Genomic DNA, 144179 nt, shown 5'->3' with positions numbered 1-144179 from the left:
TGCTTTGGCAAAAATAGAACCTACACTTTGGCAGGAAATGAAAGGAATTTTCCATTCCGGTTAGCATTTGTGCTTTGCAACTTCAAAATATAAAGTGGGACACCCTCAGGTGTATGTTGGATTATCAAATAGCTTGCAACACAGCCAATACTTTTTAATGTTTCAGTTAGAAATAAAGAAAGAACAACTCTTGAGATTATTACCTTGTAATGTAACATTAAAGCAAGTGGCACATCACCACTTAGGTGAAAAATATCACCAAAACATAGATGACTACCAAAATAATTCAAAGAGGCTTGAGCTCATATAAATGTGCTATTTGGGGAAAGTGAAATAATATTTAAATGGACATAAGTTCCTTTTTGTTACATAAATCAAGATATACGTTGTTTCAAGTGAATTTTCCAAACAATGACTACATAGTTCTAAGTGCCATTAAAAATAACTTTCAGGCATTCTGGTTTGAAATGTTGCCTATCTAGAAGCCCTGATACAGTCTTCCACATTTTTATTAAAACTTTTTATGAATCAAAAAAGAAAAGGGGAGAAGCTCACAATCATATCTCATACTATGATTTACAGACAATATAACATCAAGATGAAGTTAGGCATCCCTCGTTGACCCTGACAGGCCATGATTTCTTGTCTTTTCATGAAACAAGAAATCCTTTGTAAAAAAAGTGTACATCTCCCATTGTCTTTCCTCCCATTTTTTTTTTTTCAGAGAATGGGGGAACAAGTGTATATCTCATTGTTTCTCCATTGTTTTTTTCAGAGAGTCAGGGCCTATATCAACTGGAAAACTATGTAACTCTCAGTCATATAGCTCTTCACCCAAAGCTGGATCAGTACTGCTCAGAGTAGAAAAAAATATATATCCTTTCCATTTCTCCTTCCCCTTGCCAACAGTTCTGATTTAGTATATCTGGAGTAGCCTTATACGTATAATTTGGAGGGAAAATCAAATAAATTAACCACAATTCAAATTTTTCTATGAATATCTAAAATGTCTGCTCTATGTCATTAACATGTCAGTGTAAGAGGTTGTCAGAATACTGTCACATGCTATCATTTTTTCTGTTTTTGGACAGAGACTGCAAATTGTAAAAACAGTCTTTGAAAGAAGTGGTACTATTACATGATGTATCCTAGACGTAGGTTCAATGGAACAAAGAGAAAGATATGTCCCCTAGAGTAACTTTTAGCTTTTCATATGTTTAATCCAACCACTTTAGAGCAGAAACAGACATAGAGGATTGAAAAAAGAAGACCCTTGTTAGAGTAGAGATGTTCTACTTGCGAGTCTTCTACAGGACTAGAAGTGATCTGGGATCTCTGCACATCAATCCACCCGCCAGAGGATGATCTAAGAAGAACGTAAGATCCTCACAAAAGATCAACAGACAAGAAGGCAAATCATGTATCATGTGTGTTGATAACGCTGCACAAGAAAAGAATTTGCCCATCAACAAATGAAAACACAGGCTTTGTGAAGCTTTGCTATTATCGGCATCTAGAAGAATGAGAAGAATACTCCTTTGAAAAATATCTGCTGCAGGATCTGGGAGAAAATTTCACAGAATTGACACCTAGAAGTGTGTAGGAAGACATAGATTCTGCTACAGCAACATAATTTATAAAAACCAATTAGACAATTGTGTAGGATGAGAGGAGATTTGGATAAGATAGAGCAAGATTGCAAAAAAAGTAAAGATTCAATAGCATAACTGGATTCTACATTAGGAGTTGTAAAAAGAAAATGTAAAGCTTTGTGATATTAATGGGATGGCTAATATAAGGATAAAGTTGAGATCCCATCCAAAGATAGCAGATGAAAATGACCAGGAAAAGAATCAGAGTAAAGGCACTGATAATATAGTAACTATAGGTGGCAATTCATGTCTATAAGAAGCCAGAAGAAATGTAACAGTGGCAAGAGCCAAAAAAATTTTCATTTATTTCTTAACTAAGTTTTAACATTTTAAACTGTTTCTTTCTTTTCAGCTAATAATTCTACTTTCCTGGTTTACTAATCCTGTTATCCATAGGACATGCTATTTTGCTTTCTTCTAAGGATAAGTATAAATTTTTCCAAATTTTTGTCTCCATCATTCAGTACATGATTTTTCAAGAGTAGCTTAACTTCTAAATCTTCAAAATTGAGGAAATTTTACCTTACTTTATAGACAGTTCTTCCATAGACATTATGGTTTTGTTTCTCTGTTATTTATTTTGCAATATATACTTGCAACTGAGAATTACCAATTGTCCGCAGATAATATACACAGCCATATATTGCCTCTAAACTGCCTACTGTACACATTGAGTACCTGTGTGCATCTGTTTTTACATGTATGTGTATTTACTTAAATAATTTTTATCTCTACTAACATTTTCTTAGGAAGAACATGTTTACTGAAATAACTTTTCTTGTCTATGAAGGTGATTGTGGCAATTACTTATGTGACATATTCAAATGGTGAAGTTTACATCCTAATGCTGAGTCATTCTTCCATTAATAAAATTGATTCAGTCATTTTTTTGTTGTTCTTTATTCAAGACTGATTTTTGTAGTTTTGGATGTTTTCATAGCTGTCTTCATTCATTTGAATATCCAGTTTCTTTTTACTTTTTCTGCTTTCATTCTGACAAAGAAACTTAGACACGTACTATCCAGTCCTAACACAGTTCACCAGCTCTTTGGACCCAGAGAATGAGCAGGGGTTAGGTAAATGTGATCCCTTTCTAAAAAGAGGAGCATTCATTTGTGAACCTGTAATGGATTTCCCTCTTTAGCCCTGTCTGTGGTGCATTTGTCTGAAATTCATTTCAAAGACGTTTTTAATAGTTCCTTTCCTTAACCTAGAGGGTGAACACAGATTCCCTGTACTTGTACACGTCTCTATGTCTTTCAAAATCGTGTATGCACGTGATATTAGTGGGAGGAGCCAAATGGGTGGAGCAAAGGAGAGCAAATAAGCATCTCCATTTGGCTTTTTATTTCAGGAAATCTTCATTCATTTTTGTATTAGGGAAATTCTTGTTTTTCCACAGAATAAATTGGAACTATTAAATTTATGTCTCTTATCTATTATTTTTTAAATATGTCAGTTTCATTAAACTCTTGTGTTATATTCCAAAGTCTTTCAAATCCCAGAACTAATTATTGAATGTTCCCTCTTTTCAGTTTTTTAAGATTTCAGTAAGATTATCTCCCTAGGATATGTATAGTATTGAACCAAGAGTCAAATATTATAAAGAATCATCTGGTGAAAATAACCTCAGTCTGACAAAATGCTTATGTCTTTAATTCACTCCTTTTATTATGTGGTTTAAGATCTTGTTTTAGATCTGTGGTTCAATCTTGTAATATTGAATAAGCTATTTATTTAACCCCTCAAAGTCTTAGTGTTCTCATTTTTAAAGTGAGAAGGCAGTATTTCCTAGTGCATAGTGTTTTTGTTAAGATTAAATGAAATAAGACATTTAAAATTTTCAGAGAACATGTGGCACATAGTAAATACTCAAATAAGAGTTTATTATTGTTTTCCCTTTGGCTAATGTTACTCACAAGTTCGCACATTGATTATAATTTTGTGTTAGACACCTCAGGGACCATGTATCTGCAGTTGTACCCTTTTTCTCACTTTTTTCTTAGACTTAGTCCCTTCATCAATGTAGCAAATGTTCTTCTGTGCTCCTATACATATACCCTGGCCAGTTGCCTCCCTAAATTTTAAGAGCGGGGCTCAGTGAGTGGAGGCAGCCCTTCTTCTGGGTATCAAAGTTGCAAGACATAATGATGGGAGATGTTAATGGCAATTTTTTTTCTCAACCATGTGTAGAGAGATGCCACTGTGCAGATAAAAAAGAGGTCTAGAGAACATGAGCCTTAGTAAAGCTTGGGTGCACGTTCTGTGTGTTCCTGAGGTTTAGCACATCCCTTTCCTTTTCCCTTTGTTATTCTATAAGATAGTCTAATATTTTCTTCGACTTAGGTTTATCTTAACCAATAAATTGTCAGTTGTCAGTTTTCCTGCTGCATTTCATCAGTCATTATATTATTTTATAGTTCCAGGCTGCTGTTGCATTTGCCTTCACCGGTCTGGTGGCCAGTTATCCAACCTTTTCTATAAACGTCTCCATTTAAGTGAGAGAACAGTTAGTAGATGCTTTAAGGACAGAACTGTGGTTCTACACGATTTCAGCCTTGAAAGTTGATTGTCTATGTTCTCTTTTCTCCTCTGTAGTCTCTTTGACAACCTTTAAGTGGCTTTTATTACTGCAGTTTCAAAGACCTCTAACTACCTGAGGAAACGTTCTCAATGAAGTTTTAATTGTATTACTTCCCACTTAACATACAAAAAAATGGATCCCTATTAAATGCAGAGGAAGTACTAAATGCCTTTGGCATAGGAGACTCATTTCCAGTATCTGCCTTCATCTAACTGTCCAGGCTCATTTAGCACCACTCCCTTCCTCACAGGTCATGTAACATTCAAACTAAATGTCCTTGGGGACCCTGGATTCAGCAGACTACTGCACATCTTTCTTTTAAAATGCCATGCATTCAGTCTGGAATGTCCTTGCTTTGTCCCTTAAGTGCAACAGATCTCTTTTCCTTTAAAACTTGTTCAGGCAACTATCTCTTACATGAGAAGTTTCCTGCCATCTTAAGTAGGGTCAGTCACTTTCTTACATTCTTTATAGAAATCAAGTTAACCCCAATACCCCAACCTAAAAAGTTAATATTCGGGATCATGTGATACTCACTGATGTGTGGTACTTTGGTGCAACACGAGGTGCCTACCCCTTAGCTGACTATCAAAAATATATGTTAACTTTAATTGTATTAAGCTCAGTGCATGTTTAATTTATAATCAACCTCCAAGATGCAACATCTGTTATTTTTCTCTGGCCTATCAATCTGCCACCTGAGATTTACCACGGAATTTTAATATGAAATTATAGTAATTTAACTTGTTATTCTCCCCATTTAAAAAATTCATTATGGACAAGATCTACACATTTTCTGATTCTAGTTAAGTAAAAATATCTCACTTTTATAATTTCAAGGAAAAGTAAATGTATAACTAGTAAAAAGAGGAAATGATTTATTAAAGTTAGAATGGGTATTAATTATGACTTTACCTTCTTCTCTTGAACTTAATGACACTTTTATCATTTCCAAAATGTTCTAATACTGGCTTCACTGCTCTGTTGTGAGATCGTTTGTGACAATATGTGTAGGTGTATTCTGTACTTTAAACTTTTAGAGTGGTTTTTGTGAAGACCGCACAATCCTTTCTTATTTGCTGGAAATGCTGTTGATGTTTCTGTGAATCCATTTCATTTCTTCATATCCTTGGTTTTGATATCCGACAATGTTCCAAATTTCGACTCACTGCTTTACAAATATCACCTATTACTTGCTCTGTATGTATTTCTCCTAGTCTTACCAAAGATCAGTTTAGACCTCTTCTCAGTGGGGATTTTTTTTTTTAGTTTCATGTTTCCAACAAGGGGAAATTCTGAGGAGCATTGAGACTGCATCTGGGTTATTACCTTCTAACATGCCTGAGCAGTTCCAAGTACAATTTCATGCCTTTATTTTATGTAATTTTTCCTTATAAATAAAGAAGTAGCTATTTCATTGTAGTCCATAACTTGCAAGTGCATTTTCCTTATTCATTTATTTATTTATTTATTTATTTATTAATGTCCTTGGACTCATAGAAACCCATAGAGCTTTCCCTCACTGTTTTCTTTTTGGTAAGTGAAGAGTCCATTGTACTACTCTTATATTTTATATATATAACATATATATAAATATATATATACACACACACACATATATATAATAAATATATGTATTTCATTAAAAAATACATGCATATGTAAAACACATGCTTTTCAATAAAAAGTATATATGTAGCATATATGTACATTTTTATAAATGTATATATGTATACATATATATGTGTGTATATATATGATAAATATATGCTTATTTATATGTCATATATGTATCATAAATATATACTTTTCTTTCCAAAAATGTTTTCCATGGTTATCCTAAACCTACTAAAACTTAGATATGTGGACTTAATTTTTTTCCCAGTAATAGTGGGCTGGATTATTTGGATCAATGTGCCAATGGAAAAGATAAAAGAAAAATTCTAGATAAAATTTTTAAAATTCAATAGCATTGAATGATTGAACTGATAATAAAGAGATGCTAGACCAAAATCTGAAGTTAAATATTAAACCTAGAAAGATGAGAAAAATATTCAAGAAATAAAGTATCTTTTGTTTTGGCATTTTCTCATAGTTCAAATATGAGTATGTGACATCAGGTTCAAATGGAGGCAGTAATGTGGCATTTTAGAAAATGCTCTTCACAATAAGCTAGACATAACATGACCACTCTCAGTTAAAGATAAACAAGAATTAAACACTCCCCACCTTCTCTGAGTTTCGGAACTGTTAGCTAATTTTCCTAGAAGCTCAGTGGAGGAAGTGAAATAAAAACAAACAAACAAGCAGAGACTCTATGGCCCTTCCATAGATTTGCATAGCTTGGGTCCGACAGATACTCAATGCTACAGTCTTGGTTTGAGATAGTCTGCATCTGGTAGGGACTTTTGCTCCTGAGAAAAGTAAATGCTAATTTTCTGTAGCAAAAAGCACATTTCATCCTAGATCTCAGGGAATTTCTAACAACATTTCACTGGAAACAACAGTATGAGATCATTGAACGCAAAAGAGAAAATAGTTTAAGGATTCCAAATAGGTAGTGGATTAAAAATAGGCAGTGATTAAGAAATATTTATTCAGAAGAAAAGAAAGAAAAAAGAGGTAGAGGGATGAAAGAAAGAACACTGGGAAATAGCCCAACATAGGACAGTTGTTTAAACCAAAATTTCAGTTTAAATTTTGGTTTAAACCAAAAATAATGATTACATTCAGTTGCAAAAGGACTAAATGTTTCAGTTACTGACAAGGAATGTTATTTTGGGAAAAACCACACCAACTGTACACTGCTGACAAGGGACAAATCTAAACTGGAAAACACAAAATGGCTGAGAGTAATGGGATAGAGAAAAATACATATTATGAAAGCTTGTTTTGAAATTCAAGCGGGAAATCTATCAAAATTTATGTATGAGGCTAGAGAACAACTGAGACGGACACACCATTTTGGTGATAGTGACAGTCAATCCTGCCACTTTGGAAAACAGATTGTCTTTACCTAGTTGACATGAAGTCATTCCTGTCCTACGGCCCAATAATTATAAACAGCTATACATGCTGGTAAAGGTCATTCACATGTGCACCTGGATCCATACGCTAGAATATTCATAGGAGTATTGTTGTATCCAAAAACTTTAAACAATTCAAACGTTCATCAACAGCAGCATGAAAAAGCAAATGCTTTTTTTTTACCAGAAATTCAATGACTCCAAATGTGAATCCATTTTTTTGATTCTACCAAAAAACCAACACTATGGAGTATTCATCTAAGAGAAGAGTGACCCACAATGAAAATGAACAAATTACAGAACTACAGCTTTAGCATATGTATTTTACAAATTCAGTGTTGGGTGAGAAAAACAAAAATGTAAAAATCCAAAAATCATAAGCTATGATTCTGTTACATAAAACTCAAAAGCAGGGAAAACCAAGCCAGCAGTCAGCAACTACGTCCTATGGGTCAAATTGGACCCGTTATCTGTTTTTGTAAATTGATTTATTGGAACATCGATATGCTCATGCTTTTACGTGTTCTCTATGGCTTTGTTTGTGCCACAGTGGCAGAGCTGAGGGGTTGAGACAGAGACCCCTTAGGACTGCGATGTGGCCTTTACAGAGAATATTTGCTGATCCCTGAACTAAACTCATTCAGTGATGGGACTGTAAGTGCTAAAACCTTAAGAAAAAAACAAGGAACATGAAAATAATGATAAGTAAGTTTAATTTTTCCTTCTGATGTTGGGGGAAAGGGATTATGATCACAAAGTAACACCCAAAGGGTTTCAGTTCCACTGCCAACTTTCTATTTTTTGTTTTAACGTATACTAAGTGATTGTTTTATGTGCATTTACTTTACAAATGTCCATTAAACTGTATGCATGTATGCATGTTATAATAATACCTTATAATTAAATATCTTTAATATGGTTATTTATAAGGAAAACTAAAACAAAGATAGGAACCAAAAACAAAATAAACCAACAATCGTCTCAGGCTTTTCATAGACCTTGAATTTCATGTGGTTGTTAATGATTTTCCTGATTCCAGTATCCAAATCCTACAGCTACCTAATGGTCAAAAAGACATCACTTCCAATTAGTGCCTTTAACTTCTCATCAGATAAATCATATACCTAAGAAACTTCAGGTTCTTTGCAATCTATTATAGGTATTTATGTATATATAGTAAAGTCCCTTGATATCAGAACTTGGCTTATGTTTTTTGTTATATTCTGCCTAAAAAATATAAATAAATAGAAATATTTTTTTGAACTAACAAAGAAGCATCAGGTACTCATTTCTAATCTTAACAGCTAAAGATTCAAAATGCAGATCAGACATATCCAAAGAAATCTCTGTACATCCCTTTCCTTCATTTGAAAAATAGTGGTAAGTAAAGCTAACTGAATTTATAAAGCAATTTATTAATAAACATTGCATCACAGTCTATTTGAACTATAGGCAAGGAGACCACCTTTTTAAAATATTTCCAGAATTATGAACTTTCCCATTTTATACACATTTTAAACTGAGCCACAAGCTTAACATTAGGAAGACATACTGAGCTGACATAAAGCCTGTTCCAAGTTTGTTGTCAATTGAAGTTCTGAAGTTTGTGGGAATACTAACGTGCTGATTCGGGACTCCAAAACTTGCACTTCTCCAGATGGAGCAGTGTTAATATTCTGGATTTGTGGCATTGCACTATTTTGAAACAAATAAAATGAAGCAGTAAAAAAGTAAGTTTGTTTGCCATATGGCTGTTTATTTCTGTGTGTAGAGCCTAACTGTGAAATATATGGCTCCTCAATATGGGACAGCCACATTGTCCCGTCCAGCGGGACCTAGTTATTTGTGGGGACGAGGGGGATCCGACCTGAAAGAAAATGGGGGCGAGAGAAGAGCGAAGGCAAGACAGTATTCTGATCAAGCCTTCAAATTTTATTGTAAGACGGGGGTAGATATACACCAGTGTTCAGGGGCAGAGTGGGCCATAGGATACTTGTAGGCAGGGGATTGGCTGCATAGCAGGGATGGCGCAGCGAGTTACATTCTGATTGGTATATGATAATGGGGAAGGAGGGGGAGAAGAGTATCTCTTGGCGCGCGCGGGCTTCTTTGTTGGCGCGCGCGGGCTCGTAGCTAATCTCCAGGAAGTGAAGCAGGAACCTCATGAACTGTGGCCATCTTGTTGTCTTTGTGTGGCTCCCAACATCTCCTCCCTTTCTATTTATTTCAGAAAGGTGGGCCTTAATCGAGTGAGGGAATAGAGGCCTGGCTCCTCCAGCAGGGTAACATTTCGCAAATGCTCTCGGTATCTTTTAGGGAGGAGAGGCAGAGCTGAAAGCCAAATTGATCTTAATATATCAAGGCTTTATGTACATATGGATACCAACCTCTATGCAAGCCAGGCGTATTCTCAGGGAGGACCAGAGAGGTTCTAGGAAGAACCCTCCCTTGCGGTACTTTTGTCTCGCACTCATCTCGATGCCCATACCCTCATAGTTAGGGGTATGTCTGGTTCTGGCTGACCAGCATATGGGCCACATTAAGTACGGTGCCAGAATCGATGGTACCATGGTTGAGGCGCCTGTAAAGTTGAAAACTGGAGACCGGGAGCATTGGTTGGCTCGGTGTAAGACTCTTCATCACAGGCTGTAAGTCTGTGATAATGAACAGCAACCGCTGGCTTGACGAGCTGGTCAACCTGCTCTCGAATAAAAACTGTCAGTTTTCTTAAGGCCCAAGGGCCAAGAGACACTAAAAGGAAGAATCCTGCCAAGGGTCCAAGGATGGTGGGGATCAGAGTAGTTAACCAAGGGGTGGCAGAGGTCCAGTTTTTATACCAGGCCTCATCCTTTTCTCTTTGTTTTTGCCTGGCTTCTAGGTTTTTCTTAACTTTATCAATGCTATCTTGCACTAACCCTGTTTTGTCTTTATAGAAGCAACATTCTTCTTTAAGAGCAGCGCAGAGGCCTCCTTCTTTCAGGAAAAGGAGGTCTAACCCTCGGCGATTTTGGAGCACTACCTCAGAGAGAGAGACAACAGATTCTTTCAGGCTGTCTAAACCTTCTTGCAGATTTTGTATGTCTTTATCAATAGCCTGACTAAGAGCATAATATTGTTGTTTAGAAGTAATTATGGAGGCAATGCCTGTTCCAGCCCCAGCTGCTCCTAATCCTAATATTACAGATAAGGTAATGGCGGTTACTGGCTCACGCTTAGTGCGAGTAGAGCCCGAGTAATATGGAAGGAGGTCTTCGGTGGGATGTATGGAAATCTTGGGCATGAGCATGACTAAAACACAATATTCATTGTTAGATATTAGCAAGCGCGGGTTAACAGAGGGCGTTATGCCAAAGGAGCAAGCAAAATAAGTACCGTTGGGCGCGACAAGGAATTCATAGGACAGCGGGGGTGAGAAGGAGCTGTTACAAATGGGTACTAGCTGAGGGGGTAGACGCAAGAGGGGGCTATGTATACAGAGGCCTATTCCCGAAAGCTGCGTCAATGTGAGACCCGGAGAGGTCTCTGAAAAACGGGAGGGGTCTGACCAGCGAGTCTTGCTGGAGTCATTGGTAAGTATGAGGTCTGCTGAGGTGTTTACTAAAACTGCTATCCCTTCGTAAAACGGGGGAACGGGGGAGAAACATAACCAGCACTCGCTATATCCAGTGGAGTTAAGGGATTCTGCAGTCACATTAGCCAGGCCTTTAAGGATTTCGCCTGTAGAGGGTAAAACTGGGGGGAGCAAGGCCTGGAAAACAGTACTAGTAGACAGGGGAGAAGGGTTAGAAGGTCTTGGGTCTCTTGCCTTAGGGGCAATAGGGCCAAGGACAACGTGCTTGTTGGCGTTTGGAATGGATCGAATTAATTTGATTTTAAAAGTGAGCCCAGGGTCTTTTCCTGAAACATAAAGCCTTAGCCCCCATTCATGTCCCCTGAGCCATCCATCAATAGGGGCCCTTTTTCCCTTGTCAGTAAAGGCAATGGAGAGCGGTGTACATCGCCCCCTTGTGGATTGGGTGCTTTGACATTCTGGGGTAACAGTTGAGTTAGGCTTGGGATTCCAAGCCCTACTTACAGTTATATAATCCCAGGTGGAGCTAGGCTTCCAACTAGCATCTCCTGTAGTCTCACACCCCCAGGAGTCACAGAAATAGGAGTCTCTATATCCACATTTATAGTTAAGGGCTCGATCTCTATGAGCTCCCGGGCAAACATAAAATTCTGTTTCTCTGAGGTAGGTTCTCCTAGGGGTGTTGTTACACCCAGGAGAGGTGGTAGATTGTCCCTCAGGGTAGGTCTCAGGGGAGGTGGAAAAAGGAAAGTAAATGTCTGGGGTCCCCCAGGCCGCAGAAGCTCCAGCGGCCAAGTCACAGAGGTCAGGGGCAAGAACAGGCCATGGGGGGGAACTTGCTAAAGTGGAAGAACTGAAAACGACGTCTCCTGCTTCACTGGTGACTGTCCAGGTGAAATTGAAAATCTGATGGGTCCAAACGGGGCGAAAGGTCATGACGAGGGTCAATAGTGTACATATCTTCATTTTTGCCTCCTGAAAATAAACAGAAAGGGAAGGCTTCTCAGGGGTTAATATGCCCTGGACTGGAATTATTATTGTTTTTGCCTCTATTTGTGTCTAGGAGTTTAATGAGCCTATCTGGGAGCCATCGGGCATTTTGTGCCTTAGCATCATATATACAAGCATGTCCTTTCCCCCATATGAGCACAGGGTCAGGCCCGTGCCATGTGTTGGTCATCGGATCTCTCCACATAGCCTGTGCATAATTATCTGCCGTGGAGGGATGCCAAAGGCGATCAGCAGCGGTTTTACCCGCGGAGTCATAAGTAAGGAAATTAAGAACAAACAGTGCATGATTTAGGAGTGTCTTTGCATTACCTATTTTCGGATAGAGTACTTCTCCCCCCGACTGAAGTTTGAATAACATGTTTTTAAGGGTTAAGTGGGCTCTTTCAACAATGCCTTGGCCTTGGGGATTATAGGGAATTCCTGTTATGTGCTTAATACCTAACTGCGCACAGAACTGTTTAAAGCCAGAGCTGGCGTATCCAGGCCCATTGTCAGTTTTTAAGATTTTAGGTTGTGGTAGATATGCTAGGCATGAGAGAACATGGGTAATAACATTTTTAGTTGCCTCTCCCGTTTGCAAGGATGCACATAGGAAACCACTACATGTGTCAATAGACACATGGATATATTTTAATTTACTAAAGGGAGGGTAATGAGTGACATCCATTTGCCATATCTCTCCTGGAACCAACCCCCGGGGGTTGATTCCGTTATGAGGCTCTGGGAGGAGAGTTAGACATCCTTGACATTGCCGAACTATTTGGCGGGCCTGTTCTCGGGTGATTGAAAATTTGAGTCTAAGAGTGTGAGCATTGAGATGATGTAGTTCATGAGCTCGTTGGGCTGCAGCCAAGGGTGAGTCTGACGTGACAGAGGCTACTAATTGAGTCGCCAGATCAACTCTGTCATTGCCTTTGGCAAGCGGCCCTGGAAGGCCAGTGTGAGCGCGTATGTGCCCGATGAAAAAAGGGGCATCGCGGTTTAGAATTAATTTTTGCAATTTTGCGAATAGGGGGGAAGCATTTGTAGAGGGACGTATGTAAGGCACTGTCTCTAATAGGGGAACAGAGGTTGCTACATAGGCACTGTCAGTGTAAAGGTTAAAGGGGGCATCTATTAAAAGCTCAAAAACTTTGATTATTGCAGTTAGTTCAACAAGTTGTGCAGAAGAGAGGTCTGTCTGTATTCGAGTAACTTGCCCATTAATACTGAAAGCGGCTATACCGGAGGAGGACCCATCAGAGAACACCATTACGGCCCCAGCAATTGGCGTGGTTTTAGTCCTTTTGGGAAAGACAACCGGGGTCTTTTGAAGGAACTGGACTAATCTGTCTGCAGGGTAATGATTATCTATTGTCCCATGGAAGGAGGTGCAGCTAATTGCCCAATCATCATCATGTTGAATAAGCCATTGTAATTGAGATGTATTGTATGGGAGGGTTATAACTTCAGGGTCTCTCCCAAACAACTTGAGAGCTGCCTCTCGGCCCAAACGTAAAAGGGCAGCAACTAATTGAGGATAGGTAGCTAAGACTCTAGGGGGGGAGGCTGGCAAATGAACCCAAAATAGTGGATGGTTTTGCCAAAGGACTCCTGTAGGGGAGAAGGGGGTAGGGAAAATGAGCAGCCACAAACTTAGATGTGGAGAGAAGTAGCTAATGGTCTGTTCAGAAATAGCCCGCTCTACAATGGTTAATGCCCTTTGTGCTTCTGATGAAAGCGAGCGGGGGGAGGAAGGATCAGGGTCTCCACGTAGGACATCAAACAAGGGCTTTAACTCTCCGGTGGTCAGCTTTAAATAAGGCCTGAGCCAGTTGATGTCTCCTAGCAGACGCTGAAAATCATTAAGAGTGTTTAAGGAGCTTCTCTTTAACTGAATTTTTTGAGTGAGGATTTTATTAGAAAATAATTCAAAGCCTAAAAATAGTTGGGGGGGGTGGACCTGGACTTTTTCTGGGGAAATTTGTAGTCCTCGATCTCGGAGGGCAGTGACTAGCTGTTGACTGGCCGCATAGAGCTGTTGCTGGTCAGGACCGGCAAGAAGAATATCATCCATATAATGGATAATATACAAAGTGGGGAAGAGCAACCTAAAGGGGTCTATAGTCTGGGCTACAAACTTTTGGCAAAGAGTAGGGCTGTTGGCCATTCCTTGTGGGAGAACTCTCCACTGAAACCGGGGAGAAGGCCCTACACAATTGGTAATGGGTATACTAAAGGCAAAACGTTTGCAATCATCAGGATGCAAAGGTATGGAGAAAAAGCAATCTTTTAGATCAATTACTAATTTGACATACCCTTTAGGGATGGCTATTGGAGAGGGAATTCCTGGTTGTAATGCGCCCATAGAGACCATAGTCTTATTAACCGCCCTGAGGTCTTGTAGGAGCCTCCACTTGCCTGATTTCTTTTGGATTACAAAGATTGGGGTGTTCCAAGGGGATGTAGAAGGTTCAATATGTCCAGCAGCCAGCTGTTCCTGCACTAACTCTATGGCTGCATTTAATTTTGTAGTGGTAAGGGGCCATTGATCGATCCAGACAGGAACATCACTTTTCCAAGTAATCTTGTCTGCCTGGAGTGCAGGAGGAGCAACGGCCCTTACGAAAAATGTTTTTCAAACCCTAAACCTGAGCGGTCTATCTTAGGCGTGGCCAGTATCGGGTTGGGATCTCCCTGTTTTAGTTTGCCCAACCCCTGACCAGGGAGGTAACCCTGTGAAAGCATCTGCTGTGTTACAACTTCATTAGGGCTACACATGATGACCTTCATTTGAGAAAGGATATCTCTTCCCCAAAGATTTACCGGCAACCCAGGAACTACGAAGGGTTGAATGAATCCGGTATTTCCTTCTTCATCTTCCCAGTTTAATAACTGTGAGCTCTGTAAGGTGTTTCTTGACTGCCCAATTCCTTGTAGATGGGTCAAGGAAGCGTGTAAGGGCCAGCTGGAGGGCCATGAAGCCTGAGATATGACCGTAGAGTCGGCCCCCGAATCTAAAATTCCTTCAAATACTTTTCCTTGGATCTTAAGTTTAAGAGTGGGGCGTTCTTTAGTAATAGCTTGGATCCAATATAAGTCTGAAGAACCTGGGGTAGAGGAGCCTCGCTGCTTATGAATAGCAGGGTGAGATGTACTTAAAGGGAGGGGGAGCGCCTGCGCAAGGCGCTGACCTTTCATAATGCTGACAGGGCACTGGGGGGCACTAGCAAGAATTTTTATTTCTCCAGTATAGTCATTGTCAACTAAGGAAGGGTGGACAATAAGGCCGTTTATTGTGGTGGAAGCTCGCCCTAAAATTAGAAAATAAGTATCTTTGGGAGGTGGGCCATAAATTCCTGTGGAAATAATTGTAATTCCCTCTTCAGGCGTTAATATTGTTGAGGAGGAGGCACAGAGGTCAAGTCCTGCACTCCCGGGTGTGGCCCGATAGAGGGCGGGAGTGCTACAGCTAGGCTGTTCCCCGAGGCCGGCTGAAATGGAATTGGCTGGGGGGCCCGGGGCTGGCCCCTCAGCCCGTTTCCCTGAAAAAGGGGGGGTGAAAGGATTTGTGGTACTGTAAAAAGGATTTGTTGGATTGTTACGGCACTCTTTGGCCCAGTGCCGCCCCTTATGGCAGCGAGGGCAAATACCGGGGACTGACCCAACTCTAGGAGGAGGAGCTGTGGTAGGGCATTGGCGAGCGAAATGGCCTGGCTGTCCACATTTAAAGCAGTTACGCATAGGCGGTGCGCCCCTGGGGAAGGAAGGAGGATAAGAAGCCGGGGGAGTTTGAACAGCGGCACCTACAGCTAAAAGGGCTTGGACTTTGGATGTAAAAGGATCGACATCTCTACACATTCTCAGCATTTCATCAAGAGTTTTGTCTCGAGTCTTACCGCGGAGGACGGCTCGACATGCCGAATTGGCGTTTTCATAGGCTAGCTGTTTTACAATCTTATCATTGGCAGCCGCGGAACCAAGGGTCCTTTCGGCGGCTTCTAACAGTCTGCTAACAAATTCGCTATAGTCTTCTTGCGAGCTTTGAGTGATCTTAGTTAGAGGAGTGTTAGCAGTCCCGGAAGCAGGGAGTGATATCCAAGCGCCCAAAGCGGCATCTTTCACTTGAGATAAAAGACCAAGGGGAAGGCGCTGCTGCCTGGTTTCAGAGATATATCTGCCCTGTCCCGTAAGCTTATCAAAAGTCCAGGACGCTGTTGGGGAATGAGGGTCTTTTACATTGGCAGCAGCGATGGTCTGACAGCGGTCAGCAAAATCTGCCTTCCAAGTTAAAAACTGACCACGGGTAAGCACAGCCTGGACTATACGCAGCCATTCACCTGGGAGTAAATGTCCTCCTCGAGACAGCGAATCAAGAACAGAAAGGGTAAAAGGGGCATTGGGGCCATAAGCTTTGACGGCCGCGTTCAGCTCTTTTAAGCTTTTGAAATGGATTTTGTGAAATTCTCTAGGGCCATCGGCAGGCTCGGCCGGCTCTGGCTCAGCCTGCTCTTCTCCCTCACTTTCTATTTCCTGAGCAGCAGGGGCGTCTTCGCCATCGCTTTCAAGATCGCCCTCTTCCGGGCTATGTGTTGTGGAGGTGGGGCCAGAGCGGGCGGAGGCCCGGGTAAGAACAGGAAAGAGCAGTTTTTGTTTTTTAGGTTGTTTTTCAGGTTTTGTGGCTGTAAGCGGTTTCTTAGAGAGGCCCCTTTGCGAATATAATGCGGGACGAACTGGTTGGGAGACAACTAATTTTTGGAGATGGCAAGTTATTCTTTGTTCTACTATCTGTGCTATTAGGTCTTCAGTGCTGGTAGGGGGGCCAACAGGACCGGGAGCCGGAGGGGGTAGCGGAGGGGCCGACGGGGGCAAAAAGGCCGGGGCGCAAACATTGGGAGGCCGAATAGGGGGAGTGTAAGAGGCTCCTTTCAAAACTGGGGGTGTGTAAGAAGGGGGGTTAAGCGACGGGGCGGCAAGGGGCCAATCTGGGTTGTGATACCTGGCCGCCTCGTCTTCTAGTTCGGCCGCGTCTCCCGGATCTAAAGGTTCGCCATTTTGGCTCTTAGTCACGACTGGAAAAACCTTTTGTGTATCGACAAAGTCCGAATCTCGAGGGAGAGGCGGATAAATGCAACATTTGGGAGGGGTATCATGGAGGGCACCGAGCAAAGATGGTGTCGGGCTAGGGGAGGGGGATTTAGCTGATTTTGGGGCAGGGGGATCACTCGAAAGAGACGATTTTGAGGCCGCCCGAGATAGGGGGCGGAGGCAATATTCTGCCACTGACAAGAGTTGACGTTTATCAGGGTCAGTATTTTCAACAATATCTCTGATAAGACCCCAATAGGAAAATACTGAAACAGGAACAGAGTCAGGGCCGTTTTTGATAAGATAATCATTTAAATCTCTACCTACTTTCTGCCATTTTTTAGGATGAATTTCGGGGCCATTAATGATAAACCACGGACAGACTTCATCAACAAAAATAAAAAACTTTACCAAGTCTTTCTTTTTAACTCGAACTCCTCTCTCCCTAAGTGAACTTTTTAGGTCTCTTATGAAGACCGCTTCTTTACTTAATCTAGTTCCCATTTTCTTGTAAGGCGGCCGGTACTCACCAGGGACGACGACCTCCGTGAGCGGCGAAAGGCGTCTCCTATTGTTTCATCAAGAAGGGGTCTGGCCAGACGATATCTTACTCGGGGGTCCGCCTGCGAAGGATCCGCACCTCGAGCCCCACGTTGGGCGCCACTTGTCCCGTCCAGCGGGACCTAGTTATTTGTGGGGACGAGGGGGATCCGACCTGAAAGAAAATGGGGGCGAGAGAAGAGCGAAGGCAAGACAGTATTCTGATCAAGCCTTCAAATTTTATTGTAAGACGGGGGTAGATATACACCAGTGTTCAGGGGCAGAGTGGGCCATAGGATACTTGTAGGCAGGGGATTGGCTGCATAGCAGGGATGGCGCAGCGAGTTACATTCTGATTGGCATATGATAATGGGGAAGGAGGGGGAGAAGAGTATCTCTTGGCGCGCGCGGGCTTTCTTGTTGGCGCGCGCGGGCTCGTAGCTAATCTCCAGGAAGTGAAGCAGGAACCTCATGAACTGTGGCCATCTTGTTGTCTTTGTGTGGCTCCCAACACCACATATTCACACTGGAGCACCTGCTTGTAGCATGAAGGATCCTTCTTTTAGGTGATATTAAATTCATAGTATCATGATTTGAAGAACTGTTCTCATCACTTAATGAGACTCTGGGGAGAGGTCTGGCTTATAGGACATGGAAAATGAGGTTATATACTGGTAGCTTTTACCCTTTAAAATATATGTATTATTTATAAAAAAAAGAGCTGTGTTAGGTAAGTTAAAGAACATGACAGATAGGAGTATGATTCTTAGTCCTGTGAGGGGGGCTTGTGTTCCAATTCTACCTATAACAGGGATTTCTAAGGCAGCCTAGGGCAGGGAATGACATTCCCCTATCTAATCTATTTTTCCTTTATAATTGGAATTTAAATAATAGAATCACAGAGTTACAGATTGCCTAAAATGTAGTCTCAGTTTGCTCCAGGAAAGATACAATGAGGATACCAAAAAGAAGCAACAACTTCTTTCTTCCCTCGAAAGAAACAACTTCTGTTCCTAATCAGTATGGTTCTGCTTTCAGGGTCAGAGGTCAACCTTTCTTTGGAGCTTGCTTTCTCTTTTCCTACTGGAGAGTCTGAGAAACAGTGACCTTTTATCCTACAGAGGATTTTTAAATGCTGCTTTCAGGTTAAAGAGGCCAGGAAACTGCTAGGATAAATACTCTCTGTTTAGCTCTGAGCCCAACACTATCATGCCTATACCATTCTACCTACAAATTCTTCTCAAAAGAATGTTCAGACTTAACAGTAATTTTCAAAGTTTTCCTTAGGCCTTCAGTCAGTTCCTTCATAGAAATACCATGCTCTCTTACATACATTTTGCAATCCTTTTACAAGATTTCAACCTCAATATCCTTAAACTCTGATGGTATAAAATAATCCATCAACAATTACTTATATGTCTATTATAAAACCTGGAGATATTCAAATACTTGTTGAATCCATAAATAGCAAACATGTATTAAATACTGTTTATTACCCAAGAGGAAAGTAGAGTTCATATTGAGACAGGGGACCGTGGGTGTAGTCAAAGTAGGGTGAGGGCCTCTGGAAAAAGCAGGACAGGATATTTACAGTCAAATCAATGTAACAATGTAAAGTCCCTATCGAAACTCTGTGTTCAGCATTATGTAAAGTCAAGGTCACATTAATTCTCTAGGGTAAAGATACTAGACTAGGAATATAGACATCTTCACTGAGATCTGTTAAAGATCAAAAGGCCAGGAGCAACTTGGCCTGGAATGTTTGAGTGTTCTGCAAGGGTATCTCAGCATAACCCTTGACTTCACTGTAAACAGCCCTAGCAAACAGACAACAACCCAGCCCACCTTGAGGGCGGGGCAGGTGGTACACGTCCACGCCCTAAGCCCTCAGTTCCCAAAAGTCCTCAACTGCCTATAAATCCTCTAGACAATGCACCACCCAGGCTCTCTTGTCCCCTCCTGGCATGAGCCAGGAGCTCTTTCCTCTCACTTTATTTCTAAATAAAAGCCTCTGCCCAGGCTCTCTTACATTGGGTGTTTGCTAAGTTCATTCTTTGACTCCACAAACAAGAACCCCAACATCAATATCATAGAGGTGTACAGACTATTTTTGTAGTTGGAGAAATATTACTAATATAAGAATATGACTCTAATCTTAAAAAATACACCCTTATAAATAAAAGGCAAACTCTTCTTTGTTGCCATTATTCACATTTTCTCTGATTCCTGGGTAAATTCTGTTTTCCTTTGCAACATTTTCAGTATCAGTCAACTTTCAAAGCCTACCTTATTCCAGCTAAGACCAGAAACCTCATCAGTGTGATCATCTCTGAATTTTTCCAGACTTTATTGACAAATTATGTCACAGAAGTGTCTTATTAAATCAACTAGAATACTTGCTTTTACCTGCTCACCATGGCTGATCAGCGTGATCTTATCAAAATAGTAAATCATTGTGAAGTTCTGGGAGATGTTTTAGATTTCTAGGCTGCCATAGCAGACTACCACAAACTGGGGGGCCTAAAACAGCAGGAATGTGTTCTTTCACAATTCTGGAGGCTTTGAAGATGCATCTGTTCTGTGCCACTCTCCCAGCTTCTGGTGATGGCCCAAAACCTTGACATTCCTTGAGTTGTCGGTACTCCAGTCTCAGCTTCCGTCTTCACATGGAGCTCTCTTTATGAGTCTGTGTCTTCATGTGGCCATCCTCTTACAAGCCCACCAGCCATACTAAATCAGGGGCACACTCAACTCCAGTATGACCTCATCTTAACTGATTACATCAACTAAGAGAGTATTTCCAAACAAAGTCACATGCTGAGGCATGGGGGTGGAGGGTGGGAGGGTGGAGGGTGGGGTTAGGACTTCAACATATCTTTTCGTAGAGACAATTTAGCTAATAATGGAATCGCAGTCGGAAACATCCAAACAGCATTATGTCAGAGAGCAGGAATTCTGGTAAAACACTGAATAAGTTGCAATGTCTACCCTACCACTGGAACGCAAACTTCTTCTGATCCTACTTAATAACTGGCTTTTAAAAGTATTCATTAAATGGAGAAATGCATTTCCTTTAATCAATCAATCAATCACCTTCTGATTTACATTTATGTTATCATTGTCTTTGATCATTGTCAAAGATCTTGGCTTTTGTACCTCTGAAACAGCTTGAACGATGATGTGATAGGAGTCAGCACTCCTGTGTCTTTCAAGTCTTTAGTGGTACTAATTTCTGAAATTCTCTTAGGATTGTGGGATGTTTAGTTTGCAGTTTGATAATGAGATTCTATGCTAGGAGCTTACCCTTAATTTTTCTTGTCATCCATAGCCTGACTGCCAGATCAGCAATCCAATGTGGAGATTCTGCATTTTTATGCCTATTCCAGTGATGCATTCATGGGCAGCAAAAATAAATATAGGCTAGTTTGAGAACCCACTGGAATCACTGTGAGACCCACTTGGGCCAAAACTCCATTTATCACTTCATGGCCATAAACCCTTGGTCTCTAAATAACTGCTTGCAGTCTATAACATATATACCCCTCTCATTAAGGGGACTGAGTCTCCATTTCAACCATAGAACTTCAGGTTCAAGCTAACCTGCCACAGTTTCAGGAATGCTTGCAGAATATGAGAGACTCCTGGGTCAGAGACAAAAAATTATATTACTCAAAGCCCAGCTGATAATGAGCTTTATGTTTGCACTGGCTCTTCTTGCCCACAGTTCCCACGGAGTCATGCAGATTGATCCAGATAGATATTGCACAGGCAGTGGATTAGCATCTCAGCTAAAGAACACCACACCGAAGAAACCCCAACTTTCTATAATGGATTACAAACAAACCTTCCTGGCCTTTGCCCCAAAATAAGATTTCATTTTTATTACCCTGAACAGGAAATAAATCTGTCCTCTGCCCCAGAAGGAGGTCTTCCACAGTTGTTTGTTATATAAACATCCTTATAAAAGATAGTGCAAGACAAAAGCAATCTATACCTCTGTTCACCAAAGAGACACAACAAAAAAATGAGAGACCTATGGAGAACTGTCCCTCCACACAAGTATGAATTGGTTTAACCCTAGAAAATAAGTGACAGGTAATGACTTCCCATTGAAGCTGTCCAAGTCAGGCTTCTGTTAACCAGACTCTGTATTTTTTTTTTCCATAACATATAAGAAATACTTTTGTAAACTGCTGGTGTCAAATTAATGCATTTTTCAAGACATTTGTGAGAAAGCGTCCTCTGGGCCCCCTAGGTGCAGAGTCAGCACGAGGTAGTAGTGCAAGGGGAAGAAGGGTAAAACATAAAAATACCTTTCCTATCTTCTTAATCATTCACATTCTTTCTCCACATAATTCAGGGAAATTCTGACCTAATTGAATGTGGGCTACCATTGAAGTTGATTTCTGTTCAGTATGTTGGAGCTGCTTTCCAAACTTTAGTGAGTGCATTAAATGGACAATTTCTGGCAAGTTCATGTTTATGGATATAGTCAGCCTGACCTCTTTAATCAGCCATTAGGATCCATTTCTCCACATACTTTTTGTAATCATGCTGATAAAAATTAGCAATATTTTACAATTATTTTAACATCTGAACTACCTTAAGATTTCCTACCCATGGTGTAACCTCAGTCTGTGTGTTTAGAAGCAAGGAGGAGTGTTGGGGGTGAGTCCTGGGGAGACTGTGCATCCCTTTTCTAGGCAGTTCTACAGGTGGAGGCTTGGGAATTCAATGTTCTCCTATTGATCTAAGTAAGGCCAAAGTTGGCCATCCCAAATCTTAGGGCCCCCTTCCCGTCCAATTAATGCCCTAATTTTAATATAAGTGTCTTGGTCAGGCTATAATTCAACTTGCAGCTTGCTCACTCTACCCATGAATAAGCACTCTGATTCACTATTCTTGCCTTGAACGTCAAGTTCAAGGCCCTGAACTTATCATGTACTTTGGCTAAACCTCTATCCCAGTAAGATGGCAAAGAATCCTGTTATCTTTTTGTCATCATTAGCAACACACTTGAAAAAAATGTACCAGCTGCTTAATTCTCCAAAGCTTTTCCTTCAGTGATGGATATATGTAGTGATTATGACACTGCGGGCCATCGATAATTGTTATCCTATTTTCTGTTTGTAAGAATGTTATCACCACATTCATTCTCTAACAGGCAAGCAACCCATTTCCACTCTCCCATCTTTGAGGTCTGTCTCCCAGGACCACACAGGTACCAAGAACTCCATAAATCAAGGGACAGTCAGGAAAACAGAAACAATTTAGAATTTTTATTAGGTGAAATTTCATGTAGATAATTTTTTTTTAATTAAGGTATTATTGATACACTCTCTTATGAAGGTTTCACATGAAAAAACAATGCGGTTACTACATTCACCCATATTATCGTGTCCCCCACCTACCCTATGATGCAGATAATTTTTAAACAAAGGTAATAGAATTGCTAAGAATACTCATCTGGTAGAAGGAACAGTACCTGCTGGATATACTGCCCAAGCAAAGGAATATCTGATTTCCCCTGTTTTTCAATCTCTAACATTCTCTCTTTGCCACCTTGTAGTTGAAAAAGATTGAAATAGTAGGCAAGAGGAACTTAGAAACATGGTTAATTGCGATTTAAAGCAGAGTATGCCAGACAGCCTTGTACCTTCCTCCTGTCCCAAAGATGTTCGCATCCAAATCCCCAGAACCTGTGCATATGTTATATTCCAAGGCTAGAGGGAATTCAGATTGAAGATTGAATTAAGGCTGCTAATCAACTGACTTTAAAATAAGGGCATTATCCTGGATTATGTGGGGGGGTCCCAAAATAATCCCAAGTTTCCTTTAAAAGTAGGAGAGTTAGGCAAAGGAGTTGCAGTCAGATACGATAGGAACACGCAAGCTTAGAGTGATGTGATGTGATATGAAGATTCAATCCAACATTGCTGGTTTTGAAGATGGAAGGGGGCCATAAACTGAGGAATTCTAGAGATTCCTCTAGAATCTGACAGGGAAAACCACAGGTACTCTTCTAAAGCCTTCAAAAGGAATATAGCTCTATAGACACCTTGATTTTAGTTCCGTGAGACCCATTATTGCGAGATAATAAATGTGTGTTGTTTTAAGCCACTAAATGTGTAATAATTTGTTATAGGGCAATAGGAAACTATAACACATATTACACATAACAATGTAAAAGTGTAGTATGGGTATAAGAGGCAACAATAAACTGACCTCCACATCTAATACCCTTAATTCCTAAAGTAGCAGTTCAAAACATTTCCACATGATGGAGAAAGTATCATATCTTTCAATGAATAATCTTTAGGTTATATATAAACGTTTGTGGACTCAGCCTCCTTTTTACCACTCAGTCAATTATATCATCTTATAGGTGAAGGCATATTAATAAATTTGAATTTATTAAAAAAATCAATACTTAATTTTTTCACAATTTATGTGGAATGATCCATACATATTACATTATTCCATTTTAGAATGACTGTCATCAAGAATTTAAGGCCAACTCTCAAAATGATTATAAAAATCAAATCTGACCAAAATAGGATATGAAAAGCTAGTAACTATTGGTTCAGGAAGCCCAGCAGAGGTAGCTGGAGAATTCTGGGATTGCATCAAATCCAGAGATCTCATTCTGTGCCTAAACATTAAGGAAACAAAAGCCAGGCACAGCATTTCAGGATCCCAAGAAGTCAAGTGGTTCCTGTCTTCAGCCCATCCAGAATGATTGCTTTCTTGTCCTGCTTTTAAAGTGGTCTTACTGTTGATCAAGTGAATTCACAGTACAGTTGTTTCCAGAATAAAGTGAGCACAGATATTTATTGCAGAAAGAGGAATCTCTTCATCTGGAAAGCAATCAGACTACTACTAATAATCTATTTCAATTTTTTTCTTTCATACCTGTAGTCAACAGATATTACTTAAACAACTATGATGCTACAGCCATCTGCGCTACTCACTGAAAATATAAAGATCGCTACTGTGCTCATGAAATGAACTTGGGAATATGGGTTAGTCTTAACCATCCCATAAATTGTGACTTTTATAGCCCTAAACTCTTATTTATCATAGTTTAGTTTAATTAACTCTTATACTCTGTGAAAATCAAACTGTTGATCATTACCATCCAGACAATGTTCATTAAATATAAGAGAGTGTTTAAATTTCTTCCATTAGTGTTCATCATCAGGCACATCTTCTATTTTTAATTTTTTTTTTCTCTTTGTTTTTCTGGATCATCTCAATGTTTTCCATGTCTTACTTTGGTTATGGAACTTAAAATTAGGGGTAAGGAAACCTTGGTTACATATTGTTTGATAATGACAATCAAAATTTCCATGTACAGAACATTGGCTCATAGTCTAGGCAAGAAGTTAAGTGACATCTCAGTATTTCTTCAGACAAAAGTTTGCAGTATCTCTTGGAAAATAGCAGTGAAGACAGAATCTTGCAAGGAGCCTTAAGGTACAAATCTGTAGTATTTTTCAGCTATAACCAGTTAATTCTAGAGTTAGTACTCCCTTGCGGTATTGTAGCAATTTAGCATGCTAAAGATAAAACACATTTAATGATCACAGGAGAGAATGCAATTACAAAAGCAAGCTCATTTGCACTCCCTTCCTATTCTCTGGTTTAACTGGAGTAAGTATCCATGTATGCAGTGCAATTTGCAAGTTATGGGAAAATGATACATCTAGGTTAAATGATTCTGGCTCCAACTAGGTAGTCAGGAGCAGCATGGATGTGGAATTTAATGTTTCTGTTGTCCTTGTACTGGGTCATAATAAAATCTGAAATGCCAATCTTGCCAGAATAATCTGATTTAACATTATACCAAATCTAAAAGATACTATTTTTCTTTGAATATCCTTATTGTTTACTAAACCAGAATTTTTGCCATGTGAAGAAATATTTCTTGACTGAAACATTTACATATGCTAACATAATTAAAGGGCTATGTTAAAGCCTTTATTAAGTAGACTATTAAATCTCTTATCAGTCTTAACTCACATGTGACATAAAAAAGTCATGTTCAGAAACAAAGGCATAGAATTGGCATTTTGGCAAATTTCTACATCCTGTCTTTTTACTTGTGATTATGCTAAGAAAATAAAATAAAATAAATCTTTTCTACCTATAACAAAGTCACAGGGGACTCTGTCTGGAAATACATACTGATATTTGCCCCAGAAAAATGTAAAGATAAGAACTTGAATTTGGAACACTGAGCCCAAAGTAGTGGAACTATGCAGCTGATAGCTATGTTTGGATGACAGTTGCAAAATATTTTAGAAGTGAAAAAGCAGTGAGGCAGTGATTAGAAGGAGGCAGGGTGAGAATTTGGGTTGGTAAGATTGAAGATTTTTTTCTTGTAGTTCCCTTTTCATGAGCAAAGGAAGTATTTACTGTGTTAAAACAGCCAAAATCATTTGGAAGCTTTTTATTTACACTGTGCAAATTTTAAGCTAGAAAAAATAATTTTGAATGAGAACTCAAACTTGTGGTATAATAGACATAACCTTAGTGAATCTAAGGAGCTCTACCTTGAGCAATTTGAAAAGTAATTCATCATATTTGACCATATAGGGAATTAAAATTCTTAGCTATTTTATGCAAACTCCATGACTTAATTAATGCTATTTATTATTTGTAACATGTTTACCTAATAAACTCCCAGAAAGAATTAGGACTGCTAATTTACCAATAATAACATACTGTTCTTTAAATTAAAAATCCCCTGGCATTATATTCTTCAGGTAATGCAAATAGCTGCTTTAAATTACAGAGATATTATGCATTTACCATGTACAATTAAGAAGAAAAAACTTGCAAACGTAGTGAAGGGGAAACAAGCAGAGCTGGGAAGTCGCAAATAAAGATGTGGTCATTACACCTCAGATCATAAAAGATAATGTAAGCCAATCCATAGTTAACAATTGCCCCTAACACACATACATATTTTTCACTTCTCAATGTATGGCCAAGGACTAAGGTGTTCATAAATGTTATATCAGGAAGTTTTTACTTAAAAATACAAACCATGGCTGTGACCCAAAGCAAGCATATACCATGCTTATCTTTTGGATAATCAGTCACTCTCATTCCCTTTGATGCTCTTTCTTCACTTTCTGGAGGGGAGCAGAGGGACCTCAGGTTTGTGGCCTGCTCCCCTGCTGTCCTTCATTCTGCAGTCACTGAAAACCAGATGAGACCTCAACTGCTCACTAGAGCAGATGCACACAATCCACTGGCTTTCTCCAGTAACTTTTCTTCTTTATAAAAGTTTCCATCAGAGAGCAATGTACCTTATTATACAGTCCACCCAACCCCACGCACTATGGTCTGGAGTGAAATGAGGAACTGCAGCAAATTCCACAAAAGATTTCTTCTTCTGTAAGATCTTCAGATGAGTCCCTTTTTCCTTCAAGTGTTGAGGAGCCGCTGAACTGAGTCTCCATGGACATGTAAGAACTGGTAGATCATAAGGGTTTCCATGGCCCTGATAAACTCCTTAGTTATTTCCTTCTACCAGAAGAAGTAGCGTGGAGTTGAGTGAGTATTTCCGTGATCAAATTAGGTGGGCCTAACATTTGTCACTGGAGGAGACTCCACAAGAACAATGAGGAAAGAATAACTCACATTTATTTTTATTTTTTCTCCTTATAATGTATTTTGAAATTTTCCTAAAATTCTTCAAGAATTTTACTATTTACTGTTTAACTATTTCATAGTTATATCAACTTGTTTTTGACCTCCTAAATGTAAGTTCTTTAAAAAAAAAGAAATTAATAAATCGTAATAAAAAAATAAACACGGCAATAATACACAGATTCAAAAAACCTGGAGAGGTGATGGAATCAGTTTCTTACTCTAAAAAGGACTGACTATTACTAAAGGAAGAAACTTATTAAAACTTCCTAGGAAACATTTAACTCAAGAGCTGAAAAGGAAAATACATGACTTTTATTTCTATTTTAAGAGTTTGAAGTTCAGATTAGTTGAGATAGCAAAGTAGTGCAGTTCTAGTTTGGGACTTTTTTACAAAAACAATGCTTTTCTTTCTAGACTTTTTGTCATGTTTATAGCTTACTTTTTTTTATAGATATTATACAAATTAATTTAACAACTCTACAAATATTTGTGAAATAATTTCTATGCTCTAAGCACTCTTTCATACATTGAGGATACAAATATAAAAAAAGCAATGACTATCAGACAGAACCTGCACACTTAAGACCTTAAAATTGAAAGGAGATTAAAATAAATGAATAAACAAATATAAAATAACAGATGAGATAATTACTATGACACAAACAATAGAATAAAAAGAGACAGCAAGAAGGGATGCTAATTAATACTCCTTTCTGAGGGACAGCAGCTGAACGAGGTCTGGATACAGTGAAAGTAGATGCAGATATCTGTGGCAAGAGGCTACCAGGGAGAGAAAACAGAAGGACTAAGGTCCTGAGCAGGAGTTGGCTTGGTATGAATCCCAAGGAGACCAGTGTACCTGATCAAACAAGGTCAAGGGAGAAAGTTAAATGCACAAATAACAGATGGTATCTGATCTTAGAGACCATGGCGAGGACTTTAAATTTTATGTTACACATACTGAAAAGTTCTTTGTGGAAGAATGTTCATGAGATGCCATAAATAGGTTTGCATTTGAAAAGGATAACTCACACACGGTAGTTAAACAAGCGTGAAAGTGAAAGAAGCACTTTGGGTATTGTGGTATTCTAAGTAAAATAGCATAGTGGCTTGACCTGGATTGATAATTTTGGAGTTGTTGTGAAGTAGATAATTAAAGATATATTTTATTACCTTTACATTTTAAAATTTTGAATGAAATTGAAAAAATGTAAACTTAACCATTTTAAAGTTAACAATTCAGTGGCATTTAGTACATTCACAGTGTTATGGAACTACCCCCTGTATCTAATCCCAAAACATTTCCATCACCCCTAAAGGAAACCCTGTTCTCATTAAGCAGGAGCTCCCAATTCTTCCCCCATTCTGGGGACCCTGGCAGCCACTAATCTTCATTCTATTTCTATGGATTTAACTATGCATACCCTTTCCATTGCTATGGCTACTTCACATAAATGGAATAATAGTACAATAGGTAACCTTTGTGTCTGACCACTTTCACGTAGCACGATGATTTTGAAGTTCATCGATGTTGTAGCATACATCAGTAGCTCACTCTTCTTCATGGCTAATATTTTATTATATATTTATTATATACCAATTATATATTTATTATATATTCCATACTGCCATGTGTTTATCTAGTCATCTATTGATAGACATTGGAGCTGTTTCTAACTTTTGGTTGAAGAGTACTGCTATGAACATGCACATACATAAATGTATTTGTCTGTTTTCAGTCACTTTCGATATATCCTTAGCAGTGGAATATCTGTATTATATGGTAATCCTATATTTAACTCTGAGGAACTATCAAACTACTTCTCAGTAGTGGAACCATTTTACATTGCCTTCATCAGTATAAGGTGCTGCTAAGAAGTTATTAGATAAAGTATAAGGTGTGAGATAAAAATTAAGTAGTCAATTATAGCTCAGTTTTTTGGTCTGAGTGAACTATGATGCCATTTAATAAAATAGGGGTTATTGAAACAAATGTAGGATGACGTCATAAATTCAGTTTTGGATTCACTGTTTCAGTTGGCTATCATACATCCAAATGGAAAAGTCAAATAGTGTGATGGTTTACAAGTTATGGTTCAGAGTTAGAGATATCTTAGAAGTCATTATTATATGGATGGCAATAAAAAAAAACATCATGTCAGGTCAATTAGAAAATAGTATAGTTAGAGAAAAGAATGACACATCTCAGGAAAGAATTTAGGACATTACAATATCTGGAATTTGCAAATGAAGGAAAACACAGTCAAAATAAGGAACAAAAAGTGAAGTAGGAAGAAAAACAAAAATGTATGGCATCCAGAAGCCAGACAAAGAAACTATTTAAAGGGAGAAGTGATCCATTGCTTCAAATGCTACTGAGAGAACAAGCATGACAATTGTCATTATGTCGTAACATAGAGATCAGTGATGTCCTTAAGTTTTGGAGAAATAGTCCCAATTTACTTGGATTCAAGAGAAATTGAGAGCAGGCAAAGTGGAAGCAGTGCATAGACATAACTCTCTAAAGAAATTTGCAGATAATGGGAAAAGACAAGGAGTGATACCTCAATAGGGATATGAGGTAGAACATATGTTTTTCAAAGAGGAAATATGTAATATATTGGCATGCTCATGAAAATGATGGAATACAGAATGAAAATATTATGACTCAAGAAAGACTAAATCATTATCTTATTTTAAAATATTTAACATCAATCATGTAACCAGATTTTCTTTCATAATCTCTTTTCTGCATATATATTAATTTTTACTTTATGTAAAACTGGCAGAAGCAAGAAGGTCACTCAGACCGTTCTGCCCTTGTATTCTTCCCTGAAACAGGTCATAAAATTCCTGCATGGAAGCTAATCTCCCTGTACCAAGAAGAGGAAGACATGCTTATTGCCAGTGATGGGAAATTTGTGACCAAGAAATCAGTTCCAACAAACCTTATTAAACTAATCTTTATCTTCCTAGTTCTTCATTTATCTTCCTAGTTCCTAACTATTTATGTTCAGTAGCCCAAACCCCTTTGCCCTGTCAATTCTTTACATATTTATTATTTCTTTGCCTGAAAGGCATAAGAGATTCTTGTTCTGGTCACTTCTTCAGGTCTTTATACTTTAATTAAGACTACCGTGAACATGTAAAACTTGAATAAAATTTGTTTGTTTTTCTCTTTTACTCTGTCTTTGTCAGTTTAATTTTCAGACCCCACCAGGGACTCTTGGTTCCAAGAGGGTCAAGGGAATCTTTCCTCCCCTCCAGTCGATAGAAGAAACATGTTTTTCTTTTAGAGGCTAATACATAGATTCTTTGACTTAATTCACAGTTCTTCCTTATGTCTATAACTGAGAGTCATGCACACTTAACTTTAAAGCTACATTTTAGAATATAAGGGGTAATTATACTCCAAAATTTTAGTGGACCAACTGATCAATATTCAAGATATTCTAAAATTAATTGACAAAAAAATATGGATTTGATCACGGACATGTACCACATAGTTTTGAATGCATGCAGGGTTGAAATTTGGAAACTTTGGTAAAAATATGCCAGCTATCATTTCCAGGATTTGTTTTTTTAGGCTATATATCACAATTAAGCACACTAACTAAAAAGGGTTCTAGAAGACACTCCTGGGAGTTATAGCCTACTGATTCTCAAACTTCACTGATTTATTTCTTAGAGGCCTCCACTAACATTAAATTGGCAAACCTAATGGGTTCCCATTGCTCTTGTAGAATGAATTTCAAAATCTTTGATGTGCAGGTGTTACTCACATTTGTCAAAACACTTGAAATAGTTTATTTTAAACAGATGCATATAAACTGAACATAAATTATGTTTAAATAAAGTGGATATGAACCAAAATCTTTTATATGCCCTAAATGGGCCTTGGCTGTATGACCTTTCCCTGTCATCCTTGCATTATCTTAAATGATGTACACATTGTGGTCCAATTTTCTCCCCTATTTAATTTTTGGGGGGATTTCCTTACACTGTTGAGCATTTTCTCTTTTTGATATCTTTTCTCTTTATTCCTGTTTTATAACTTTCTTTAAGAATCCCTTTATGCTATTAATTAGTATGTCTTACATCCTGATACTAACAGTATTAATTATTCAGTTACATTTAATTGTGATTCCAAATTACTATTTCATCTTTCTAATTTTTCTCTAAGTCTTTTTGTCAGACAGTTCATCTAAAATCAATGAGCTCAACTGCTTTAAGATATCTATCATCTATCTATCTATCTATCTATCTATCTATCTATCTATCTATCTATCTATCTATATCATCTATCTATCTATCTATAATCAGATTTGAAATTGGGTGCCAGGAAGGATGACTGTGTCATCCCAAGATGGTCCCTTCGTGTGGTTAAGGTATACTGGACTGAGTTGATTTTACCCATTGGGGGCATGCCAATTTTTGCACTAATATGCTTTCTTGTAATATCTACCATGATGTGATATAAAAGAAAGAAAACTGTCAGCAGGTTAAATGAACAGGATGGTAATCAAAGTCAGCTTGCTAAACTTCAATTTTTGTTTCTCAAGATGGGTCATTAAAATTTCTGCCTACCTTAGGTTGTTCGGCAGATTAAATGAGATATTGGTAAAATCCCTTTGGAAATTATATAGGAATGTTCAACGTATAGAACGTTTCAATACAGTATGCAATTTAATCTTTAGGTTCATAATATTTTGAATACCAATTAAAATAATGCCATATACTAACTTCATGAAAAATAAAAATTCAGGGGTAATATTTTATTGAATTTCATCTAGTTTATCAAGCAAATTATTTATACCAAGAATTACAAAAATACTACATTTTGTTTCCAGCCTATTGTTCTATTTAGTGATCAAAATGACTATTTTTCTCTATAAATACCTATTTTTCTATTCATATGCTTTAGTTTCCTCCTTTTCCACTTCCTTGATTTCATCTATGATATTATCCATGTAACTGAAATGATTTAAAATTTATTTACTGCAGTTTGAACTCCAGTTTTTACTTTGTTTAATAGGAATGGTTAGCTTTCAATTGTTTTCTTTTTTTTGTTTCCTAGGAATCACCTACCCAGAGATTAAAAACCTTGGAAAGTTTAAATAAGCTAAAGGGAGATGATCTAAGAATCACTGTTGTTTAATCTTAGAAAAAAGACCTTTTCTAAAACATCATTATAAGCCAAATTTATATTTTGTTTAGAAACAACTGGGAGGGAAAAAGAGATGAAAAGCAAAATGGTGAAAGGCATGTCTTTACAATCCCCATTCCAGAAAAAATTCAGGGACATTTCAGGAAACTCAAAGGAAAGGTCTATAATTACCTCCTGATGTATAATATCAGTGCTACTATTTCAGTTCTACTTTACTTTGATAAATCAATATAGTTTATACAATTGATGATGCAGATTTTACCAAAATATTTTCCAAATTAACCAACTTGTTGCTCACATTGCTTCTATTACACAATTTATTTCTTCCAAAAATATAATCAATAAAAATTTTCTGGAAAAAAGGAAGTAAAATTCAATCTTTATTTATCTGGAAATATCTTTATTTTTCTTTCATTAAAATGATAATCTAGCTAGGCATACAGTTCTAGATTGACCTCTATTTCTATTTTTTTCAATATTATTGTTTCTTGATTCATTACTGAAATATCTATTGATTATTTTGTGTATGCTCTATTTTTTTAAGTACACAATGGACAAAAGTGGACAAGAGACAAAAATGCCCATTCTTACACTGCTTGCATTTTACGTGGAAGATAAATATTAAACAAATAAGGAAATAAAATATATCACATGTTAGATCTGCTTATGTGGGTCCAGAGCCTCAACACGTGTGCTATCTAAAATGTGTTTCATTGTCATAAACATAAAAATAAATTTTAAAACATTTGACTGGACAAAATATGTGGTCTATTTTTTCTTTCTGGGTAATCTGTTTTTATTTTCAATTTTATAATTGATCCTTTGACATCCATTATTACTTCCACTAATATGCAATCTCATTTTCTCTTTCTGAAACTATGATTAAGTATCTGCTGGACCTCTTTATCTTTTCTGCTCATATTTCTTAAAGGCATTTTTGTATTCTTTATTTCATTACTTTCAGAATTGCATTCCATTTAATTTACTCATCCTTATATTTCAGTTCACTAATTCCTTCTTTAGCTACATCAGCTCATTAATTTAATTGTATTGTAATGTTTATTGGTATTTAAAAAATTTTAGTTACCACATTCTTGATATTCTTTATTTCTATATTTTTAGGTATCCTTTTTCTCCATACTAATTTTGTTCTATCTTGTCTTTTACTTAGAATTAATAAATACTTTAAATATTCTTATCTATTTTAATCATAGTTATATATTTTTAAAACTTCTCTCTCAGAATCAAGTTGTACTTTTAATCATTTTCTATTATGTATAGTGTCAACAATCTTTCAAACATAGTAAAATATATATTACTTTTTATGCTAATTTTTGACACAAAGATTTCCAGAATATAACGATAATGAAGAATTCAAACTGTCTTGAGAATCAGGGCAGTGGTTGAACTTCTCAGGAAAAAGGTTTTTTTTTCTTACAGAAGAATTCAGGCTAAGACTTCTCTTTAGCATCCACTTGAGCTATCAGTTCACCCTTTCACAGAGGGCATTACACTTTGAATGTAACAGATTTATACAGCAGAGTTCATTCTAACTCCCTGCCTCACCTGGGCCCAAGGATTTATCTTCTGTCCCTAAGTGGAAATAAAAAACACCCACCTTGGTTACCAAGATCAAAACTTCTTTTTCCCTTCCACAAAGCTCTAGCATCTATCTCATCATGATCTTTTCTCAGTTTCCTCTTTACTGTGGACATTCTTTACTGTGAATTTTTGTTTCTTTCTTTTTGGTTTTCTCTAATTTTGTGCCTATACTACAAATACACAATTTAAACTAAAATCCTTTTTTCCTTTGATTTGTATTTATGTGTATTGGTTAATTTATTTATAGTTATTTATTATAGTTTCATTTGCATAATGTGTATTGGTTAATTTGTTTATTTATAAGTAGGCATCCGTGGCTGTACTATCCAGGATCTAAACAATCCCATGGATGTTTCTTGAAGCACATGTACCAAAAGTTCTGTGGAATATGTACCTAGGAGAAAGACTGCTGACTTGAGGGGTATGTAAATGCTCAATAGTATGTAATACCAAGACATTTTCAAAAGTATTACTAATATATGAGATTGTATGTATCCATGTTATCTTTTACCTTTGGTATTATCAGAATTTAAAATCTTTGTCAGTCAAAATGTATATAAAGCGGTCTGTCATTGTTGTCTTCATTTATATTTCCTTCACTGCAAATAAGTCTGAACATATTATATGTATATATATATATATATGTGTGTGTGTGTGTGTGTGTGAACATATTTTATATATGTGTGTGTTTGTGTGTGTATTGTATATACAGTTATGTATATATAGGTCCCATGTCTTCCTTCTTCCATTGATGTGTTTTCATTGTCTTCTGCACATCCTTCCACTTGCATTGTCCCTTACCCTAATGATTTATAGGTGTTTCTTATGCATTATTGATGTTGAGTCTTGGTAAGTTTTGTATATTGCAAATATCTTTTCATAGTCTACAACCTGACTTTTCACTTTCCTTAAGTGATTTCCTTAAGTTGTCTTGTGATATACCAAAGCTTTTATCTCTAATAGCTAAATTTGTCAAACTGATAGAAAGTCTTGGAAGTATTTGAAACTAACATACTGCTTCTGAGATATTTTTGAAAAGATGAGGTTTCCTATTTTTTCTTAAAAGTTTTCTATGATTTCCTTCATGGCATGTGGGGGAAAACACATACAATAGCAATACTCTTTTAATTCCACTGTTAAAGCAGTTTACTTTTTGTTCCAAAGTGAGTTAATGATGAAGCATTTTCTTGTGTGGGCTTGACTGAGCAATCTGTCTCCGTGGGAAGCTTCCTCAAGACTACCAAGAGGTGCGAACCCCTGAAGATGCCTCCTTTTTACAAACCCTATAGTTAGCCTAAATGTTAGTCCTAGATTCCTGGATCAATTCCAATTTGGATAATATACACTGCTTACTAAAGTTTCTTCTGCAGTTTCAATGCAATACAGAATATTTCTTCATTTCTTTTCATAAAGCCTCCTTCAATGTGATCGCACATCTATCAAATTATATTTTAATCTCCAGGGTAGGTGCCATTCAGTGTTACATATTATTTTTCACAACATAGTCAAAATAAAAGTTTGCTCTGTCAAAAATAAATGTATAATTTGAACACATTCTTATCCTGTTTAACCCATATGGATTTACTATCACAAAGCCTTTAGATAATATTGCAGAGATGATAACTGATGCTGAAAAAAAAAGATTATAAGCTGGTAAAAGCTTCAATTTCAAAGGATCAGTCTGGGCCAGCACAATTTGTATATTGTATAAAGGGGGTCTAAGATTCAGGTTCATGCCGATCTCTAGAGATATGACTATTCTGTAGCAAGACAGAGGATGTGCAGATACCTCTTCCTAAGCTGGCTATCTGTATCTTAGTAGATCATCCATAGAGCTGAAAGTCAGTATTAAAATGCAGACACAGCCACTCTGTAAAGTATAATCCTACTAAGGTTATATGCAAAAATCAAAAGTATGGGTTGAAAACTGTTATGGGAGCTAATTTAACCACTAAATTAGATTGACTTCATGGCCAGGTCTACTGAGAACACAGAACAGGATCATTATGGCAAACAAAAAATGGACATAAAGGAAGAGCATTTTATACATTTATTTACACGTTACCTATGTTTTGAATTTGTCAATACTTTTTAACTCAATATTGTATTATATTCCTCTATTGAGTCTTTTCCAAATACATGAGTCACCTGTACTTCACTCACTGTATAATCTTGCTCAGACACATGAAATAAATTTTCCTTAGATATTATACATTTTAGAAATCAGCCCACTAGAAAAATAAGAATCTCTGAGATAAAAGGGAAAAAGTTGGTAAAAGTGAGAATTTTCTTATACAATTGGACAGTTCTTAGAATTATTTTCTGAGTAAAAAAATAATATTAATCTATAATAGGACTTTTCCTTTGGTTAACCTAAGGCAAGTTTAAACAATATAAAGTATCTTGCTTACTTCCCTGAAACTATATGAAATTTATATAAACTTTAAAACACAGAGAAATAAATTTTAACCAGGTGCCCCTATATTTGGCAAAACAAACATCCAAACTTGCTACCAATCTTATTTCTGATGATCATATCAGAGTGATTGTTGTATACCCCATCTTTTCAGAAAGCATATGTTAAACAGGGTGGACAAAGATAAACTTTAAAAGGATTCACTTGTCCTAACAGCCCATCTGTTTCCTACTCCCCGCAGAGCACATCTCTTTTCTGGGGTCCCCTTCAGGTGTGCTCTTACCTTATGTAACACTCTCTTCATTGTAAGTTCATGCTGTGACCCTGTCAGAATTGCTACAGCAGGGGTGACCTCAGTAATGACCATCCGCAGCCTGCCAAGCTAAGTTGGTCAGTGTTAGCTGATTAAACTTTTAACAACATCCCCTGTGCGATAAAGGGCAAAATGACAACTTTGCCCATCGTCAAGGTGTCTGTATAATAAACTAATTAGTAAACCACACAGTCTGTGGAGCTTTTAATGAGTGCTATCGGCTGGCCTCTGTAATAAAAACCCAGTCTGCCCCCTTTTGGGATTCAATTAAGGCACAGACTGTCATATGCTTGGTCTAGCTGATCAATGAATCCATTCCGACCTTTGTCGGAGCTGTTTGCAAGGTCGGTGGCAGTAGGGAAGAAAGCCAGGTTGGTAAAGGAGACGTACCCAACAGAGGCCGACAGGCTCCAAGTACAGTTGTTAATATCCTTGTGGTCACTTGACATCAGTGGAAGTTTCTCTCATTCAGAGGTTAGCTGAAAGAGAAGACAGTCATGAAAAAAATATATTGGTATTTTTTTTCACAGAAAGGTCCCTCTGTTATTAAAAAATGATCATTAGTCTGTTAACGTCAACTTTTACCTTGCAGTATCTCCTTTTTCTTCACCCAGTGGAATATACTATCCAACTTTTGTTCTTCCAAATATACCTATTGATTTAATTCTTTACCAGATGTGAAAACAAATGTAACCTTTATGAAATGTAGTCCTGATTTTTTTTTTAATGATTCAAGATGTTGAGGTTTTGGGAAAGGAATTCATTTATAAAGATGATATTCTTTATTAAAGGTCCTTGATGTCTAAGTAGATTTTCTTATAATTAAATGTTTTTTAATATTCTGTATTCTTAGGTATTGCATCAAGGGTACACCTCAAAACGTGTCTTTTTCTCTTAATAATTAGAAAATCCTCACATTTAGACCTGCTAGAAAATAATGATTCAAAAATTAAAAATAGTAAAGTTTTCTAATATCTAAATGATACTTTAAAGAGAACATGAATGTGTTTGTCTTTTCTGAAAATTGTAAGTTAAAAAGAATAACAATATTTGTAAATATTGTAGATTGTGGCATTTCCAGACTCACTATTTATGGGTTTTAGAGTAACCCACAAGACTGATGAGAGTTAGCAATTATAATTTTACTGAGACCCAAATAGAAATGCTACCCAAAATAACACTGTTGTTGCATATGCAATATTTGAGAGGCAGGCCCTATATTATGTCACTACTTATACCCTGATATAAGGCAAAATATATGTGTTATTTAAGATTTTGGGGATTCATTTTTTTTTTAATTAGTGTTCTATAGTTTGCTATTTTCCACAAAACAGACACCTGTATTCAAATTAGGTTGAAATTATATTCAAATTTCAAAAATTTGTTTAATTCAACAATTTTTAATAAATGTATCTTTGCAAAAACTATTAAGTGTAATTAAAATTGAATGATACATCAATTTGAGTAACATTGATACAGTTTTTAAGTATTAAAAATGAAGATACCATCAGGTCCCCAAATTTTAACTCTTGCACTTTATACTAAGGAAATAATTATATGGCTGTAGAATATGCAGTTATTAAAAATATTCACCACAAAATGTATTTTAATAGGAAAAACTGTGTAAAAATTCAATGCCAAACTATAAGGGACCACATATAAGGAAACAGTAAATCCACTTAGCAAAATACTATGCAAGCCTTAGAAGTGATGATGTAGAGCTTATAGTTATAGAAGTGTTCATATCAGTGAAAAGATCACTAGAAAAACAATATGATTCTATTTTTATGGTTTATATTTTGTAACATATGTATATATAAGATGTAAATGTATATGAATATATTGATGCATATATACATATATTAATGTACATGTGACTATACATACATATGTATACACATGTATATGCATAAGGTACATATGTGTATATAGATATATCAACATGCACAAATACATAAACATTCTAGATTTATAAGAATACTTTCAGTTTTTATACTTTTAATATTTTCTTTTTTTTCTGGTGGTTTCTCTGTATTGTTCTCATCAAAAAAAGAAAAAAGATTTTGTTCTTAAAAATGTACTTGATACAATATGAAAATCACAAGATATGCAATTCAAAATCTGGGATGTGGGTTTTAAGAAGTTTGCAAATTTTATTTCAAATAAATATATTTTCTACATAATTATCTAACACTTATTTGCTATTATTTTCACATAAAAAATATCTAGAAATATACATATATGTAAGCCCCAAATTTAGCTTGTGAGCCTCTCTCTCTCTCTCTATATATATATATAAATAAATAAATAAATATATATATATATATATGTATAATATTTAAATATTTAAAACTAAGTCAAGGATGCCTCTACCATTCAAGTGTACACTAAAAACATCTTACAAAGAAGTAAAAACATTTTACAAAGGAATGTAAATGTGCAGAGAAATACATTATATCTCTTGTAGTAGAAGAGATAAAGTTAAATAATATAAAATGTTCAATTAAAATCAAAGTAGAGAAAATGAATGGCAAATAGGACCAAAGAACAAATACAATGGATAGAAAATATTCAAAAGTATGTTAGATAAATATCCAGATATATCAATAACCATTATTAAGGTGAATGGTCCTAAATATACCAATGAAAAAGAAAGATGTCAGACTGCATAAAATAAGGCCCCACTATATTAGACCCTCTATGTTGTCTCTAAAAGCCCACTTTAAATATAAAGACTCAGACAATTAAAAGTAAAAAGATAAGAAACATATACCATATTGATACTAATCAAAAGAAAGCCAGTGTAGCTATATTAATTTCAGACTTCAGAACAAAGAAGGTTACTGGGTATAAAGAGAGTCATTTCATAATAATGAAGGGGTTAATTTTCCAAAAAAGCATAACCATCTTAAGTGTGTATGTACTTAAAAAAAGACTGTCATAATTGATGCAAAATTGATAAAATTGAAGGAGAGATCATCCAATCCACTATCATTGTTGTTAACTTCAACACCTCTCTGTTAGTAATTGATAGATCAGACAGGCAGAAATCAGTAAGAATATCAGACAGGCAGAAATCAGTAAGAATATAGATGTCCTTAACAGCTCTATCAATCAACTTGATGGAATACTACCTTTAACAACAGCAGAATACACAATTTTCTCAGGCTAGCATGGAATATTAACCAAGACAGATCTCATTCTGGAACATAAAATACACTTTTATAAATAATAATAAAAAGAAATCGTGTAAAATATGTTCTTGGACCACAGTGGAATTAAACTACAAATCAATTAGCTGAAAAAAACTATGACAATCTCCAGATATTGGGAAATTAGGAACACACTTCTAAATAACCTATGGAACAAAGAGAAAGTCTCATGAGAAATTTTTAAAAATCATTTTGAATTAAAATTAAAATACCATTTATCAAAATATCCACTTTGATAGAAGTGTTCATATCAGTGAAGCGACCACTAGAAAAATAATATGATTCCTTTATTATGGTTTCTATTTTGTAACATACTATTACAAAATTGAGATTCAGATAAAGCTCCTTAAAGAATTGGTTACAGGGAATTATAGTACCATAAGTGCTTAACAGAAACACAAAGAATCTATAATAAATAATAAACTCCTAGAAAAACTAAAGAATTATATGGCAAGGTTAATATATAATGCAAGGATAATATACTAAAGTTAGTTGCTTTCAAATATACCAGCAATAGATAATCAGAGTTTGAAATAAAAAATAAAAACCCACTATTGCACTCGTACCTAGCTCTGCAAAATAACTACTTAGATGTAAATCTAACAAAATATGAACAGGAATTGTATGCCAAAACTAAAAGACCCAAAAAGATATAAATAAATGGAGAGAGATTCCATTTATCAGATTGGTAGTGTCAGTCTTATTAATGCGTCGGTTACCCTCAACTTTGTCTATGATGCAAGCCCAGTCAAGCTCCCTACAAGTTATTTTGCGGTTTCAAAATACTGATTTTAAAATTTATATGGAAAGGCAAATAATTTAGATATGATAGCCAAGATCTTGTAGATGAAGAACCAAGTTGGAAGGCTCACGTGTTTGTTTTTTTTATGACAAAACGTGCAGTAAACAAGATACTGTGTATTGGCAGGAGAATCAATCACAGACGAATGGATCAGAATATAGAGCCTAGATGAACGAACACAAATATAATAAACTGAACTTTTACAAGGTTGCTAAGGCAATTCAGTGGAGAAAGAATCGTCTTTTCAAAATTTGTGCTGGAGCAACTGAATGTCAGTGTACCACCACCACAAAAAACTCTGACCCTAGGCACAGATCTTGCACCTTACACCAACCAGTACAGCACAAAATCCATCACAGACAGAAACACAGGATTCAAAAACTTATACAACTTCTAGGAGAAGACATAGGAGAACATTCAGGTCACTGTGGATGTGGTGGTAAGGTTTTGCTACAATACCAAGAGCACAATTCATTAATTAAAAAATAGAGCAGTTGGATTATAAAATTAACATTTTCTCTTCTGTGAAGGACACTGTTAAAATAATGTAAAGAGAAATTGCAGGCTGGAAGAAAATTTTTGCTAAACACTTATCTGATAAAGAACTGGAATACAAAGATACAAAGAAGTCTCAAAACTCAATAAAATGAAAACAACCCAATTAAAAAATGGGTGAAATTTCTGAACCAGCCACCTCCTCAAAGGAGATATACAGAGCAAATAATCATGTGATAAGATACTCATATCATTTATCATGAAAAATGTAAAGTAAAACAAAATATTATACACCTATTAGAATAGCTAAAACCTAAACACTAATGAAAGGTCCATACGAAACACCTTGAGGCCATAGTTTAATGGAGCTACTGCATTCTCTGTTGGAAGCACTGGTGCTGTCATGGTTTGATTTCTGTTTTAGAATGCTGATGAGATGTGAAGCAGCAGAAACGTTCATTTCTGGTGGGGATTTCATTGCTGGTGGCAATGAAAAAATGTTGCAGCACTAATTTAGGACAGGTTGGCAGTTTCTTACAATATTAAACCAAGTCTTATCATATGATCAGCACTAATGCTCCTGGATATTTACTCAATTGAATTGAAAGCTTCTGTCCATCCAAAACCTGCATGTGAATGTTCATAGAGGCACTTACTCATCATGACCCCAAACTAGCAGCATTCAAGATGCCTTTCAATAAGTGAATGGATAAAAAGGCGAATGGCAAATTGTGGTACATACATACAGTGACATACTATTCAGCCAAACTTCATTACTGTTTTTGCTTACCTTCATAGTCCATTTCTTTTTATTCAGGAATAAAAAGACAGTAAAGAGATCAATGTTTGCCAGGAATTTGGGGATAAAAAGTTGGTTTAACAGGTGAAGCATGGAAAAGTTTTAGAATGATAAAACGATTCTACATGTGACTATAATTGTATAGATATAACATAATGCACTTATCAAAACCCACAGAACTTTACAGCACAAACAGTGGATTTTAATGAATGCAAATTGAAAAACTAATTTAGGAGGTCAGGGATGCTGGGATGGAATGCAAACTGTTTAAAAAAAATCTAAAAAATCATGTATGAAAGTGTTGGGAGAAAAGTGTGCTGTCTTGAATAACTTTGGAAGAGGAAAGTGTGTAAAACTAAAGGCAAAAGGAAATGGTCATAGTACTTTGAGATGATAAAGTTGCTTCCTGTGAAGGTGTAGGTTAACAATTTTGGAAGCACTATACATGTACACTCAATGAAACAATTAAGTTATTTAATGGTATATGGTTGCGCCATTTCTCACTATTGTAATGGCAGGTTACAGACAAGCAAGGGGAGAAGACTAGAATGATCCAAGGGACTGGAGTTAGAGACATCAGTATGTACTCATTTATTTTAATATTTATATATAGTTACATAAAGAAACATGTATAAATAAATGTAAAAATATGGACTAGTATATATACATATGCTGCATCTCTCTCTCAGATGGGAAGGCATAGAAACAATGATACCCTAGTAAGAATGAGCATTATCTTGGTTTTCAATACCATTCTCCAATAAAAGTAACAAGGACTCCATAGAAAAATGGCTGATGCTAGGACTGGAGCAGAAAATACACAAAAATGAGGCTGGAACACCTTATAGTGCCAGAAGGTAAAGAAGTGCTAACAAAAAACAAAACAAAAGAAAAAATAATAGGGGTATGTCAAAGGAACACAGGACTCAACTGAAGAGACTCCAATAGCCAAACATGTTATTATATGAGCAGCAAAATAAAATGGTATTGAATTATAACCCAAAATGCCAAATAAATATCCATACTATTATAAATGCATGAATGAAAGGGGAAAAATATACAAATATCCCATGGAAGAGAATTCCAAGTCATTTATGTAAATACCCCATTCTCACGGACATGAGGCATAATTCTTTGTGTGTTAAGTGTGGGATGCACATTATGCCTTCCTTCCTAAGTACACAGTTGTTTGGAAAAGGGGGGAGGTAAATTATTGCAATGAAGATAACTAACAGATACGACTTTAGCCAGGTAATTAAGGTTAGCATCAACAGTGATTAATCCTGTTGATATTCTGTTCCTTTGATGTATTGTGATGTGAGAAGAACGACACATTACCTCTATGGTCTTTTTTATTTTTTAGCATGTGCATACACACACACACAGTTGCTGAATGTGTTGATAATAAAACAATATTGCCAGTTTAAGATATCAAGCCTCAGTTATAATTATTATCAGAAAATCAATTTAGTTGTACATTTCCCTTTTTTAGTAGAAAATATCTCTCTCTGGCTTTTCTCACAGAGGATTTAACTCCAGCCTACACATAACAAAAGTATCAGAAAAATTCCAATGGAGGGTCATTTTGCAATACACCTCACCAATAATGCTCAAGATAATCAAGGTCATTTAAGTCTGAGAAACTGTCACGCCAGGAGATGCCTATGAAGATACAATAGCTAAATGTAATGTAGTATTCAAGATGATACCTTGGAGTAGAAAAAGGACATTAAGTAAAAAACTTAAGGACATTTTAATAAAATATGGGTTTTATTTAATAGTAATGCATCAATATTGGTTCATTAATTGTGATATATACTCCATATTAGGGTAAAATGTCAATAATAGAGGAGCTGGCTATGGAATACATGGGAACTATCTGCCATATTTTCACACCTTTTATGTAAATATAAAACGATTCTAAAATAAACATTTATTTAAATAAAAGTCTAAAACACCAATTGTAGCTAAAAAGGTAGGACATGAAGTCAGAGAGATAGGAAAGGGCCATATGGGACACCTTGAGGCCATAGCTTAATGGAGATATTGCATTCTCTGTTGGAAGCATTGGTGATGTCATGATTTGATTTCTGTTTTAAAAAGAGAAATCTGGCACCTGTGTGGCATTTAGATTATAGGATGAAAGCCACCATAAGGGGAAATATAGAAAGGCTAATGGCACAGTCTAGGAGAGAGACACTGTAGGCTGGACAAGTCAGGCAGATGAGGTGAAGGTTGATTAAATATGGGATGTGAAAGGGTTCGTGCATTAGGCCAAGGATTTTGTTCTGAGCTGCTTGGTGAATAATGCTGGCATTTTTCTGCTGCGGGGATATTGAAGATAAAGCCTGTTTAAGTTGGGAGTTGCCAGTTATATATCATAGAAATACTCTTACACATCATGATACCATTTTTTTTAACATACAGAGAAAGGTGACATAAAGATATTATAAAAATTGCCCAAACTTACACACCTAGATCCCCAAAATTGAGATACTGCTTTTGAGCCCATGTAATCTTTGTATATTCTGAGGGGAAAACTATTCCCTCTACTCCACAGAGGGGATGCCATTCTCTGTTCTTACAGTTTTCAAGGTAAAGGACCTGTGTCTATTGATCAAAGAGCCTTTCAAAAGTAGATACGAAAATTTTCAAATGAGAAGAAATATAAGTAATACGATTTCAAAATCTGTTCTCACCTTTTGTTTTCCTTAGGAACTTAAGAAAAGTTGCTTTTCACTTTATTTCCAGCAAAAGGGAAGAAATATTTCTATGGGGTAATAGAATAAATATGGGACTTGGTTTATGTGCTCTGAGCATAATACAGGGTCACATTATGATTTCCATGGGTCGTAGGCACTTCTGCCTTTGTGGGTCTCTTCTTCTTTTAAACACATATTCAAAATTATTATTTTACAGCGTTATTTTCTAACATTTTCTCTGACCTACTGTGCCTACAATGGGTAATGTATAAGCCAATCCTGTTCATATCCGTATGGAAAAGAATGTCCTTGCGGAGTTAAGATGTTGAAAAAATAGAAGATACAGGTTATCCCAAACCATAGTTCTGGATTTTTCAAATAAGGATTATTTCCATTCAAGAGGCTAGGATGTAAAAAATCAATAGTTTATTATAGATTTCTAAAGCATGTTTTTCCCCAAAAACTTTTTGCTAATCTGTTTCTTTTTAAATAAGGGATGTGATTCTTTTGGATTCATGAATAGTTTTTAGATTAAGACAGAATTTTTTCTTTCTTTAAGTAGCTGTGTGTTCTTTATATTCATTCTTAAGTTTTAATCCTACTCAATTTTATCATTATTATTATTATTATCATTATATTTTTGTCTTTAGTTATCTCAGTGTTAAAAGGAAACAGACTTTTAAAAATTATTATTTTTTTGTGTATGTGCATTTTTTTCTTTCTCACCCAGGTTTGATGTCACTGCTTTCTTAATTTTTATCTTAGATAGTGTATCTAGGACACATTTCCTGCTCTTTTTAAGCTTGTCATAAGTTAAAATAAGCAAAATAAAATAAAAATCCCAAGCACTATGCTAAAGCAAGAGGAATATTTTTTATTAATAATTCTACCTTTCCAAGCAAATCATCACATAAGAAGACCAGCACATTAATTAATTAACACATGCACCCAGAGGAAAATTAAACAGTTGAAATAATAAATGTGGACGTGTCTCTGAATATTTGAATTGAATTTTATTATTTAAGTTACCAGCAAAATGTAATCTGGGACAAGGTAATACTTGGAAGTATTCTATTCTGAGAAGCTGAGAATTCTAGATATTAAGGACATTTGCTCCTTTAAAAAATTATTTAACCACTTAGGATCGGAATAATTTTAAAGATAGCCAGTTACTACATTTTTTAATAGAATTAGCATATTATATTGATAAGGTCATTATTTGCACATTTCTGCTATACGTTTTTATCCATATATATTTTGAGGAACCACTAAAGGGATTTGGATTGTTTATCCAACTTAAACAGTCCTGAGTTACGCTTTTTGAAGTACCACAATACTGCTATTAATGGCATCAGACCAGTCAGGAGAAGGTGGGTTGTAATAGAAAACTCTGTGCTTAATTTTTTATATGTTTCATTTGATATAAGCATTGAAAAATCAACTGAGTTAAAGGGAAGTAAATAGGATATAAGTTGCCATAAAACTTTAAGATTTGTCGAATGTCTATATGAGGGGGATGACAATTTTGATGAATCATGATAAAAAATTTAAGTCTATGCTGGTATCGTTAAGAATATGATGAATTGTTTAGGGAGGTGAATGATTTGATGAGAATTTAAGGTAGAATTATCATTACGCTAAGGAAAGGATTAAGGCAAATTCATAAGTAATCGGGAGAAAATGGTTCTCCATACTAGTAACTCTTACGTGATTAACTATTCCTAAGAAACCAAATTTAAAAGGTAAATCTTCTGTTATCACTTCCAGTCTGCTGATCTGCAGGTATCTGCATTTCAGCAACCATATGAAGTGACTCGGATGCAAATTGTCCGGGGACCTTGATTTGTTGTGAGTACATTAGAAAAAAACAAGACAAAGCTGAAAGTAAACTTCTCGGGTTTGAGAGGAGTAAGTTCACATTTTTGCTAAGATCAGGGGTAGATGTATGTGATTGAATAACAGAATTAAAAATTGGATTTAGAATTAGGAAGGCTTTTTCTTCTTGGTCAGGACTGATAAACTGAGGATGAGAGTGCTTTTATCTGGAAGCATTCAAAAATAGATTCTCATCTTTCTGGAATGATTTTTATGGTGGTCTATTTTAAGACATCAGATAAGCCAAAATTAACTTGCATTGTTCTTTTTAAATGCTGTGATCATGACTTTTAATCTTTTTAACTGTTATGAAGGGGTACAGTATATATTCTGAAGAAAGTACTGACTTGAGAACATTGATAGTAGGACCAACTTTTCTTTTGAGTATCAAGTGAGTCAACTAAAATTGTACTTTTAAGTTACTTCTCTGCCCACATCCTTAATGATTCTCATTTTCTCTTTCTATTTCTCTTTCCCTGTTTCTTGCTCTTTCATCAAGTTATATTTTCTAGGCCTGTGAAAGGTCATATATAAATATAAATTCCTCCTTTTCCTCATTTTAAAATGCATGTTTGATGTAGAATTTTGTCAATAGGATGCCCACTCAGGAAGGGTGCAATTTTTGCCATTTTAATTTAATAGTATGACATTTTCCATTTCTCATTCAGGGATTAAATAAGACCTCTATAACTAGCACAGTGTAACAGAGAGGAGAAAAGGAGGAGGAAGTGATAAAAACAGTAATGCTTTTTGTTATTTTTTTCTTGACATTTTCACTTATTTTTGCACTGTGATAAGGGATAACCAAGTAAGATCTTAGCTTACTTCAAAATACTGGTGAGATAAATGTTTCCGTTGTTTTCTTAATTAAATTTTAAAATAAACAAAATGTCTGTGGAGAAATAGGTTCAGACTCAGGCTCTAAAATGATCATTTTCCTATTAAAGATCTGTATCAAGAGTGCGTGTACAGTTCTATTTAGCAGTTCCAATCCCACATAAATACAAGTATATACACTTTCTACCTCCAATTACATATTGAGCTATTTCAGAGACGAGGAATGACAAATCTGTTCCTGAATAATTGGGACAGGATTTGCTTATGTGACACAAAACACTATAAGAAAAGGAACAGCTGCAGAATTTGAAGTGATGAAAACATTGTAATTTTAAACAGTCAGCTCTATCTTAAGACTTCAATTTAAAAAATGAGAACCTGAAAGAAACAGAGATAATGTTATGATGCAATGGATCTTTCTTTTTAAGCCTCCAGAAACATCATGAGATTACATAGCCCAGTTTACAAGAGAATTTGGGGCAGCTTTCAAACTTTTATCATTCAAACCTGGGACTTATTTTGTTTTCTATTCACTTGTAACAAAAAGTGTTTTAAACATGAACTGGAGACTTTTCTATATGACTTTGTGTAATTGGGTCTCTACTCCTGGTGACCTGGGTGAGGATTCAAACTTCTTCATAATTTTACTCATCATTTGAGGATAAGAAATTCAGATCAGTGACAAATGTTAAGGACACATGGATTTTTTTTTTGAAAAGTTCTGCAAAAGTCCATAAATGTGATTACACAAACAAGAAATGGTTAAACAGAAGCATCCTTTTAATAATATGCTTTGAGAAAGCAAATAAAACATTGATGTTTTATATGTTACTAATACCCTTTAAAACATTGAGCTGAGTAAGAAATATACTCTGATCAGTTTAAAACTTAGTTTTTTTCTATTGAACTTCATGTAACTTAGCTGAGTTTGTTAAATAAAGTAGATATTAGATACACTAGGTGGTAATTTTTCCCCACTGAAATCCATCCAGATTGATGTGTGTATCAGTAATTCACTGTTTAAAAATAATTACATTGAAGTACTTAAAATAAAATGTACAAATCTTAGTGTAGATCCTGATGAATTTTGACATGTGTATACACTCACTGCCCAGATCAAGATTTCAAACATTATCACTAATTTTTTTTCTCTTCATCTATCTCACCCATTCCCCCACAGTAATTATTAATGGTGTTAAAAAAACAAAAATTCAACTGAGTAAATTTTAAATATCTTGGCTTTATTCAATGATTCATGAATCAAACAGCATCCCATCTAATAGTGAGAAAGGAGCTCTAGAGAGATGTACGAAAGGAAAGCTTTTTATAGGCGTAAGGAAGGAGTCAGGACAAGTAAGTTCGTAGCAAATTGCAGATTTTTTGCATCAAGATCTCTTCTCTCAGGGGATAGCAGGGGTCTATCAGGCAGATTACTTCACTAGTACTGACCAGGGAGTTCCAAATTGACTGGTTAAAGATTTCACTCTGGGGAGATGCTGAAATTTTAATTAAGTTAGTTATTAAGTCTCAGTTTGGTGAAGTGGGCTTAGCAAAGTGACTCCATTTGGGGCCTGTCATTTCTTTTAACAATGGATGTGAAATGTTTAGCATGATTAAAAGTTTGCTCTTAAAAAGAAGGCTACTAACAGAAAAAACAAAATAGATATAATATTACAAAACTCTCTTCCATTGCAAAAGAACAGAATTTTGAGCAATCTAAATACAGATCACAAGGTTTCTACTTTGAAGCACTTCATGAAGATAACAACTAACATTTATATAAAACCTTTACTCTTTGAAGGTTATTTTACATTTTTATTCTTCAAAACAAATATGTATTTGTATTATTGCTATCTGCTTTAAAAAAAACAAATAAACAACAATGAAAGAGACTGAACTTTTTGTATCTGGTAAGTCATGTGTCCAATAAATAATAGAGATGAAGTCTGAATTCTATTTCTTTGATAATAAATCCTATGCTCTATCTGGTGACTATTAATATGGCCTTTATTTTAGACCTATATTTAATTTACAAAAAATAATCAAATCTTTTAATTTGCATTTAGGACCTATAACAACTATTAAGATATTGAGTAGTTGCCCAAATCTGGAAGATGTGGAGATGAACCTTTCCAGACTCCCCTTCAGAGAAGAATTTGCTCCTAGCTTGAGGGGTGTCCACATTCAAGAACGAGCACATGAGGAAATATGAGCATGGCCATTTTACCCGACAGAGGGAATGTGGAAGAGGAACAGCTTTGCTGGGTGTACTCTGGGGGAAATCCCAGAACAAAATACCTCTGAAACCAAAATCAGTCAAAGGGAGAAATAAAGTAGGAGAAACCCATTTATTGCTCACAAGCATGTCCACTGCTGCTCGCCCATGTCTCTAGTGACCCACTTGCAGAAGAAGGGACGCCACCCAACCTCTCCAGTCCAGACATGCCCTCCTCACCCTTGTAATTACCTACTGATATGGAGATGGCCTACTTCTCTCCACCCCTTGGAAACACCTATTGATATGGCGATGCAGTAAGGCCAGGCGAGAGATTCTGGAAATATTGCAATTTTACCCACATTGGGCTTCTGCATCTTGCCTTCCCCCCTCCCTTTAGAGTATTTGAATCCCAAATAACAACTTTTTCTCAGTATCTGCTTCTGTGAAACCAGGACTGGCTACATAATTTGTGGGGCCAGTGCAAGACAGAATTCTGCAGACCTCTTTCAATGAAGAGTCTGACTGCGTTTTTGACGCTTAAGCTGACAGCTTTCAAGCCCCTAGTGGGATGAGCCAATAAGAAAGGTTGCTCACCCTCTCTTGTCACCAGGTGGAGAAGTTTAAATCAACAAAACCCAGCTGTAGTGTGGAGACTCTCACCTCAGCCTGTCTCTTAATAACAATATAAACCCATGCCATTTACCCCTTGATCACCTGAGCCATTTTTGACCTGCTTGGGAGCCTAAACTGCTCTCCCCAAAATCCCTTATTATGTAATAATTATACTTTCTCATACCCTCTTGGTGCATATGTGACAACATCAGTTTCAATATCCAAATCAGTTTTGGTGGGAGATTGATCTTATCCTCTACAAGATACCACAAAACACCCTTGTTCAAAAATGACTCAAAGTCTCAAGACTGTGACAGCAGAGCCCAAGTACAAGGCCATTCTAAGCATGGGGTCCTGTCAACTGCACAGGTATCACACATACAGAGTCAGCCCTGAGAATAACCAATCCTGTGACATCAACTAGAGTTTACCTCTGTGTTATTTTTTAAATCTTAATTGGAAAAGCACAGAGTATAGTTCCCGTCTCTCAGGGGAGTCTGTACTAACAGTTATGCTGATAGCTGCTTCTCCAGTCTCCTGTCCTCTTGGTATTTACCGCCGTGCTTCCACCCTCGGTTTGATGAGTTTCCATAATTCCCCCAAGCCTCTTGGCCCCTTCTAAGAAAACCATTCAGTCAAAAAGGATCATTGATTTATGCATTTATGTATTCCATTCCTTCAAGTATAAGGGAATATCCAGCTCAGATATTCATGACCCCATGCATATGCATCCTCCTACTTTCCCTGCCCTTCTAACCTAGTCTACATTCTACCTTCCTACACCATGCCTTTTGTGTGCAACCACTGTCAAGTTGCCCTGCTTTTCCTTTTTCATCCTTTCCTGGAAACACCCTAGCCAGAGTTAAATTGTACACTCCACCTAAATTGTATCAGTTCCTCTGAACCTGGACATGTGTCATTGTCGCAGTTTAAATCCATCACCATTAACTTCAAGTGACCATTAATTTTCCCTCTTTACAGGATCATTTCAATAAGCACACCCTGTACACATATGCTGTAATTTCTTCCACCTTAGGAAGAAAACCTCCTAAACCTTCATTTCCCTCTAGCTCTACCCTGTTCTCTGTAGTTCTTAACAGAACGCAGAAAGATTTGTTTATATTTTTTTATCTTGAATTTCTTTCTTCCCATTTCCTCTTAAATTCATTTCATTGAGGCATTTGACTCCACAATATACTGGAAATGCTTTTATTGAGGTTAGGAATGAAAGCCATGTTGATAAAGGCAATATTCAGCAGCATTATTGACTATTTTCTTTCTCTCACATCTCATCGATTATCAAATTCTTTTGTTTCTCATTTGAAAGTATATAGAATTTAACTTCCAGGACCCAGAATGATACTCTGATCCAACTGACTATTAACTTTTGATTGACTGATTTCTCAAGTTCCTTAGTTTGTCTTCCTGCTTCCACTGTATTTCTAGCAGCAGATTTTCAAAGCAGAAGTCAGAGCTATCAATTTGGACCCAAGTACATTTATGTCAATTCTTATTTAAAATACTCAAATGGTTTCCATGTCACACAGGAAAAAGTTAGTTTCTATGAGTGCCTCAACCTGACTCTAATACTTTTAAAAAGGAATCTCTTAATATTACTTTTACTCACTTCCTTCTAACCAGGGTCATTGTGGTCCAACGTTTTGGTCAAATGCAATGAGTCCTTCAGAGATCATTCAAGTTAAAATAGTAAACTTCTTGCTAATCATCAGTACCTATCTTCTACTTATTTTACTTTTTTTGTAGTACTTTTAACCTTTGGACATATTATTCAATATATGTAATTGTTCTGTGATTGTATGTCTCATGTCATTAGGATAAAAGTGTCATGATAAGCAAGAATCTTTATATGTCTGAAATATAACAACTGCTCAATAATAATTATGAATTTAAATTAACCAAAGTATATCTACTGATAGAGTTCTTAGAAAATATGAAGGTTCTTTACATGTTCTAACAACCTAAGAAGCATTCAATATTATATTAGTGACTTGTCTAAATATTTCCAGCAAGGACACATGCAAAGACTGAGCACAAATGAATAAGGCTGAAGAGGTAGAAAATGCAAATTCTTTTCAAAATGAGGGAAAAATGTATGTTAATAACTCAAAATGTGGACACTATATAAGTAAAACATATGTAAAAACTTTAAAACAAATGCACGAATAAATGGGAAATGTTGAGGCAATCTAAGTTTTGTAAAAATTATGGCCAAAATCTGAAGGGTTTTAATTAGTCCATCATGGTTTTAGCTTATCATGGTTAAAATATTAGTTGAGAAGGCAACTACTGATTTTTTTAGACAGGTACTCTAACTGGTGAGGTGTATGTGTGTGTATGTGCATGCGTGTGTGTTTAAGTAAGCAGTGAACAATTTATGACCATGAATTGGATAATTCTGTACTTTTATTATTAAGTGGAAGGACAGACAAAATCCAGTTCACTTTAAAAAAGGTCTTCCTAAATGTTTCAGGGTGCTCCAGCCTTTTTCTTAATGTTTTGGCAGGAGTACCAAAAGGCTGTTATCAAACTTGTCATAGTTTGATATTAAAATATGGGTGCAATAATCTTATGGTGACCTTTTCTCTGAACCTAGTGCTAGAAAAAGGATGCTGCATCTTTTGTAAATAACTTCAAGGCTAGATATCATACAGCATTCAAATGCAGGCTTTTATCCAGTTAATCATCAAGCATTACTTACTTTCATCAATGTTCAGGAGCTTAATTCCAGGATTACTCATCCCCCAAAAAAGCTAAATATGAAAATCAGAGGCACAGACCCAAACAATAGAACTTTTATACCATGATAATTAGAAAAGGAACCTATTACTCAGGATTATAATTAGTGACTAACATATTAAATGACCTTTAACATTTACCTTAAGCCCTGGATTTCTGGAAAATCAGCAAGGTTATGAATGCCGTATTAGTAATCTTTAATCTTTATTACTGCTGTGGACAGAATTTTAATGATTTTTAAATAGGTAGTGGTCACTAACACACCCCTACTAAAATAAAAAAAAATCTCATAAAAAATTAAATGGATTAAGACTTCAAATGTACCATCATCAAAAGTATTATCTAATTATGGAGTTCAGTGAACAGGCCAAGTGAAATGGTTGGTAATATTAGTTACTTGCCACATGGGAATGCCCAGGATTTATGCACAAATAGATTTTGCTTCTGTTGCAACATAGTAATTAAGAATTTGTCAGGGAAATTTGACCCTCTAGGGTAGAAATTACTTTGTAAAATAAGAATGGCAGAGCACTAGTCTCCTTGCTTCACATAATTTAACTTGATTATTTATACATCAAAGGGAGTCTGCAATGACTGCAGCATAATATTTAAGTAGAGGGATATTAAAGAAAAGCATCTAGTGAAATCTTTTCCCCAAATCTCCGTGAGAAAATAGAAGAAATTTTCATAAAGCATTTCATTTTGCATATAAATTGGGGCCTAGATTGTGCCTGTGAATTTACTGCTGTCAAATTTAATTTTTCTTTAATTCTTCAGGCCCAGATGTGAAAGGCTCTGTGTGCAGACTGCAATTTTCAATGCTTACAGGTAGGACCCGGATCGATAATGTGTCTTTATGAGAAATTACCGTTAATGTTATTGAGTATGCATTTTGTTTTATAGGATAATAAGGTAATATGAAATGCCAATTCATTCATTAGAAGAGAGCTAAGTGCTTAAATAAAATGGGTGACAGGTCTGAAAAAAGATGTAGTTATGGGCAGGAAAGCAAAAATGGATTTTTAATGACCTAATATTTAAAGGTTTAACCATGTTTTTAGCATTTCTTTAAAAAAACAACTTATAAAATAAAGGAGTTTATTTAAATTGGAGAATGCCTTTTGTCTGAAAATTCTCTGCAAAAAGAAGATAATCACAAGTTGGTTTCAGAACAGTTTTCTAATGGGTTACTTTTACTGAGATCATAGCACCAAATTATCTAAAATCAGACATTTCAGTATGAAGCAAATGCTATAAAATCATCAGGACAGAGTAGAATGACCCGAACAAGACCAACCTTCACCTTGTAATAATGGGAAAAAATATTTAACACTCCAATTTTTAAGTATGCTGCTACAGGAGATAATTCTGAAATTAACTCAAGTACAAAGTGCAGTAACACTTACAAATTTGGTAGACTGTGATCCAAATGATTGGAGACCAGGCAAAAGAAGTGACTTAAAAAAATCAGTTAAACTGAAGGTGAATTCTAGCATTGATATTAAGAACTTTAAATTTTGACATTAGGGAGACCTAGCTTCCACACTTTCCTGAGTAAAATAATTCTAATTCAGCCCCAATTATTCAGCTGATGGGCATTCTAATTATTTAGAAAGTTGTTTGAACTCATTAATGGATGTCTGTGATTTTATAAAAAGCCAGTATGTACTCTACAGAAAAAACATTTGAGTAACTTAGTTAAATAAAATTTTTGGAAAAATATAAATAAAATGTCTATACTGTTCCATAATTTGAATTACAATGACTTGCTTTTAATATCTTACTAGTTTACCATCATACATAATTCTGAAACCACTATGAACTTCACTGATGCATTTAACACAGTGTCATGAAAAAAATGTTTGTGGGCTGTTCATATCTCCAGAATAACATTTCTCCAGAATAACAATTAGAAATGACACAAACATTTCTAAAGACATCCCCAAATCAAAGACGCAGGCTCAAAGAAACCAAGCATAAACATCAACAATTATAAGCAATGTAATTAAAACAACTAATAACCAAAATTATATTGATTGTTTTACAAATTAAACAGTACAAACTTGTAAGCAATGGTTTATACCTTTATTTCAGTATTTGAAAAGCCAAGTTGTAGAGAACAATAAGGTAAAATTACAGAAGCTTTAGAGTCAAAAGGACCAAAGATCAAATTGCAACTCTAATGCCTACCAGTCATTTCAACTTAGACAAATAATTTAGCCTCTCCAAATTGTAAATGGGCAGAAAAATATCTAATTTATCACAGAAATGTCACATATAGTAGTTAAACTAAAATTTGTCCATATCTGAACCTTAACTGTGAATAACATCTCATATGTAACTACAACCTCCTGTCTTTCTAACTCTCATTTTACTCCTAGTACCCTTGCTGGACAGCTTTCCAGACAAACAGTTCCTTGATCCCACCCTACCTGCTCTCCACTGAGCTAGACTTTTCCAGGACTTGCTATCTTCTTTCCTTAGCACTGATGCCATTACTGATCACTTCAACTATTAGTATAACAATACTTAACATTACAGATAGATATCTCACTGATAAAATATCAATCCTGAATCAATCTTACTACTCACTTCCTTAACTGTAATGCAGGTGCCTGCATTGCTAAAGAACAACTACAATTTAAATACTCATGTAGTCACACATTTATATTAAACCACACTCTCTAACTAGACATCTGTATTATTAGGAAGTTTGAATGCATAAAACATGAATTGTTTGCTCCTCTGTCCCCCTCACCTTCAGAATTTCAATAGTTACCTTTACCTTCTGAGAGGATTGTATACTTCCCTCCTCATGGCCCATCATGACCAGACATCTGTTCTTTATTTCGTAAATATCCTCCAGGATTTTAGTCCTTCAGTTGCATCCTTTCCTTCTCCTTTTTCTTGGTTTTTCCCTTCACTTTCAAACATGCACAGTGTCTCTAAGAAAACCCCCACTCAAACCCACTAAAAAAAAGAAAGTAATTAGAAATAAACTTACTGGAAATTTAACCCCCTTGTTATTATCTGATTCCTCTTTTCCCTTTAGTAGCATGTTTCTTGAAACAAGATTTTTTTCCCCTTACTTCCCATACCTTCTTCAACACACTGTAACTTATATACAGTCTTTATCATTTCACCAAAACTGTTTTGATAGAGTTACCAATGGCTCCCTAATTCTAAACTCATTTGTTTTTTTTTTCTTTTCATTTTTCTTGACCTACTAGAACTGTGGCACTATACCACTCTTTTATTTGTGATTAGGACACATTTTTCTCTCTCTGACTTGTCTTCCTCAGTCTTCTCTGGATTTGCTCTTTTCCTTCCCATTCCTGTCTCTCAACATGGACCTGTGGTCATTCTCATTGCACATCTACTCTCAAAGACATTTTTCCACTTTCATGGTTTTAATTACCAACCAATGTTTATGACACCCACTTGAGTATTTCTAGTGCCAATATCTACACCAAAATTCAGATTTATATATCTAACTGCCTGCTGGGTATCTGCAAAACTATCTCAAAATTGGCATGTTTGTCTTTCCCATTGAATTGTTCCTGTTCCCGTACAACCTATCTCTGGTAAAATCTTAATTGTCCAAATGCAATAAAAGAATACAATATTTGTGATACAATAGCTAATTCTTTCTTTTCCTTACCCCAACTTCCAGGAAATCACCTACAAAATTTACCTTCTAAATTGCTTATACATCTATAATCTTTCCTCAGACCATGCCAATATTCTTTTAGTTTAGACCCTCCTTGTTTATAGCCTTAATAATGAGTGCTTTACTGCTATCTTCTCCTGCAGTATGTCTTCCTTCCTATCCATCCTCCATGGAATTACCACCTGAAATAGAATATTCCTTCTAAAACAAGATCTGATCATGCCACTTGCCTGCTTTAGGATCCTTCAATGGAACCCTGTTGCCTCTAAAATCTTCACACTTAACTATTATATACCGAACAGCTCTCCATGACCTATTGACACTTTCACCTTCTCTCCTGCCATGTCCTGCCTTTTACTTGATGCACTTAGCATCAAATGACTTGCTGTTTTTCTCATACAACATGCTGTTTCACAGTTCTATGCTTTAACTCATGCTGTTTAACTGCCCTGAATACACTTCCCCACATTCTCTGCCTGGATAACTCTTACTCATCCTTAGAACTTTAGTTCTCACCATGCTGTCTTCTCAGGAAATCTTCCTGCAACTCCCCAGGCTCAGTGCAAATACTCTGAGCTCCCCTGCAGCTATTATATTCCCATAGCCTTGCTCTCATATCATGCTGAACTTTGTGTCTTTTTCATCCTACTGAATACAAGCATCTCATCAGCAAGGACTGTCTTTTTCTTGGAGACTGACTTATTTAGGTTTCTCAACTTACTGGAGTGAGATGTAAAACCATTTTATTTTTCCAATAAGTGATACCAACTACGTCAATACCTCCCACTTTATCATTTGGTTATAAGCACCCTCTAATGAAAGCTCTGTTCACTTCTATAACTTGTCAATCATTTCAGCTGTTAGAACAGCAAGCTGACAGTTCCTAAGACTCAGATTTAGCTGTTTAAAATTTTTCTTGAATACTTCATTAAATGTTCTTTTTTAAAAAAACTGCCTTTTCTCTCCCTACCATGTCATTGCTTCTCTTTGTAACATTGACTAATTATAGCTACCCTCTCTGGGATGAGTATCCACATTGGGCAAATATGATGGTGCTTAAGAGAGGCTTCAGTGATGCAAATGACATGGTATTATACATCAAAACCCGAAGATTCCACAAAAAAACTGCTAGAATCACTGAATTCAGCAAACTTGCAGGATACAAAATTAATACACAGAAATCTGTTGCATTCCTGTATACTAAAAATGAACCAGCAGAAAGAGCAATCAGGAAAACAACTCCATTTACAATTGGATCAAAAAGAATGAAACACCTAGGAATAAACTTAACCAAGGAGGCAAAAGATCTATACTCTGAAAACTACAAGACACTCATGAGAGAAATTAAAGAAGACACCAAAAAATGGAAATCTCTCCGTGCTCATGGATAGGAAGAATTAATATTGCCAAATTGCCACCCTGCCTGAAGAAATCTAGAGATTCAATGCAATCTCTATCAAAATACCAACAGCACTCTTCAATGAACTGAAATAAATAGTTCTAAAATTCATATGGAACCCTAAAAGACCCAGAATAGCCAAAGCAATCCTGGAAAGAAGAACAAAGCTGAGGGGAATTCACTCCCTGACTTCAATCTCTACTACACAGCTACAGTAATCAAACAATTTGGTACTGGCACAAGAACAGAACCAAAGATCAATGGAACAGATAGGGAGCCCAGATTTAAACCCATGCATATACGGTCAATTAATATATGATAAAGGAGCCATGAATATACAATGGGGAAAAGACATATTTTCATTTCTCTTCAATAACTGTTGTTGGCAAAACCGGACAGCTACATGCAAGAGAATGAAACTGGACCATTGTCTAACCCCATACACAAAAGTAAACTCAAAATGGATCAAAGACCTGAATGTAAGTCATGAAACCATAAAACTCTTATAAGAAAACATAGGCAAACATCTCTTGAATATAAACATGAGCAACTTTTGCCTGGACACATCTCCTCAGGCAAGGGAAACAAAAGCAAAAATAAATAAGTGGGACTACATCAAACTAAAAAGCTTCTGTACAGCAAAGAACACCATTAGCAGAACAAAAAGACATCCTACAGTATGGGAGAATATAATCATAAATGACTTATCTGATAAGGGGTTAACATTCAAAATATATAAAGAACTCACATGCCTCAACATAAAAAAAAGAAATAAAAAAATGAGTGGAGGACCTGAGCAGACACTTCCCCAAAGAAGAAATTCAGATGGCCAACAGGCACATGAAAAGATGCTCCACATCACTAATCATCAGGGAAATGCAAATTAAACCACAAGGAGATATCACCTCACACCAGTCAGAATGGCCACTATCCAAAAGACAAAAAACAACAAATGCTGGGAAGAATGGAGAGAAAGGGAATCCCTCCTACACTGTTGGTGGGAATGTAAGTTGGTTCAACCACTGTGGAAAGCAGTATGGAGATCCCTCATAAAAATACAGAAACACCATTTGACCCAGGAATTTCACTCCTAGGAATTTACCCAATGAAAACAAAATCCATGATTCAAAAAGATATATGCACTCCTATATTTATCACCACACTGTTTGTAATAGCCAAGATATGGAAGCAACCTAGGTGTCCATCAATAGATGAATGGATAAAGAAGAGGTGGTACATATACATAATAGGATAGAATTCAGCCATGAAAAGAAAATAAATCCTGCCATTCACAACAACATGGATGGATGTAGAGGGTATTATGCTCAGTGAAATTAGCCAGGCAGAGAAAGACAAATACCATATGATTTCACTTATTTGTGGAATATATAAACAAAGCAAAACAGAAGGAACAAAATAGCATTAGACTCAGACACCGAGGCTCAGTTACCAAGGAGAAGGCAGTGGGTGGGGACAGGATGTGGGGTGCAGGGGGACTGTTGAACCACTGTGATGTACATATGATAATAATTTTTTTAAAAATGAGAGTCTTAAGTGAGATAGGACACATCCATCTAATTCCCTGGCAACAGACTTCAAATGGGTTTTAAGCTTTGCCCCTCCGTATGTGCACTTACACACACATGCACATGCACACACAAGGCACTGTTATTGATGTTAGTTTTTCCAAATTTAGTAAGTGATGGGAGGGGTTAACATAGACAGGATCCTCTTGCCATGGTAGTTGCAAAGGTGGGCTTCAATGTTGGCTTGCCCTCTCTCAAATCTTTCCTCACTCCTACACCTTTCTCCAGCCCCAGCAGTATGAGGTGCTCACTTATCCAGCAGTTCAGAAACTCAGACGTGAGATGGTGAATATCTCTAAATCAGTGGAGAGGCAGCTTCAGTCTTATGAGTGATTTTCTTGAGGATTCTTTCACTCTTTCAAGTGGAAATGTGTTGAAAAAAAGTCTTTATTTATTAATACTGCTTTACACTCCTTCCTGCCAACTGGATGATGGTGGTAATACTGATGATGGGCTGAAATGATCCTCTCAGCCCCAGTGACTCAGAGTTCCCTGAACATAGATTGTTAAAATTTGTATCCATTAATTTATTCAATGAATACTTTGAAGTATACTATATGCTGACCAATGCAGTAGGTGCTATATTGATTACAGTGAATAAAGCAAATCAAATCTCAGATCTAGTGTAGCTTAAAGCTTTGAACCTGAACAAGCAGTGCTTTATTGGCACCTGAGCATATACTGTTGTATCATCCTTCAATGGCATTTTATCATTTATACAGTTTTTGATCAATAACCATCTGTGAAAGGAAAGCAGACAAATGACTTGATGTACAGTGGGAGCTAAATAGATATACTTTTTCTTATTCCTGTTCATGGAATTATTTAAGGTTTTAAGTTTCCAATTCTATAGTTAATTTAACTAAGCTGCATTTTCAACTCAAAATGACCCATTTTACAATTTTACTAACTGCCTAATAAGCTGAAGTTAGGCTGAAATAACATGCAACTCAAAGTTGCTGTGTCTTGAAATAAAAACAATTCTCTTTTGCTCACGTTGCATCCATTATGGGGATAGAAACTCCACTATTTAGAAGGTCATCTGTCAGGACATCAGGGTCAAAAGAGAGCTGGGAACTTGCCAGCTGGCAATTAAATGCCCCCTATCTGCCCACAACCACACCAGTAGAGCTAGGAGCCTGACCCATCAATTTGCAGGAAAGCAAAGAAGCTAATATTGTCATTTATCATAAAAAACAAAGAACAAATACATTGTTACAGAGTCAACTAAATTTACACGAGGCAAACCATCATCCCCACGTTTTAATCATGGCCTTCAATTTCTCAGTGACCTCTCCTCCAGGCTTCTGCCAGTCTTATGATCCAGTCTGTAGGACATAGTAAAATCAAACATTCAAAGATTTGGCACTTCCTTGCAGAAAAACAAAAACTAATATATCCTTTGCCGAAGCCATTCTCTCTGTCTGAATTAATAATCTGTTGGGTGGACACAAGATCCTCTTTGAAAAGTACAGGATTTTGAAATCCACATGAATAGCCGATGACTTAGGACAGGATTTCTCAGTCTGAGAATTATTGACATTTTTGACCATATACTCTGTTGCATGGGGCCGTCCTGTGCTATCTAGGATGTTGAGCAGAATCCCTGGTCTCTCCCTACCAGATGCCAGTAGCACCTCCCTCAAGTTATACCAACTAAAACTATATCCAAATATTGATGGATGTCCCCTGGTAGGACAAATTCCCAGGGACAAAATCACTTCTGGTTGGGAACCACTGACCTAGAAGAAGTCATTAAAACCGTGGTGAGCTTCATGTTATTTTTGTGGCAAATACAACGCCATCGAGTGACTTTCGAGGGAAAAGAAACACCTCCAGCCTTTCCATCTCTGAAGAATCTCATCCCTGAAGAATTTCTTGTGCCTCTGCACTGGGATCAGAGATACCCTTCACTCCAGCCGTAGACAGTTGAACATGCTGTGTTTGCACCTAGTTTGAATTTCTTTAACAACTGTAGGCAATGTCTTTTCTTTCTCTCCAGCTGAACCACCTGGTATTTCACATTCCTCGCAGGGGCCCACATGGCTCCTCCACTGGAGGAAACAAGGAAACAGTGAAGCTGAGAAGAACTTTTTAATCAGTACCATTTAAACTGAAAAGAGAACAAATCTCTACCTAAGCCATTTAAACCTTATGGAAATTTCTAATCGCAGAAACCAGAGATTCCAGAGGTAAGGCAAACCGAAGACTTAGCACACTGGTCTAACAATGTCAATAATCCTAGGTTTCTTTCACTCTAGTCTGACATCAGTGGGGTTGGATATATCCTGGCACTGGGAACAGGTGGCTACATCAGTTTTAGGTGTTACAACCTAACAAGATCCAAAGCAAGAATAGAGATTTTCTCCCTGTGGCTCTGTTAGGGAAGAAAACTTCCCCAAGATTGGACGTTGCTAGACTGGGGGGTTACCAAATTATCCCAAGCAGGGGACACATGGATCATTAATTCTCAGTTTCAGTTTTCATACCTGCTAAAAAAAGAGATTAAATCAAATAATCTTAAAAACTTCTACCTGCTTTACAACTTCATGAATCTATGACCCGAAGGAAGCTGGTTTTCTTTAGCATAAACATGTCATTGGAATCTGACCGTTGGCTAGGCCTAAAAGTGAGTTGGCTTTTCCTGTCGGTGAATGACATTTATTTCTCTTCAGATGACTTCATTGTTAAGTTTTGTTTCATTCTCCTCTGTCAAGTGAATGACTACAAGAGCCTGACGGTGTTGAGGGAATTTCCTCTTAGTCGTTCTAAGGTCTCAAAGGTGCGACTCCTCTCCAGTTCACCCGATCAATAGCCAGTGAGGGCTGAGGAGAAACAGGGAGTAAAAATTACAGAATCGATCTCTCCTGCCCCACTTGGGCCGTCATTCACTCTCTGTATTTCCGAGGTTGTGAAGGGACCACTCGGGTTAATGGAAACACCGTGGCAGATGTGATCTTGGGTTTCTTCATTTCTCTTCACTTGCCCTGGAGTGAATGTGCAGGTCTAAGAGACTCAGAAACGCCGGGAGAATCATGATGGAAATTCCCACGTGGACACCTGCCAAATTTCACCAACACTAGTAACACTGATCTATTCATTAGGGGAAAAGGAACAAAACTTGGTGAAGTAAGAAGGAATTTCATTCTGCCAAGGCAAATCATGTGGTACCTATCCAAAAATGTGAAGGAAATTTATTAAGAAAATTAAAAAAGGAAATCTACTCCATAAAACATCTCTAAATTGAGATTATAATTGTTTTGCAGTATGTGTAATTACTGATATTTTCAGTGCACTTGAATATTATGTACTTTTAAATGGCACTCTCAGGAGCTGCCATTAAATTAAAATGTTTAAACTTTTTAATGATTACTGAGAATCATTTGCAGTTTTGTGCAAATACTGAACACCGTGACATAATGGATAAAGTTTTGTAAGTAAACTTAAATTCTAATATTAATCAGTTTTATAATGTTGAGCAAGGGATTTAAGATTTTAGCTCTTTTTCCTGAAAGTCAAAGATAAAGTGAAGTGTTTAGTGTAGACTCTCCCTATGATCTTTTCTGGCTATAAAATTGTTTATCTGTAATTATTTGATTTGCATTTAAAAGGAAAGCTGATTGTGCCATTTATCAGCAGCATAGGCTGATGTTTGTGAAGCTTGGTACCCAAAAACATAAGGTAAAATTTAAAATTGTTTTCAATTTATCTTTTTCTGAAGCATGAATTAATTTTTAAAATTTATCAATAACTTTTTTTTAATGCAAAGTTCATGAAATTTTTTAGAATTTCAGATAGGTCAAAGTAGTCATCTGAATTGCAGATGAATGAAAAAAAAAGACAACAAAAACCAAGAATGAAGTTAAGTGTTATCATATGTCAAAATTAATTAATTTTAGCCTGATTTTTCTGCTGGGGCCACAAAATGACTGATGTGAACTTTCCAAAGCTAGGTGAGAGACAGTCATGCAAATGGAGGGTTAGAGAAATGGATGTCTATCTTTTAGCTTCTCCACTCACAGTGAGGGAATGAGAATGGAAACGTTTTGATTAGGTAGGGATTTCTTTGGAGAATGATATCTGTGTAAGAGGGAGGCAGGTGCTTTTGACTCTACAGTTGAATTGAAACTTTAAGGGAGATTATCTTAGTGTGTTTCCTGCAGTTTGGTAGACACAGTAGACAGGGTCGTACTCATACTTAAGAAATTCTGAAGCACGAGAAGCTAGTTGTGTAGCTACTCTGACAGCAAAGGGATTAACCTGTGCCTTCCCACAGTATTAAGGCAGACTCTGTCTGAATGGACCAGAAGTGATCAGGAAAAATATTTGGCCTGAAATTGTTATTGATGCTGTACTGTAGAAGTGAGATGTCCTGATAGGGGAGGTTGTGGGTACAAGTGTTTGGAATGAAATGCTAGATTACCTAGAGTCTAAGAAAGAGATTAGAAACCATAAACCAGAATATTCCCATAAAGGGAATTGGCAGTGAATTTTCTTCAGGTTTGGTGGGTTATCTCATTGAAGAGTGCTGCAATTCAGGTAGGAATTCTAATATATATTTGATCTCCTGATTAAAATTATCTTACATAAGTACTTAGAAATACGGTAAATTCCATTTTTAATTTTTTGACAAACCTCTATACTGTTTTCTGTAGTAGTTACACCATTTTGCATTTCCACCAACAGTGTGCAAGAGTTCTAATTTCTCCATATCATCATCATCATTTTTTTGTCTTTGGTTTTCTTGATACTAACTATCCTGATAAATAGAAGGTGGTATCTCATTGTTTTTATTTGAATTTATCTGGTGATTATGATGTTGAGCATTTTTGCATAGCTCTGGTGGCCTTTTTTATGTCTTCTTTTGAGAAATGTCTATATAAATCCTTAGCTCATTTTTAAAATCAGTTCATAGTTTTTTGTATTGAGTTGCAGGAGTTCTTTTATATTTTGGAGGTTAGCCCCCTTATGAGTTATATGGTTTGCAAATATTTCTCTCATTCTGTAGGTGGCCTTTTTTACTCTGTTGAAAGTTTCCTTTGCTGTGTGGAAGCCTAATTTATGTAATCCCTCTTATTTATTGTTGTTTCTGTTGCCTGTGCCTTGGGTGTCCAATCTGCAAATCATTGCCAAGAGCAATGTTATGAAATTTTCTTCTATGTTTTATTTTGGGAGTTTACAGCTTCAGGTCTTAAGTCTTTAATCCATTTTAAGTTGATGTTTGTGTCAAGTATAAAATAAAGGTTCATTTTCATTATTTTGCATGTGGATATCCAGTTTATCCAACATCAGGAGTTAAAGAAAGTAGACTTTCCATAATGCTAGGCACCTTGATGAAGATGAGTTGACTGTATATGTGTGGGTTTACTTCTGGACTATTTATCTTATTCCACTAATCTATATGACACTCCTTATGCACTTCCCTACTGTTTTGATTACTATAGCTTTGTAACATTTTGAAACTAGGAATTATGATACCTCCAACTTTGTTCTTCTTTCTCAGTTTTGATTTGACTATTTGTGGTCTTCTGTGGTTCCATATGAATTATAGAATTTTTTTTTCTATTTATGCAAAAAACACCTTTGAGATTTTGATAAGGATTGCATTGGATCTGTTGATTGTTTTGGGTAATATGAACCTTTTAGCAATTCTAAGTGTGTACCTTTGGGTCAGGTCCAAACTATACTCATATCTCCAGACTCAAGCACCAATGCCTGCTTTGGTACTATGATGTGGATATTTATAATATATCTCAAATTTGCTGTACTTTTTATTGTATATTTCCTCATACTAACTTTTAATCCTCACTTAACAAGTTGCTCCTCCTTTCTCACTTTTGTAATAAACATACCAAAACTTTAAAAAATTGTTCTTGATTTCTCTTTTTGTCTTAACTCCTCTCCCCAAATCTCCAAATCTCCAACCCATCTTCAAGCTTTACACACTTTACTATCCAAAATATATTCCATACCTGGCCATATTTTTTCCTTCCCCAAAACTCCAGCATTTACCCAAATCAATATTATTTCTCATCTAGAATTCTGTGCCATTAGCCCTGATTCCTTTTGCAACTAATTTTTCACCATAGCAGGCAAAATGACCTTCTACAAAATAATCATCTCATTTGTTTAGCTAAAACCATCCAATGGCTACCTGCTGCATGAAGAATAAAACAAATTTGTAAGGCCTTCCAAAGCTCTATCAGACCTGGCCTTTCTTATATCATCTAATTCTATTCATTCTTCTAAAACTCCACTTTACCCACACTGACATTTCTTTTCCTTTAGTATATCAGGCTTGTTTTGGCCCAGAACCTTTGCATCAGCTTTTACTTCTGCCTGAATTTCACATAACTGAATCTTAGAAAATAAAATACATCCTCCTCAAAAGTCCTTGACTACCTACTCCAAAATAACTAACCATCACACTATTCTACCTTAATTCTCTGCATACTTCTAAATGATATGTGATACAGTTGATATGCTTTTATTACTTCCCATGAATTATTTGCTTATTTTCTGCCTACTCCTTTTTAAATATACCTCAAGAATAGAGAGTTTGTCTGTTTTATTTGATGCTGTGCTCCTAGAATGTAGAATTGTGCCTACTCTTTAGTAAAGGTTTATAAGTACTAGTTGAATGGAATAACTGCAGATATATCTTTGGTCATGTCATGTTTTATCTTTTATTAAATATTCTTTTTAATGAGGAGTTTGAGTTATATAATTTATAACACTATTTCCACTTTTCAATTTTCTTCCAAAAATTAGAACCAAATTAATTGTTTCCCAAAGTTCTTGGAACTAACCATCTTTACCAGCCTAGGCAATGATTACAACAAATTATGTAACTGATTTGCAATAATGTTGAATATATAAATCGAGCGTACACTTTTAATTCATATCATCTCTACTCATCTGTAAGACATTTGTGAAAACCTCCATCTTCCTGAGAAGATAATCCTACATAATAGTTGATGTGGAGATTTTTAGGAGCCAATTTCTCCTATATTACCTCTTTTTTTGACTTGGTTGGTTGACTTTGTCAAGCTTCTAAGTTTTCACTACTCATAGTAAAATTAAACTCAAATGAAGACTGCTTTTATTCATAGGTTGAATGAATTACCCACATAAACATCTTATTTTAGTGTGCTTTTGCTTTTAAATTTAATTTAAATATTTTTTTCTTAAGTACCTGATAGGGATACTATGAGGAAACAAAGATGGGTTTTTTAAAAACATAGTGCTTTGCGTTTTAAATTTGCAGTTAAATACCTAGGTGTTATGGAAGAAATTACTAGTTATTTATTATTGTCTATTTTCCCATTTCTAATAACAGAAACTTCTACCTTTAGCTGGGCACCTAGACCACTTCTCTCATGTTCCTTTAATGGAAATAATGCACATACTTTTCTGGTCTTGTCCTATAAGAGATCAACATGCAATATTCTGGCTTGTTCCTCTCTCTTCCTTTTTGCTAATAAATGAAGAAACTAAAGATTTATCCTCGAACTCAGAGATGGGAACCATGTGTTGAAGATAAGAGAAGTCCCCTTGAAGTTGGAGTACACTTAACTGTTACACTAGAGAGAAATATAAACTTCTGTTCTTAGACAAGATATTTTACTTTGAATTGTTTTATTATTGCTGCTTAGACTTTAAATAATACAATTCCCAATAAATATATGAGTATTTCCATTTCAAGTTTCAGATAACTGAATACAAGTGAATTTTAGAACAGAGTCTCTAAATCAGAGTTTACCTATAATATCTTATTATACATTTTTTAGGGATAACAAGTAATGCTAAGTAAGAATAGGATGTGGGTGAACATAGGTATGAGAGATCTTTTTGGTGTAATGAAAATGGTCTAAAAATTGAAGTATGGTGTTAGTTGCACAATTCAGTAAGTTTATTAAAAAATCATTGATTTTTACAGCTTAAATGAATGAATATTTTGCTGTTTAAAGTACATCTCAATAAAGCAGCCTAGAGAAAGCAATGCTATGTTTATATAGAACTTTTTCTGTAGTCAATACATTTAAAATTTAGGAAGGAGCTGTAAATAAAAATACAGTTTCCCGAAATGATAAAATTTATTCATTGTCTTTACTTAAATGATTTTTCCATTGTGTAAAGCCACTTTTCCTATCATGAATGCAGCTCTACTGTATATTTCTATTTACTTACAAGACTGTCTGCAATCATTTGGAAAAGCCAAGTTTAATTAATTTTTGTACAAATCTATTAGACGGGACATGTTTGGACAAAAAATAACAGTCGTATAGCCTAGAAACACCAGGACGGGTAGGAAGAATAAATGTTTTAAAGATACAGTTTTTACCTTCAGACAATATTGTTCTATATGGGTTTCCAGGGAGTGATGAGTCAGTAGGAAACTTTACAATCAGGTATAGGTTGACTTTCTTAAAGCAGAATCTGGACTTAGGCTACAAGGGAAAAAAGTCACTTACAAACCCAAATTCTTTTTCGTTCCATCCATATATGTACAAGTAGTGTCACCACTGATGCTGGCATGTTCGATCACAATGATCCTTGTCATATCCTACCAGAAACGTCTCGTAACTCTCAACCTCATACATATGGTTCCACTGAAACCTGTGATTTTACAATAATTCTGCTTTTCACATTATATGGTAGTAATCTGACTACTCATTCATTTCCTAGTTATATTATGAGCTTCTAAAAGAGAAGAAATTAAATACATTTTAGTTTGGAAGCCCAGTACTTAACACAGTGCATGACAGATAAGATATACTTGGTAAATTCTTATTGAAGTTGCATGAATTATGAAGACATGGAAACAGAAATTAGCAACACAAAGTGGACAGTTCAACTCAAATTGCTCTTCTTGAGTGCACAAAAAGCTTCACATGATATTAAGATTTTTTCAAATTACAAAGGAAATATTAGCACCTTTGAAAATGACACATGAAGTCACACACATCTTAAAGAAATAAATTAAACAATAACTTATTCCTTACAAGGTGTTCAGGATTTAATTTGCTTTAGAAAAATGAAGATGAAGAAAAGAGTGCTTTGACATGTCAGGTATCATTTAATAACAATCCTGATATTTCTCAAAGGCACTAAATGAACTTCTGAATTTGACTCAGCTGCAAATAGAAGGGTCTCTACCTATCTACTATAATATTTTTATATAACTTTTCTCATTTCATTGAGAATCAATATGTTTTCTTGCTTTTCTTGATTTTGAAAACAAACTGTATAATTGCACATGATATTCAAAGTGTGCACATGTGTGTGCATTCACATGCACATGCTGTCACTTTCCTTATTTGCAGAAGCAAGTATTTCAGTTATGAGGAAAGCTATAGAAAGAGTGTGGATTATTCAGTGAATAAGATGACAGAAAGCACGTATTGACAATGGGTCAGTAGCACCATCCATTGAAATGAAGAATAGAATTTTTATCAATGCTCCTTGTCCCAGAGTGGCACTTTAAGAGTAAATCATATCACTGATTGCAGTCTATAAAAAGATTTTGGAGTGTTCTAATGGACGTAATTATTTTTTCCTGGTTCTTCTGTGTAACAGAATTCAGACATACTGATTTTCAGTCATATTAACTTAGAAATAATATATGTTCAGTTAAGTTACAGCTCTTCATCATGTCACAGGAAGTCTACATCATAAATTACAGAATACTGGAAAGATTTGTTTGCTGTTATAAAATTCAATATCAAATTACAGGAAAAATACATTTTGTTCTTATTGAAAATGTTATACTGTTTGAAACAAATAATCATTGTAATTTCTATACTATGATCTGGGACCAAAGGATGTTTGAAATGTTTTTTGACCTTGGATTATTCAAAGCAGGTAACAGAATACAATTTTTTTCCCTGTTTCTTTAACTTACTGGGGATACTTCTTAGTCTAGGTCTTGGTAAAGTTTAAAAATTCACCTAACAAACAAGCAGTCTCCCAACTACTCCCAGCTATTCAGTTATTAGAGATACTGGTATGTAAAGGAGGTTAACTCCTGTTCCTAAGAAGTACTTGACATGCCAAGAAAAAAAATATCATGAATTGGATATGATCAAGCCAAAGAATATATTCTTACTTTGAAATTAGTAACAAGTTGAAATTATTTTTTTCTTTTCTGTCACCATTGTGGGCTATGAAGGTAGCCTTCAGGTATGAGAACCCTGAAGAACACTTCTTGAACATGACATATTATTGAAACACTTGGGGTGCCAAGTCATTGGAATCGATATTTGATATTATGAAATATGGACAAGCTAATCATGAACAAATTAAATTGTGCCCAGCTTTTGCTCACTCAGAAATGAACAGGAGTTTAGACAATGAAAATACATGTCAGTTCTAAATTCCTATTTTCGGAGGCCATTCATATAAAAGCCTCAGACTTCGCAAGTTTGGTTACTTCACATAAAGTTTTTCATATTTTAAAACTTTACACTATAACCAAGCCATTTGATACTTCAAATAGTGACTGAATTGAACTGTGGAGAATGCAGATATAAAACAGTACCTGAAAGCAGTACGTAGGAAAGTTTTCATGGAAGGGATATCTTACATTTTCTTAAGTTCAAGCTCAGTATGAAGTAAAGGTTTTCAACTGAAGATATAAATACAATGGTAAACCCTAATGAAATATATATAAATAAACACTCTTTAACAGTAATGTACTCCATTCTAAAAAGAAACAATTTTCAAACTTGCTTTGTAAGTGATGTGCAAGATACCCAAGGGAAAAAGGGGCAGTAAGGGTGCAGGGAGAGGTGTATTTATGTGGCTCACAGGAGCTGAATGTACCTGCTAGCTAGCTACTTGTGAATGATTAATGAAGTAGAGGGAAGAACCAGAGAGAAAAAAATAAATAAAAGAAGAAAACAGAAAAGGCTTTTTATTTCTCAGATAACAGAGAGGAAAAGCAGTAGCCATTGCCCAGACAACGCTACTTAAACATTTCTCAGTATTCAAAAGTCCAACTCAAGAGGCCAGTGCTTGTTTATTTACAATATTTCAGCCTTGATTTAAATAATTTTTCCTTCCTTTTTGAATTAGAGAGGAATTGCTTTCAGATTTTGGAAAAATATTTTCTCAGTCTGACTGAAATAGTAAACTGTTCTTGATAGTGTTTTCCCCTCAGAAATTAAAGGAGTTTTTACAAACTTTTGTTGCAACACTGAGCACTTAGATTTGAAAATTCAACACCACAGATGTAATCACAGCCAGACACTAATTAAGCAGAGGGCCAAATTTCGTCCTGGTAATGTGTGTGCATAATTCGTGACTTTAGTGGGAATCATCTGCATGTTTTCAAGGGCAATCTCTGGCCAATCTTTTACTGAAGGAACCAGGGAGAAAATGTTTCTAAAGGAATATGGCACCTTTATTTAATAATAGTTACTATTTTTAAATCTTTCTTTTTGATTTAGCTACATTGCTGGTAAAACTGTAGCCAGTTTTTGCTATTTTCCATATTTATTGAATTCATTGAAATACTAGTGTTCCTTATCATCTTCAAGTTTTATTATTGCATTAAGAAGGGGAGGCACAGCAGAGAGACATACTCCTCTCTGTGAGAGGTTCCACTTTTCAGATTCTTCTTATTTCTAGGGTTGTCTCAGCATCGTTCTTGGGTGATGGAGGAATATGTGTGGCAGGGAGTAAGGAGCACTTTCAGATTCAGCAAGATTTCCCTGGAAAACCACCTCTTGACAAAGTTGCTCCAAATACGTGTTGAAAGTTTTTTTTGTTTTGTTTTATGTTCTATGGATTTTAATTTGCTTTTGCATTTGATGGCATAAAGGAAGAGAAAAAAAAACTTACTTAAAACTGCATCTGAATGTGTTATGAGAAGTGTCTATGCTTGACTCTTCTTTCCTTTTTCCTTTCTCAGAGAAATTCTTCAGCTCCACGGAGGATTCTTGCTTCTGAACTTGAATGAGTTGCTGTGACAGATGCTCTATAAACTTTGGGAAGGAGGTGACTAACTGGATTAATCATGAAAACCAAGTACACATTATTATTAAGGTACTTCAGCAAGTTGCCTCATTTCTCTAAACCTTACTTTCCTCGTCTTTGAGATAACAACATTATTTACAGAATTACTGTAATAACAAAACAAGGAGAAAATGTATGCAAGTGCCAAGACTAGTGTTAAGCGTGCAATAGGCTTCTAATTATTTTTATTGTTCTTTCTTGTTTTCCTCTCCCTCCTCCTCTTCATTCTCTATCTTTTTCCTCTTCTTCTAATGATGATGATATAATAATGATATTCTTGGATCTACAGACTATACAACTTAAGTAATCATGAGTTTTGATAGTGATATCATACAAACATGCTTAAATCTGTGTTCATGGCCTAAAGTTTATAGTATAAAATATTAATAAAGTCAAATAATTTTTTTAGCAACTCTAATTAACCACATATAAAAAGTTAATGCTTTCTACCCTTCAGATTTCTTTTACACGTCAGGGTTTTTACAACTAATGACCATTGAATTCACAATTAATGGCTTCCTACACATTTGCCATTTCTGACTGGGAAGTTAATGGTCATGTGGGGTCCCATGAGTCCCAGAGGCCAGGGGACATGTTTTCTGAAGAGCTACTAAGGAAAGCCCAATCTTCTGAGGGCAGCTAAGAGTACATAAAAGGTGCCAGTCAGAGACAGAGGGTAGAACAGCAAGTTGTATCCTTTGACTCTGCCTGTCACATCTGGAGTTGTGATTACCTGGTATTGGAAGAGTTTCAGCTGATGAAGGGCCCCCTCTTTTTCTACAGAACACAATCTGAGTGGTCAGCCTCAGTGTCATATTCATTTTGCTTTTTTCTGATATTCTTCAGTACCCACACTACCACAACCATCATTGTGCCTAGTGCTTATGGCTAGAGAAGAATTCATGATTTTCCTTTTTTTCTCGAATTAAGCACTCCCATAGAGTATATTACCAGGTAAAAAGCAGACACTGAAAGGCAATAATCATTGTGTACTGGGCTATATTTCTCTACCACTGGTACTTACAAAAAATGACTGACTTTGGTATGCTATAACAATTTAATAAGGTAAAACTTATGCTTGTCTTGGAGCAGTGAAGTAATTTCTCAAAAGAATGTTTTAAATTTACATTCCAAAAAGACAGACTATCAGGGAAGCATAAAATAGAAAAGTTGCTAAGTTAGATACTCTATATTCTAAGTCACTCATGCTCATTACAACTAATAAGTGCAGTTCACAGTTAATCTTGGTCGTAGTCAATGTGGCTGTGGCTAACTATTTTTCTTTAAAATAGTTCTTTCTTTAGAAAAACAGAAGAAAAGGTATGCAAAGCACAATGGTTCTCTTTTGCCAACATGAAATTTAGAATCTGTTAATCACCAGCAAGTATTAATGAAATTATTGTTCATTGGACCTTAACACTAACTTTTAGACCATGTTTATAATATCACTTATTTCCTGTTAATGTTATAACACTGGTGATTCAGAAGGATGAAAGTGAATGCCTGGCTCCATCCCTAAATGTCAACCGTTTTAAGTGGTTTGACTTTTATTTTCTATTTACTTTGGTCAGTGTAAATTTCTGTGGGTTTTGCTGGTTAGGGGAAAGGGGATTTGAGGATCTGTAGTTCTTGGTTATTAATATTTGACTTTGTTAGGTCTATCTATTTGCTATATGACTTGTGAAAAAAAAAGAAGGAAAAATCAGATATTCGTTCACAGCCCTTAAAATGCATGGGGAGTGTGATCACACATCGGGCCTGCAATCTTTATACGTTACTGTTCTCTTCAGTCTCACATTTAAGTAACAATGGTCTTTGATCTTTTATATCTTTTACTTTTCTTACCACTGCTTGCATTTGTAGAATCGGGAATCCGTAGCTTTTTCTTAAAATATTATACCCAGAGTCTTTAACTTTTTGCTTAAGAATTGTCACAGGGAGTCCAAAGCAGGGCCAAGCCATCCCAGGCGTTTGTTTTGCACCACACCACCTGTAAATATATTGCAAGATTGTGCATGTGAGCCTCCAAGCTAATGACATAGTCTAAATATCCCCTACCCTGAACCCATTTCTACCAATGAACACTGGGAACAGGTACACAGGATGTTCCAACAGATGTTAGCTAAGAGGTGAGAAGCTTTCCTACTAAAGGGTCTACTTTAACTACCTGAAGTTGATCGTGGGAGATAGCACGATGGAGCACAGGTGTGTGGAGCCAGAGGGGGCACTGGTGGACCTGATTACCCTACACTGTCCCTGTGGTAATAGGGCCACATCATGGGCTACAGGGCTTTGAAAACAGTATTTCTTCTCTTCTCTGCATGGTGTACATTTTTTACTTTTCAGTATCTCCCTATACACAAAGAATTTATTTCCTCTAAGTGAAAACATCTCTTATAAATATATACAAACAATTAGTCTGGATTTTCTAAGCACAGTCCAGGACTTTAGAGAGCTTTGGGCTTCCTGGTAGGGCTCAGGAGCACACCTAGTTGGGTAATGTGATTTCTACAAATAGTTCTACCAGGGCTTATTCCTAGTGTCAGGGTAAGAAATAAAGTTATTTCTCAAAGTTTGAGAGCTATCTTTGATTGCTCAGTCCTACATAGTTTACTAAAACTACGTAGAAAAGACCAGGTCTTGAATTTTATTGGTCAGTCTGATAAGTCAGTCCATACACAGCACACAGAACAATAGTCCTGAACTCCTCTAGCACTGTTTCCTCTGAGGGACGATTATCATGATATTATGAATGTAGTGCAGTGAATTATTCTTAATGGTCATCAAGTTCTTGTCACATTAAATTATGACAGTATGCCTGTAAATTAAATTATCCATGTGGAAAAAAATTATACACGTATATGGACTGTCATTCCTTAAAAATGTAAATTGTGCCAGGCTGGACCATAAAATGAGGACAGGAAAGAAGCCTCGAGCCAGGTGTCTTCTGGTGTCCCAGTCCCGCATGGCCTGTGGTACTTCTGACATTTGTTATGTAGTCTGTCCCATACTGATCATGGCTAAAGAAATAAGGAAGAGGAAGCACTTTATTTAACCCCTGATAATGCACTGCTGGTCTCGGTGGGCAGCCTGTCTCACATTTCGTGCTGGCCAGACAAGGTTATAAGGGAGTTAAGAAACCTCACTTTAGTACATCTATTACAATTTCCTTTATCAGAGCAATGACCTCTTTTTTTATGGCATCCAGAATTCTGTATTGTTTAATGTTTAATTCTAAAAAGAGCTTGGGCAATTCCAAAGTCCCCTTTCATCACATCCAGTGAAAACTGAAGGAAGGGCTGACTCAGTCAATATCCAATGTGAGTGTGATAAAGGCAGAATCCCTCATTCATATACAATATCCATGCCAATTATGCATTCAGATAACAGCAACATAACTGCAGAATATTTAATATTTCCTCTAGTCACATTTTCAAATGTGTAGCATAACCACCATGGCCACTACCTGTCATTACCACAACATCTCTATCCCAGCCAGCTTTACCTTTGACCTTTCAGAATGTTTTCTTTCTATCCTCCATGGGCATCTCTATATAGTGAGAGTGTATCCAGTAATTCAAAGGTTTTGCATACCATTCCCAGACCTTTTCAAAGTAAAATGCCTTTGATCCTCACCAGGGTAGGGTGAATAGATCTCAACCTATATCAGTTACTATTGTTCAAATCTATGGCTTTAACTGATGAGACAAATTCTGTCTTTTGTTTAAGCATTTTCCATTCTAAATCATGATCCTCATGATTGCATTTGAATTCTTCCAGTCTGGGATATATTGACAAATTTGAGGAGGCTTTTAAAGAAGTACAGGATGACCCTAAGCAGCTTTTTCTCCCAAGTACCTATAATGTCCTATGAGCTCACTGATGTCAGCCTCTTCAGTTTCCTCACTTTTATCCTATTTTTTCAGTAGCCATCCAAATAACCCAGCTAAGCTGGATATCAGTCTCTCTCCTATCATTTCTTTCCTTTTTTGTCCCAGAATGCCACCTTCTTTTTGGATAGCATGGTTCTTTGTTCCATCATTTAGCCCCCTGCATGGTCACTGAGCTAGCAGATCTGTTGTCTTCTGAGCATATTCTGTCCTCCACTCCCGCAGCATACGTACATACTTTTGCATCTATCATAGTCTGTGTAAAGGGCGTTAAATTATGTGTATCTTTCTAATCATCATACAGCCAATCTTGGATTGCTTGCCCCTGTTTACTGTAAAGTAATATTCCATCTGTCGGTTAAGGAGAGCATAGGGGAATTGTCTCACTCGGTGTGAGCTGCAGAAACCTATGTTTACTCACTGCAACAAGTTGTTTATTAAACCATCTGAATGTCTTTTCAAAGAAGTTTTCAGACACTTGGGAATCAGTCATAACCCAAATAACTCCATTCATCAGCTGTACCTAAAATTAGTGACTTGATTCCTGGTCATTTATTCTGAGAACACATGCTAGCAGGAATCTGTCAGGCTTGTGCTTGTATTTCTACATAAAATGTCCCAGCTATTAACAGAATAATCTCTGGATTCTGAGATCACCTGGGTTGTGAGAGACTACAATGCCTTTACTAAATCAATAAAAAAAAGTCCTCTTCCTCTATTCTAGGGTCTTCCTATGGATGTCTAGATTTTACCAGGACTGCTGTTAGTAGCCTGGAATAGCATGTCTTTGTTAACTTTCTTTCTATGTGCATCCTTCGACTATTTACTTAGCCAGTTCCCCAGATCTGATGTTGTTACCCCCACATTCCATTTGTAAGACTTTCTCCCATAGTCTGACAGAAAAGTTTTTACATTTCATACCAAGAATACACAAGTTAACTATCCCAGCAACAAATCCTCATTATGTTTTCCAATCTTCCCATTTTCTTTTTAAAAAGTACATAAGTCATTATAACATACAGGTCTAAGAATTCATCCTGCCATCTCTGCCAATATGTATTACCACAGAGGGTTGAATTGTCAAAAAGGAATGAGGGAAGACCATGGCCCTTAATCAGCAAGAAAATGTACTAATGACCCCAAGGATGGAGACAAATACCAGGACATTCTTTCCTTGGAAAAGTTCAAAGTTTCTTATGTCACTCGTCAAAATAGACATTTTCTCCCACATTGGTTCACATTTCGGTTTGAGATTACCATATGAAGTTTGTGAGTAATATATGCAGGAATATCAATCACAAAAGTTAACTACATCTTGTTAAGCCATCCCTGTTTTGTATCCACTAATTACATAGTTTATGTAACTGTTACCTATACTCCAAAAGAGCCTAGGTTTACCTGAAATAAGCTATCTAGGTCAACCAGGTATAGCCTCCCAAATCACTTTATACATAAGGATTCTTGGTGGTTTTCCTTTAGTGTGCTCTATTAATAATGTTTGCATAGGAGTTTGGTTAAAGTGTTCCTTCCCCCACCCTAAGAGTGCCCAAGAGGAGAAGGAATGAACTACAAACCTGATTAGCTCTTTCCTACCCATTACTGGATACCTGTAAACAATGGGGTTGGTTTCAGGAGTTTTAAAGTTTTTATCTAGAGCCACTTAGATCTTTGGAACAGAGGCCCCATCATTAGGACAATTTCTGAATTCCATAACAACTTCATTTAGAATAATCTTAAATAAACTTTTTAATAAATATTTTAGAAACTAAAACTCCTGATTTCATAAACGGCCCTGCCACTTGCACCTCAGTAAATAGACAAGACTTACCTGGATCACATTTCTTTCTTCAGATTCAATCTATTATGTTTAAATCCATTAAAACACTTAATTATTCGAAAAAAAAAAACACTTTCCAATTAATTGCACAGCTCCAGCTAATAGATCATATATTCTGAATTAGTTGAAATTTGAATCAATGATAGCTTATTACAGAAGTATTTTTACTTACTTTGATCTTTGGGGATTACTTGCTTTATGAACATCTTGTTCTTCATGCAGTTTGCTGCTAAATGGAGGGATTTCCAAATCCTTTAGTAGTTTTTCCAGAGTGTCTTGCGGCAAAATGCTGAGCCCCTTAGATACACCAGAAAGAAACAAATAAATACAACAGATATATTGGGCTCAAATAAATTGGTGAAACTTAGCTCATGATATACACCTCAGAGATTCAAAGAACTCACTTGCCTATAAAAGACGCTGAAAACCCTAATATTTCCCACACTCTTTGGACAATGACACCCTTTCCACAAGGAAGATCTTTCATCATCTTCTAGAACCAACTGAGGGAAGTGCTGGTCTGTAAGACTGATTTCAAACTTCCCATTCTAGCATTGGAGGCTTCCTAACTCTCCAAATTTGTCTGAATGTCCCAGGCTCTTCTTCAATTGTCTAGCCTTTTTTCTCATCGTTTCCTGATTGCTCGATTCAGTCTTCACTCCTCATCCTGCCTCACATTGTTTGCTGCCCCAAAGTGCTCTTCCCCTTCCTTTCTCCTCTTTATATTCTATTCATTGTGGTTCAGGTCATGCTGCTCTGTCAGACCTCTGGATTCGTCTGCTTCTAATTTTCCTTACCTAGGCCAGTCCTAGACTTGTTTGACCCTACATTCATTTCTTTCTCTTTCTTGGTTCAATTCTATGTTGCGCCATGATCATTGCAAGCTGCATTTCCAGGCTCCCTGGCTTTTGACTCTTTTCCATCCAATTGAAGGCCCTGCTGTAGGACTTGGGGCCAAAGGGAAATATGTCATTAGGGTTTTCCTCCTTGCCTCTCTCAATAGTTGCATCTTCTCCATAGTTCAACCTCCGCCTAGACAGGCTCACCGTGTATCACCTTCTTATGGGTGCCTTGCCCTCTTCCTTTAGGTAACATTAATTCTTTCCTTTGATATCAAGTATAGGAACAGTAGCAGCTTCTTGCAACTCCTAATTTTTGAGTTGGAGATTCTCATTTATTCTGCCATTTGTATCATAATCCCTTGCATGCAATTCCCTCTGTTTAAAGACTTCAAGTGATTTCTGTTTTCACTATTATACCCTGATTGATATAGAACCAAGAACTGACTGAATTACCATTTGATTATTGTCAGGTTCTACTTTTCCATTTATTTTGAAAATGTATATAGTTTGTTTCTCCCTTTCACGGGCTTTTGACACCATATTGCCCATGACTAAAACCTATATGCAATACAAATCCAGTGTGTGGAGTGATATTTTGTGATATTCGTAACATGGATAACTGACAATTATAACAAAATTGAGCAATGTGGGACTGAAACTGGCCAAATACTTTTGGCAATTCTGATACATTTTTTTCAATAATTTTACCCTAGTATATTAACAAGCACCAAGTTCTTTGCTTTTATATTGCTTCCAACATATGCAATATGCTAATTTGCATATTTGCAATATTCTAATCCTCCCTTCTATGTCCAAACAATTACCATATTTCAAGTTAGTGGCCACCTATTCCTCCAGAAGATAATAAATTTATTCTCACCTCAAACTACCTCGTAAGACTAGACGAGATGCTCTCATTTTGTGTGAGTATCTCTAAGAGTGTTGGCTTGTTTGCCCTCCTTGATGAACAACTGGCATTAATCTCTTCAAGATTAATGGTTTTCTGTACAATAGGACAGAAGGTATAAACTGAAGAGCAGAGGGAAGTCCATAACAAAAATGATAACCACAATCATTGCTTTGAGGAGTTAGTAAGCAACTAATTACGAGACAACACACAGCTTATCTCTGACTCTCATCTCTTCTCATCCATCTCCTTTTCCTCTGCGGAGGCCAGTAGATCTACCACCTGAAATTTCGATAGGAAGTCTGAAGTCACACAAAAAAGGAGGCTTTGGTGGGATTTACATATGTAATTCATGTAAGTTGTATTTTCCAAATGCATTCATTGATAAATATCAGCTTCTTTGCTTTTCGTTGATGAAGGACTTAGAATTCTTTTTAATGGAACATATTCTTCTTCTGTTCACTAGGGCATGTTCGCAGGGAAATGAGGTCTGACAGCAGGAGAGTCAGTTTGGCTGCTACTGGTTTGCAAAGCCCGAGAACTCATCAGTTCCCACAATTAGCCAGCTGATTTCCACTGAGTAGCCACTAGGTGGCAGTAGCAATGTAAAAGCACGGCAGCTCGAAACGGGTAAATTGCGAAGTTGTAGACGTTTCTTTGTTTTTTGGGTTTTTTTTTTTTTTTTTGCTTAATTATTTTGTTTCACTTCTTTTTTTAAAAAAGGACAAAATGAAAACTTGAATTACTTATAAAGGCACGATCGAAAAAAAAATAACTTAGTTAGATGTGTTCTGCTTTTATGAGCTCGAATGTAATTGAGCAGAGTTTAAATCAGGGAATCTCACTGTTTTGATGCTACCAGACAGGGAAAAAGCAAGAAAAAGCAAATATCATCTTAGCATTTCTCAGTCAGCCCAACTTTAGCTTAGGATTTAACACTCTGGTTCTCACATAATGAGGAAAGTGGCAAGCAAATCACTCTTTTGTGTATTTTGTTTTTTTGTTTTGTACAGAAATTTCTGTGCTTTTAGAGCCACCACATATATTCCATCACCAACTGTAACATTCAAAGTAGTCCTAAAGTGTTTTACAAACCAGTAAAAAGCTAGATGGCATACTAATACTAAATAACTTTATTCTAATGAAATAGGACATATGAAAAATAGATGCAAAATAGAATTTGGAAAAGACAAAGGTTTTTGGATATACAGTATTTTTTTTAACTACGCAAATACATACACTTTAAAAATAAATCAACACAATGTATATAAACATAAAAAATTCTAAAGTTAAGAATTATGAATAAGACATTCAGTTAAACTAAATTGTGCTTGCTCTAACTACCTGATGACTTTTTCAATGTAAAAATGTAATTGGTAAATAATGGAATGTATAGTTTATTTCATGTGACAATTTTTTTCCAAAGTGAAGTAGTTCAGAATTTGTGGAAATCATTTTGCTGTAAATCTGATTGAATACTGGGAAAACACAAACACACATAAATGCTGTCTGGTGTAGCTTTTCAAGAGAACTAAACTTCTTTCTCCAAATTTCTACATGGAAATGGGCACAGGTGCCATGGAAACACTAATTGTGCCAAAATCTCTCAACAGCTAAGTTTATGGTTTAATGAGATGCTTTCTTACTATTGTGTTTCATAGAATATATTCATCAGCACAATGTAATCGTGAGAATGATGGTTAGGGGCACTGAAATGTGAGTTCTTGTCCAAACCGTTGAATAACTTCTATTCACAGTTTTTCCTTCTAAAAATAAATGATCTGTAGTAGGGATAATTTCATGGGAACCAAGTGAAAATAGTAAGATTCAGGGTGTCTGAGGTGAATCTCCATGTTCTTATTTTTAATGAGACCTCCATGTGAATCAGAGGATAAGACAGATTTGGGCATCACAGCTAAGATAACCTTTCAGCACAGAAAATCTGTTGTATCTCTCCTGGGCCTATGTAGGTGGGTCAGGGGGAGCTATATCCCTTCATTCTTTGGAAGGGTAAGGATAAAATAATGGCTGCTGGCTCATTGTCCACAGGTATTTCTTTGAGTTAGGGTGGATCTGGTGAGTCCTATAGCAATATAAATTATCCACTTCTATCCCTGAAATGTCTCCAATTCTTTCTTCCTCCTAAGAAGTGTAACAGACATGGGGGATATAAAAAAGATAGAAATAAAAACTGTTTTTTAGAGATAGATATATAAGTAAAATGTCAGCTTTTAATTTCATGTAGGTTTTCATTATATCACCCAAAGAGTAAACACAGCCAAAACTGTCATTTCCCTCATTTTTGTAACTTTCAAAATATGTTTACTACATGAGGGTAGTTGAGATGACTCTGAAGTTACTCTGTAGTTGCATGAATCCCTGGAACAAAATGATTAGGAAAGGGGCACTTGCTTTTATTCTGTCATTTTCATTAACAAATAGGTTGCACACTGAATAGCAAACTAAATTTTTCCAAACTTAATTAATTAGAATTATATTTAATAAATATAAAAATACTCTTTAAGGCATTCAACATTTAAATACATTGTCGTCGCATTAAGAGTGGCATTTTCATGAAAATAATTGAGTCAGAGAGAAAGAGACTAGAGGCACCCTGGCAAAGGTTTTGAAATTGGCATACAAGGAATAGCCATGGAAAAACAAGTGATTTTCATGATGGCTGTGAAACTCACATGGGTACTCATTACCCTGCACATATATCCCTCAATCCTTAATGAAGAAAGCAATATACTTAAGCAGCAGGAGATACTTTTGATATCTATGCTATTTAAGGCAAAGTTGAGATGGGCAGACCTATTGAGATGGAAACCTAACCCAAATTAAGCCAAACTCTTTGAAGAGATATGGAAATGAAAATGCTAAAACATTGTGACAAACGTGGATTTCATTTCCCTGCTTCATTCACATCTACTTTTTCTACATAAATTTTTTTCTTTGTATAGCAAAAATTAAAAGTAAAAACTGAATAACAAAAACATTGCAGTATATCATTTGGTTTAACGAACAGAAGAACCTGTTATGTAGATGCACTCACTTTGCAACTTGAAAGGAAGAGAGGAATGGGAACACACACCTTACATATCCAGTCCTGTAAAGATTGCCTTTGAAGCAACAGACAGGAGTTTTTAAGGTATTTGGAAGAATTTAATTGCATAAATCACTATATTGAGGGAGAGCACACATTCTAAATTTTATAAAAGTCTAGAAATGTTCTTCAGTAGATTTTCAGGACTTTCAATTGAAAAAAGACTATTAATAAACCAAATGACTGAAAGGCATAGGAGGTTGCTCCAGAGATAAAAGGTTCTTGTTTCTCACTTGCTAGTGTACAGCCCATTTATGATTAGTGATACTGATCAGGATCTAGAATTCTCAGTTATAGGTGTAGAGGAAGGAAAGATACAAAGTGACTGAACTGACTCAAAGTTTGAGGATAGGAAAACTTTAATGAACACTGCTATAATGGGGCAAAAGATATTTGAAGACATGAATAAAAATCTATTTCTTTGATGACATAAATGTATAAATATTTTGTATAAATAAGCCTTATACCTGCTCAGTGTATAACCTTATTAAATTTTAAAAAACAGGGGAAAACACTTAAGTAGAAATTCATAACAATGAAGCTCATTCTAGGCAGCACCACTGTCTTGATGATATATCTTCCCTATACTGGACTCTCTATAAGAATATCCTGGAATTCTTGAACTTGCAACTTTATGAATATAACAAGTTTTGAGAGAAATGAAATCCACATTGTATAACAAAATTTTATGCATTTTATCTCAGATGTATTTATTAAACAAATGATAAATGATAATCCCTGAGTATATACACCAGTCTTTTATTTCCTTTTCACTAACCACATAGCCAGTAGGGTTAACTGTGGTTTTCTCTAATATCTCCTTATGATAAAATTTAATTGAGATACTTTTTCAAATGGTCCCACTATCGATCCAGTGAATTAAAATCTTCAGGATGAAAGTCTGGAAAATACATATATTTAGCAAGTTCATAAGAGAATATTTATCTTCAAAAAGTTTGGAAGATACTCGCAAAAGGAAGGAACAGTTCAGAAATAATCTGAGGCTTTCTCCTGCCAGTAGCTAAATTCCTTATCCAATCCTTCTTCCTAATTTTGGGATACCAACATTGTGTAAAATTGGTGAAATATACCATTGTGCAAAATTGGTGGAAAAGAAATACTGCGTTGTGCTTCTGCTTTGGATGAACAAGAAGAGCCCAGGGGCCTTTACCCAAGTTTGCCTCTCCAAAGAACACTGAGAAGCCGGGAAGTCATGGATCTGCAGACCCTGTAGGTTTGAGGCTGCACAGTTGATACCTCAGCCCACTGCACAATGCATAATGCTCAACTTAGACTTGTCCTGAGAAAGAATGATTGGATTTCCATGGAAGGCTGCATTTTTCCTTAATATTTATGGGAAATGCTGCAGCATATGGGTCCTTTATTTAGTTGCTGTATACCTGCGACTGCCTCCATCTGGTATGCTGATCATTTCCTCAGGAAGGGAGGGAGTGTTTTAATTTTCTCCTGTTAGCTGTCATTCAAATAGCTTCCTCAGTGAAGAGAAGCATGGAAAAATTCTGCACTGATTGATGCTATATTTTTGCATAATGACAATTATCCTAAGGCCTTCTTGTACTAAATATGCTTCTGCTGTTAAATGTACTTTTCCCATTCTCTTCCCTTTGTCATTAAAAATCCAAAAAAAAACCTAAAACAAAAATAACTCCATGCATTCTTACTATGACAAGCTTCCCTATTATAGCTTTCGTAGAAGCTATCCCCTCTATATATCATTCAGTTCAATCACAATTTTATGTGTATGTTTGTTTGGCTATTGTCTATTTAACCACTCACTTTTAATATACAAGATGGTAGAAACTATGTGTTTATTGCTTTTATAGCTTCTGTGTTTCTTATAGATTTAGGTACATGAAAATACAACTTTTTAAATGTTAGTAAGAAATATTAAATGTTTTTCAAGTATTAGGAGCTCTGTTAAATGCTTTACATGAATTAACTCATTTAATCCTAAAAACAATCCTATGAAATCATTACATTACTATGCCCATTTTTTTACTAATAAGACAGAAGAGGATTAGAGATATTATATGACTTGTTCAAAGTCATTTAATTGCCTTGGGGTAAAGTCAGGTTTGAAATCTAGGCCTATCAACAATAAAAATATTTACTGAAAAAATAAATGAATGGATGAATGAATGAATGGAATTTTCTCCCACTGTGAAAGCTTAAATTGGCTGGATCTCCTAGGAAATTAGATCTGATGCTTTTCTTCAGTTGCAGGAATGTTATTAAGTTTAATGCTTTCCCTACAAGTGTTCTATTGGTTTATGTATTACTATTATCTAGTTACCATCTAATTTTAACATATATAGCAATCTTATAAAAAGAAATGTTTAAAAAAAACTTCTAATACTGGAATGACAACACTATATAACCTCTGAGGTCTATTAATTGTACACTGCTGAGTGTACAGCTAGTAAATCTCTCAATGACCCCTCTGATTCCCATAAAGTTACATCAGTTAGGAGAGGAAACATTGAGGGGACATTTTTTGACGTATTAAACTAAAATGACTACTCTATATTTATTCTGGCAGTTGAAAGAAATATCTGTGTTATTATTTTAAGATTTTTTTTCTATTTTCCAAAGGATGGATGCAAGTAATCAAAAACAGAATGATAAGTGATTTCTAATTGGTGTTTTTGGGTTTTCTGGGCAAACGATTTAGATAATTTCAGTGTTTTAAAGGAATCATTATTATTATTATTATTATTATTATTATTATTTTATTTTGTTATCATTAATCTACAATTACATAAAGAACATAATGTTTACTAGGGTCCCCCCTTCACCAAGTCCCCCCCCAAACCCCATTACAGTCACTGTCCATCAGCATAGTAAGATGTTATAGAATCACTACTTGTCTTCTCTGTGTTACACAGCTCTTCCCATGCCTCCCCCACATTATACATGTTAATCGTAATACCCCCTTTTTTCCCCACCCTTATCCCTCCCTTCCCTCCCATTTTCCCCAGTCCCTTTCCCTTTCGTAACTGTTAGTCCATTCTTGGGTTCTGTGCTTCTGCTGCTGTTTTATTCCTTCAGTTTTTCTTTGTTCTTATACTCCACATATGAGTGAAATCATTTGGTTCTTGTCTTTCTCCACCTGGCTTATTGCACTGAACATAATACCCTCTAGCTCCATCCATGTTGTTGCAAATGGTAGGATTTCTTTTTTTCTTATGGCTGAATAATATTCCATTGTGTATATGTACCACATCTTCTTTATCCATTCAACTACTGATGGAAACCTAGGTTGCCTCCATTTCTTGGCTATTGTAAATAGTGCTGCGATAAACATAGGGGTGCATCTGTCTTTTTCAAACTGGAATGCTGCATTCTTAGGGTAAATTCCTAGAAGTGGAATTCCTGGGTCAAATGGTAAGTCTGTTTTGAGCATTTTGATGTACCTCCATACTGCTTTCCACAATGGTTGAACTAATTTACATTCCCACCGGCATAGGAGAGTTCCCCTTTCTCCACAACCTCGCCAACATTTGTTGTTGTTTGTCTTTTGGATGGTAGCCATCCTTACTGGTGTGAGGTGATATCTCATTGTGGTTTTAATTTGCATTTCTCTGATAACTAGCGATGTGGAGCATCTTTTCATGTGCCTGTTGGCCATCTGTATTTCTTCTTTGGAGAACTGTCTGTTCAGCTCCTCTGCCCATTTTTTAATTGGATTATTTGCTTTTTGTTTGTTGAGGAGCATGAGCTCTTTATATATTTTGGATGTCAAGCCTTTATCAGATCTGTCATTTATGAATATATTCTCCCATACTGTAGGGTACCTTTTTGTTCTATTGATGGTGACCTTTGCTGTACAGAAGCTTTTCAGCTTGATGTAGCCCCACTTGTTCATTTTTGCTTTTGTTTCCCTTGCCTGGGGAGGTATGTTCATGAAGAAGTCGCTCATGTTTATGTCCAAGAGATTTTTGCTTATGTTTTTTTCTAAGAGTTTTATGGTTTCATGACTTATATTCAGGTCTTTGATGCATTTCGAATTTACTTTTGTGTATGGGATTAGACAGTGATCCAGTTTCATTCTCTTACATGTAGCTGTCCAGTTTTGCCAGCACCATCTGTTGAAGAGACTGTCATTTCCCCATTGTATGTCCATGGCTCCTTTATCGTATATTAATTGACCACATATGTTTGGGTTAATGTCTGGAGTCTCTAATCTGTTCCACTGGTCTGTGGCTCTGCTCTTGTGCTAGTACCAAATTGTCCTGATTACTGTGGCTTTGTAGTAGAGCTTGAAGTTGGGGAGCAAGATACCCCCATTTTATTCTTCTTTCTCAGGATTGCTTTGATTATTTGGGGTCTTTGGTGTTTCCATATGAATTTTTGAACTATTTGTTCCATTCTGCTGAAGAATGTTTTTGGTAATTTGATAGGGATTGCATCAAATCTGTATATTGCTTTGGCAGGATGGCCATTTTGACGATATTAATTCTTCCTAGCCAAGAGCATGGGATGAGTTTCCATTTGTTAGTGTCCTCTTTAATTTCTCTTAAGAGTGTCTTATAGTGTTCAGGATATAGGTCTTTCACTTCTTTGGTTAGGTTTATTCCTAGGTATTTTATCCTTTTGATGTAATTGTGAATGGAATTGTTTTCCTGATTTCTCTTTCTATTGGTTCATTGTTAGTGTATAGGAAAGCCACAGATTTCTGTGTGTTAATTTTGTATCCTGCAACTTTGCTGTATTCCAATATCAGTTCTAGTAGTTTTGGGGTGGAGTCTTTAGGGATTTTTATGTGCAATATCATGTCACCTGCGAATAGTGACAGTTTAACTTCTCCTTTACCAATCTGGATTCCTTGTATTTCTTTGTTTTGTCTAATTGCCATGGCTAGGACCTCCAGTACTATGTTGAATAACAGTGGGAAGAGTGGGCATCCCTGTCTTGTTCCTGATCTCAGAGGAAAAGCTTTCAGCTTCTCGCTGTTCAGTATGATGTTGGCTGTGGGTTTATCATATATGCCCTTTATTATGTTGATGTACTTGCCCTTTATACCCATTCTGTTGAGAGTTTTTATAATGAATGGATGTTGAATTTTGTTGAATGCTTTTTCAGCATCTATGGAGATGATCATGTGGTTTTGGTCCTTCCTTTTGTTGATGTGGTGAATGATGTTGATGGATTTTCTAATGTTGTACCATCCTTGCATCCCTGGGATGAATCGCACTTGGTCATGGTGTATGATCCTTTTGATATATTTTTGAATTCGGTTTGCTAATATTTTGTTGAGTATTTTTGCATCTATGTTCATCAGGGATACTGGTCTGTAGTTTTCTTTTTTGGTGGGGTCTTTGCCTGGTTTTGGTATTAGGATGATGTTGGCTTCATAGAATGAGTTTGGGAGTATTCCCTCCTCTTCTATTTTTTGGAAAACTTTAAGGAGAATGGGTATTATGTCTTCTCTGTATGTCTGATAAAATTCCGAGGTAAATCCACCTGGCCCAGGGGTTTTGTTCTTGGGTAGTTTTATGATTACCACTTCAATTTCTTTGCTCGTAATTGGTTTGTTAGATTTTTGTGTTTCTTCCTTGGTCAGTCTTGGAAGGTTCTATTTTTCTAGGAAGTTGTCCATTTCGTCTAGGTTTTCCAGCTTGTTAGCATATAGGTTTTCATAGTCTCTAGTAATTCTTTGTATTTCTGTGGGGTCCGTCGTGATTTTTCCTTTCTCATTTCTGATTCTGTTGATGTGTGTTGATTCTCTTTTTCTCTTAATAAGTTTGGCTAGAGGCTTACCTATTTTGTTTATTTTCTCAAAGAACCAGTTCTTGGTTTCATTGATTTTTTTTCAATTGTTTTATTCTTCTCAATTTTATTTATTTCTTCTCTGATCTTTATTATGTACCTCCTTCTGCTGACTTTAGACCTCATTTGTTCTTCTTTTTTGAATTTCAATAATTGCGACATTAGACTATTCATTTGCGATTGTTCTTCCTTCTTTCAGTATGCCTGAATTGCTATATACTTTCCTCTAAAGACTGCTTTCGCTGCATCCCACATACATAAGCTGGGGCTTTGTGTTGTTGTTGTCATTTGTTTCCATATATTGCTTTATCTCTATTTTAATTTGGTCATTGATCCATTGATTATTTAGGAGCATGCTGTTAAGCCTCCATGTGTTTGTGAGCCTTTTTGCTTTCTTTGTACAGTTTGTTTCTAGCTTTATGCCTTTGTGGTCTGAAAAGTTGGTTGGTAGGATTTCAATCTTTCGGAATTTACTGAGGCTCTTTTTGTGGCCTAGTATGTGGTCTATTCTGGAAATGCACTTGAGAAGAATGCATATCCTGTTGCTTTTGGATGTAGAGTTCTATAGATGTCTATTAGGTCCATCTGTTCTAGTGTGTTGTTCAGTGCCTCTGTGTCCTTACTTATTTTCTGTCTGGTGGATCTATCCTTTGGAGTGAGTGGCATGTTGAAGTCTCCTAAAATGAATACATTGCATTCTATTTCCTCCTTTAATTCTGTTAGTATTTGTTTCACATATGCTGGTGCTCCTGTGTTGGGTGCATATATATTTAGAATGGTTATACCCACTTGTTGGACTGAGCCCATTATCATTATTTAATATCCTTCTTTATCTCTTGTTACTTCCTTTGTTTTGAAGTCTATTTTGTCTGATACTACTACAACATCTGCTTTTTTCTCCCTGTTGTTTGCCTGAAATAAGTTTTTCCATCCCTTGACTTTTAGTCTGTGCATGTCTTTGGGTTTGAGGTTAGTCTCTTGTAAGCAGCATATAGATGGGTCTTGCTTCTTTATCCATTCTGTTACTCTGTGTCTTTTGATTTGTGCATTCAGTCTATTTACATTTATGGTGATTATTGAAAGATATGTACTTATTGCCATTGCAGTCTTTAGATTTGTGGTTACCAAAGGTTCAAGGTTAGCTTCTTTAGTATCTTACTGTCTAACTTAACTCGCTTATTGAGCTATTACAAACACTATCTGGTGACTCTTTATTTCTCTCCCTTCTTATTCATCCTCCTCCATTCTTTATATGTTGGTTGTTTCATTCTGTCCTCTTTTGTGTTTCCTTTTACTGCTTTTGTGGGTTGTTGATTTTATTTTTTGCCTTTAATTAGTATTTGGTTGTTCTGCTTTCTTTGCTGTGTTTTTATTTTCTCTGGTGACATCTATTTAGTCTTAGCAGTGCTCCCATCTAGAGCAGTCCCTCTAAAATACCCTGTAGAGGTGGTTTGTGGGAGGCAAATTCTCTCAACTTTTGCTTGTCTGGAAATTGTTTAATCCCTCCTTCATATTTAAATGATAATTGTACTGGATACATTGGTTATTATTAAGAATGCTGGTATTCTTGGTTAAAGGCCCTTCTGTTTCATTGCATTAAATATATCATGCCATTCTCTTTTGGCCTTTAAGGTTTCTGTTGAGAAGTCTGATGATAGCCTGATGGATTTTCCTTTGTAGGTGACCTTTTTTCTCTCTCTAGCTGCCTTTAAAACTCTGTCCTTGTCCTTGATCTTTGCCATTTTAATTATTATGTGTCTTGGTGTTGTCCTCTTTGGGTCCCTTCTGTTGGGAGTTCTGTGTACTTCTGTGGTCTGAGCGATTATTTCCTCCCCCAGTTTAGGGAAGTTTTCAGCAATTATTTCTTCAAATACACTTTCTATCCCTTTTTCTCTCTCTTCTTCTTCTGGTACCCCTATAATGCGGATATTGTTCCTTTTGGATTGGTCACACAGTTCTCTTAATATTGTTTCATTCCTGGAGATCCTTTTATCTCTCTCTGCGTCAGCTTCTCTGTGTTCCTGTTCTCTGATTTCTATTCCATTAACGGCCTCTTGCAACTCATCCAGTCTGCTCTTAAGTCCTTCCAGAGATTGTTTCATTTCTGTAATCTCCTTCCAGACTTCTTCCCTTAGCTCTTGCATATTTCTCTGAATATCCATCAACATGGTTATGACCTTTATTTTGAGTTCTTTTTCAGGAAAATTGGTTAGTTCTATCTCCTTCTCAGGAGTTGTCTCTGTTATTTTGGTCTGGATCAAATTCTGCCCTTTCATGGTGATAGAGGTAGTTGAGGGGAGCTGGTGTGTGTGTCGGCTGGGAGAACGTCCCTTCTTGCTAGTTGTGGCCTTCCTCTCCTGGGAGAACAGTGACCCCTAGCGGCTTGTGATGGGAAACTGTGCACAGACGGTGTCTCTGATTCTTGCCGGGCCGCTGTGGAAGAAGCTCTGCCCGGTTGCTGTGGGCGTGGCCACTCCTGCTATGGCGGAGTCGTACTGGAGAGGGAATGAGTGGGAGGCTATTTATCACCATGTGGGGCCTTCAAGCTGCACTGCTGCCGAGGCGGTTGGGGCGCCCGGAGTTCCCCGGGATTCCCAGTTACTGGGCTGATTGCGCCGGGGTGCTTCCGTCCAGCTGTGAGGCCCCTGTCCCTTTAAGATTTTCAAAGGGCACGTGCTTTTCTTTGTCCCAGGAATGCAAGCTGCGGGGTTCTGCTCACAGGTCTTACTGTCCTGTTTCGCTAGTTTCTAGCACCCCACGCACGCACTGTGTCTGCGCTCTGGCCCGGATGGCTGGGGCTGGGTGTTCGGCAGTCCTGGGCTCCGTCTCCCTCCCACTCCGACTCCTCTCCTCCCGCCGGGAGCTGGGGGGATGGGCGCTCGGGTCCCGTGGGGCTGGGGCTTGTATCTTACCCCCTTCGCGAGGTGCTGGGTTCTCGCAGTGCGGATGTGGTCTGGCTGTTGTCCTGTGTCTTCTGGTCTCTCTTTTAGGAAGAGTTGTATTTGTTGTATTTTCAAAAATATATATAGCTTTGGCAGGAGATTTCCACTGTTCTTCTCAAGCCGCCATCTTGGCTTAAGACACCCCTTAAAAGAAGTATTTTTGCAAAAATTTTCAGATTAATTTCTCTGTTTTAATAGAAGATAGAACTGATTGGCTAATCTAATAGTCTTCTCAAAATTCCCTGGAAAATGTCAAAGTTTTCAATTATTAATCTGAATAACCCTAAATATTTAAAGCATATACCCCATAATTCTCAATGAGTTTTAACCTAAAAACCATCTTAAAGGGTTCATTTAGTTTACACAAAAGTACATTTTAGTCTAGTTTTCTAAAATCAAATTATTTAAATAATTTTGGAACAGAAGTTTAAGTATGAACCATTCATAATTCGGTAAATTGAATGCAAATTGAGATCATTAAGCAAATTATGTCACCTACAATAATATGACTCATCAAATAATTTCCAAGTCTCCATTTGCTTTTGTGCTATACTGACTTAATAGAATGCTTTTACTTTCCACTAATTTTTTTATTAATATCTAGTTTTCACTTTTCTTGGTTTAGCTTAGGACATTCTACACTACTCAAGTTAGCAGATGAATTGAAATATACATGAGGTTGCTATATTGTAGAATCTTCATATCCAAGGAGTATCATTCTCAGATTTAAGTATCTGTAGGAGATCAGATGTCCATGGCCTAAAATGCACAGTAATTTTGCTTAGCATTCAGGCTGATTTTCAGAAATGAATAAAGCAAACTATACAGCATCTTTAGCCAGCTTCCATTTTTTCATCTCCTTATATTACATGGAAAGTACTTCCCTGGAGGTGTGTCTTGGTAACACAAGAGTCTAATGAAGTCCGAGAGATGGAATTTAGTTGTGATGATGATCGCTTTCTAAATAGCAAAAAAAAGAAGAGAAAAAGAAAAGAATGATGGCATAGTTTTTCCTAGGATGCAAGTGGTAAATTTATAAATATGTCAAAGCACTGAGCATATTTGATACATGTTACAAACATCCCACAAAACAACTGCTGGGCCAATTCATTTAAGCTGCTCTCTGGCAATGTCTGCACACGTAAGCTTTGCTGACTTGCCATGAAAAATTTTATAAGCAGCTGGTTCAGTGAAAAGCTTGCACTGATGAGCCTCTTCAGGACTTTTAGTATGACCAAGCACTTTATCAGCAGAGCACTCTGAAAGGGAATAGATGGCCTGACACGCAAACTTGTCAGAACAAACGGAATGAAGGGGGACAGCACAGTTTACTTATAAGGAGAATGCCTGGCAACAGGAGAAACATTGTGTGCTTTATTTTTCCCAGCTTTATAAGGCATAGCTGTAGGCCATCTTTCCATGACACGTCAACTTCTGGCACCAGGAAAATAATATGTATGAGTTTAAAGAGATGTCATGATTTGACTTACAGAGCTGAAAAACTATCGTTGTTAAGAAGGGGCGGGGGTGGAGAAAAGGGCAGGAGTCATTTAACATTACTAACAATCCTGATCTCATTTGTTTCAGGAAGGATGGTGACGCAAATGGCCCAACAGTGAATCACTTTAAGACATAACTTAACTAGCATCATACAGTCCAGGCTGACTACCTAATTCCATTTTGCCCATTGATACAACTTAATATCCACTCTTCACCAAATACAACTGCCTACTTTCTTCACAAATTTCTCTCTCAGTTGGCTCATCGACCCCATGTGCACTGCTCTTTCTTCTACATATTTGTCTAATGATCTGCCTTATTTTCATTTGCTTTCTTTCCTTTCATGTTTTCCTTGAGTTTGTTTTCTCTCACTCATTTACATTCTTCCATTTTATCATTAACCTGCTATGCTGCTTTTTTTCTCCCAGTTAAACTGCCATATATCTAATTAAACATTAACAATCAGGAGTACCTGTATGTATATGTACATGCACTCAAAGTGATTGAACTGAGTTTCACAAGCAAACTATTCATTCTTTCAACATATTTTACATAAAAGTGAACAAATATAATATCCATTAATTCAACTGATATTTACAGAGTACTTACCATGTGACAGTTATCAGTCTTAGTGTCAGGGATATTACTGTAAAGTTCCTGTGCTCATAGACATTACATTCCGGTGAGGAAGTCAGACAAGGAACAAATCAATATAAAATATAATGTCCACAGTAATAGAATATATCACTGTGGCAGTTTCTTTCTTTAGATAGGGGTAATCACACCATACTTCTCTGAGGAGGTGACATTTGACCGGAATGAAATATATAGCCTTGTGAATATCCAGGAAAAGAGCACCAAAAATGAGCATTCTAGGTATTTTTGCAGAGTAGCCAGGAGAACAACAGGACTGGATCAAAGTAAGAGAGGAAACATGAGATAGGAAATAAATTTGAGAATGGAATCAGAGTCCCAGTCATGTAGGGCTCTGAATAATAGTCTTTGGATTTTATTATAAATGAGATGGGAAACCAAGGGTAGGTTTAGATCAGAGGATTAATATGATCTCTCTTTTATTACAAGAGAATAATTCTGGGTGCTACAATGAGAGGAATGAGAATAGGGAGGCAGAGAGAAGGTTGGAGTCTATTGCAGTGGTTCAGTTGAAAGATGATGGGACTTGCACTGGGCTGGTAACTTGGTTCAAGTGCAGGCGAGGTCAGATTCCAGACTAACTTCGAAAAAGGAGCTGTAAGAATTTGCTAATGTATTTTATGTAGAGTATGAGAGAATGAGAAGAAGAAGGGTAATCTGTTCTTAAGTTTGAGCAATAAAAGTATGGAATTATATTTAATTAAATTATGGGAGTTAGATAGAAGAGGCTTGGGATGAAATATCAAGAGTTTGGGTAATACTAAGTTTGAACTAACAATACAATCTTCTAGGTGAGATGTTATGTGGGTGATAGTACACACAAGTTTGCTCTTCAGAGAGGTCAGGACATCAATCACCAGCTGCTAACCAGCTTGCTTCTCCGCGACAGCATTAAAAACACAGCCCCTATTGTCTAGAGAAAAAAGAGTAGGTTTTTTTGTAACAGTCTTGAAAATTCTTTCTATTTATTTGTACATATACATTTGCAAGGAGATAATTTTTCAGCTATTTCCTTAAAGTATTTTCTGGTTTTGTATTACACAACTGAATCATCATAATATTTCACAACCAGGTCATGCTTACTAGTAATATCGGTGCCTCTTCATATCTTTTTTTTACAAAATGTGTGTCTAAATGTCCAAGCAAATTCTGTACTAATAAAACAGTACACATACTCCTGAAAATTTAATGAAAGAAATTGAGATTTGCCCTGGGACTCCATTTACTTATTGAGGTAAAAGATTTCAGTTGTAGGGATTAAAAAACTGCTGAGGCTACAGACTTATATACAGGAAGATCATGGACTGGAAATTAGGAGGTTTGGCTACTTGGTCTCTTGGGTTTACATACAATAATTATATATATTGAACCCTTCCTCATGCTCAGTTTTCTCTTCTGTAAACTGGGGATAATAATATTTGCTCTGTATCTCAGAAAAAAATAACAAAATCAATGAAAAATTTAAACTTCATTATATATCTTATTAATCACATTACTTACAACTAAATATAGATGGAAGAATTATCCTCTTTCTCTAAGCAACATTTCAGAAGAATGTTAAAATTATCTTTTGAACCTTTCAATAGCTCACTCCCTAAGAGAGAAGAATGCATAGTATATACTTCTTATCCCTTATTCTATGTAATTGACTTCATTAGCTATTTAGAAGACATAGGTTGAATAAATGTATTTCTTCTCATTAAGGATTTAACAATTTGAGGATATAAAATACTTAGATGTGTGTGCAAATAATTACAATGCAAAGAAATATAATATAAATGCCACATGAGTGGAATAAGCCCAAAATACTAAAAAATAAAAAGCAATCTAATATCCTCCCTATACCAACTTATAATTCAGAAGAAAACAAATAAAACATTATCCAAAGTAATGTCTAATAGGCAATCACTTTCCTTCCAGAAGCATGAGATTTGATTACCATCTTTTTAACTTATATGAAGATAAATGTGGTCTATGGTCACAAAATAGCCTGAATGTTTGAAGAATCCATCCACATTAGTCAATGATATTGCATTCTGTAGTAGTATATCCTATAGGGTGATTTGCACTTTGTTATACCATTTTAGTTTATTTGCTCCATATTTAGTGTCCTTCAGCTCTAAGTGCCTTTTTCCTCTCCTATTACTGTAACATGGTAATAGGCAGAACTGATTCACCAGCTACCATCATTCATTTTAAAATGCTGGTCTTTTTGGTTGTATTGACTTATGCTTTCTCCTCTGTTATAGAAATAAGCCATTGTTATACCCTTGGCTAAATTCATGGCCTGGCTAGAGTCCTCTGAATGGAAATCTCGTGTTTAGGGGTAAAGCATAAGTAAAAGTATGTCCTTCCTACAGAACCCATTCTGCTTGCCTTCAAGTCTTCTGAATGTGTGGAAAACATTTACAAAATTATCCTCTTGCTTGGTCATAGAATGCAATTTTAGCTGGTATTATTTCCTTGATAAATAGCAACTAGTCCTCAGAAAACTTTTAGGTAATTTAATGGCACTCAAAAATATAACAAATCTATTAAGTTTAGTCCAACAATGGTGTTGAAAACCAATTTGGAAGTCTTTATATAAACTTTTTTATTCTGCATTACTTCATTCTCTTTATAAAATAATACTAGATGCTCAGAGACAATATAATTCAGTATTTCCAAACCTAGGGTGTTGTGTTCCTTACTACCGCTGCAAATTTGGGCAAATTATTTGACCTCTCTATGACTCAGATTCCCTGTTTTAAAAATGAAGACAAAATGACACTTATTTGCTGGAGTTGTGGTGAATATTGCATGAGTTATTTGTAAAGTGATTAGAAGAGAGCCTGAAGGTATATTCAATGTGTTTAATATTTCTTAGGAAAAAGCTCCCTGTGGGTGTTGTGAGGATGAACGTGATAACAAGGTCAAAGAAGTTTCATTAATCCACTTAGTGTCCACTAATTTTAGTGAAAAAGTCACAAAAATGCTTATATATCAGATATTGAGATATACTCTATATGCAAAGTTAAGAGTTAGATCAAAGGATCTGAAGTAAATGTTAAAAATATACATTCAACCTCATTAAAGGGTACCCCATTTTGAAATGTAGAAAATATAGGAGAGAGTTTACAAGGAAAGATCTTTAATTATTAAACTAGGTGCTACTTTCAAAGATGCTGCTAAGCCCTTACTATTTTTTTTAACTCCTAGGTAAGCAATCTAACCTGACAGTATGATCTAAAAGATATAACACAACTTTAAGACTAACTAAAAATTGTCTTCAGCTTTGTTTCTTCAATGAGATTTAATTACATTTGGGTAAGTCCTGCACAGCATACAGATGCACTTTTTATTTATTGGGCTTTGATTAGAACAAAACTGCTTCCCACTTTGAACTGCTAACACAGTATAGTTGCAAGGTTTCCTCTTGTGTGACACACTGTATTTTTGCCTCTGCTTCAACTGTTCTACCAACCTTTCTTTACTTGAATTTATTCTCTACTGTTGAACTCCATGGGGAATCTCCTACAGAAGAACCTTTTCCACACTAAATACGTAGATTAGTTTAGGTGCTCTTTACCTGTTTTACTCTTCCATTTTTAAAATTAACATTCCATTTACCAGAATATATTAAAACTATGTGGTTTTCTTTCAGTTTAATACAAACACTTTTAACACAAGGATTGTTTTTTATTAATCTTTTCCATACAGTATCTAACAAGATGTTCACAGAAGATAGGGGATCAATGAAATGAGGGCTTTTGTTTTGAACTGAACTAATATATTCCTGTTTTAAGATTGCATTTGTGAAGTGAATCCTAAATAAAGCATGAGCCTCAGAAATGAGCCCAGTTTTCATGATTTTTATGTGTTCTGAATAAAAATTCTACAAAGCTGATGAGGGATAAATAAAAAATATATTTGGAACTATTTTCATCCAACACTGAGTATCTCATTAAAGTTGCAATCTCGTTTAGTTGAAACATTCTTCTCTTACTTCCGTATATACTACAAAGCTCACTTTTCCATGATGAATATTTCAAGCATTAATTTGTACTGAAGTTGTTTTAAATATGTGCTTTTTTGTAGAGATCTAAACACATGCTGTGCTGACATTTTTGTGGCCCTTGAAAACTCTGCATTTATTAGATAGTTGATATTACTATTCTCTGTGGTGCTGGTGATGAACAAAGGGAACCTATGCTGCTGGACTCTTCGTAGGGGGCACATGATGTTACTGCAGTACGGTGTCATCCAGAATCTTATGCTGGTGCTGAATCTTTCCTTTGTTCTAGGAAAAACATATTAAATATTAAAAATTTTGTTATTTAGCCTATTGTGACTAATGCACTCCTTATGGAACATACTGATTCTAGTATTTGCATTACCCTGACTGGGCTGCATGGTGCTAAGTTTCTCCTGAGTGGAGAAAGCTGGCCAGAGTCCTCGGGATGTTTCTATGTAGAACAAGGAGATAGAGGCAGAAATTCAGCTTTTAAAGATTCTTACCAGAACTCCTCTTTGTTTCTTATTAAAAAGCACGCCTTTTCTCTAGACATCCTCATGTTCATTGTATAATCTTCCTAATAAGACAATAAGATAGCCAAGCTTTTAGCCATTAAACAAAGTCTCTGCATATTCTCCCTTTGATTATTGTCCCACCATTCAAACTCGATAACCAAGTACAGTGACTGAAGCTCTTCCCACTGGGATGATTTCCATATATACCTGTAACAGGAAACTGATTGCAGCTTGTATCACTCCAACAAGCTGATCCATGCATGGATCAAGACCAAATGTTTTTCACCTCGATCAGAGGCTCATAGGGAACTTACTGAGAAACAAACACTGCGAGCTGAGAGAGGGACATTGTTTCCCAGTCTGGACCTGATTGGGGCAGACCTAAAATGTACATTCCGTCGTCATTGTTGCTGTCCCTCTCCAAACTTGGTAACTATAAAAACACACAGCTAATGATGAGCAGTTATAATTTCAGTGTCAATTTTCCACACCGTAAGGGACTGAGCTGTGACACCAGCACAGAGGATGTGGTAAGCAGTACATTCCTGCACCACTGACTCTGTCAGATCATGTTTCCCAATAGATCAGTTTCCACTGAACAGTGAGCAACCTATGAGTCACTTGATTGAAGGACAGAGCAAAATTCACAAATAAGGTATATACTGATCTGACATCCAAGAGGCCTGATAAGTAATGTGCTTCTTAATTACTGATGGAAGTGTAAGTTACAAAAACTTGCTCTTTTCCATAGAGGAAATGTCCCAGCATGCACCAAATCACTGGACTCCTGTAATTTCCATGAAATAGGCAAACACCTTAACTTTCTACTATTTCTCACATATGTGTCTTTCCATGGCATCTGAGGAACTTGCCCCATCTTGCTCATGGTAAAATTAATATGGTGTGATTACCTTTGGGAACCAGGAGATATTCTGTAAGTAGCAAGATAGTAGAAGTCCCTTTGAATTACATTTGTGCTGAGAACAGGATATTTTATGTAGCTCTGAGCAAAGTGAATGTGTACTACTACCTTATCCGTGTAAGTACCAAGTAGTAGTCATCTTCCTCCATGAAGACTGGAAACAACATTCACCAGATCAATACTAACATACCAACTGGCATACGCTGTGTTGAATTGTTAGAATAAACTTAACATTCAGCACATCAGTTGAGATCGGGATTATGACAGTTACATTTATGATAGTATACAGTTTTTTGTCATGATTAATCTGTATGTTGTATTTCTTTCTTGGGGGCATAAGGATCCCACCAGTGAGTTGAATAGGAATATTATGAAATTCACCACCCTCCATATTTGTCTTTAAGCACGGTGTTAATCTCTGCTAATCGCCCAGAAAGTATATGATTTTGTTATAGATTTACTATCTGGCCAACACAGAAAAGTCCAAGTACCTTCTGCTTGGCCTTTTCTAAAATAATGATGATCACTCAAAAGATCAAAGAATAAATAAGTACACAAGGACAAGAAGAGAGGCCCAAGAATCTTTCTGCAGAGCAATTGGAACCACTGTGAAGCAGACATGAGCCAGGACTCCATCTGTAACACAGCCAGCTGAAAGGGCTTTGGGAATCCCTTTATAATATTGCAGCTCAGACTCTGTACTACCAGCTCTCAAAAGATGTATTTCCCTGTCTTCAGTGTCAATTAACTCTGGTAAATAACTGAGAATCCTTTTGGGGAATGATTAGGGAGAATATTTTATACATAGTTTATGTATTTTTACAATACATATATCTTATAATATGTTTTATTATATATAATATAATGTGTATGTGTGCATATATATGTATGTAGGTAGATATAGATAGATAGTATTCAGGCAAGGGCTTTACTATACTATTCTTTAAATGGAACTGCTCTCTGCATAAATGGGATCTGAGTTTGAGAACTACCTCAGATTTGGAAACTGAAGAAAATGTCACAATTTTCTATTGTGGCAGCTGACATCAGCCTTCACCTCATGGTTCTTGATCTTTTGGGCTATATAATGCAAGCAATACCATCACGGATCACCCAGCATTCTTGCCCCTACAGATACCTTTGTCTGTTAGTGCCATCACCAAACATATCTGCAAGTAAGTGTTCTATGGTAATCATTTAAGCTTGAGACTCATTACAGTGATTACCTTCACTTTGTTTCTAATTGTAAACTGCCACCACATGACGTCTTGCTGCTCTGGTACCCTATTACCTGCACTGGCATTACAGAGCCCAGTCACATGGCAGCTTCTCCTTCCATAAATCAGATCAAGAAAAATTAGAGGAAAAATTAGGGGACTATTAAAAGCATCAAGCATTTTATTGAAATAAAATGCCGTTCCAACAAAATGTAGAACAATATTGGAGGGGAGGAAATTAATGAGAAATGTTTAAATTTTAGAATAAAAAAATTTACATTTCTCAGTTAAAAGGCCCTCTGAAAGTGCGGAATAATGGTTGAAAATTGGCCAACTGCAAGGAAAATGCCAGAATTTCATCATATGAGGAACAAAGGAAACGTGCTTGAAAGAGAAGGCAACATTATCAAATCATAATGACTATTCAGTAGCAGCAATGGAAACAAGAGAATATAGGACAAGGGCTTCACAACTGTAAGGGAAAATGGCTTCTACTCTTGAATTTTATAAGGTAAATATCTGAGTCAAATTCAAGGCAGAATTAAGACATTTCACATATTCTACTTATCAAAAAATTAGTTTTTAGGTTTCCTTCCCCTAAAGCAAGTAAATATTTATGAGAAATGATTCACAAAGAGTAAAAACACAGGATACAGGAAACAGAGGAACAACTTCAGAGAGAAATTAAAAGAATAATATGGAGGATGGAGTGGGGATATTGCATACAGGGAATTGTGCAACAGGCATATAGCACAAATTAGAGCAGACAGCTCTGAGAGTTTTCACAAATGCGAAGAAGTTTTACGAATAACTGTCGAATATGAATGTATTGAGATTTAGACAATTAAAAGGTGTTAAACATTGACTTGATGAAAATACCTAGAAAAATAAGGGGAAAATAGTTTTTAATCAAAGGAGAGGAAAAACTACTCAGGACAGAAAATGTATTATAGCATAGTGATTTTCTCTGATAAGAAAAATATTTACATAGTTCAAATAATGTCAACACTGACTAATAAACCAACTAGTAGAGGCTTGTGTTACTTAGGTATGATGAGTTCTCCTCTTCTACTGGACATAAAGGAAAATTATACTTCCCTGGCCCCTTGTAGTTAGTAAAATCATTATGATAATTTCTAACCAGAGGGTTATGGACATGTTACCTATGTCATTTCTGGTTTGAAGACTTTAGCCTGGGTGAGCCATTCAGCACTCCCTTTCTCTGTTGAATTGACTAAAAAGTATACACTTCCCATAAAATGCAAATACTGAATTATGGAACCTCTATGAGCCTTAACTGTTAAGTCACTGCCTTCATGACTCTAGAGAGCTTCCTGTGTGAGCATCAGGCTTTGCTAGAATCCAGTGTTTTAAAAAATTTGAGTTTTTCTTTTAAGCCATGAAGATTTGGAGGCTATTTGTTACTGCAGCATAATCTAGTCTAATCTAATTGACAATCCCAAAAGTATGATATATTTTAACGGGCAAATATGGGGACAGAAAATATGTGTGCTTGTGTGTACATGAGAGCAACAGTGAAGCGGTGGTTATAGAAAGTTAAATTGTCTTCTTCCACAGTGGAGGGTCAAAAGGAAATGACTAAAACTGAAACATAAAAAAGTACAAATATATCCATGTTATTTAGATGTGTGGGAGTTAAGTTCCAGAACATCCAGTCAAAATGTAAGCAGTCCTCACATTTGCATGTTCCCAATATGTACAAATTTCAGTAACTTCCATTTTTAGTTGAATGGTACCATTTCCCTAAGACACAGTTCAAATTTCAGTTACCAAGTTATGCTAACCATGAATGACTGCATAATGTAAAAAAACCACTGCAATCTCTTCAGTACAAAGTCAATTATGTAAATAATAGATGTACATCATGATCAATGACCAATCATATCAACTTTCAAATTCTGTTGGTGATCCATTACTACACACCTGTTATTCAACTTATGCACACACAATAAAGTGTGTAATCGTCTTGCCTCCTTGTCTTCCAATGCTCAACCCACATGACAGTTTATAAAAATGACCAATCAAAGAGGTAATTGGCTAACAAAGAAGAAAGTGCACAAGTAAATGGAAAGTGATAAAGCTGAAGGTAAACTCTGAATCAAATATAAATGTATAATAATAAAATAGCTGACTGTGAGAATGTTGACATTTTTGTTGTTTGAGAGATTCTAGTTATGCAGTCACAGAAATGTAGCAAAAGAGTTTATTGACATAAATGAAGAAAGTGGCTGTGATGAAAAGGATAAGCCAGAGAAAGTAATGCTGGTAAAATCTTCACATTAAAGGAACCCTTGGAGATATTTCACAATCTTCGAAGTATAAAGAGTGAAATGTTCAAAGCTGACCAAGCTTAAAAAGGGAGATAACAATTCAGAAAACTGAATTGATGTTCACTCCTGCATCACCTATTTTACAAGAAGGTAAGCCTTGTTCAAACGATTTGAATTCTTTTCAATGAAATAAATTATATTTTTAATATTTCTAATGTTTTAATTACAATGTAAATAAATATTAGTCTTGCATTTGTTTTCATTTTCCTATATACTTAAAGCTGACAGTAAGAATATTCAATGTTTTGACACAGCGTTAAAGGTCAGAGGACAATGCCATTTTCCTATTGTTTATTAGGATGGATTTGAATAGTTCCACCTTGCAGAGTTATTGCTTTGTTCAGTACTTCCATGCTCTATGAGCACTACCTAAAATTGAAAATTATTCCTTCGAGGAACTGTGAAATTAGTAGGTAGAGAACTGCTCTTTGTAATGTGATTTTTTAAATTAATTGCATGCATAAGTTTGATAAAAATCTAACTGTGAAAAAATAAAACTTTTTTCAACAATTATCATGAAAGTCTAAGGCAAAATATTCTTGGGACAACAGAGAAGATAGGATCTTTTACATGTAGGCAATGCTTTTTAAATGAAAGAATGAATGTATTAGCTACGCATCAGTGTCATAACATGTATTTCAGTTTTGTTGATATTTCTTTAATGCAGTTCATTTCATAATAATAATCGTTGTATTCATAATGTCTAACATTTATTGAAAGTTTTGTTGTGTCAGACAATAAGATACAAACTTCAATGTGATGAGGTAGATATTATTATACTTACTTTTTTCAAATGAAAAATGAATAGTTTATAAAAACAGAAATACCTTTTGACCCAGTAATTCCACTCCTAGGAATTCACCCAAAGAAAACAAGATCCTGAATTTGAAGAGATATGTGCTTCCCTATGTTTATTGCTGTGCTATTTGCAATAGCCAAGATATGGAAGCAACCTAAGCATCCATCAGTAGATGAATGGATAAAGAAGATGTGGTACATATACACAATGGAATATTATTCAGCCATAAGAAGAAAACAAATCTTCCCATTTGCAACAACATGGATGGATCTAGAGGGTATTATTCTCAGTGAAACAGGTGGAGAAAGACAAGTACCAAATGATTTCACTCATTTGTGGAGTATAAAAACAAAGCAAAATGGAGGTAACAAAATAGCAGTAGACTCATAGACACCGAGAAGGGACTAGTGGTTACCAAGGAAGAGGGGCTGGTTGGAAAAGGGGATTAAGGGGACACAATAATTTGCAATCATAATATAGGTTGGCCACTGGGATGGTAGTACAGTGTGGAGAATACAGTTAATGGTTCTGTAACATCTTAATACATTGATATATAGCGACCTCTCTAGAGGGGATGAGGACTTAATAATATGGGTAACTGTTGAACTACTGTGTTGTATATTTGAAACCAACAAAAGGTTGTATATCAATACTTTAATAAAAAAGAAAATGAACGGTTTAATAGTCCTAATGTCACAGGGCGAATTTGAGGTAGAGCCAGGATTAAAAACATCAGAAATAGAAATATACCTTCAGAAACCTTCCAGTTAATCTTTCAGGTTTTAATCCCATGCAAATGTTGCTGAAAATGATGTTGACGGCCATTGTGAAGTGCTCATCTATATGACAGCAACAATAAGAAAAAAGAAAACTATATGTACGGTTAAGTCCACCAACATTCTTAAAGTTTTCATTTAGTAGCTTATCCACTTCACTTCACTGATGGAACCTGAGAGCCCCCAACGCGGTCTGGAAGAGGGGTTCTTTCAACTCTTTCTAATAAGGTTACTTATTTCAGTCTATGCTAAAAATAAATTCCTTTGAGAAGAAGTTATCCACTTTTGTTTGATATACTTTCAGTTTATTTTCCAGCCTAACAATCAACAAAAAAGCAGGAAGGTAGAAAGACTGGTGATTCTCAAGTGAAAACTCAAATTCTGTGTAGTTTGTTGCTTAAAAATAATTTATTATGTGTACACAATATTAATGTTTTAAAGGAAAAGTTTATAGATATGTTCTTAAACCTTAGGAACACATTAAATCTTAAAGAGATGGATAGATACACCGATTCTTTTTTCTATATCTGTGGTCTAAAGAATCAGAAACTGCAGGGATGAGTCAGGAAATTTTTATTTTTAACAAGTTCCATGGGTCAATGCCCAGAAATTTTTAAGACTTGGTCTAAAGGATACATTTTGAAAATCTCAGAGTCTTGTTGTATGATTCATGAATACTTTGTTTCATAAATCCCAAAATTATTTTCTCAAATGTAATTTTAGGAAACCTCATCTTACCTAGGAAAAAATGAGACCCAGTAAAAACAAGTCAGACTTATTCACCAACTCCTGAAAAGGTTAAGTCAAGCTGATGGAGTTCAATCAATCCATCAGTTACTTAGATTTTTCTTAAAGGCAGACCTAAAAACAATTAAACATGGAGAAAGGAAATTTGCATATGGTATGATTTCTTTGTGCTGTCTTCTCAATAACATTTAATCCTTTGGTTATGCAAAGTTTCCCTTTTGGGTTTAGTTATAAAGGTCCCCAATTGGTTTGTAAGGAAAATTATTTTTTTATTTTAAGACTACAGTGTTAAAATAATACATCAGATGAAACATTTATCAATCAAGCAGTTCACAAGGTCAATCGGGAAGAGACAAATATTTCAGAATCAGAAGTGCTTGTATAACAACTTCACATATCAATATCTATAAAAATATTTGTATCTATAGCTATTGCTATACATGGACTATATACCAGGTTACATAATTAGTTTTAAACTTAAGGAAAGCATAAAACCCTTCAGTAAATAGAAGCATGGTAAAAGAAAAAAGATTTTACACTTCACATTTAAAAAAATATTTTAAACTGTCATAAATTTACCAACCTCTTTAACAATTGGATATTTTATCACATAAGTGATTTAAAGTTGTAAAAAGATGACAAGATCTTAGGAAGACATTTTGAATAAGTAGTGACTATTTAAATCATTTTTTAAACTCTAGAATCCGGAAAAGATTCTTGGTGTAAAGAATTACTACTATCTATACAAATAGATTCAGATTAAGATTTAATGGCAAATAAAATAATTAATGTATTATCATTAGGCTTCTAGGACTTTGAATAAACTAAAATAATTTTATTGTAAAGAGAGCCGTGCTCCTTTTTAGTTAATTTTCAAAACTATTTACCTAGGATATATTATGACATAATTTTTCACCCACATGGAATTCTTATTGTAGTTTTCTTGTTCTATTTTCCAAAACTTTGTTTTAACACATCATTATCTGTATTTCTCCATTTAGGAAGGGAAAAAACCTTGAAATTTTTTGTATATAGGCTTCAATATTGCTAATCTAAAGTTAATTATTTTAAATGGAGACACGTGCACACACTTAAAGTTACATTACAAAGCATAATCCTTACCAAGGGGCTTCTTGGTATGTTTCCTACCCATTCCAAAATCGGTTCAATCATTTTTTGCTAGTCTTTCTTTTTACCAGTATTGTAATAAGATAAAATTTAGTGAGAAAATATTTATTCTAATAGTATTACATTTGTATGATTGCTCTTGGGCTACCGAAATTTTTTGTCTAGTTGTTTACAGGTAGTAACAATGATAACAATAATAATAATGGACTAAAATAGCTTGATTACAATTATTTAGTGTTTCCAAGATAAAAAAAAAATGGAGATGTAAGCTAATCATGTTTTTTAAGCTACATTCAAACTTTTGGTCTCTATGGTTACTGGGTCACTAAAGCCTTTAATAAAGCCGTGGTAACTTTAATAACAATAGTAGGTGACTTTTATTGGCACTATTTTTGTTTTCTCATTTATGTTCACAACATCCCTGTGAATTTGTTATATTGGTTATTACCATTTTGTAGTGGAATACAGAGGGGCACAGAGAGCTTAAGTAATTTACCCAAAGTTGTATAATTAAGAAATGTGTGAACCAGGATCCAGGACTAAGTCAGTCTCCAGGACTCTTACTCATTCTATATACTGTTACATGTACGTATATATAACTATGTGCAATGAGTTTATGTGTACATGTTTGTAAATATTTGTACTTAAAATAAATAATAAAAATATTTTTACCATGACAAATTATTTTCATTTCAAATAGGTCAAAAAATAGAAAACACTGAACCACAAATCAGTTATCCAAGAAACCTGTATGAAAGGAATTATGAAACATTCTACTGCCAGGAGGGATTCTGCAAGGATCTGTGCTCATTAGAGTAAAAGTCATTATTTTTAACCCAACATTGTGTAGTTACAGTATAGTAAATGTTAGTTATGCAAACAAAACCCCATTTCATGATAGGAAATGAATCTGTTTTTGAATTTCAAAGTTCAAGGTGACAAAGTACTCTTTATCCAATCAATAAGCCATAGCAACCTAGAGAGTTCTAATATTTTAGTCCAAATGTTTTTTGTCCATCAGGAAATCGCTACCAAAGGGGGAAAAATTACTTTGTATTGGAGCGCAGCATAATGTCATGCTTTGATGAAAATTTGCTTTTACATTCATAATAATTACATAGATAATTTATGTTTAAAAGGTATCTACAAAAGGAATTTAAATAGCTAATTCCAGATCTTGTTCATTTCAATCATTCTCAACAACTGAGTTACATATACTGCAATTTAATCAGAATCTTTGAAAGGTTCCACACTTACGACCTGGGATATGCCCTTATCCCCAAATCCTTGAAACTGTAATATGTTTCAATATCTTTTTATTTAAGAAAGCAGTTCACTGATACCATGATAATAACATTCTCATTGTTGTAAGAAACTATCTAGATGCGTACTGATCATTTTCTTTACTCTAAATATGTCTATCTTGCAAATAAATCCCTGATGCTCATTTGTCATACAGTTCAAAAGCATGGATTTTGGAATCAGAATGACTGGATATATATTTTAATTTCACAACTTTTGAGCCTTGTGATCATGTTTAAGCTACTTCTGTAAATCTCAAGATCAACTGTACGATTAGGATAACCAACTGTGTCTTATCTCTGGGTTATAGAGAAGATTAATGGGAAAAGATCTGTAAGGCAGGTTGTCAAGTACTGTGTTTGTCACATAATAGGTGCCAAATAAATATTCTGGCCACTTGTTCCTTTATCAAATTTAACACTGTTGTAAAAATATATTTTAAAAACTTAACAATCAAGTGATTAACTCTGTTATGATATGACTGTTAAGTATTCTAACCAACAGACCAGAAGTATTTGTAAATCATTATTTTGAAAGCATCAAACTCAATGGCATCCATTTCTTGGCCTTGTGATCTGTTTTGCTTCCTGTACTTCATCATTATAACTGGAGTTTGTACAGAAGGAGTGCGCCCTGGTCAAAAGACAGATTTCATGAAAGATTGGATGCATCAGTACTGGAAAACATTCTTTTAAAAACTGCTGTGCTTGTAAGTCAGAAGTATCTTCATACCCAAAGAATAGTTAATAAAATAGAATATGCATGTAGAATTACTGTCCTTGTAACTTCATCTTTCGTTCTGTTGATGCAGAATTACACTTCCCCAGAATTAAGCTGTTGTCTTAGTTCACCATACTCACCAATGGTCTGAATTTGGTTTAAACAATGGTGGATTTAGAATTTAATCTGCTCTGTGGTCAAGCAGAGGAAATGCCATAGGAATGATCAAGGCCCTTTCCAAGTAATGTCAAGCAGCACCTTTTCCTTTCAGTAGATAAGCTTCAGAAATCCCCAGGGCCTGGCCCGTGGACAGTTTCTGAACATCATTCCACATTCTTCCAACTTCCCTGAGCAAGAAGGATTCTGACGTCTACTTTTCAATTTGCCCTGGCTGACTGGATTTTTCATGATGTCATTAAGCAATGAATTAACATGTTAAAAAAAAAATTCAACTACTGCCACCCAAAGGCGACTGAGTTATCTTAAGGCAGTTTTAATTTCCTAGCAGGGAGAAAACAGAGGAGGAAGGAGTGACGAAAACACTTAAAACCTCATTATCACATATCCCCTCTTCACCCAGAGAGCCCTCAGCCTGCCCTTTATCGTCCTGCCTGTACTTACCGTGGGACTTTGAAAAGAAAAGGTTCAAAGAGCAAGACTTTCAAGCTCCCCTTTCCATGTCAAGCTCTTTCAACTCCTGATTTCAAAGTGCCACGTCGTTGCTGTTCAAAGGCCTATGGACTCGTAGGGGGTGAGATTGGAGTTAAAGGTTGAACTACAAAGCTCCTTGCATTCACAGTAATACCCAGCTTGGAGATACAAATGGTAATACAAACTCAAGCACCTATCAATAAAACTGCCCATATATGAAAGGAGGAACAGAAACATTCTAAATGGCCTTTTTCTCTTTTTTTTTCCACCAGGCTCGTGCTGTCATCAGTTCAGATGAAAGCTTGGTTGATATTTTGAAGTACTACTTTCCTCTCTGTTCACATTACTACTATGGAGACTACAGATGCAGCTGAGAGAAAAAATAAGAAAGAAAAAAACACCCACAAACCCCAAAGAAGTTAGATAAGAATAGCTAAAGAAGTCCCTCCCAACCTCTGAAAAAAAATCCTGCTCTTGTTGAGTATTCATCCTCTTTTCCTTGGCTCTCTCTTTTTATCTGCCTGCCCACAAGATTTGGAGCACCATTAATTGGTCCTCAGGGAGGCTAACAGGCCTCTGCTTTTATGACTCAGTTCTTTGTATTGTACACATGTGGGCATCTCTCAGGAGATAAACAAAAGAAAAATGTGTGGAAAGGGGCCAGAAATCGCACAGGTCTAAACACTGAATAGGCCATTGTCTTGATTTACTTTTGATGCTTTAAATTACGTGAATAATTCTAATACTCCACCCGTGCGGCCCTCCCCAGGCTGCTTAAGCTAATGTGCCTTTTCTCATTGCTACGGGGCCATCATCTGAGGAATTCTATTTTGTATTTGAAATCAAACATTCGGACTCCTCCTTGCCCCCTCCTCCTATCCCGCCCTTCCTGCAACAAACGAGAGAGGTGGTCTTATGGGAAGATAAAAAGAATAGTTGATCATAAGAACCAACACACTGGCCTTTCGTCCCTTCAGCACTTCCTAAATCCTAAGCACCTGCAGCTAATTCTCCCGACTTCTAGGCCCTGGTCTGGGATATGCTCAAGTACAGACTCCATAGCTACACTTTTCCTACCTTATAAAGTGCTTGCACTTTCAAAAGAAAGTGGCTTCTCTTACACAATATCTCATTTCCTTTAATAGAGGTGGTAAGAACTCCTCACAGTGTTCACAACAAGTTCTTTTCATATGAGAACTTCCATTGCTTTAGTAACAACTAACATTTAACTTGGAATTCATCTTAATATTAAAAGCAGTGCCTAAATTTAGCCTACTTACGCACAAAGCATATTGCCTCTGGGACCCTTAGAATCAAACCCAGTGTAGACGATGGTGATGCTTAAGTATAGCGTATTTTGGAGGTGTTGTAAGTTCAGTTCCTGACCATCACAATAAACCAAATATCACAATAAAATGAGTCAAATGAGTTTTTCCATTGCCCAGTGCATATAAAAGTTATGGTTATATTATACTGTAATCTGTTAAGTGTGCAATAACATTGTCTAAAAAATGCACATACCTTAATTTATAAAATAAGTCATTGTGAAAAAATGCTAACCCTCATCTTAGTTTCCAGCAAGTTATGATCTCTTTGCTGGTGGAGGGTCTTGCCTTCTCGTCCATGGCTGCTGACTGATCAGGATGGTGGTTGCTAAGGGTTGGCATGCATGTGGCAACTTCTTAAAATAAGACAACAATGAAGTTTGCCACATAGATTGACTACTCCTTTCATGAACAATTTCTCTGCAGCATGAGATGCTGTTTGATGGTATTTTACCCACAGAACTTCTTTCAAAATTGGAATCAAACTTTTCAAACCCTGCTGCTGTTTCATCAACTGAGTTTATGAATAGTCTAAATCCTTTGTGGTCATTTCAACAGTCTTTTCCAGGAGTAGATTCCATCTTAAGACACCACTTTGTTTGCTCATCCCTAAGAAACAACTCCTCATCCATTCGAGATTTATCCTGAGATGCAGTAATTCAGTCTTATCTTCAGGCTCTACTTCTAACTCTGCTTCTCCTGTTAGTCCCACCACATCTGCAGTTACTTCCTCCACTGAAGTCTTGGACTGTCAATGACATCCACGAAGATCAGCATCAATTTCTTCCAAATTCCTGTTCATGTTGAAATTTTAACTTCTTTCTATAAATCTCAAATGTTCTTAATGGCATCTAGAACGGTGAATCCTTTCCAGAAGGTTTTCAATTTACTTTGCCCAGATCCATCAAGGGAATCTTTATCTATGGAAGCTTTAGCCTTAGGAAATATGTTTCTTAAATAATAAGACTTAACAGTCAAAATGACTCCTTGATGCACGGGCTGCAGAACGGATGCTGTGTGAGCAGCCATGAAAACAACATTAATCTCATTGTACATCTCCATCAGAGCTATTGGCTGACCAAGTGTCTTCTCAATAAGCAGTAATATTTTGGAAGGAATCTTTTTCTCTGAGCACTAAGTCTTAACAGTGGGCTTAAGATATTCAGTAAAGCATTTGCTATCATAAACAGATATGCCGTCATTCAGGCTTTGTTGTTTCATTTACAGAGCATAGGCAGAGTAGATTTAGCATGATTCTGAAGGTCACTAGCACTCCAGATAGTAAATAAACACCGGCTTCACCTGAAAATCACCAATTGCTTCAGCCCAGAGCAAGAGAGTCAGCCTGTCCCTGTGAAGTTTTCAAGCCAGATATTACCTTCTCTCCAGCTATGAAAGTGCTACATGACATCTTCCTCCAACAGAAGGCTATTTCCTCTACATTGAAAATCTGTGTTTAGTGTAGCCACCTTCATTCATTATCTTAGCAAGACCTAGATAACATGCTTTAGCTTCCAAATCAGCACCTGCTGGTTCATCTTGAACTTTTATGTTACAGAGATGGTTTCTTTCCTTAGACCTCATTATCCAACATCTCTTAGCTTCAAGCTTTTCATCTTCAGCTTCCTCACCTCTTTCAACCTTCATAAAATTAAACAAGAGTTAGGGCCTTGCTCTAAATTAGGTCTTGGCACAAGGAAATGTTGAGACTAGTTTGATCTTCTATCCAGACCACTGAAGCTTCTTTCATATCAACAATAAGGCTGTTTTGCTTTCCTGTCATTTGTGTGTCCCTGTAGTAGCACTTTTAATTTCCTGTAAGAACTTTTTCTTCTCATTGACAACTTGGATACCTGAGACAAGAGACCCAGTTTTCAGTCTACCGCAGCTTTCGACTCACCTTCCTCATGAAACCTTCATTGCTAGCTTTTGATTCAAAGTGAGAGATGTGTGTGGCTCTTCCTTTCACTTGAGCACTTTAAAGCCCCTGGAGGGTCATTAATTGGCCTAATTTCAATATTATATGTCAGGGAATAGGGAGGCCCAAGGAGGAGGAGAGAAGTGGGGTGAGCAGTCGGCTGAGCAGTCAGAAAACATACAACATTTATAGATTAAGTTTACCATTTTATGTGGGCATGTTATGGTGCCTCAAAACAGTTACAATAGTTAACATCAAGATCACTAACCACAACCAGTATAATAATAATGAAATACTTTGAAATATTTCAGGAATTACCAAAACGTGCCATAGAGACATTAAGTGAGCAAATGCTGCTGGAAAAATGGTACCAGTAGACTTGGTAAAGCAGGATTTCCACAAACCTTCAATTTGCAGAAAACACACTACCTGTGAAGAACAATAAAATGAAGTGCAATAGAAGTAGGTATGCCTGTATCAGAACAGGGCTTAGTGGCTGCTATATAACTAAGCTAAAACATTTCAACTTAGAAAAACTTATACTTCCAAAATATTTTGGAAAATAAATAATGTCCAAAATAAATTTTAAGGTCAGCCAATGCCTGGGATTCCAGTCTATTCTGTTCTTAATCTATCCTTATACATGTCAATGTAAGTATTTTATAATGTTCATTTCTTGGTTGTCCTGCATGGATTTTTCAGCAAATAGAGCTGTGGTGAAGGCTTGTATACTAGCACTTATTGGTGGGGGCAAGTCAGAAAAGTAATAGTGATTAAAAGAGAGAAGTGAGAAAATGGTAGTAGGTGGACAGCAACATGAGGCTTATTACTGAGTGAGCCATAGATTCTCCAGAAATACAGCTAGTTAGTTTCTAAGTCTCTTGGAATACCTTCACAGAGGGAATGCAAAATGCAAAATTGCAGCATCTTGGAACATCCCATTAAAAAAAAGAGCAAACGGTTTATCTGCTGGTTCCTTACTGTCTCCTGTCCCTTACTGGTCAACATAAGACTCATGGCGTCTAAACTCTGCTGCCCATAGGAACTAATGTCGGAGCCTTCTAGGCAGCAGTGCAGGCCCAGTGCAGGCACGGAAGTCTCTCCTTGGGGGTCATGCCACATCTGGGATGTCCTTATTTGTCTTAAGGTATTTAGATCCTTTATATGGTTGTCCATCCACTCACAGAACAATGTTACCTGCCACCCAGGGGAGCTGCAAGGATTTTTTTAATGACCTGTCCTTGGAAGTCCAGGGAATTACTTCATTGCATTCTACTGTTCAAAATGGGTCACAGGGCCAGCCCACGGTTAGGGAGGGGCCGCGTCGGAGCTGCAGTTTACTGAAAGACTCAATACATCTAGTCTGGCATTGGACCGAACACATTTAGAAACCATAAGAACCCCCTACCTATGCACACAGACGATGACCTAATCTGAATAGATTCTACAGGATTTATTAGAATATACATAGATTTAATTATATAATACGGGTTCAGTCACTCTCCAGAAACTGTCGTTTTCTTCATAAATTACTAAATAAAGGGCACGCCTACGTATTGCATATCAGTCAACAATATTCATCCTATGATTATGGTTGTAAGAAAGATTCTAGTGCCGAGAAAACATGAAAAAGGTGTATCCACAGTGCTGCTTATGATATTCTGCTGTCATAATAGCCTGTTCTTCCTGGGTGTGCTACAAGTTAGACTTTCATGTGCAGTATCTGAATGAATTTTTATAAGAATCGAGGGATAGACATTTATCCTTATTTTTAACTAGTGGAAAACTCAAAAAGTTTAAATAATTTGCTTCAGTGTGTTAAATAGTTTTTCCAGTCACAGCCACAAAGTGCTAGTGCCGGATATTGAACTCCATTTTGGTTAATCCCAAATTTCATGTATTTTCATTGAATCACATGGTCTTGGGTGCTTCAACAACACAAATATACACAGCAAAGATCCAGCATAGCATTTGTCTCATAGATAAATTTTATGTGAAGAAATTTTTATCCTTTACCTTTCAGTGAAAGAAATGGATCTTGTACTAAGGAAAATAGGAACATGGTAATTGTATATTTTGTACTTTGTCAGTGTTATCTATTCTAAATATTTTTACCTTGTTTTTATGTTTGGCTACGTATTTAATCCTCCATTTTTATTCTTCTAAGGTAGAGACTATGAGTTCCATTTATCCTGCCTACTAGCTTGAAGCCCCTTGTCCAATTTTCTACACATAGTAGGTATTTATCAAATTTTTTCTGTCAAACCTAATTTATATTTTCAATTGATTATGGGAGAAAAAGGTTTCTCACTAACTGTTTAATGCCATTGCATCTAGTTATAGAAATATTATTATTCTAATTAACCATTTGCAAAGAAGCAATTCTCAGGTTGTTTTAAGTAAGGAAAGGTCCTGGGGAAAACTACAATTATAAGCAGCTGCAGCATGAATTATATGTAATTATGCTTGATTCCTGTAAATAATTATTTCTGTAAATTTCCATTCCACAAGGATTTATTACTTGGTAGCAAAGGATATTTTGATTTAAAAATGTGTATAAATAAAATGGTATCTGTCAAAAAGAATATAGAGAAAGGTAGAACACAGGATCAATGAAGAGAATGTTTCCACTTCTAGGTGTATATTTAATAAGTCACAGGATAAGATTTCTTCGTTTCATCTCAATATGACTCATATGTTTGCTTGGTTTTTTTTGCCTGTCAGTAGACTAAGTGGAAATGAAATACACCACCTCCTTCCAAAATATAAGAAGAATGTGACATACTATGTTCTGCAGTAATTGTCAGCAAAACCTCATAATTCTATTTCAGCAATGTAGGCATATAATGACAGATGGCATCTGATGTGTCACCAAGGCACTGTTGAATACATTATTATGACTCAATTTTTTGTTTTTGTTGTTTAGAGGGAATGACTGTTGGGCATTGAGCATTTCCTGTTCTATTAATAATTTTGCTATTATTTTTTTCACTGTAGTATATATCTTTCCCTATCAAGTGTGAGCTAATATGTGCATTATTTATCATATACAGTCTAACAAAAATGACAAGAGAAGAGTTGATATATTATTTAAGTCAATATAATGTATTAATATAGGTTCTCTGACTTTAAAATGGCAAAATAAAATGCAAACAATAGGAGATGCTGAATGGCTTCTTGAAAATGGAGAGTGTCGCATTTCTGAATTATAATACAAAATTAGGATAGTTTATGATTTTCAACCTTTTCTTTCAAGAAGAGTTAATCTTCTTCTAAATTACAGCTTAGTTTTCCCACACAGCATCTATTCTCTATGCTTTGCATGAGTATCACATTAATCTAATGTGGAATAATTTGTATTATTTAGGAGAAAAGCTGATATGCATATTTTTGTTTGACATTCAACATTTCTACATCCCTCAACTCTCTGGTGTAAGACAAACTCCATATTTTTCTTCAAAAAAAAGTACTAAATAATATAGACCATTTTGATTGTTAAATATTTTTTACCAAAACTTATGTCTCTTAAGAGTCTTTGAGTCCATGAAGGCAATTGTTTCTGTATATAATCAACATTAATCTGATTGTACATGTAAACAAACACACAGCACATAGTTCCCAAATGATATCTTTTTTGTTGTTGTTTTATAAATAAAATTTTGCAAATACACCAGGTGCAAGAGCAAAACAAAGGGAGAAATACATTGAAACATGCAAAGGCTCATATTCACCTCTATATAGGGTCCTTTATTTTGCATCATGCATAAAAAAAATAATCCACCTCTCAGAATATTAAGCAAAAACAATATGGTTTTGATGTATTTTTCCACAATATTGTCTAATTTCCATAAAGTGTCTGCAGGATTTTGCACATCAAGATATCTCTTACTAAAAATGTCTATGGAAATAGGTCATTACATGTATTTCTAATAGAGAGTAATTTATGTTTAAAAAACAGCTTTTGTATTAATACTTATGAATAAACACCAAATTATCTAGCATTTTAAATATAAGAAGTACATATGCTTACACTGTATTAGTGACATACTTCTTGCATAAATGTACAGTATTTATTCAACCTAATTAGAACAGATATTTAGAATAAGAATAAGACATTTAATTTTATTTCCAGTAGTAATGGAAGGTGATATAGGATGTATCAGAATCTATAACATGTTATCTTGAGTATTAGGCTAAAAAATGCAAACAAAATTATTAAAATAACATCTGCAATATAATACTCAACAATATCTTTAGTCCCTATGTGACATAATAAAATCTTTTTCTTTTTAAAACACTTAATTCTAGCTAATCTGCCTTTGATGTCAGTAAAAGTGAAAGAAATGTAAAACATCTATTCAATTATTTCGGTTAATATACAAGCATTAGGCATTCAAATTCCTAATTAAGAGAAAACATGCCCTGTCAGGCATCTGCATGGGCTATTGAACATTGCCTAGATTGTTCCATAATTATCCCAGCTTAATAGTTCTAAAAACGTAAGCAATGTGCATCCATTGAAGGAAAGTATGGCTTATCACATAAGAAGAAGTGACACACAGAACATGCTCTGGTTCCATGTATTCATGCTGGAGTTTTTTATTGGAACATGTTTTAATTAATCCTTGAACAGAGAGCAACAGCACGCCACCAGTGAAAGTTGTTCAAACATTCTTTATTGAAAAAGAATCACAGCCTGTAGGCAGAAATAGATGTACATTTGTTGTAGGATTTGTATTTTGATGTACTCTCCTCATTCCAACTCTTATGTATCCTAAAATAGTAGTTAGCTGTGCTTCATTTTACATATAAACTTTGGCAAGATATTGTAAACACAAGCATATGATAAGTCATTCATTTTTAAAATTTAGTCTGACATAGGGTATTTCATGTCTCATTTAAAAAATAATTGATTTGACATCATATTACAACAATGATGTTAACCATGAGTTTTTAGTTCAACTTTTTGAGCATATGAACTATAATTGATTCCTTCTCAGGTCAAAGATAGTGGGATTAAATAGATAGGGTGACATTGGAGGCATAATTTATGGCTTTTTATCTAGTTTAGGTCTAGCAGTGAAGAATATAGGAAAATTTTAGTGAGAGAGTAGATTTATAAATTAAAAATTGCTTCAGAGGTAAAAGAGTTTGACTAAGTCAAAAGAAATAGTATCACATGTTTAAGTAAAGAAATAAACTCAGCATTCTTTATGATAGCAGAGGGCAACTTTCTAGCAGAAGGTCAAAGATGTTTCCGTGGAGTAGCATCACATGGATCATTAAGAATAGTACATCATCTGCAAAAAACTATGCTAGAGCATGACAATTTAAAATGTCATAGCTTGGAACACTAGAAAGTTAGGTTATAACTTATATGCCTTGAACTTGTGAATATCATACCTTCTTTAATATTTCTTTGCTACTTAATGGTAAAGTTTATCCTAACATCTATCATAAAATATTTATTTCTTTCATCTCTAAATCTCATGCCATATTTTTCTTTGTCTAATCCAAAGTGCTCTCTGAAATAATTTTATTTGTGATTACTTTTCACATTATTTTTATCAAAACTATTCAATATCATAGAGTAAAAACAGGCACAATTTGAATTGTCTCAGCCTACACAGACATATGTAGAATCATTCACATATTTCCGCTCTAACAGTTTTTCTTCTAGTGTCCTGCATTCTGGAATAAATGCTATGGCTGACACCTGGAAGTTTAGTTTTAATAATTGTAGAAATAGAAGAAGTCACTTTAAGTTCTTTTCCAAACCTGTCAAATCATGATAAAAAACATTTAGAGATTTCTAGCATGGTGGTATAGAGAGCCTCAGTAACCTGCTGCCCAAGAAATAAACATAACTCATGAAAATTATTTTGTAAGAATTCAACCATTTGAACTCTGTGAAAGCAAATAAAGGAAGGCTTATGCAAGAAAATCTATCAAATCTTGGTAAGGGTAAAAAATCTGTGTCATTTCAGTGCCTCGATGTTCAAATCTGGTTATGACCTAGAAAACAGGACTCCTTTCCTCAGCTCCCAGTCATGGGATCTGTTCTTACTGGGAAGAGAAAGTGAGAAGCATTTCTACCAGCAACAAGTTTCAAAGGCGAAATTCCTGGCAAATGCAGCCAAGATATCAGGAAGTTATCTTATTCATCCAGCCCACACATATATGAAGTGGTCAACTGTAACTAGGCAGGCTAAATTGGTACCCAGCTCTGCTTTGCCCCACACACTCACAGTGTAGAGGCTCTGCTCTAGGAGAAGTAAGTTTTCAAAAGCAGAACAAATATTTAGCACTCTGCTTTCTATTAGGGGTAACCCATCCAAGAAAAGCAGTTCATGGGGCATGCCCCCAGTTCTGAAGCAGTGGCTCAGAGACACTGCCCAGAAGGAGAGGCAGTCCATAAAAATAGAGAACTCTGAAGATATCCCCAAAGAAACTTACTTTGTTTTAAACCCAGTCTCAGGGAAGGTCAAGCCAGTGGAAGATTCAAGTATACAATAGTATTATTATCTATAGTTACCATGCTACACATTAGAATCCCAGAACTTACTCATCTTATAACTGAAGTCACATACCCTTTGATCAACATCTCATTTTCCCGATCCTCAACTCCTGGTAACCACCATTCTATGCCTGTTCCTATGAATTTGATTATTATTTTTTTCTTTAGATTCCACTTGTAAATGAGATAATAACAGTATTTGTTTTTCTCTGGATTATTTCACTTAAAATAATCTTGTCTGGGTTCATCCATGTTATTGCAAATAACAAGATTTCCTTCTTCTTCGTGGCTGAAAAGTATTCCATTACATGTATCTTTTCTTTATCCAAGTCCAGCATTTCTTTATTGATTTTCTGTCCAGATCTATCCATTGTTGAAAGTGGGATATTGAATCTCCTACTATTACTGCATTGCTGTCTATTTCTCCCTTTAGACCTATCAGTATTTGCTTAATATATTTAGGTGTTCAAATGATGGGTACACATATTTAGAACTGCTGATTTCTTTTTATTTATCTTTTGTTTATGTACTATAGGTTTTTCTCTGTGGTTGTCATGATGTATCTTATAGCAGTCTATGTTAAGCAGATAAATTTGCACACAAAAATAATGAAGTCTAAAGTAGAAAAACAATAGAGAAAAATCAAGGAAATAAAAATTAGTTCTTTAAAAGGATCAACCAGTTTTACCACCTAAATTTGTCAATTTTTTGTCAAAGTAAATTTAGCTAGATTGCGCAATAATAAAATGCAAAGACACCTCAAGTTTATAAACTCAGAAATGAACAAGGGGACATTGACAACAACCTTATAGAAACACAAAGGATTATAAGGGAATACTATGAATATATGTATGCTGACAAATTAGATAATTTACATGATAGTATAAGTTCCTAGAAAGCACAAATTATTTAAATTGACTCAAGAAGAAATACAAAAATCATTTAGTCTTATAATAATTAAAGATATTAAACCAGTAGTCAAAAAAATAACCACAAATAAAGTTCCCTGCAAAGATGGCTTAACTGGTGAATTCTACCAAACATTTAAAGAAGAGTTAATAGCAATTCTTTATAAACCCTGCCATAAAATGGATTAAGTGGGGAATATTTCTCAAATCAGTCTATAAAGCTGGCTTTACCCTGGTACCAAAAAAAAATATCTCAACAAAATATTACCAAACTGAATCCTTCAAATTACAAAGGATTATATTTCATGACCCAGTGTGATATCAGAAATTCAATGTTGATTTAACTTCCACAGTCAATTAATGTAATACACCATAACAAAATAAAGGACAAAATCCACATGATGTTCTCAATAGAAGAAAAAGCACTTGACAGAATTTAATAGCTCTTCATGATAAAGACAGTCAACAAACCAGGATAGAGAGGAACTCTCTTAACATCATGAAGGGTATCTACAAAAACAACAAAAAATACCACATAGCTAACATCATGCTTAATATTAAAAAGCTAAATGATTGATCTCACCACTTTACTCTCACCATTTCAACAGTGTACTAGATCTCTTAGAGCAATAGGACAGGTATGAAAATTAAAGATCTTCAGATTGGAAAGGAGAAAGTAAGCTCTTTCTTATAGATAATATGAACTTTCTCCTTGCAGATGACATGAAAATGTATATGGAAAATCTAAGATATCTGCTAAAAAATTTTCAGAATAAATAAAGAAGTTCAATAGACTGAAGAATAAAAGATTGATACAGAAAAATCTGTTGTAAGTCTATACATATTCAAGGAACAATCTGAAAATGAAATTGAGAAAGTAATTCTATATACAATGGTTTCCAAAACAAAAAACAGTTAAGGATAAATTTAACAAATGAAGAGCAAAACTTATACTTTGAAAACTACAAAACATTGTTGAAAGTAATTAAAGAATACCTAAACAAAGTCAAAGTCACCTCATTTTCATTAACTGGAAGACTCAATATTGTTATGATAGCAATACTTTCAAAATTGTTCTACAGATTCAAAGTGTTATCTGAGAGTGGACTTGGATTAGTTGTAAATATATTGCAAAGTCTAGGACAACCACTAAAAAGAAACCTCCCTGCCCCCAAAAAACCCTAAAACTGATAGACCAATAAAGGAGAGAAAGGGGAATCATAAACAAAAAAAAAATGTGTAGTTAAAACCACTTTTAAAGGTAGAAACCACAGTTAAAAGGTAGAAAAAGAGTAGAAGACAAATATAGGAAAAAAAGAACAGAAAACAACAAATAGAATAGTAATTTGGGCAAATTCCTTATTACTTGTGATCAAGTGGTTATTCCCTAAGGCTTTACACGAGATGTTTTATAAGCAAGGAGAAGGGGGCATGTGAAACTAGGGGACTGTCTGTTAGGTATGTATGTTCAGGAAGAGAAGGAAGAAGACAAAGAGAAGATTAATGTATACTGAGCACCAAACATAAAGCAATCAGTGAGTCAGGTGATTTTTTAATTTGCAGGACAGGCTACATAATTGCAAGACCTAATACCAAATGAGAATAGGAGGCTCCTATGAAAGAAAGGGTTAAGAATGTCAGCACAGCAGTAGCAGAGCACATAACCAACAGTGGGGCCCCACCGAACACTGGTCACATGCCCATAAAGCTGGCCTTGCTAATTTGACACCAGGACTTTCAGGATATTATCCCTATTCCACAATGGAAAACTGGGGTCAAGAAAGGCTTAAACTGGTTGCCCAATTTTATACACCTGGTAAAGGGCAAAAATAGACATATACATGGTTTTAAATCTCTAGCTTTTTTCATTTTACCTTGGAATTTGTTTGTTTAAAGGCTTACAGGGCAGAGCACAGGTTTTATACACAGCATTTAAATAAATAAATAAATATATATATATATAATAAGTAAGAGTATATAAGCATTTATATATATATATTTATATATAAACATATATATATATAAAACAACTCTTATTTTTCACTGTCTCATGATATGACCCCTTCCTGTTAAGTATTGTATCCCACTTCTCTCTGCAACTACTCTGCTAATAACTTTCCCAGTTAGGATTACATATCCAACAAGAAGGAGACTGCAATACAGCCATAATAACATAGCCGCAGCAATCGTAGAGCTTGTCAGCATCAGTATGGAGCTCGAATTCCATTATTGGCAAAGCCACAGGGCGAGAATTGAATCTGCAGCTTCATGGACTGCTCCACTCACAGTCCTCTGACTGCCCAGTAATATTTAAGGCGAGGGCAATTACTCTCACACAGTCCCATGTTACTTGTAGACCTTACTTTTCTGCCCATTTTTCTTTTCTGATTTGTGAAAGAGAGGTGGCCTTCCACCTACAGAAGTGACTCCATGAATCACTGGATCATTTACAATGCTGTGGCGGGGGAGCTGCAGTCGATATGTACATATTTTTTTGAAGGTGGTACCTGAGAAGGAGCCATGCTGTAAATAGCATGTAACTTCCCTCTGAACAAATTAGGCCCTCTGAATTGTATAAGGGAGCAAATCTAATTTTAGTGAACAAAAGAGGCTGGGAGATGCTGAGTATAATTTTTATGTAAAAATAGGAAGTCTCCAAAGACATCTCTTTTTAAACAGATGAATGCAAATTACCAAAGTCATCCAAATCGAGAAGGTTGATTTATGCATTTTCCATTGTATCCTTCAACAAAAAAAGCATTTTCAGTTTCCAAATAGTATGCATTTGGGGTAAAGTTTCACTTTATGCACTAAGAAAGGCTGAGAGAAGAGAGATCCAAAGCAGTCATGTAAAGAAATTTTTTTTTTTCTAGAATAGTTTCTGCCCAAAAGGCTGTCCAACTGTCTACTGTATCCACTTTTAGCGGCTTGAATTTTAATTAAAAAACAAAGTTTCAATGTTCTGTATCAGAATATATGATTAATTCTCTATTGGCACCCCTGTCTTCAGCAGGATGCAGATGCAATAAAAAATAAAATAAAATCTTGCTTGAACATAAGAGAGGTGCTCAATTCACAGATCAGCACCAGCACTTTTAGGAGATGGGTTTTACCTAATGGCTCCTTCAGCATCGTCAAGTGATTATAGTTTAGTTATAGATTTTGGTACACCAATCTCTTAAAATCAATAGTGAATTATTGGCGACTAACAATATATTTAAATATTTGTTCTAGTTATGACAATATACTACTTACCTGGTTTTCATATATTCCCACTCATAGGATTTCTTCTTTCCCCTGTTATTCTTCCCACATGGATGCTTATAGTACTTTAAAACTTTATTTCAAGTAATCTAAGGCAGAACAAAGGGAATTTAACTTCTCTCTCTCTTTATGTATTTCTGTACGTGTGTTTGTGTGTTCATCCATTAATCCATGCATTCATACGTTAATTCAAGAAGCATTTACTGAATACCAATTACCTAACCTGTCAGTACTCTAGTCATTAAGAATGTTTCAAACAAGATCTCCCTTCTGCAGCTGAACTAGAACGTTACATTTGATATTAGTGAAAGAATATTTTAATAGATTGATTGGCAATTTTTGTTGCCTTTCTTTGCCACCCTAGAGCTCTACTTGCACCTTAGGATCCAGGCTTCCACCATGAGCAACTATTTCTTTCCATGGCACACACCTTCACCTTTTTGTGTCTTTCTAATTTGCTCTCTGCTGTCTAGATGGTCTTTTCCTTCCTTTTATTACCTTATTTTTATATTGTTATTGTTATGTTTATATTGTTATTTATGTAAGAACATGTCATGTGAGATATACTTTCTTATAAATTTGTAAGTACACAATACAGTATTGTAAATATATACAACTACAGGCACAAAGCTGTACAGCACATCTCTCGAATTCACTCATCTTGTATGACTGACACTTAAAACCCTTTGAACAGCACCTCCCCATTTCCTCTTCCCTCCAGGCCTTGGCAACTACCATTCTGTTTCTATAATCTTGACTATTCTAGATACCTCATATAAATGGAACGCAGTATCAATCCTTCTCTGGCTGGCGTATTTCACTTACTGTAATGTTTCCCAATTTCCTCCATATTGTCACATATGACAAGATTTTCTTTTTTCTTCTTAAGGTTGAATACTATTCCAGTGTGTGTGTGTGTGTGTGTGTTACATTTTCTTTATCCATTCCCCATTCATCTGTCAATAGATAGTTAAGCTTTTTCCATATCTTGGAATAGTGTAAATAGTGTTGCAATGAGCATGGCAATTCATATAGTTTTTGGAATTCTGATTTCAATTCTTTTGGATATAGAAAAAGAAGCAAGATTGCTGGATCATATGGTAAGCTTTATTTTAAAATGTTTTAATGAATCACTGTATTGTTTTCCATAGCAGATACATCATTTTGCATTCCCACCAACAGTATACAGGGTTCTAATTTTCCTACATCCTCACTAACACTTGTTATTTTTTGTTTTTGTTTTGCAAATAACCATCCCAAAAGCTATGAAGTGATATCTCCTTTGGTTTTGATTTGCATTTCCCTAATGATTAGTGATGTAGAGCATATTCTCTATACCTGTTGGCCATTTGTATGCCTTTTTGGAGAAATGTCTATTCCAGTTTTTTCCCATTTTAATTAGATTATTTGTTTTGTTTTGTTTGCTTGCTTGCTATTGAGTAGTAGGATTTCCTAATATGATTTGGATATTAATGCTTTATCCAGATACATGATTTGCAACCATTTTCTTCTATTTTGTAGGTTGCTTTTTCACCCTGTTGATGGTTTCCTTTTCTGTGCAGAAGCTTTTAAGTTTGATGTAGTCCCACTTGTAAAGTTTTGCTTTTGTTGATTGGGTTTTTGGTGTGGTATCCAAGGAATCATTGCCAAGTTTAATGCTATGAATATGAATCTATTCCTCTTATGTTTTCTTCTAGGAGTTTTACAGTTTTAGGTCTTATATTTAAATATTTAGTCCATTATGAGTTGGTATTTGTGTATGGTATAAGATGAGGATCCATTTTCATTCTATTGCATGTGAATATCCAGTTTTCTCAGTATCATTAGTCAAAGAGTCTGTCCTTCCCCCTTATGTGGTACCCTTACCAAAGATCAGGTGAACCTTTAAGCATGGGTTTTTGAGGGGGCCTCTCTATTCTGTTTCATTGCTCTATGTTTTTATAACAGTATCCTACTGTTTTGATTCCTGTAGTTTCACCCAATAATTTGAAATCAGAAATTGTAATGCCTCCAGTTTTGTTCATCTTGGGATTGTTTTGGTAAATCATGGTCTTTTTTGGTTCCATATGAGTTTTAAGATTATTTTGTCTATTCTGTTAAAAATTCCATGGGATTTTGATAAGGATAGAATTGAATCTGTATATTAATGTGTGTAGTGTGGACATTTTAACAATATTAATTCCTTCAGTCCAGAAACAGAGGATGTTCCATTTTTTGTGTCTTCAGTTTTATTCATCAATGATTAATTTTTTTCAGTACACCGGTCCTTCACTTCTTTGGTTTTTATTTATTCCTAAGTATGTTAGTTTTGGGATGTCATTTTATATGGGATTTCATTCTTAATTTCATTTTTCAGTAGTTCATTGTGTAAAGAAAGGCAACTGATTTTTGTATGTTAAATCAATATCATGCAGATTTTCTGATTTTATTAGTTCTAGCAGTTTTTCTTTAGACTGGTCTACATATAAAATCATGTCATCTGAAAACAGAGATAATTTTGCTTCTTCCTTTTGATCTGGATGATGTGCTTTATTTCTTTTTCTTGCCTGATTGCTCTGGCAAAGACTTTCATAACTACGTCAAATAAAGTGGCAAAAAATGGAATCCTTACCTTGTACTGGATTTTAAGGGAAAAGTATTTAGGTTTTCATCACTAGGTATGATGTCAGCTGTCGGCTTTTCATAGATATGGCCTTTATTACATTGAGGTATTTTCCTTCTATAGCTCGTTAAGAGTTTTATCATGAAAGGATGCTGAATTTTGCCTTATGCTTTTATTGCATCTTTTTGAATGAGCATGTGTTTTTTTGTCTGTCATTCTGTTAATTTGACATGTGTAGTGTAAGCCCTGAGAGTAGGCTTTTCTTTTTGTAATGCAAGTGCCTGATTTAAGCTTTGATTACCAAGCATCCTTTTCAAAGAGGGATTCATTTCAAAAAGGCATCTGCTTCAACAAGGCTCTCTTGAGTAAACACATTGCCAGCCACACACTAGATACAAATCCAGGCTGCCTTCCCCCACTTAGGTTCCTTTGTTTTAGAGATCTTAGTTGATTTCATAACTCACCATGTGGGCCACTTGTCTTTTTCTTCCCACGTTTCAACTTCCTGCTTTTATGTCTTAAAATAAATTTTGTAAATATGTTTCACTGCATCAATAAAGAATGAGCCTGCAAAACTCTAGGCCGTCATTCTCAACCCCAATAAAAGCAGAACCCTAGGCCCTTGTTCTCTCTCTCTCCCTCCCCCCACCACCTCTCTCTTAATCATTCTCCCCCTGCAACCTCACTGTGGGCCCACTGGCATGCCTTGTACACCCTGTAAGTAATAAACTCTTTTTTTTTCCTTCAAAGTTTCCTAATGGTTATTGCTGAGAGTCAACTTGCAAACATAATAAAAAGCCAGCTTCTCAGGGAGACTAAGGAAAAGTCAAGGACATTGCACATTCACCTCATTTCTTCTTCCCTTTTCCTGCCTTGCAAGGTAAAAGTTGTGATTCTCTCCGTGCTGGGCTGTGCTGGCTTGAGAGAAGGGCTGACATAAGTAGAGTGAAATTGCTCTTTTTTACCCATTTCAGTGTGGCTAATCTTGGTTTTGTGCTCAACTGGGATACTGCAACTTCTTGGTTGGAATTTAGACCTCTCCTGAAGGTATTTTTGCCTTACATTGTTGGTAAACCCATGTTTCTGTGGGGGAGCAAGGTCTACGGGGACTTTCTATTCTGCCATCTTCTGGTGTCACTCTTCCTCCTTTTAAATATCTAAATAAAATGCCCTAAATTCTCCATTTACATTAAGTGACAATTCTTTAAATATTAAAATAAAACAGCTCAGTTTTCATAATAATTGATATAATCCTATAGATTATGGGAAGTGCAATGTGCACCCTTTCCCCAAAGATTTTTTAGGATATTTGGGACCTTAAATTTCTATGGTTACCTCTTGTTTCAAATTAATTTTCCTCAATTCTCAGTGTATATCTTTGTATCAAATTCTATGTCTCCTGTCCTCTTTCTTTTTTTACTTTTCTCATGAAACTTATCACTTCTTTATTTTCTAAAGGTTTCATGTAGTAGGCTTTAAGTGAAGTTTGAGTATAATGATTAAGGATGACTACAGAACAATCATAATCCAGGAGCCAATGAAGTATTCTCTATGTTACATATCAATTTTGCAAAGATTATGCATTTCTGTCATGGGGGGGTTTGGGGGTGGTCTTCTCTTGGCCCCAAATCTTATTGATAAACCTGTTGATTGTCACTCTCTCCAGACACCTCTTCTGAGCTTCAAGTCAGGCTCTACAGCCTACATGAAACCTCCTCACTGATGTTTCAAAGGTTTCCCAAACTCAAATGTTTCATCCAAATTCATTATCTTTCTTTCCAAAATAAGATCTCTTTCAGTTTTCCCTAAGTTAGTAATTTTAATAATTTTGCTATTTGTATAATGCTTAAAAAGCAGTGATCTAATTAGTTGAGTCTTAGAACAATGTTATATTCATAGGAGCAAAAAAAGCAATAGGAATTCTAATATTTTCATTTTAAATCTCTTTCAAATACTATAGGTAGTCCAAGTACACTGTTAATTAAAATAGATTTTTAATCACTTATTATCACATAGCCTCTTAACTTCAGAAATTCCTGAAAGGTTCATATTTTTCCTACAAATAATTGCTTTCAATGCAGGTATCCTACTCTTATTCCTTTATTTATCCATTTATCTATTTCTTCTTTCCTGTCCTATATTTCTAAACCCATGGGAGACTTCCAAGTAGACATATATTCAACACTGTCTTGCTCAGCCCAATAAGGAGTATTTTGCTTCTTTTAATTTCCATTGTGAGCAATTTTATTACAATGCCAAACCTTGATAACTTTGCTTGCTTGCTTTAGATAGAGGGTTCGTAGAATGAGGAGAGTAAAAGGCAGATAAGGGAGAAAAGGTTGATATTAAACAAACATGGCAAGAATTCCTTCTTCTGGACACCCCACATGTTAATAATTTTGCCAAAACATATGCCTGCATGTTCCTTTCATTATATTTATTCTTTTAAATTAAGTATTATGAAACTAAAACCCCACTGAGTGAAAAATTTGCTGAATGAACTAACAAATATTAACTTTCTGCTAGTAAGTAATAGTAAGTACCCTACATTATTCATTTGCTGTGACTGTTGGTAGCTACATTATGTGTTGAGACTGAGAGGGGTGTTTGTTTTTGACTCATAGAAAATAAACTACTTTGGCTTTTTGTCTATTTTGATTTGAAGATTTTAGAAAGCAGCTACCTGATTCAATATACCTTCTCCAGTACTTGTCAGTTTCTCAAAATGCTAAAAGGCCCATTCTATGAATCCTCAAGGGTTTCAGAGATTTTAGGTTATTTTGAAACTGTATGATAGTAAATTATGTATGATTGAAATTTTAAATACTTAAAATTATTACATTCTACCTTTTAAATTCCAAAACAAAATTAGGTTTGTTCTTGAATCACTCATAAAAAGATTTGAGTAGCAATGCTTTAAGTATAAGTATAAAATACCATTTTTAGTTTATATCCTTGACTAAAACTATACAGATATTTACTCATATCTACACAAATGCATTATATATGGATATGCATAGTACATTTTCTCATGTTTTATATATTAAAATATATTATTAATTATGTTTTTCTTTTCTTCAAACTACCAGAAAGCAGAAACATGAGGTTTAAGACTGAGGCAAAACTGTATTCTTTTACCTTAATGGTACTCAGTACTGCAAAAGTCTATGAACATTATAGAAATTTTCCTGTCTTCTGTGTTATATTAAAGGGGCAACATGTGGGACATATTAAGCAAGTGTCTTAGAAATAGGTGTGTGTTTCTTTAATGTAATAAGTCTGAATAAAATGTCTCCAATTTTATTTATATTATTTTATTTTGAAATATCTTAATACATGTTTCATTATATTCATATAATATACTGTAACTTATTGTATGATTAATACCTCCTGCTTCTTTCTGTCCTCTCTCAAATGTATAAAAATGCTTTATGATAAACCTTCATTTCCTATAACTTCATTAAATACTTTTTTCAAAGATATATATGGATTTGTATGAAAATAAAGATGTAGAATTTTCAGTTCCTATTGTTTCTAGACATCTTTAATATCTCTCATGTTAGAATTGAAAACTATTGTTCAATAATGTACATAACATTAGAGTTACACAAAAGCTTGTTCAAGCCAGCACTGCTGTCCGTTTTCTTAAGAACCTCTGAGGCCCCTGTTCCCATTTACAAAATATGAAATTAGATGATAATTTAGATAATTTTCAACCCTAAACCTGGAAAAGAAAACAGGGATAGCTCAGTCAGTTATATTGATCGTTGATGTGTTACTTCTACTCACTTTCCAAGAGAAGAAGTTAAATTAGATAAAAAGATCCACAAGAAATACCTCCAGGCTGAGGTTACCCAGAATTAGACTCAGTGATTGGGGGTCACCTTTGTAATTTCATATGAGTTGAATATGGTCAATAGTCATTTGGCAAGGATCAATGTCAAATATTGTACACCATGGTTTCCATCAAAATAAACCATTCTAAAAATTCTTAGTATTGCCAATACTCTAATAATTGTACTACCAAATCTTTTTTAAGTATTTTTTTAAATCATTTTCACTATCTATTAATTCATTTATTCAACAAATATTTATTAAGCACCTACTGTGAGGATGACACTTAAGCTTTGGGACAAAGCTTCTTATCTCATGTATCTGACATCATAATGGGAAAATGACAGATATTCAATAATAAAAGAAGACAATAATTATAAAGTAAATAAGTATATCTTGAAGTGGATGGTAGCTAAAAACCAACTAAAACAGACAAGTAGTAGCTTTCACATGGAAGTCAGGAAAGATATCGAATAACGGGTTCAAGCTATACCCTCTACCAAGAAAATAAAGAAGAGAAAATCTCCTGAAAATAAAAACAGTGAATTAGAAAGGGAAGAAACATGACTTTAGGAGTATTATAAGGAGCAAGACAGGACAAATAAGAAAGATTATTCTCAATCGAAATAAATTTGATTGAAAAAATGCTTCAGAGTATGAGTTCATTCTTTAATTACCTGAATGTTCACCTGTAGTTTGTATATTGTTATCTGAACAATAATGGGACTGAAATGAAGGGACTCATTCATTTTTAGCTGTACATGAAATCCTTCAGACAATTAGTCATTCTTTATGACGGATGAGAAAAGGCAAGCGAAAAAATGATGTCAAAAGTGACAGAGCTAAAAGCTGGTTTTAGAAAGTTAGGAAATATTCCCAATATGGATCATGCTCTGAGTCTTTCTGCTTTTTTTTTTTTTCAAATTTCATTATTCTCTCAGTATAGTATTCTCTTTATTTCTAACTACGTGTTTAAAGTCAATAAAATGAATTGGTGAGTTGTTTTGCTTTTGCAGCACTGCCCTTGTATTCTTTCTTTCTATGCAAGCATTAAGCAAATTGCTCCTTTACAGAAACCATTTCTTTATTACCTTTTCCCATTTGTATTGATCATGAAATAATCAAATTATATTATCAAATGGACCAAATTTAATTTGTAAAAAAGGCTCATTCAGACATGTTCAAAATGAGAAACTGTAACTAGTATTCTGCAAGTCTACAGCATATTTATATACAGTTGACAAGAAGGTTGTTCCATGTTTATGCCAGTAATTATTTAAGTCTCATGTCTAATCTGGGCTTGTTCTTGCTAGAGCATTGGTACAATCACATGTTGCTAGCGTCATTTTGAGTAAAAGATACTCAAAATCATTTTATAACACAAGAATTTAAACAGACAACATAAATTATTTGTTGAAAGCCAAGCAACATGAGAGATAAAGTTTTCTGTGATTTAAATAGTTGATAAAAATATATGTGATATATTAGGTATTTTGGTATTATTTCCAATTGTTTTCATTAGTTTATTAATAAAGGATTTTCAAAAAATTTTCATAGTAATCTTCAGAAGATAGGTCTAATCTTAGTTCTGATTCACATCTTTTTTTTAAATCTTATTTAAATGTGGAAAAATTCTTTTGTATTTCTTTGATCCATAATGAATTCTTTATTTCTAGAATCAATTCTAATAAATTGAAACACTTCAATAAACTTCTCTATCCAACAATATTATGACACAGGAGCATTCTACATGTGACTAATTCTTATAACATCTCTCAATAAAAGATAAGAAAATATTATAAAACTATAATTAATGAAGAGATGTAAGTGAAATTAACTTGATTTAGTTTTCTGAGGATCTAATGATGTAGAAAGAGTTGACACCTGGGCACAATTAATTCAAGCCTTAACTCTGAGGCAAAAACCCGAGATTCAGTTTTGCATATTCAGGTTGACAGTAAGCAAAACTGAAGTGACCTTAGCAAAGTTTTCTTTTTAGGGAATGGGGAAGAGTTTTGTTCTGTTGATATGTCTGGGAAGTTGAGATCCAAACTGTTGAGTCATAGAATATAGAAAAAATATATGAACCTGGAAAGGTTTAAATATTGACATTATAAATTAACTTCCTTGACCATCTCAAGATTTTAGATGATTATTAAGAACTATCTAATTCTGAGCAAACCTTTTTATGGTCAGGTTGCTGGGATAAGTTAACTGATTTTCATTAAGAGACACTAGACAAATTGCTCTGTCAAATTATTTAATATTATACTTGCCTAATATAATATTTTGTTTTTTAGGGCCATGTTAAGGTTGAGCATTTCTTTCTTACAATATTTGAACAATAGATGCTCATGCCTTTTAAGCTCCTTCTAAACTTATGACATCAGTGTCTTTAAATTTAACTGACATTAATTGAGCATCCCCTTTGCTTAGACTAGCATTGTGCTAAGTATCTACAATATAGATGTGGAAAAAGAAAATCATAGGCCATATATCCAAGAAACTATAGGGAGTAGGAAATTGTATTAATTATTTATGACTGTTTAACAGCTCTCTCCAAAAATGTAATAAGTTAAAATAGCAATGCTCATTTGTTGTATCGCACATATTCTGTGGGTCAGGAAGTCAAAAATGGCTGCCCTAAATGGACCTGGTGTGTGGTGTGTCATGAATTCACAAATGCTGGCTGTGGTGACTCACAGGCCCCACTCATACTGCTGGAAATTTGATGATGACTCTTGGCTGGGAGATTTGGTTTCTCTCCACCTGGACCTCCCTACTGGGCTGCTCATTTCCTCCCAGCACGATGGTTTATTTCTCCAGTAGTAACTCAACAAAACAGTGCAGAAGCTTCATTGGCTTGTATGAACTAGGCTAGGAAGTCAAACACCAGCATTTACGTTGTATTCATTTTGTCACACTGGAATTACCATGATTCAATATGGGAGTGGGCTACCCGAGAACCAAAGACCACTGGGGCCATCTTGGAGGCTAGCTACAAAAATAAAAAGCAAATAATTACAAAACAGTATATCAGTTCGATGGTGACATTATATACAAGGTAGAGATACAGTACAGAAAATAATAATAAAGTCGTAATTGTATTTGAAGAAATAATACAAATTCCAATTTAGAATTATGCTAGGAAAATATACATTTCTTCATTAAGATGAAATAGAGTATATAAAGATCAATTTTAGAAGCAAATATTAATAGTTTGTTTCCTACTCCTTATATTAAAAATATCGAAATCTGTATTTTCAGTGAAAATGTAGATGGTTCTTCACTAGAAAAATAAGTTAAATATACAGTATTGCCAAATTTAGAGGTAAAACTTGAATATATCTTAGATTATGTTTAATACATTTGTTCTTCAGATTCTTTATCCTGGATAATAAAAACCTAATTGACAGATTTTTATTTAGAGACATGGTACTGAATAATCTTTAAGAGCAAAAATCCCCAAAAATTGTAAGAAAGGGAACAAAATGGTGATTAGAATGAAAAATTTTCATACTATGATTAAAGCTAATAAAAATTAATAAAATCAAGGCTAAATGTAAGTTACAATTAACGAATTGTTTTGTTTCAAGGATCAGAATTTTTGTGAGCATCAATAGTAAGTCTAGATGACCCTCACTGGTATATGCTCATCAGCCCTGGGTATTAGCATATTGTATCTTTGAGTATATAAATTAGTGTATTGTATCTATGAGATGACTTCTACATCCTAAGCCTGATATTTTTCTGATGGTCATTGACAGTATTAAGGGTTTAGATAAAAATAAAAAAGTTTAAAATAACTTGTACATTTATTTTCAAGATCAAATAGAAAACAATAAATATATATGCATATATACATATATGCATATATATTTCATGGATCAGTAAAAATAATAAATCACAATAAAAACAATCATACAATGTTGGAGTGCTACGGTATTTTTAATTAAACCCTGTAGCCACATTGGTAAAACACTTAGCCCAAGGTTACATTCTCAGTTTGTACAATTAGAATGAGACCAGGTTCCCTTATGCACTTTTTACTGTTTCAGCAGTCACTTCTAATGAAGGTGGCAGCCATCATTTAAATACACATCATTAGATAAAGAACATAAATGTCAATAAAACATTTCTATTAAGTAGCAGGATGATGATGGCACTATAAAAATGAAAATTTTGCAAGTTGTAAAATATAGTCGAAGTCATAATGAATGTAGTTCGGCATTCTCTCCATATTCCTTAGTGAACTGAGAAAGAGCTTTAATCGAAAGTGATTTTGATTGCTTCACATTTATACTGTGAAAGACGTACAGTATTTCCCAAGAAAGTGTTCTTCACATGAAATTAAGTTAGGTAGATGTACAGTGCCTCTCAAGTAGCTTAATTTCATTCCATTTGCATTTTAAATATTTTTTATTGGTATTTATTTGGAATTATGTCACACAAAGGCCTTGAATTTGTGTGCCCGTTAGTGGCATATGCCCACCGTAGGCCATACGTGTTACTCAAAGTTTGCAAAAGGCCCATTTTCTGTAATTGTTTCAAGAGTTTTCCAAAGGAGCTGGCATGGGAACAAAATGGCAGCTTTTGTTTTCCCTCCTATATTATCTCATTCATAACACTAATATGTAATTCTCCAAATTTGCTCAATTTTCTTGAAACTGCCTTTCTAAAAGCAGAGATCTTCTGAGGGTTTTGTTTTTGTTTTCTTGTTTTTTAACACATATCCACATACACTTTTAACTGTGTATCATAAACAAAGGAAACAATTTTATAAAAAGAATTGTTGCTACTGATAACTCAAACTTCAAGGAACTTTTGTTTAGTGTAAGAGAAAACAGATGTTTCAGTCCTAACCAGGTAATTTTACTATTCTGAAGTTTGATAGAAGTATTAATTCCTCATGAAAAACAGATTTTTTTAACACTTTATCAAAATTAAACACTATTAATTTAGGAGAGTTTTTTTCAACATTCAGTATTTTAAGGTTCTGTGACCAAAGAAGTAACCTACAATTAGATGCATACAAATGAAATATAAATTTGGATCAAGTTGAGAAAAATGTAAAGGAATTACACACTTGGAAATCTAAGCCTTTAGAAATATCCCTTTATTCTTTTCATACTTTGGTGTCAGGCATTAAAACAGACTCTTAGAGGAAAATCACAAAGAAACTGGAGACACCTGCCCATCAAGAAAGGGATGTAAACTATGTACCAAAGACAGACATCAGTGACTACCAAACTCAGTACAGCCCTCAAATAAGCAGTTGTTATTTTACAAAGCAAACACAGGAGGAACAGAGCACTAGTAACTCAACTTGAATGGAGATCTAAAATTGGGCATAAAGAATTAAGATATTTGAATACTTAAGAAAAAGGAAAAAACTATTACAAGTTATATGACTAGAACATTTAAATGGCAGAAAGCTTGTTTACAAAAATCTTTTCAGATAATTTCTGTTTGTGAACCATTCTTGACTTGAATTCTCTTTCCATTACAACAGAAAGGGAAACTACAAAATTACAGCAACTCAAAACTAACCTCATATATCCTTTTAACCTAGATCCTTTAGTTCTTGCTTAAAGGATTATGCACCCAAATCAAAGTGTAATGCACCAAATGCATATGCACAAGCTAATAAAAAGTACCACCAACTAGAGCTATAAAACACATTAATTCACATATATTTTTTCATTCTATAAACATATCTGATATAGCATCAGAAGTAAACAAAGAAAGAAAAACAACAATTTCTAAATGAAACAAAAAATAAACCAAGAAAGTTTTACTGCTCTAACATATTAAAAATTCTTCCTTCCTTTTTTTTTCTTTTTTTTGGCAAATAAACTCCCTGTCCTTGATCTATGCATGTGCTCTTACCTAAGAGCAAAGTTTGACCACCATGTATTGGTAGGCAAATTCCATACTGAAGTCTGTGAGAAATTTGTCACATTTAAATATTTCAACTCAATTTTCAGATATTCTATCTACTACCTTGGGGACAATTCTTTAACTATTCTGATATGTGGGTTGTTTCATCAATGCAATGGGGACAAATAATAATACCTAAAGTCAGAAGTTCTGAATCATATACCTTTTTGTATCCTTTTTTTTAAAAAATGTTATCCAAAGTTATAAAAAGCTCAGATTAGAAAGCTCTAGGAGTAAATTTGGTAATCGATTGTTTTAGAAAGAATATCCATGAATGTTAGTTATATATGCATGTTATTAGAATAGAGACAGTATATATAACTGAATGAAAGCAAAGCAAATTTTCATTTTTATTCCAGAACAAATAAAATAAAGATAAATAAATACATTCCTGTTGCAAACAAGTGATCCTCTATACTCAATAAGCAAAAAGGCTGATATTTTTATTTTGCATACATTTTTAAATTGTAGAAATCAATAAGATATCTAGAGTGAGATAAGTATATAGTAGTTGGTCAACATTGCATATAAACTTGAATTTAAAACATTTGATAAGACTGTGTGATCTTACTATCCCACTTTTCAAAGGACTTCTACTACATCCTCACTACATTTCAATCAAATATGAGTCCCCATATGTGATGGGAAGCTCATTTCCTCATGACAGAGGCTGTGGCATTTTTAGAGAGCTTTAATTGTTAATAAATTCTACTTTAAATTGAGTTCAAATACATCTTTTAATAACTTGCACACGTGAGTGTTTCTAACTGCCTGTGGAGAAACAAGACAACAGATTTACTTTCTTTTTGATACAGTAGCCCTTTAAATATCTGAAGACAGCATCTACTTCCCTGTCTAGTTTTTCCTCAATTAATAACAATTAAACATATTAGATTTGTTTTATTTGGTTTGCGAGTGAGTAGTCAATTTTAAATTTCCTTTTTTTTGAGAACAGATGTTGCTAAAGCAATTTGTTGTTGTTAAGGAAAAATAGAAAAATAATAAATGTTGAACTGAGAAAAATGCTTATGTACTCATTAAAATGTGATTAAATCTGTAAACTTCCAGTACATTAACAGTGACATTTTATCCTTTAAACCGTGTCAGGTAATGAAGGTCAACACAAACAAGCACTGTTTTTGGCCCCTCTTAGAAGCACACTGTTCTTGGACTTCACAGCAGGGAACTGTCAGGCACTGTTCTCCTCCTCGCTGCTTCTCTCTAAATACACGCTTACAGCTGGCTCTGGCATATGGTAGTGTATGGAGATATTTTCTGGGGTCCACTGCCTCAATCACTATTTAATGATTAATTACTGCAGTTTGATGTCAGGGTGAGACATTCAATGCTTCCGGTAAAAATCTTAACTATAGAAAATGACAGCAGGCAGGTTTTTGAAAGCTGAGTTAACTTTGTATTTCTTCTGATGAATCACTCAGTTTTTCTATCCACTTGTAAAGAGTAAGGTGAAAAAAGACAAAATCGTCAAGCAGCAAACTCCAACAATGACAGGGGTGGTATTCAGCAGAATAGTCTACGATTGTCACTCACAATGAGAATACTGCAGACAGATACACAATAACTAACTCTCTACTGGAAACCAAGCAAACAACTTCCAATTGACATTCCGGGACATAATGGATCTGAGCTATGAAAAGAGTCTTCTAACAATGTTCCCAGTAAGCAAATAAGGGTAAGATATATTTTCTGCAAATATATGGTTTTGAACTCTCTATGTGCTGAAGAAAGACGTGGCAATATTCTTTAGTTAGCTATAAAAGGAATAATCTGGTAAAAAGTCCAATCTAATATTATATTGCAGTAGTAGAACTGTCTATTTTTACTTCTTAGTACTTGCATATAACTTTGAATCATTTACAGTGAAATGCATTTTAGCTTAAAAAGGAAATGAACAAACAAACAAAACAAACTCATAAACACAGAGAACAGACTGGCACTTGCCATGGGGTGGAGGTATGAATGAAATAGGTGAAAGGGATAAAGAGGTACAAGTTTCCCAATTATAAAATAAATCAGTAGCAGGGATGAAAGGACAGCCTAGGGAATGTAGTCAGTAATATTGCAATGTCTTTATTTGTTGACAGACAGTAACTACACTTACTGTGGTGAGCATTTAGAAATATATATATATATATAATTGTCAAATCACTGTGGTGTGCACTTGAAACCATTATATATCAGTTATATTTCAATTTAAAAAAATGAAGCAATAATTACACAGCTAATCCTAATCCGATTCATGCAAACTGAATATGAACTTCGGATTCTGGGAAATTTAGATAACAATTTAAAATCCAGGAATTATTAAAACTCTTCAGTGAACTAGACTAATCTAAATTTTTATTCATAAATTTTAATTATTTTTTGTTTTATACAAAGCAAATCAGTTGGCAATTGTGTTTTTCTCCATTTGATTTTTTTGAATTATACTTGGACATAGGCTCAAAATATTTGTAAGGAATTAGATTATAAAAGGAATTCTGCAAAATAACTCATATTCAGTGATACTGGTCAATGCCCTCTGCAAGCAGCTTGGCAATGGACTAATAGATGATTGCAAATAGTTTAGAAGGTAAAACAATTTACTGAGATCAGGATTACAATGCCATTTTGTTGAATGGGTTCCAGCAGATAGTCAGTATATAAGTGAATTATCTTTCAAATGGATATTTATAAATGTATTTAGAACTCAGAACACACCCTTCCAATGAATGATATTACAAATATCAGATTTCTACTCTAGACTGACAAAATATTTTTTAACTTAAAATTGAACAGGTGAGTATTTGCAATAAAAAGTATAGCCATAAATATTACTGTGAAACAATATATGGTATTGCAACTATAAGCGTAGTAGCATTTATGTTTGCTTTTTTTCTTTTTTAAGTTGTGTCAAGTTCCAATTTTGGATTCAGGGATACATATATTCCATTCCACATTCTTTGTAAGGAACTCACCTTTCATATTCAACTCTCTCCTTCAAATTATTCCACAGATGCCTAAGATAAGCTGTTACTTTTGAATGTGTAGGGGTTCTGTGTAAATCATATGATTGCCTCTGAGGGACTTCTCTGTTAGAACAAATAAGACAAAAATCTCAACTCATATATAGAGAGATAACTTTTAAGATAACTATATATAAGTTCAAAATGACTTTGTGTTACCCTGTCATAAGTAGATACAGAAAATTAAAACGAAAGTTATACAGACCCCAGAAAAATAACAGAAATATTGCCCATTTTTATAACATTATTCTCCCCAATATTTAAGTATTTTTAAAACCCATTAAAAATTATAAAAGACAATTTACTTTGTTTCTGGTCTCCTGTATAAGTCATTTAAATAATTTTCACTGCACTGTAAATCACTATTCCTCATCTTAAGGAGTAGCAAGTTTGTGGCAGAGACAGAATTTCCAAACTCCAAATATTTAGTTGGTAAAATATAGATGATAAAAATTGGATGACTTGACCTATTATTATTCCTAGACTATTTCAAACTTGCCTATAGCTCCAAATGCTATTGCTTAGAATAGCCACAAAACACACTTTGAGCTTGTGTTAGGTGCACAAGAGAAGGGGTCATGCCTATTTGATAGAATTCTCAAGAAAGACCTAGTGTGAAGTTGAGAGTTGCTGATATATATTAATCTTGATTCCTGTTGAAATGGTCATGCAATCACAAGGTAGGCAAGCACAGTACCTAACCACAAATATACAAAGTTACCAAGCCCATTCAGCTTACTCTAAACCCTGAAACAGGAGCATTCTAATTTCATTTGGTTGATCTGGCATATTTATATCCCTAATTTAATGAAGCCTGAAGAGCCAAACTAGTAGTGTTATGATGAGTTAACACCACAGCTTTGATTGCTCACCATCCAAATAGCAAAATTTCCTAATATCATTTTATGGGACTTAAAAGACATTAAACTAAATATGATTGCTCCTCCATAAAATGGTAGAATAGTTTTCCATATACTGTATATATGCAAATACAATATCCCATCTCAACCTCCAGTGCCCATAGTAAGTTACCCTTACAGCTTAGATTGAATAAGTATTATTGGTTTACATGCTTCTAAATCTTGCATTTTGTGTAACTAAGACAGAGCTAAGCTTTCACAAATGGAACAATGCCTTATACACAAGATCATCTTATTTAAAAGCTTTGCCTCATTATGCAAATATCCTTATCCATTTGAAATAAGTTCATAATACCCAGCAAAGACAATGCATATGACTGGAAAATTACAAGGGAATTTTCTTAATGTCAAATATTTCATATACCTCTCATTCCTTCAGAGAAGTATTAGGCTGAGGGTAGGAGATTCAGAAGAAAAGGGAATTACATTCTATAAGTAAAAACTTGAATGAGTGTATATTGTAGAGACATTTGATTTCTGGCTTTTAAAAGTAGTAGGAAATGTATAAATCATAATTTCATCAGCCATTAAGGAATCCCGAGATTACAAAGCTCTCTTATAACTATGAATGTGAGTATATACATCTTAGATGTACAGGGACTTGTAAGATTCATTTGTTTCCTTCAAATTAGTTGGTGTAAACAAAATTGTGTAAAGTAAGTACATGAAATAATCATAAGGTAAGGCCTGAATATGTAGCTATAGGATAAACCTTCAGATGTATGAAAGCATTTCCCCTTCTCCCACCCCTTGCGATATGCTCAGTAAACTTTCCTTTATGGCTTTCTCCACTTCTTTTCACTGATATGATGACAACCATGGCAATCATATTTTATAGAGGTATGCTCTTTAATGCACTGATGTGTAAAATAGGTTTACTGTACTCAAAGCTGAATTGACTATAATGATAGACAAAACTCAAAATAGCCATACTTTGGGTAAGCATCACAAGTTGGGATACGTGTCTACACTATCCCACTTTGCCAAACTCCTTTTTCCTTGTTTCTTCAGTAAAGATTCTCTGACAAAATTTCTATTATAACTGATGGGACCTGAAATTCTGTTTCTTCCAGCCATTTTCACTATTCCTTGACTGTTATTTTGAAGTAGGAATAATATTTACTTTGAATGTAAATGAAATTAATAACCATAATGTTTTCTTTTCTGAGTCTTAAAATGAGCATCTTCCCATACTTAAACTTAATGACACTGATTATGTTGCATGGTGTCAGAATTTAAATATAAGAAATCATCTATATTTAATATAGAAAGCAAGTGTTTGGAACTCCTTGCATCAAAATTAAAACAATTATTTACTCATTCAAAAAATATACAGGAAGGACTACTGGTGAAAAAGATTGCAGAGTAGGAAGGGAGGGCAGAAACCTTTACCAAAATACATGCCAAGGAAACAACTACAGCAAAAACAACTAACCCTGGAAATGACCTGAAGATGGCAGAATAGACTTCACCATCTACAACTGGTGAAGAAAAGACCATACAGAGAAGGGTTAAGCAGCAGAGCCACAATCGAGTGGGACTCAAGCACTTGCCTCATCCAAACCCACAAAGAGGAGGCAGGAGAATGGAGCAGGGAAGGGGATACGTGCTCAGTGAGTCTGGACACCTGGCCCTGGATATTTGATCTGGGAACACAAGTCCACATTGCATTGGGCTGGTGATAACAGGGCTGGACACCAAGTAGAGTTGGAGCACTCTGGGAGGTTGTGACTCCTTCCACTTGTGGAGGACAGACATACTTCTTCGGTCCTGCTGAGACCCAGCATAGAGGTGGCAGTTTGAAAGATTTATCAGCAGCAAGAAGGGTGCCAGAGGGGTGGGAGTTGAACAGAACTATCTCCACAGGAGAAAGGGCAGGTGGGTGATGCTTCCTGAGTCCTTCTTTATTCCAACTGGCCAAGCATTCAAGGGAGCCAGCCTCAGATGATCCATTCCCCTTGCTGGCAGCTCAGCCCAGAGGTGTTTCTCTGTGCACCTGCCCACCCACCACCTGGCCACTCAGCCCAGCAGCAATGGTCAGTATTTGCTGCCTGGCAGGCAGAGGGAGGTTTTCTTAGCTTTCTTGGCCCTCCCTAAGCCCAACAGGGGAAGCACTTGTGGGCCTGCAAGATCCAGTTCCTAATGCTCTTTTCTCCTTGCTGGAGAACTAGCCCCATGTCTTGTTCTCCTGTATACCCACCCTGCCCACCCATCAGCTCAGCAGAGCTGCTATCACTTTTGGACAGGCAGAGGGTGGGCTTGCTCACAGCAATCCCAGCAGAAGCTCTGCTGCAGGGCCCACGAAGGCCTCTGCTGACAGAGATCAGCAACTGCTGTCAGGCAGAAAGGCAGCCCCACCCATAGCCCACCAACAGCAACAAAGGAGAACCAGACATAGGTGAGCAAAGAGTCTCGAGCTTCTGGGCACCATAGGATGCCTTCAACTTCTTCATAAGGCCATTAATCTCTAGACCAGGAGGCATAGCAGATCTATCTAACACAAAGTAAGAAACACAGACATGCTGACAAAATGAGAAGGCAGAGGAATATGTTCCAAACAAAAGGACTGAATAAGACACCAGAAAGAGTGATGAATGAAACAGAGATCACTGATCTTCTTGATAAAGATTTCAAAACAACAGTCATAAATACACTCACTGATCTATGGAAAGGTATTGATGATCTCAGGAAGGACTTTAACAAAGAGATAGATTTGAAAAAGAGCCATCAGAGCTGAAGAATACAGTAACTGAAATGAAAACTACAATAGGGGGAATGAATAATAGATTGCTTCAAATAGAAGAGACAATGAATGAGATGGAAATTGGAAAACAGGAGAACAACAAGGCTGAAGAACAGAGAGAGAAAACAATCTCTAGAAATGAGAGGCTGCTAACAGGGCTGTGTGACAATTCCAAAGGAAACAAAATTCACATAATAGGGGTACTAGAAGGAGAAGACAGAGACAAAGGAATAGAAAGTCTCTTTGAAGATATAATTGCTGAAAACTTCCCCAAATTTAGGGAAGGAAATAGCCAGGTCCTGGAAGTGAAGAGAACCCCTAATTTAAGGAACCCCAGAAAGACTACACCAAGAAATATAATAATTAAAATGACAAAGACTCAGGATAAAGAAAGGATTTTGAAAGCCACGAGAAAGAGGTAAAAAATTACTTATAAGGGCAACCCCACCAGGCTATCAGCAGATTTCTCAGCGGAAACTTTACAAGGTAGAAGAGAGTGCCATGAAATATTTAATGTATTAAAACAGAAGAACCTTCAACCAAGAATCCTTTACCCAGCAAAGTTAACATTCAAAATTAAAGGAGAGATCAAAAGTTTCCCACATAAATGAAGGTTAAAAGAACTCACCACCACTAAACTGGCCCTATAGGATATATTAAAGGAACTTCTGTAGATGGAAATGCTCTTAAGCCTAAATATTTTTTATCGGTGAAAATAAACCCACAGTAAAGGTAGTAGAGCAATTATTTACTAAGCTAGTATGAAGTTAAAAAAAAGTAGTAAAATCAACTATACACAAAATCAGTTAAGAGATACACAAAAATTACAGAGAATGACATATCAAGTGTTCCAAAAAGGCCAACAAAGCAGTGTATGGGGATGGGGTGGGGTTATAAAAAGAAGCACGAGGTGGAGAACTGGGGAAAAATCAAGTGCCCCTCTACTAATGGGGTTCTAATCTGAAACAGTCAGATCCTGTCTGGGTAGAGAGGGAATATATTTAATGCTGATCAAATAAAGACTTAAAAAAAGGAAATGTAGCCATGGCATATCATCCAGGACCATTCCATGATAGTGTGTCAGAGATGAAAGTTAGAGCACTTGTATTTCAATGTTCAAGTGAATAATATTTTTTTATATCTTTTTTAACATCACAAACATGTATCATGGTTTTGATCTGTAGTTACTAATATCCAGCAAATTTTATCCAGGCTAGGGAAAAAAGGCCTCATATAACACTTTTTTTCTGTGTAAATACGTTTGTTTCTGCCTTCATTTTGAAGAGCATTTTTTTGAGTACAGAAATACATATCAGCAAGTTTTTCCTGGCATTTTTCAGATAAAATTCTGCTGCTCTTTTGATTTATTTGTTTCTTGTGAGAACTCAGTTAACATTGTTGTTGCCAATATAGCACCAATATACTCCCTTTTCCTTGGCTTCGTTGAAAATCTGTTATTTATTAAAAGACAGTTTTGTGTGATGTACCTTCATAAGGTGTTCTTCATTTTCTTAAAGTTTCTTGAATCTGTGCTTGAAATATTTTATCATTTGAAAAATTTTAGCCCTTTTCTCTTTAAATGTTGGTTCTATTGTCTTGGTACTTTCATTTTGAGATATCAGTTACATGCAAGTTTAGATCTCTTCACTATGTATGATAAGTCTTTCGCACTCATATTTGTATTTACATTCTCTTGTTCTTTCACACATCACTCTCTACATTTTGTTCTAATCACTAATTCTCTTTCCAGTTGTCTCTAATGGTTTAATAAACCCATTATTTGAGTTCTGAATTTGTTACTGTATTTTTCATAGAATTTCTTATTTTTATTGTTTTGAATTATCTGTAAGACCTCTATTATTTTGTGCATAGTAATCACATTTTCTGTAAATACATCTTTACTAATTTCAGTCTTTTGATCTATGGTTTGTTTTACTCCTAGTTTTGTGTATATGTGGGTTTCTTTATTGAGTGGTGGCCACTGAGAATGAAAATATTTAAGAATCATATAAATCTCTGGATTGTATTGAGTTCCTTCACAGAAGATCATCTTTCAATTTTGGCAGGAGGCCAGGTTGGGAACATGCCACCTTTCAATAGTCAGATACTGAGCTGATTTAAAAATTGGCTTCAGTGCTTGTGAGGACAGCTCTATATCCTGTTGACCTTCCTCTTACAAAGTAGCCCTTTAGCTTCCCATTCTAAAGTCCAGAATTTACCAGGGTCCCATTTCTAAATGAATCTTGGACTCCAGTTTTTGCACATCTGGCCCCATGAAACTGTCAAAAACTTCTCAGTGTCTCGACTACAATTTTGAATTCATCAATGACCATTATAGAAAAAGTGATGCTAATGTTTGGCTCATCTTATTGGGTTTCTCTTATTTCTATAATTTTATCTTTACCTGCAGTGCACGGCCACTCAGAAAGCTCTCTGATGCTTTTATCCATGTAATTGTCAAACATATATATATACATATATATATATGTATGTATATACACACACATACACACATACATCGATGTATATACATTAATTTTCACATATATATTAAGTGCAGATACATGTATATAGTATGATTATTTTCTATAATATTGTGCATATATATAATTATAGTACAAATGCATATCATATAAAATTACACATATATATATTTAATTTGGTAAATTTTATTATTCTCAGTGGGAGGGCTGTGTGGAACAGGTAGCCCACCATTGCTAAAAGTGGGACCTATGAAAGGAAAAAAGAGGATATATATGCTTTTTGAACTTTTGGTCAGTTCTGGTAAGAAGATTTGAATCATTTGAGTCCTAGACCTGGGGGTGTGCTCAATTAAGCATGTTTATTAGAAAATATGTTAAAATGTCTAATTTTAACAGACATACAAGTCTCTGCTTGGAAACTCCTGTTATATGTGGACCAGATGCTGATGAGGAAAATACCTCTTTCAGGTAATGACAGCTCTGAGTAAACATTGCAGACTGGCATTCATGTGGAT

This window comes from Manis pentadactyla, chromosome 14, assembly GCF_030020395.1.
Source record: "Manis pentadactyla isolate mManPen7 chromosome 14, mManPen7.hap1, whole genome shotgun sequence".
Taxonomy (NCBI): Eukaryota; Metazoa; Chordata; class Mammalia; order Pholidota; family Manidae; genus Manis; species Manis pentadactyla.
The sequence above is the reverse complement of the archived record's forward strand: the minus strand, read 5'-3'. Positions refer to the sequence as shown.